Consider the following 140,606-nt stretch of genomic DNA (forward strand, 5'->3'; position numbering starts at 1 on the left):
TTTTTTCTCAGAAAAAGATACTGTTCTATTATTATCAGTTTAAAAAACTACTTTATAATTTAATGATTTTAAGAAAAAACATAAAGAAAGCACAATAATTTAAATATATCTATTAAAACTCAATTTTTAAGTTTATTACCTAAGTAAATGTAAGAAGTCGAAGTTGGTATTTCTCAGAAATAAATAATAAACCTATTACAAAACTTGTCTTTGAAGGACTAGTCTAAAACTGTTATAGAAATTTAAAAGATAATGCAATTAAATTTGACCAAATATTTTAAAACTTTAGAATCCAAATAATTCCAAAACAAGTAAAATTTAGACTTATAAAGTAAAATTTTGCATAAAACATACAAAAAATATCAAACATAAACGTTTTTTTTAAATAAGACAAACTTTGTTTTAATAAAGAAAGACTGATGATAAATTTTTTTTTTTCTATAAACTAAAGTACAAAAATTAAAACTTCGCAGCTTCAAATCAATTTTTTTAAAGATAGAAAAAAATTCAAGTTAAACATAGCTCAGTATTGTCAAGAACTATTTGAAAATAAACTAATTAAACTTTAGAAGATACTATTATGAAATTGTAGTAAACTGAATGCGCCTAGACTTGTTTTTATTGTTCTTATTATCCTCTTGTTTTTTAGGGGCTGGTTTTTTTAAGGCAGTTGTTTGAACATCGACCTTCATGGCATTTTCAGACTTTTCCATATTGTTTTTGTCTACCTTAGTATTAGTTACAGCCTCAGACTTTTCATTTGAAATGTCATTTGACATTGCAGCGTCGCTTTTCATCTGCGCGATTTCACTTGACACATTTACGACGGGTTTTTCGTAGGGAACACCGATTTCACCTTCCTCAAACATCAGCTTGGAACAAAAGCCATCTCGAGAGGATACCATCAAAAAAGACGCGTCTTTGCTCCTGAAAGAAAAATATATATATATAAAATTCATTGGTAAATTTAATAAATGTACAAAAAATTATACATAAAAAAATTCAACAAGGCTTTTATTTGAAACTCATATTATTGCTTGAAATACTTTTAAATACTTCCTCAGCCAGCAAGTAAAATTTCAATATAAAAGAAAATTTGATATAATTATTGATGTTTTTATCATACCAGCCTATACTACCATAAATTCTAACAAACCAGCTTATATCGGTGATTGTGGCGTAATGAATATGACTGACGTAAGCGAACGGGCGGGGCGATTGTGTGTCATAAAAGAAAATTTCCTCGCAACTTGCCACTGCAAACACGTATCTGAAGTCCATCTCCAGCATACACGCTGTTTGTTGCAATACATTAACTTTTCCAATGATGAATAGTACAAAAAGTAATAAAACCTTGAGTAAAGTAAAGTTTTATAGCATGTAGCATACTTATAGCATATACGATATATTTCCACTTACTTTTGCTGGACCTTTTTTGGAAGACAACTGGACATATTGAAACGATAGACGTTGGATCTTTCAAAGTGGGAAAGTACGCCAGAGGTTTTTGAAGATTGTGTCTTGAGAACATCAAAGTTGCATTTAACTGTGGTTCATGTAAAAATTATTAAATTAGTTACTGGCGTGATGTAATTAATTACAGCAGTACTTGCTTTTTCATGGAGTTATATATCTACCAAGATCACATTTAAACAAAAATTTGTTTCAAATACATATGCGCCGTTAAGTTACTTATTTCACCATAAAAAATTGGGTTCAGTATTAAATTTGTAATATATTTGGAAATAAATTTATATTGCTCATTACGATTTATGAATGATAACTAAACTGTTTCTGGGATACTTTTATCATCAACAATGTTGACTAGACCGGCTGGAACTATTAACAATTCACCATCTTCTGTAAAGCTCAATCTGTTTATATTAGAAGACTTTGTTTAAAAAAAAATATTGTTTAGTTTTCTCTACACCAACCATTGTTTAAAATTTAATTAAGCAATTATTATACACATTTTTTTAAACAATGTTTTTACTTAAGTACATAACATAAGCTTTTTATGAAATATTCAACACATCTTTAATAAAATTGTAAACTTTAACATAATCAAAAAATGTTAATTGGTGAATTAAAATTATATAGATGCAAAAAATACATGAGTTGTCATATAAACAATAATTCAATATATAACAGTAGATAAATAGTTTATTCCAAAAAATAAGCATATTATAATTTAACTGGGTTACAACAACTATCAAAAATTCTTACACAAAATATCTTTAATAATGATACAAATATAATGTACTTGAGTGCTTAAGTGGTAAAACAAATCAATTAAGATCAAAGCAATTTAGCAAGAAGTTAAAAAAAAAGTTTTAAAATAAATTTAAATAATTATTTTAATTTAAAAATTAATACTGCTAATATGTTAAACCTCCGCCTGACAACACTTTCATCAGCAAACAGTCGAGTTAGTTTATCTTCCTCTTTTTGTTTGTTGTCATTATTTGTTTTGTTTTTACTTTTCAAAAAATGTTTTTGTCTCGCTCGTGTCACAGTGTGAGGCATTCTATTCTTTTTAGTGTTGAGTTTATAAACTCTCATCGACCTGTTTACAATTTGACGTGCAAAGAAAAAAAAATTGGTTAAAGAAGAAGCTATACTATTAGAGGGTTCCCAGTAAAGTTTCTTTTAATCTAAGATAAACCTATTTAAGTTTATCTAATTGGCTGGAAAACCCTGATTCTTAAGCATTTTTTCATTATCTTAATGTATTATAGTGGTAAATAATATAAGTAGTCTGTCTTTTTTAGAGAATAATCGGACAGCTTGAGATAATTTGAAAATAAAACACAGTCTATTTAACGGATCGGCAGGTAAAGAAAGAACAATTATAATATGCTTTATAACCCTGTTTTTAACAAATTTTTTTGAACAAAATTAATTATAAAATACAGACTATTTTAGAAAGATAACACTAAAATTTTGAAATATATTTTTGAAAAAAAAGTTATATTTAACTACGTAGTTGCAATAAAACTTCTAGTGCAGCCTGCAGGCTGCAGTTTAAAAACCCCTATTCTATTTTGTTAAGCAGAATTGAAGATGTTTTAACAAACGAAAGATCTTTTTCTGAGTGATTTTGTTGGGTGAGCTGCAGTAGCAAGGTTTTAGATTTTTTTTACTAATAATATTATGCAAAAGAGGTAAAGTAAATATATATGAGATGGTCTGGTCTAAAGAGCTTAGACCAGACTATCTGACTATAAGACTAGTGACTTAGAAATTAAACCAAGAGATTTATTTAGTTGTTTAAGAGCTAGGCTTCCTCTTTTAAAAACTGGGTTAGTTCTATTCTGCTTTAAGTATATTCAAATTTATTTAAGCTTAAATGTAGCAAACTTTTGATGTTATGAAGTATAAAAATAAATTGAAAAAACCTCAAACTTATGTCAAAATTATGACCTACAGCAACTTTTTATAAAATACCTCAAAAGCTTCAATATTTTTTTAAATATTTTCTTGGTTTAGTGTTAATTTAAAAAAAGTTAAAATTCTTTGAAATTTTAAAAAGAAAAGTGTATAATTTCTAATTTAAAAAACTGCTATTCTTTCAGAAATTTCATTTGTGTATTTAGAGGAGGGTTTCCCAAACTTTTTTAAAGGCCCCCTTTAAAGAAATTAAAAAAGCTATGGCCCCTTCCAACAAAATTTTTCAAAAAACTACCAATAAAAAATCCTAAAACCTTCTTTTTTTTTGTTCTTCATCATCAACTCCAGAATATTTAGTGTAAGTTTCAAATTATGGCATTGTAGCTCCCCCTTTTAAAACTTTTGGCCCCCTATTTTTTTCTTATAATATCTAGTTTAAGTTTCATAACTACCATTATATACGCCTTAGACTTTTTTAGCTCATCAATATTAACTCCAGAATATCTAGTATAAGTTTCAAATTATGACCTCATGTGGCCCCTTTGCTGCTCATGGCCCCCTAAATTTCTATGTTAGCCCTAAGGGGGCTACTTGGTTCAGTTTGGGAAACCCTGATTTAGAGCAATATAGGGTATTTTTAAGAGCGAATATCCTATTTGCCTAGTGCTGAAGTATCTTCTCTTTTTTATGTTTTATCAAATATGACAAAAATTCTATATACAAATATACAGAAAAATCTATCATTAGAGATATAGCTATTTTTAGGTTTATACCAGCAATATTTTGATGACTATTTGCTTTTTATTTATGAAAAAATATCAATTTTATAAAATAAAAAAAAAAGAATTTTAGACGTTAATTAACGTTTTGTATTTTCAAATACATGTGTTTTTCTTTCCTAGCAAAGTTCATAAAAGCTAGTTTTGATTAAATATTGACTTATTGTTAGAAATCTTAAACTTGTGCTTAATTTAAGTTTAAAGATTACACAAATCTATTACATATATTTATATCAATCTGTCAGAGTCACACAAATTTTATTTAAGTATATCTTAGATGTTTCAATTGTTCTACAACTCAATTTTCCCTGGAATTCTCTGTAGTAAAATACTAAAGGTACTTAGTAAATTTAAAACTTACTTAAAATATACTTAAAATTTAAGTAAAACTTACACTTTAACAGTATTTGATGCTAAATAGTAACAGGAGTATTTAAAACTTAACTTATATGTTAAAATGTAAAATGCATAACAAAAATTTTCATAAAATTTTCTATATTACTTTTCATTTTTTACTTTTAACTTAACAACAACTCTTAAACTATAACAACAACTTATATCAATAACACAAATAGACTTTTTTCCGATCATAAAAAACTCTTAATTACCTGTCTGAGCTCATGGTGACTGCATATTGAAAAAGGGGATCTATTGTCACGCCATTGACGAAATGCTTAGCTTCGTTGAATGACCTGATTTTTTGACCTTTTTCTACATTCCACAAAATGGCAACACGGTCAACAGATCCTGTAATTATGTGAGTGTCATCTTTTGACCACTGCAAATCATTGATGTCCTCAAGATGGCCCCTGAATATAAACAAGTTGATTACTCACAAAAGTATAAGTATTATTTAATTTAGGTATAAGACTAATAAAGAATATTCAAAAAAATAAATTTACTTTTTGCTCCTACTCTAATATTTAAGTTTGAAAACTATAAAGTTTGAAATAAAAATTAAAAATTTTAAAGCATAGTAAAAATAGTTTTTATTTTAATATTTTTCCGGTTGCATTATTCTAAAAACAACATTTAACTTTAGAAATCCTCATTAAAAATCTAACGTAATAATGTTATTATACAACTGTTCTTTAAATTTAGCTACTAGTAAACTTAAAAAACACTTAACTTTTGGCAGTAATTATTTATAAAAATAGTTGATAATTATAATGCTTTTCATATATTATGTTTACTAACATGTAACTAGTTGTCCATACTTAATGTAAAATAAAAGACTACTTATATCAAAACTTAAAGAGTTAAATTCAAAATTGAATGTAGCAAAAGGTGTTTACATGATTTTATATACCAATTTATCACTAATAACAAATGTTTTTTCAATTAAACAATTTATTTAAGCAACTTTCAAAATTTAACTAACTTCTATTTCAAAACAAAATAAACACTCACAAAAGTAATTAATCAAAATACGAGTAAACTAAAGAAACAATCAATATAAGGAAATTAATCATAAAAACTAAAAAATGATAATTAGAACAAAAATAGACTAGTTAAAAACGTTAAGTGTAATTCTAGATCCTTTACCAGGACCTAGTTGATGATTAAGTTTAGGTTTGTTTTTTAATCATAATTACCTCTACTGCTAGTAAAATATTTCGATTTTTACAGCTTGAAATGAACTGAATATTTAAAAAATAACATCAATAATAACTTAAGGTAATTTAAATAAAATTCTAATTTCAGAAACTAGTCTAAATTTTATGTAAAATGTCAGTAAAATCTCAGTAGTTAGAAAAATAACTATTATTGTTTCGAAAAACTCTAAAACTGTACTGATATTATATTTTGTCTTCATTGAGCTTTTTCAAAAAGTTATATTCTTTTTAAATTCATTATAATGTTTCAAAGCAAAAACAACTTTCTTACAACTAAACTGCAAACATAAGTTATAATAAAAAATAAGATATAAAAATAAACTAAAACATTTTTAAGTATAATCAAAAAACTAATTAAATATATATAAATACTATATATAAATACACAACTATTTACATAAAAAATAAAACTTGAAGAAAACAACTAATAAAATTTAAAAATTAACTAGGTAGAGGTAGATACAAATTATTACTTTAAAGCATAAAACACTTAATAGTAAAATGATATCAAATTATTATCTGATTTACATTTTTTCAACTTATTTTTTCTATAAGTATAACTTACTGCATAATGCATTTCAACATCAGTGATATTTTTATAGTTAGAATAAAAGTTTTTTAACTAAATTATTTATTTATATAAACTTCATATCTTTACATTTTATAATTTTAATTATAGGAAGATGAGATCAATGGTCTATTTAAGTGTTACCAAATACATCCTTTAAAAAATAATTCATAAGCCAGTTTTAGAGCTTTTATTGTAGAAATACTTTTACATTTTTTTTTTACAGAAAAGCTTCTCTTTAAGTAATTTAATCAAAAATTTAATGATTTTAAGTTTAAAAACTAAAACTATCTCCACTTTGTTTTACCTCAAAGATTTAGAAACATTCCATGTCTCTAAATTATCTTTATCATCTTCATTGAAAGCTGGAATATTTTCATGTTCGTCACTTCTTTTCCACAAGATTAAAATGTTATCTAGAAAAATAACTAATAAGTGAAACGTTTAAATAAAGATAAACTTTTATTTAGAACAAAAAATAGATATTTAAGCCATCTTTAGGTACAACTTATAGCAGTAAAACTTTTATTTCACAGATAAAAAATGACAAAAAAAAACATTTTTAGTCTTAATCAAATTTAAAGTTTTTTAGTCAGTTAGAAAGTTACTTGTCAATAAGCTATACAAAACTAAAAAAGGCTGAAGTTACAGAAGACATAACTTATTTTTTAGTTATAATTAAGTTGTTAATAAATGAAACTCTATAACATATCATCAAAATATTTTGAACAGCTCATTAAGTAAATAAGTATGTAATATATCTGTGCTATCAATTGAAAAAAAAAAGAATAAACTTTAAACTATAACTTTCAAAAGCAACCTAAACTTAAACTGAAAAAATACATTTATCTTGTTAAGCAAAACAAACAAAACTATTGTAACCATACAAATGTGCACTAAATAAGTGCAGATAACTTAGTGTGCTGCTTACCTGAAAACTAGCTCATGATAAATAAAACTAATTTCAAATACTCTATTACAAATATCACAGATGAACACAGCTTGTTCAACAACAAAAAATTGAGTAGTAGCCATAAAAAATACACAGCTTATATAAAGTATCAATACTTAAAAGTTAATAATATCAAAATACTTAACAGTTGTGAAAAAAAACTTACTGATCATAATCTACTTAATTTTATACTGACATACATATGATTTTTAATGACAATTTTTAACAAGAAAATTTTTCTAACTTGACTAATTTAAACGACCAGACAGCACCATATCAACAACTAGAATATACACTTTTTGAATACCTACTTCATCTAATAATAAAAATGATACTAAATTTTAATGCTGTTTATTGAGGTAAATGAATATTTTAATAAGCATTAAATTTGTACACTTGTGACCAAAAAGAGTAAAACAAAAATTAATACTAAGTATAAATAGAACAGACTGTACAACTACAGCTTCCACTGTTTTTAAATTATTTGAAGTCATTTGATAAAAAAATATTGTTGTTTATGAAAACTTTATGTTTATATAAAAGTTAAAAAAATGATAAGTTATATCATTTTTAATTAGCTATAAATGTAAAAATGTAATAATGAAAACACTACTAAATTAAACTATTGAATAAACAATTTATCAATTAATCTTAAGAATTAAAAAACTTTTTTTTACAAACAGACTAAAATTTTCTTAACCAGTAGTTGGCAGTCTCTAAAACTAACAATCTGAAATTGCTTATTACTTTTTGAATATGTCTTATTTGTCATTTTTGTGATAGATTTGTCAAAAATGATTATAATAAAAAGCAAAATGCAACTCTTAAAAAAAATGAAATAAGTTTTAAAAGTGGCCTGTTTTAAACTGAAACACTAAATTAAATAAAAAATGTACACCATAAGACTTTACATGAATAGAAAATTTAAACACTTGTGTATACAAATTAAGCTTACCATCTGCAGCAGATGCTAAAAGATGACCAGAATTTGAAAATCGAACAATGTTTACACTTTTTTCATGCCTACTCAAATTTGATAAAAACCGAAACTCTTTAGGTTTAACTTCCCAAATCTAAATACATATAAAATTAAATTTTTAAGGTTAGTTAAATCATTTTTTTTTTAAATAGAAGTTGTAGAAGTTAATTTTAAAATTTTATCAGAAAAAAATCTTAAGTAAAAAGTAAGTTATATTTATAAATTTACTCTAATGTTACAATCTAGTCCACCAGTAGCAATTCTCAATGGCTGATTAGTTGATTGTCTTTTTTGAACATCTACAGTAAATACTGGGTCTTTTCCATGCCATATAATTTCATTTGTAATAATTTTCATAACTATACAAAGCTGTAGCTATAAGCCAAAATTGTTTTTAACAAATGACAAATTAGTATTCTTTTAAGTAATAAAAAAATAAGTATCAAACATACTAGAAAGCAAAATTCATAATTTTATAAATATAGTTGTTCTTTTATAATAACTAATGTATCAAGTGATATTTATTAAGGTTAGTTTTAATATTTTGTAAACATAAAAATAAAAAGCACATTTTTAAAAGCTTTTTTTTATCACTAGAAAAATGTAATTTTTTGTTTTTAATCTTTTTAAAATTTATTTACTTAATCACCATAGATCTTAAGTGATTATTATAAAATTTCTACATATAGTTGATTTTGGCCAAATGGCTTTGTAACTCTCATTGAACTTTGCAAGATTGAAACCTATGGCTGACACTTATACAAAATAAAATTATTTTTATAAAAACAAAATAAATAAAATAAAAACATATAAGTATAAACTTACCAAGTTGAAGTATAATTATTAAAACAAGTAAACATTTTTTTTTTTTTGCTTAATTCAGAAAATTAATTTCAAAAAGAATAAGCATTTTTGTAAGTATATTATTCTCCTTTATTACAATTTACTTTAATAGTTTCATAACTTAATAAAAAACAAAGTTAAATGGCACAATAGCTATAAAAAAAACTAACTATAATTAAAATTGATAGCTTTTAGTGACCGGCTTTTATTTTTCACCCAAAGTACTATATGTTTTATATTCTGTGAACAAAACAAATTTTTTAGGTTGACCATTATCACATTTCAAATGCAACCAACTAACATTAAAAGTGAAACATATCTGAAGTTTTCATTATTAATTGTAAGCCGCACTGTAATTACTGTAGAATATGATAAATAAAGGAAAATATAAATAAAACTAGTTAAAGTTAATTTATTTGTAATAGCTAAAATAAAACATTTCTTCTATTAGATTCCGCACCAAATTTTATATTAGTTATCTAACCAGTTTCAAAAAAAAGCAATATAGGTGTATAAAACCAATTCAGATGGTGCAGCATGTTTACAGTTTGCTATATGCTCTGTAACAGGGATATTCATTTTGTATTATTATTTATACTTTAAAAATACAGTTTGACAATAAACTCTTTTAGTTTAAAAAAATTGTTTAATATATATTTTCTAATATTTATATTTTTACTTTGATTATTTTTTACATAGATATTTACAATGTTAAAACAATTTAAGCAAACTTTTTGTATTTATTTGACTTTTTTACGACTAAATAACAACAGGAAAGATTTTATACTCTGCGTAAATAACTATGTTAAGGTCCGGCATAAATAGTTAGAGTTGGACACTGATACTTTATATTTAATTTTTTTTAAGATGTTTAATTACTTGAGTCAATTTTAACTGAGCCCACTTTAAGGGCTTTAATGATTTATTTTAAAATGTAACTTTCAAAATAAGCAAAACAATTTTTCATATAGGTTATTGCTACATTCTTCAGCTGCTTATATTATAAATAATGAATTTGAATATATATTTTTTAATTTTTTTTTTAATTCGCCAAAAAGTTTCATTTTTGTTCTTAATATATGCGTTAAACAAAAAACATTTGTACACAGTTTGAAGAGTAGTAGTTATTTTTTGATACAATAAGTATGTATTTATAAAAATATATATATATATTAGTTTTGTGAACTCAGTGGATGGTAAGATAGGCTCTTTGTACTTACAATTTTGCTTTTCATTGAATAAAACATTTGGCTGGAAACGTTTAGAATGCTATAACGGCTATCCCAGGCAAAAATTTGTTTTTGTGCTATAAATTTGTATTTGTATATATGTTTAAACTTGTAATTGAAAAATGTAAGATAACAAAAATTCTGCAAAATGCTGACCAAAGAGTAGGAAAATTTGAAAAAATTAAAAACTTTATAGTATAACTAACACTTTGGAAATATTAAACTTTCTTCATTCTTTGTATATGTAATTTTCAAAAGTTTTCTTATGTTTAAACAATCGACAGTCGACACTTTGTTTAAACTTTATTTTTTTACGCTTGAAACTGATTTTTTTTTAAAGTCAAAAACATTTAAAAACTAAATAGAATTTTTTTTTGTATGTAATTGTGTTTTTAAATACAAATTGTGTTTTAATTTTTTATCAAAAAAAATAATATCTAAATAATAAAAGCGAAATTATAGTAATTTAGCATTAATTTTGCTGTCAGCTCAATATTTTTAGATTTAAGACTCGTTATAAATTAAACGTATTTCAAATCTAGTGAATTAAATAATTATCTAAATTTTCCTTAAAGCTAGATCTACGAAATTTAATAATTGTAACCCCTTTGATTTACAAAAACTTCATTTATAATGGCAGTGGTAGGCAATGACTTAGCTTAGTAAGTTTTTTTTTAATTGCTTACAGTTTTTTTACAGTTTCAATGTTTGGGCTTGGCGAGTTAAATGTTGTACTTTTAACTTTTAGAACTGTTTGACTTAGAAGCTTTATTTATAGCATCGGCAGAAATTCGATGGTCGCAAGCCAAATTTCGAAACTAAACGTTTTAGCAAGCCGCAGTTAAGGTTTTAGCTACAGCGTGACCTTTTTTACTCATCATTGCAACCAAACAATATTTAGTAAAAATTTTAAAAATCTAGTCCCCGAAATGCCTAGTATAAATTTTATATCTCTCTAAACTATACCTTAAACTTTTTTCTTCCACCATATCTAGCGTAAGATTAAACATTTTCTGGTTTTGCGGGTCAAATATAAATACTTGTAGTTTGCAGATTTACGTTTCGCATGCCTTTTCCTATTTAAAACTACCATATTCACTGGACGAATTAACTTTTCTCGGGCCGCATTCTGCTGAACACTGATTTATAGCGACTCTGCTTTAGAGTAAAAATACCTGATAATCCATAAGAACTTGCTTTAAGTTAATTTTAAAATCAATATGTGGTAAGTTAGGTTATTTCAAATACAGCAGTTCTTAAGTTTGTATTTCTTAGCACTTAATATTAATTGGTCTTGATTATAATAAATTTCTAATTATATTAAATTTATCTTCAACTAGCATTATTGTTTCATATAATTCAAAAAGGTCAGCTAGTCTCACCGAAACCGGTTATTTTTGACACAAATAAACTTTCATACTGGTATATCTAATAACAACACAAAAAAAAAATTAGCACAATTACATTCGAGTAAAATAGTTTTTGAATGGCAGGAAATATAGAGCAGGAATTTACAAAACAAAAATCTGCGGCTCGCGAGGTAGTTTTTAATTGAATACTACTTTTACAAATATTTTATTGAAAATATAGTTTTTTGATTGATTGCTATAACTAATTTTATTTTTAACTACGGTTGTTTTATATAAAGTGCGACTTTTGAGCAGATTTTTATAGAAACATTGGTTTGTGGTCGTGACTTATAAAAGGCTTTTTTTTCTCGTTTGATTAAAAGGTAATTAACTTTTTTTAAATTAATTTAAAGATATGGCACGTATAATAACAAGTTATGCGCTAGAAACTCATTTGCTTGACCTTCAGATAACGTTTATCGTTGAGGAGGGGGGAGTGAGTTCTATTTTTTACTACCTTAGAAAAAAAAAAAATAAAACTTGATTGAACACAGTTTGTTGTATTTTTTAGTTTCCATATATTTAATTTTTGTAAATATAGTACTAAGTACACTATCAAAAAAATTACTATTCAAGTTTTCATCTTTCTAATTCAAATTATTCTTAAAAAAAACATTGCATGTACTGCAAGAGGTGTGAGAAAAAGTTAAATATTTTAGGGGTGCGGGACATCAAAAAGGTTGGTAACCACTGCTTTGAAGCAATTATGCTTTTAAACGTTTTTGAAATTGTCTTTATGACGTAGTAATCATACGATAAATTTAGTTCTCAAAAGTCTAATTTATTCTAAAACAAAGCAGCTTGTGTATGCTGATACAGGAAAGTATATCTCAAAACTTATATGAAGGTATAATTGTGTCTCTGTTAGCTGGTTCAATAGATGATAGAACTATTCTTTGAACTATAGATGATTTTTGAGGAGAAAAAAAAATTGAAATCTGAAGTTATCTGCGAAGAATGTGACAAAGCACTAAAATAAATTAAAAAAATGCTGTTTTAAATAGTAACTATATTAATTAACAAAATGTAACTGATATAACTTTAAACTAGTTTTTTAAATAAACCAGTGTTTCGATTACATTTATTTTTATTTCTTCTTATATTATTTTAATACTTTTTTACTATTTGTTTTAATAAACTATATTAATCTTAACAAGTTTGTTTTATTCAATCTTTTACTTGAAAATAGTTCATCTTTTTGCGAAAGTATATCTGGGAGCATTATTTTTAATTGATGAAATTAGGGGTAGTTTTATTTCCTTGATTCAACATTTGTTATTATAATACTTTCCTGTGAAATGCATATAGATTGTAAAATGAAGTTGTTTCACAAATTAAAAGCAGTTTATAAAAACACCAGTTGTACTTAAGTATATATTTAATTTTTATAATTTTCTAAATACAATCAACAAGTGATAATTTGATAACTTTTATTTAGTTTATTTTATTTGATGTACGACTCGATAACCGAAAGGTTCCTTTGTACATCAGGTCCTTAGACCAAACTTTTTGAGCGCTTTTTTTATCGTTTAATAAATAATATATTTAGTTCAAAAGTAAAAAAAGAATTATTGAGCTATAAAGATGGCTAAAATAATAGTAATATGACTAAGTAAAAATATACAGTTTTCAAATAGCTATTTGTAACAACACTTACTTTAAAAAACTATTTTTTATATTTGTTTTTAAACAATTAATTATTTTTTGTGTAAATTAAAACATGTATAGCAATTGATTAAAAAAATATATATTACTAAAAATATTAAACTATCAACTAACTATTATTTGAACTTAATAGTTGTTATTAACTATTGATTAAAATTTTCGTACCCTATGATTAAAACATAGTAATAAAAAATTTAGATAAACGAAAATAATGAACACTACAATAATCAACTACATACCCAATGATTGAAATATAAATGCAAAAAGCTTATTAAAATAAAACCTAAAATAAAACTTAGATAAACAAAAACAATTAACAGTGCAATTTGAAATTTATGTACCCATAATTGCAACTTAAATGTAAAAAGCGTATAAATAAGCGAAACTAACGAAAACTAAGAACTTGCAATTGACATTTTTGTAACTTATAATTGAAATATAATTTCGAAAGATTTTGCCTAAGTAGTCGTTTGTAAACTCTAGTTGTTTTAAACATATTTGTATTGGGCTTAATGTAGGTAATTGAAGACAAAAGTTCCCTAGGTACGCTCCACCGGATGGGTACGAATTTTTGCGCTGTGTTCATACTGTAGTAGAGTATATTTTCTATAGTAGCTTTTAACAAAACACGTTTAAAAAAGTAAGTGTTTACTGAAATGTTTAAGTACTTGTTTATAAAGTAGTGATTTTTTTTTAAATTCTTATTTTCTAAAATTTTTTAACATAAACATTGTGTTGCTCAATAGGGTCATTAGTATATATAAATAATACATAAATATTACTGAAGAATATAAGTTATTTAGAAAACAGTGTTAATAAATATTAGTTTTTAGCTAAAACTTTTATATAACACAGAAAAATCAAATTTTTAAAGCAAGTACTAAAAATAGGTTTAAATTATTTGATACTTATAAACTATACAGATATTAGAAGGTGATTTAAACCTTAAGATAAAAATAATTATAAGCTGATTAAAGACAAGAATTACAGAGCTAATTGGTTTTTAAAAAGAACAATTTGTATTTGTCGAATATGACAGTTCAAAGGTGTTAGTAGATTTTAATTATTAGTTTTAAATTTTAAAACAATAACTAATTATAAGTTTGTATCAAGACCTAAAAAACCGTAGATAATTAAAATAAAAGATAACCAGTTTCGGATAAAACTTAAAAACTAAAATTGTTTACCTTTAATAAGTTATTTATGTTACAAAATATTTGAAATGTCACTACAAAAAACTTGAAATGACACTCTGAAAAAATTTCTTGTTAAAACATTAATATTATTATAGTCTATTTAAAGGTAAAAACTTTGATTTTTAAAAAAAGTTTAAGTGTCACTATACTGATAAGACATACCTAAGGCAAATATAAAGTTGACTTTTTTTTTTTTTTTATTGTATAGATACAAGAGTAGCTACAATAAAAGACACACAAATTTAAGACTTTGCAAATTAATTTGACACAAATCTAACTCATAATTTACATTTTAATAATGCTAGTATGTAAAAGATAAAAAAACTTGTACAACTTTTTTGCTCAAGTATTTTTTAGAAAAAACAACTGCTACTTTAAACCGTTAACTCTTAATAGCATTCAAACCTCAACTAAATGGTAATATTTTTTCTGATTCAAAAACAACCTTTGTAATTCTAAAATAGATAGAGGTTTTATTTTTTAATACTATACTTTTAATTATACTATTTTATAGAGGAAATAAAAGCTTTATGATCTTTATACCTTATGCGATGACTTGAAATATATATTATTACTATAAAGAGTAAAGACCTTAGACATCTAAAAGTATCGTATTGAACTTATAGCTACAAGTGATTTTTATAAGAAACAACCCAATTTTTTTTTTGTTGTATAAAATTGTTTATAAATTCTGATAATTTTTAAAATTCAAACTGAATTTTTTTTTAATAATATTCAATAGTAGTCAAGTCATTTTGTTAAACTTAAATTTAATTTAGTTTTTATAATATATTTATATATCGTTTATTGAACGACAAAAAAAAGTGCCCAAATGTTTGGTGCCAAGACCTGGTGCACGAAAAAAACCTTTCGCTTATCGATTCGTATACCACGGATATCTTTTAACATCTTGTCCAGGACAGTTATAAACAGTATATAAATGTCCAAGAATACAAAAGTAGAAATAAGTACTATTTTATTCAGCAAATTTGCTTAATAAAATGATGAAAAACGCTTTTCATAGACTAAGATTTTACTCTGTAAACATGTAGAAGATAAAAGTATAGAGATAAAAAATGTTTTAAGCATGAATATGGGAAATTATAGTTTATAACTTCCAGACGTATTTGTATAAATTAAGTAAATCGTTTTTATTAAAATAATTTTGTACAATCATTTTTTAGTGTATTTTGTCGATTAGTATATAGTTAGAACTGTCTTGTTTATATAAATCTAAATACAATTTAGTTTTCAGACTCAGTTTTTTGTAACTTTTTTTACAAATCTTTACAGTAAGTTTTTCTTTAGAGTCTAATAAGTTTTGACTGTTAAGTTTTTCTTAATTGCTACAGCTTTAATTTTAGTATGGTGTACGACACCATGACCTTAAGGTTTTTTCGTACACCCAGGTCTATATACTAAATTTTTTTAGCGCTGTTTTTATCGTTCATTTAACAATAAAACAACAATACAAAGAGTAAACTTTTAATTTGAAGGTTTAATTAAAATTCTTGTACAAAAATTTTGAAGTAGTGTTTATGTTTACTAGCGCCACCAAAATACAAACACTACCACTCTGACGTCATTGCTTCATTCGTGTCTACTCATGAAAACTATAACTAACAAATAAAAAAAATAAACTTTCATAATTTATTGTTAATATGGTACTGTGTTATTGTTGTTTTATTGTATAATTGTTGTGCATAAATAAAATTGTATAATTGTTTTATTGTACTGTATAATTGTTGTGCATAAAATGTACTAAAATAAAACTTAATCTTTTCACTTTTAATTATTCAAGTTTTTGCATTCAGAATAGTTTAATGTAACCCAAGCTAGTTTTTGTTTCAAAGACTGGAAACCATTTTATTTAACTTATGCTAAGCAGAAAGTCAAAGATTTTTTATTGTGCAAAAATTTATTAAAATGAAAAATTATATGTTCTCGACAAGATGTTAAAAGGTATCTGTGGTGTGCAACTCAATAACCAAAAGGTTTTTTTGTGCACTAGGTCCTAGGACCAAATATTTTGAGCGTATTTTTTGTTGTTCAATAATCTATATATATGTAATTGCAGTAAATTATTAACTATATAAAATCCCAACTTAAGATTGACATTTAAATCAATTTTAAATAAGTCATGTCTAAATAAAACTTGTTTTTCTATGTTAAACTCAACTATTTAAAATTTTTTAAATTTTAGAGTAATAAAATCAAAGAGGTCAAAATAACTAATGTTTTCTTTTGATAGTCTTTTAGAAGAAGTCTCTTATTTCTAAGTGATTAGAGTTTCAGTAAATAATAAACTGCAAAAAACTTGAGATATAGTTAACAGATGCTATCAACATAAATTCTTATTACAGAAGAAAGTTTTTTATTTTGACACAAAGTATATACATTGGTTTATATATTTATTGATTGGTTTTTCTTATTAAAGTATAAGTTTGGTATATGGCTGTTTTTTTCATTGTACAAAATTAGACTGAACAAAATAAGGTTAAGTGCTCCTAAAACAAACAATTGTTTATAAAAAAAAGTTCTATTTTTGCAGAGCTGTTTTTGAGTGTACAATCTAGTATAAATTAGTTTTTTATAGCTACATCTAATGTATTAAAAATTTTACATCCACCTGAACTGTATCTTACATCAGAAATAGTTATATTTGTTATTTTCAAAGTTTAGGTCATTACCTAAGTTCTTTAACACAAACAATTCTTTTTAGAAACAGTTGAAATTTTGCAGACCTGTTGCTGAGTTTACAATCTAGTATATATTTGTTATTTAGAGTTCTAACTAATATATTAAAAATTTTACATCTGTCTGAACATCTATAAATATGTAATCTGAAAAACATAAATACAGTTAAAATTTTGCAGACCTGTTGTTACAATCTAGTATACATATTTTTTTTATAGTTTTAATTAATGTTTTAGAGATTTCAAGACTATCTGAACTAAACCTTAAAAAAACACCTTTATTTGTCTATTAAAAAAACGACTATAGCTTTATATATGATTAAAAATTTCATTACTGTTACCTAATCACATCAATTTATAATTTTCTTCATTTACATCTGATAAATACATAAATATCAGTTTTTTTTAAGCATTGGTTTGTATTAAAGTTTGTTAGTGACAATAATTAGACAAAAAAAATGATATTTCAATATTGCCACATACTCAGTATACAAAGTATACTCAGGATAACTCAGGACAGTTTGAAATTTTTGAAAATCTCAAGATAACACAGGTTTGAAACATTTATAAGTAATTAAAATGACCCAGGCCAGTTTATTTTAAGGATAGTTTTAAGATTTTTTGAAAATCTTAGTCCTTTTTTTCCTAGATCTTGAATATTTCCAGTTTCAATATTATTATGTTTAATAACCAAATGTTTAAAAACTAGGTTTTTATTGATTTTTTAATTAATTGAATTCTTTTTTAAAAGGATTAAAAAGGTTCAAGATAACTCTGGATAGATTTTTGACTAAAAGATTGGCTACCTAGTAAAAATTAAAATCTTAAGAAAAAGTTTAATAAATTATCAAACAAAATTTATTACTCTTAAATATAGTTTTATGAACATCTTTAGACGTACTTATGGAAATGAAGTAATAAGATAGTTAAAGATTGTAAAATAAATGTTCTGAAAGTTTCAATGTTAAATATGAAAAGTATTAATAATGTTTTTTATAACTTAAAAAGAAAGTAGTTTAAGATATACTTTAAACTATATTTTAAATTAATTTTTTTTTTTGAAGAAGTTTTTATAAAGTAATTAACATCAAGAAGTCTATTCAAAATGGTAAGTAAATTATTTTAGATAACAAAAACTTATTGCATATAAAATGATTTAAATTACTTAATAGTTGAGACTTCAATATAAAGTTTATAACTTTTACTATAAAAACAAATTATACAGTAATCTTCCTTTATTCTACCAACATATGTTTCTGTGTGTCAACGAATCAACACACTTCAACTGGGTTGTTAATAGGAAAGATCTTTCCTATTAACAACCCAGTTGAAGTGTGTTGATTCGTTGACACACAGAAACATATGTTGGTAGAATAAAGGAAGATTACTGTATAATTTGTTTTTATTTATGTTTTTATTTATATTCCAGTGAAGATACTTCACTAGGATCTTTTATTAGCAAACGATTTAACCAATATTTTTGAACAGTTAACTTTTACTATAGAAATTTTAGCTAAAAATATAATTCTTAAGTTTAAGCTTACAAGTAAAAGTTTCCTATACAATTAAGTTTGATGTTAATTCTAACAAGTCTATACTACTTTTAAAATTACATTGATATTGTTTAAATAAGGGCATAGGGGGTAATTTTTATTGGATCTTATATGAAAGCTTGAAGTACAAACTACAAGCCAGTTTTTATAGAATTTAAAAATCTTATTAAACTTTTGAGATATTGTAATTTTTATAAAAAGTTTCCAATCCAAACATATGGACCGCAAATTTTTTGGGTCAATTTTATTGGAAGTTTAAAAAATCACTAAAAATCTATCTTATCCTTCATTTTTTGAGCTAGAGACCTCAAACTTTCAGGATACTTTCCTTTTATAGTTTAAAACACTTTGAATACTGGAATTTAAAAAATATTAAAAAATAAAAATTTTAGATTAAAAAAACAAAAAAACAGGTGGTTTTTTTAATAAATCTTATTTTTCAAAATTAAAAAAATTCTGCATTTAATCTTTTTAAAAATTTGATAATACACTTTCTGTGAAAATTTGAAGAAGATTGTTTGAAAAATGAAGGAGGAGATATATTTTTAGTGAAATGGTCTTTTTTGCGTTTTTAGTTTGTGCCTTCCATTAGGAACCTATTGAGGTCACCTACTTTGATTGCTCATATCTCAAAAATTACTTTGATTAAATTAAGAATTTTTTCAAGCGGTTAAAAATTTCTGATAGCTCAGATAAAACTCTATAAAATAAGATCAACTTGTAAAAACCAAGGTGGACCCAAAAAAAAATCATTTCAGAGCTATTTTTTTTACATAAACTGACAATAAAGTAAATTTAAGCAAGTTAAAAGTATCTCTAAACATAAGCTGTACTTTCTTTTTATTTTTACTAATTCATTTATACAAAATATAGTTAAAAGAGGCAGGGGTATATCACTATTGTTAATTTCTACATAAATAACTTAGCTACCATTTGCTTTTACCCGTTAAAAAGAATTAGGTTAGCTGTGAAGTATAATCAGTCAAAGTTTCAGATTTTCAAAGGTTCCATATGAAAAACAAACTTAAAAGGCAAAAAAAGGACTATTTAACTTGATATAAATTCCCTTTTAGCAGTTTAGAAAACTTTTTTAGTCCAATCTTTATAAAATTTCAAAAACCTGTCAAACGGAATTTTGATATTATAAGGTATTTTTTTTAACATACAAATTTAATTTTATTATATAGAAAAAAATGTTACTGGCCTTTGTAAATACTACAAACAAAATTTCCTAAAAATTTGAGATTTATAGCTAAAAAAAATATAACATTTTTATAAAAAACTTTATACATTTTTAGCCTAATAGTGTTTTTTGCTTATTTTGTTTGTGCATTTCATAAGGTGTCTAAAATTTTCAAACTTTTGTTACTTATATTTCATAAGATATTTTGAATGTAAAGTACGGTAAGAAGCAACTGGTATCTTAGTTTTTATGTAAAAAAAGATATTCACATCATCTTTGGCCTTAGAGTTGTACCAATGCAGTTTGTGAATTTATTGTTTTATTTATATATTACTATAACAACAATTATTTAACTTTAAATTAAGCACTATTTTCAACTGTTAGTGTACTTAAAATAGTTAAATATCAAATATTTGATTTGAATTTAAGTTTGTTTGTAAAATAACTTTAAACCTTTTGTATATAGTTGACAGTTTTGTACATAAAAATACTAATAATTTTAGCCACTTCGACTTGATGTGAAAACAAAGTTGTCATCTAGATCAGATCGCGTAAAATCTGTTGATCTACATCCAACAGAACCATGGATGCTAGTATCTTTATATGTTGGTTAGTTACTTAGCAAGTTATTTTTCATCTAATTAACAAATAAAAAATATTTTAGTTTTATCTTTTAGATTAAAGAGTTTGTAATTTTAAAGACATTTAAAAACTTAGTGTTTGATTTTTTACAGGAAAAGTCAACATTTGGAACCATGAAAATCAAACTCAAATTAAATCTTTTGAAGTATGTGACTTACCTGTAAGAGCAGCAAAGTTTGTTCCTAGGAAGAACTGGGTTGTTGCTGGATCGGTTAGTTTCTTTTCACTAAATGGAGTTTTTTATATGCTGTAAAACTAAAAAAAATATATATTTCTAAGAATTAGCATAAGCTGATTCCAGAAAAAAAAACCGTCAAAATGAAAAAAACCCTTTAAAATCTCTTATTATTGGTTTTCAAATAAGTGTTATAGGTTACTTTTTACAAAGGAAAACATGTAAAAAATTTAAAAAGCTTAAAAAAAAACATAAATAGCACAAATAGAGTATTATATTTAAATTTTAATATTATTTACTAAATCAAATTTTTTTTGTTTATATGTGCAATTATAAGCTTCATGTGTGCTGTTTTTTATTTTTTGAAAAATTTGCAGTTTAAAGACCAAAAAAAAAACTCCAAAACTATATTGTTTTTATTGTTATTTTTATAAGTTATGCAAATATGAATTTTTTTATCTTCTTATTTCTTAGACATATCATTTATTTTTTTTTTGGTTTTATGACATTGAAGTATATATTTTTAAAATATTTCATAGGATCTGCAACAGTACATTCTTCTTTGATTATTATAATACTTGGTATCTAAAAAAATTTAAAAAATAAGTACTGGAGTTTTACAAAAATACTGATAGTAAAGAAAGGTCATATACAAATGTTGTAAATATTAGCGATAACTTTATATTATTTTTTGAGGTTTGATTATTTTTTATATTAGCTTAATTTTATAAAGCAGTTATACAGTGAATTATTTGTTTTAAAACAAGTAAGTAAACTTTTAAAAAGTAGAAATCCACAGAAAATTTGTTTCACAGAAATACAAGCTTAGAATTTTTTTTTATTATTGTACCATTTATCTTTAAAACATAGCTAACAAAGTATGTCTACCTTAGTGTTTTAAACAAAGCACTGAAGTAAATAATAAGTTTTTTACTTAATTTATTATGTTTCAAGTATTGTTTAACCGTTGACTTTTTAATGTGGGTATCAAAATATCTTATCTATCAACAGGATGATATGAATATACGTGTCTATAATTATAACACACTAGAAAGAGTGCATGCATTTGACGCTCATACTGACTATATTAGATCATTGGCAGTGCATCCCTCACAACCTCTTCTTCTAAGCAGCAGTGGTAAATAACTTATAATGTTTGTAATTTAGGTAATGTTTTATCCAATAGTAATAATATGTTTCATACTATTAGTTGTTTATTGTTTTTATTTGTTGACTTATTTTTTAATTTAACTTTTTTTTACAAATTTTCAGATGATATGCTTATTAAGTTGTGGAATTGGGAAAAGAAATGGGAGTGTGTCCAAGTTTTTGAAGGTCATTCCCACTATGTCATGCAAATTGTCATTAACCCAAAAGACACCAATCAGTTTGCTAGTGCTTCACTTGACAGACATATTAAAGTGTGGTCTTTAGGTTCCTCTACTCCTAATTTTACACTGGAGGGCCATGAAAAAGGTTGATTATAAAATGATATACTTTTTTTTGATTTAAAATCACTACTGTAAAACAAATAGAATATTGTATTAAAGTATTTTAATTTTTAAAATGTTATCTATATTTTACTTTATTATCAATTTTTAGTAGTAGTAATTGTTTAAAAGTAGCTTAAATTTAATGTGATTCATAGATTTATATTTTTTAATGTACCATAATTTTAAAATGTATTGTACATATCGCTTATTTCAATTATCTTTTACAAGGTTTTAAAATTTTTGATGTTTACCTTATTACTAATATTTAAAGGTGTAAACTGTCTTGATTATTATACTGGAGGAGATAAGCCATACCTTATATCTGGTGCTGATGATTGTACTGCAAAAATTTGGGACTACCAAACGAAAACTTGTGTACAAACGTTAGAAGGCCATTCTCAAAACGTTGGTTGCGTTGCTTTCCATCCTGAACTTCCTATCATTATTACTGGATCTGAAGATTGTAAGTAAAATTTGTCTTAATAAACTTTAATGTATCAGTATATTTTAAATTTTCAATGAAAATCTTCGTAAGTGTATGAATAAATAAATAAAGTTGTAAATGTGGATCAAAGGCAAGGAAAATAGAATATAGTGTTTACTTTTATATTTGAACTATATAAATTTAAATTCTTCGATCTCATACAAACTTTAAAAAGAAAATTAAAGTTTTTAAAATAGACGATTCTTATTATAATTATAAATTTTATAATTAGCAATTTTTGGAAAAGATTTAAATTAACTAAACTAATAGCTACTGTACGATTATGGCATATCAACACATACCGCTACCAAAAGACCCTTAACCACAGCATGGATAGAGTTTGGTGTTGCGCAGTTTTAAAAGTTAGTTTTCCATCAGTCTCGAAAGGTTTACTACTGTAATTAAATAAATTTCAGAATTTAAAAAGTGTACTAAAAGTCTCATGTTTAATTTATACAAGTACATGAGTAAGTTTTCATAGCGTTAAGGTAACAAATAAAAAAAAAAACTTGAAATACAAGTTTATAGTTTGTTCTTTTTGTTTTATGTCTAAAATTTTTGGTTAAGGGATCTTAAAATTTAATATTATTTCGTAATATATAGGGTTCAAACAATGTAGCGTTTGGTTATGATGAGGGCAGTATAATGGTTAAATTTGGTAGGGAAGAGCCTGCTATGTCAATGGACAACAACGGGAAGTTTATTTGGGCCAAACACTCAGAAATTCAACAAGCAAATCTCAGGAGTGTAAACAGTAAGTTTTTCTAATGTTAATACCATAGTTATACATTCTTGTGTAAATTGTAGTTAAATATTTCAATACCTTTGGTAATAATTTCTGTTGATATATTCTTTTTAGTAGTAGTAAAATTATTTAGAGTTATTCCATTAAGTTGCTTGTTCTTTTTATTTTTACACTTTATTAAGCTAATAAGTTATACATTTTTATTTAGGCTCTGAATACAAAGATGGTGAAAGACTGCAACTATCAGTAAAAGATCTAGGAAGCTGTGAAATTTATCCTCAAACTTTGAAACACAATGCAAATGGGAGGTTATAAGACTTAATTATATACTCTTTATTATGAAAAAAGTAGTTTATATTAGTTAATTTAAAAATGAAAATTAATTGAAAAGAAATTTTTTACTACTACTACACTAAATAAATTAAAAAGTTATATTTAACTAATAATAACAACATTTCACAGTAATCTTTCTTTATTAAACTAACATGTTTTCATAACATAACAGAGCTATACAAATTCAAGAGATACTGATAAATCTAGAGTATCTCTCGGATTTGCATAGCCTCGTTGGAATTGAAGAAACGTTATGTTTCAAAAGTTGAAGAAAAATATGTTAGTTTAATAAAAAATAGAATACTGTGAAAATTTGTTATTATATCACGTGAACTTACTTCGCTAGGATCTCTATTAGCAAACGATTAGCTTTAAATTTTGAATAGTTATTTAACTAATATTTTTTTATCATGTAATTTAGTAAATGTATCCGAAATAAACTTTAATAAAACAAACTGATTTCCTGCAAACTCAATCAACAGTTATAGTTCACAGTATACTAGTGTTTTTGTAATTTATGCTAGTAAGAAGTTTAAAAAGTGTTGTTTAAGTTTAAATTTATAATAAATTGTTGCCTTTTAGGTTTGTTGTTGTTTGTGGAGATGGTGAATATATTATATATACTGCTATGGCACTTCGAAACAAAAGCTACGGTCCAGCTCTGGAGTTCATTTGGGGAACTGATTCCTCTGAGTAAGTTTTTGATCCAAAGTGTTATACTCTATAAATAAATGTTTAGTTTTTATTTAATAAAAAAATTCTACTGGTCCAGCTTGTAATATTATAACATTGCTAAAGTATTTAAAAAATATTTGTTTAAGTTATCAAACTTGTAAGGTACTGTAAGATTTATGTTGTCGATAATGTTTATGAAAGTTTAAATCTTGATAGTAACATAAGTAGTAAATTTAAAAACAAAAACTATTTTAGAAACGTTTTTTAGGCCCAGTTTATTCATAAATAAACCTGCTTTTAGTTTTAAGGTTTTATTCTTATCATAATGTTTTAACAATTGAGAAGCATTATAAAAGAATAACAAAATTTAGAATTGACTAGCTCTGCTTTTCCACTTAGAAATATTATTTATTTATTTTATTAAATATATAATGTGTGTATTTATTATGATTTCAGATATGCTGTCAGAGAAAATAATCAAACAATTAAAGTATACAAAAACTTCAAAGAACAACGTGCATTTAAACCTGATTTTGGTGCACATGGAATTTATGCTGGTACTCTGCTTGGAGTTAAAACAAGTCAAGGTCTTGCCTTCTATTCTTGGGAGACTTTAGACCTTATAAGGCGGATTGAAATCACTCCAAAAAATGTGAGTTTTACATTTTACCTGAAATGTTTTACTACTTACCTTAAATATAGATGTGTTTAAGTTTGAATCTTAATAGTGATGATACTATTTATAATTAATTTAGTCTTATTTTTTATAATTTTTGAAGAGCTCAAAAATAAAATTTATTTAATAACATAATACTTATCATATTCTACTATATTCATGAACAAAATACAGATACAAAAAGTCTTGACTAACTTATGATATTTAATAAACAAGTAATTAGTTATCTAGAATAGGTTTCTAAGTTGGCTCAATTAAACTATTTCACTAAAAATTTAATTTTGTCTCTTATATCTAAGGACTTAAATATTCATCTATCCAAAATGCTATTCAAAATAAGCTTTATTTATAATTTCTAAAGTATGATAAATGTACCTAATAAATTTTTATTTTCTGTCCAAATTTTTGATTAGTAATATTTTCTTTTTTATATATAATAATTAAAAAATATGACAATATACATTTCTCTTTAGAACTTACACATTTTTTCTAGGTGTTTTGGTCAGACAACGGTGATTTGTGCTGCATAGCAACTGACGAATCTTTCTATATATTAAGGTACGACCAGAATAAGGTTGACGAAGCTAAAGATAACCCTGAATTAGTTGATGAAGATGGAATTAGTAATGCATTTGATGATGTTAGTATTTTTATTTCATACAAAAATATTCAAAATCAGATAGGCATTAAAATAAAAATTGTTATTTTTCTTTCGTTTGAAATACTTTAGTTAAAAGTAACTATTTTAAAACATATGAAAAGCTGTGAATCATGAAGTTGTTTTAAAGTTTTAAATAGTATAAATAAGCTTTAATAAAAACAGGATATCAATGAATTCGAAGAAGTTGTGCAAACTGGTCTGTGGGTTGGTGATTGCTTCATTTATACAAACTCCGTAAACAGACTCAACTATTACGTTGGTGGAGAAATTGTCACTGTTGCACATCTTGACAGGTTACCATTTTACTTTCTGGTAAATTCTTCTGTATAAGCTGTATGTTTACTTATTTTTTTTAAAACAGAACATTGTACATTCTTGGTTACATTCCAAATGAAAACCGGCTATATCTTGGGGACAAAGAATTGACTGTGGTAAGCAGTTTACGTAAATGAATTTAGTTTTAAATAATACTAATATTGAATAAACACATTAACAAAAAATGTATTATTTTGCTTAAATATAAATTTAATAATGTTGTTGTTAAACAGGTCAGTTACGAATTGCTATTGTCAGTTTTGGAATATCAGACTGCTGTTATGCGCAGTGATTTTGATAATGCAGATCTTGTTTTGCCTAGAATTCCAAGAGAACAACGAACTAGAGTCGCACATTTTCTCCAAAAACAAGTTATTTTTTTTTACTTTAAAAGTTTATTTGTTAAATATAAAATTATAATTTTTATTATTGTTTTTGAATTACATTTTATTTAAAAACAATACTTTTAAGGGTTTTAAAGAACAAGCTATGGCAGTGACGGCTGATCCTGAACACAAGTTTGAGTTGGCTCTTAATCTAGGAAATTTACAAATTGCTAAAGATCTTGCTGAGAAATCTGACGTAAGTTTTTCAAATTTTATATGCAAATGTAAACTAAAACTATTTATCATAAACGTATGGTGAAGTAAAGTCCTAGCTACTATTTTGCTACAACTTTTTTTGAAATTGTAAATAAGTTTGAAGCTAAATTTCAGTCGGAGCAAAAATGGAAGCAACTAGCTGACCTTGCAACGAGCAAAAACGATTTTGAATTGGCACAGAGATGTTTAAGTGAAGCGCGTGATTTTGGCGGATTGATGTTGCTTGCCACATCTGCTGGTAACAAAGACATGATGAAACAACTTGCCGTTGAAGCCAAAGCTGACGGTCTGTTTTGTACTACAAGAATAATAACCAAACCTAAAACAATTTTTTTTTTTATAAATTGTAATGAGATAATTTTTGTGAAAAACTGTTTCATAAAGTAATATATCTTTTCAACAATTTTAAACAAGAATACATAATATTAGGTAAGATAAATGTTGCATTTTTGAGTAACTTTATCACTGGAGGCAAGAATGAGTGCCTTGAATTGCTCATAGGCGCTGGTAGACTCCCTGAAGCAGCTTTTTTTGCACGAACATACGCTCCTAGTCAAATTAGCAGGTAAGTATTGTTTACAGCTTATTTATAAAGCTCACCACACAAATCATATATTTTATACTACGTTGGTTAAGAAATTCATCTCATTGGAATAATTATGAGTTTAAATTAGCTAGAAAATTTTTGTACTGGTCTAATTAATAAACTTGTTTATTTTTTGAATTTAATATTTTTTTCAATCCAGGGTGTTGGCTTTATGGAAAACTCAACTTATGGCCACAAATAAGAAAGCATCAGAGGGCTTGGCAGATCCAAATCAGTACGACAATTTGTTTCCTGGATTCAATCAAAGCTTGCTTGCTGAAAAGTTCCTCGAAAAAACTACTGTTTCTGAACCTGCATCAAAATACTCAGAAGTTCCTGTGAGTAATTAGTTCATTTATGCAACTATCAACGTTTTAATATAGCTATCAGCTTTATTGTATCTCATAATTAAAGATGCAAAAAATTGATAAATTGATTTGTTTGAAAGAAGTTCATAATACATAATTTATGTAATAACTTGGTTGTTTGGTTTGTTTTCATTAGAGTATTTATTTTTTCAATGTCTTTAGTAAGTACGTTTAGAGTAAAATTTAAAAAGTTTCTGTAATTTTTCTTTAGCGCCCTGAAAATAGAGATGTTTCTGACGAAATGAGCAATTGGGTTGACGTTGATAAAGAAGATAAGCAGGTGAGGATTATAAAAGTTGTATAAAGTTTAGAATAGTTAAATTAAAGTTCAAATAATTCGAGTAATATATTTTTAATATAGAATTTACTAAGTGTTTTAGTGTTACATGTTGAAAAAAATACTTTTTCTTTATTTGTGCTTGTTTTTAGTTTTTAAAAATTTAACATGAAGTGTAAAATGACTCTTCAAAATGAGTTTGAGTTGTTTATTTGTTGCGTCAGGCTGACGTCATCAGCGATCAGGAATCGCTAGAAGTTGAAGAATCTCCAGGTGTTGAAGAATCTTCAATTGTTGAAGAATCTCCGGTTGCTGAAGAACTTCTAAAACTTGCAGAAGAAAAAAATCAAGAAAATGAGTTTGTAGCAGATGTTACAGAGGAAGTTGAAAAAGTGGAAAAATCAGAGGATGTTGCAGAAACGGTTGAACCTGAAATAGAAGCTGTCGAGGAAGAAAAAATAGTAGAAGCTGCAGATTTAGTTGAAGTCCAAGAAGAATTAACAGAAAAAGTGCAATTAACAGATGATGAGCCTGAAATGGTATATAGAATGATTAAATTTTAAAGGCTTTGGTTGATTTGGTTTAACACAGCTAACTTGTAAAAAGACGTTAACACAGAATGTTTGCTTTTTAGTAGCTTAGTGGTTATGGTAATCATTACTGTTTCTACTTTCACACCGAATTATTTTAGTTTTGTAGGAATTAAAATTGTTCATTAAAATTATGTGCATGTTTTGGTTATTCCTAAATATAAAAATTTACTAACTTGTATAACCACAAATTTAAGCGGTGTTTTTTATTTCAATTTACATTAAAGTATCAATTTATACTTATTAGTTTATGTTAATTAGTTTTTTATAAAATTATATACTTATATGCAAAACACTCTAATCATTATTTTTCAGAAGTTATATATATATATATATATATAAAATAAGGTTAATGTTTAAACTTAAACACTTTCAACTGAGCCCACTTAGTTGGTATATATATATATATATACCAACTAATAAGTATAAACTGATACTTCAATGTTTATTTAATTAGTTTTAAAGTTAGTAAATTGAAAAAATTAAATTTATAAACTTATTTCGATTTTTAAAATTTGTTGCCTGTAAACGTTTTACAAAAAACTGAATAAATATTTATGTAATTTGATCACAAAATATTAGATTTTGTATTTATTTTAAATTTAAAAGATCTAACATAAACTTAAACTGAAGTATATTTTAGATGCTGTGAAATCTTCTCATATTATGGTTATTAATTTTCAGTTTTCGTAATCGAAAACCTGGTTTTATTCTCTTTTAGTTCATAACAATTTTAGATCAAAACTAGGGTTGATCATCGTGTGTTGACTAAAATCCTTTTTTTATGGAAAAATGTAGAAGCAAAGCATTAAAAATATAAATATATTGTGTTTTATAGGCTAGATATATGCAGTTGTACTAAAACTTTTATATGTGTTTTACTAAAAAGCTTGAACTTTAGTTTTTTTGTGTGTGTTTGATGTTAGTTTTTTAGCTTTGAATGTTTAAAAGTAAATAATAGTTTTTTGCTTCTAATCATTTTCTTTACAGCTGAAGTTATGCTGTTTTTTGCAAATCATTTAGTAGCTTTTTACAATTACTTGATAACGTTTATTTGGTGGGTTTAATGATGATTACATCTTTATATTTAAGTAACGTTTGTTTATTAGTATTTTATAAATGTTTAAAGATTACAGAAAATAACAATATTTTTATTTCAAGTTTTATTTTCAGCTTAAAATACGCAACTAAACATAAAGTGTCAATCTCATTTATAACTTTTAGTTGTATAAAAATAATTTACTTCAATTAACTTTTTGGTATAGCTTTTTCACAATTTTTTTTGTAAAATTAAATGTAGTAATTGAAGGAACGAAACTCATATTTTACTAGAAATCTAACATTTAGAGATTGTATATAAACAGTTTATGTTTTTTTACTTGATACTTGCTGATTACACATAAATTTTCGGTAATATTTACCAGGAACCCGAGCCCATAGAAGAAAATAATGAAAAAGTCCAAGCAGCAGTGGAAGCTCAAGCCTCAGCGGAGGAACAAGAAGCAAGCACGACCGAATCATTTGAAATAACATCACCCGTCCATCAGCAGTCCAATCAACAAAATGATGACTTTCAGGTTTATTTTATGAGTTAGATGATATTCTAAAGTTTGCAGCTGTCGAAAAATTATGTATAAAAGCAATTAACATTGTCGAAAACAAAAAATAATGATTTATCAGTTTATATATAGATTTACTAAAAACTTAAAGATAAATAATTTATTTTGTATACTTGGATCAATTGAATCTTATATAAAACGTGTTATTTTAGGTTGAAACATCACAATAAATATCTATGTCATTTCGGTAAGATTCATATTTAGAAAAATGTTATTTAGATGGTTTCATAAGGTGGTGGCTTAGTTTTTTTTTAGTTAGACTAATTTTAGATAGCTGTAACTCTATTAAAAATGTATAGTTTACAGCATATTTTATTATTGCTTTAGTAGAATAAAATTGACTTTTTTTAAAGCCTATTTAGTTATTACTAGCCAAAATATAATATTATATTTATAAGACATGCTTAAATTTTTAAATGTTACTTTTTTATTAACTTGCTTGAACTTGTTGTTTGATCAAAAAAGCGTACTTAAGCTTTGTTTTGTATATATGTAATTGTTGATTTTTCGTTTATTTATATTTTTTATAAATGATTCCTGTTTTAGTCGCACCCCTTAATGTTTTAAACATTTGTTTAAGTTTGGCTAAACTTACAAAATCTAATTTGTCAAAAAAAACAGCTGTTTATTATTTAATATTTAAAATTATTTACTTGAATAAGAACACTATTCATTTTAAGTAAATTAAATTTTGATAAAAATTCTGTAAATATAATTTCATTTATATGCCATTCTCTTACTCGTGCCTAAAATTCGCTTGTTAAATAAAACATATTCCTCTAAATTTATAAGAATTAAAAAAAAAAGATTGTTATATAATTTTAGTTTGTCTGCAAAACAATGAAATACTTTCAAACAAATGAATTAAAAAAAGATAGTGACTTATTAAAAATATATCAACAAGTAACTATTTAGATCATAATTTTAGCTACAAAAGATTAAAATTCATTCAAAAAAAAACATCTTAATTTAAAGATTAAACTTAAAAAGTAGTTTCTAAATTTGAGTACTTCAAATTTCCAAAGCGTAAGTTAAAGCTTTATGAATCACCTATCGTCGTAAAAATTGCTTTATATTAGCTTACTTAATGTTTTTACAGTGTTAGTTTATAATCTAAACGACTAGTTAAATATACGTAAATCTTACTAAAAATTTTTCCGAATGCAAATTGCTCATTAAATCACCCTATAAGATTGTTTATATGTTTTCAGAGTTGTTTTTTTAGATTAAAAAATGTTAAGTAAATTTATTTTGAACACAAAGAGCCAAGTACTAAAATAATTTTTATGATTATGAATTATATCTTAAAAAATTATACATTATTTTTAATGCTTTTTTTTTTGTTGATATACATTAAAAAAATTATTACGTTTAGAACAAAAAAAACTGTTTTTAAGATTGAAATGTGATTTTTGTTCATCTTGATGAAATGTTACTTAGCTTGTTTCCAACCTAAAAAGATAAATATAATTTGTATTAAATATCTAGTAACTATTATAAAAACTCTTTTATATTTAAAATTAAACCAAGATACATTTTAAATCTAAAAATATAATTAAACAAATTTATTTTGTCTTATATGCCAGATAAAAGTAAAATTTCTTTAACAGAAATAATGAAAATTATTTTACTAAAATGTCTTTGGATTTTATGGTTTAGTTGTTTTAAATGGTTGAATGTTCTTGACTTAAAAATATAGTTCACACCTTCTTTATTATTGTTTTTAAATTTATAATAACTCTTATAGGATTTAGAGTTAGACATAGAAAATATGAACTTAGATGATGATATAGACGCCTCTGATGTTAACCTTGATGAAGAGTTAGCTGACTTTTCAGACTGATCATTTTTCTTGTAATATATATTTGACCAAAATTAATCTACGTTGGAAGAAGAATATTTTATTTTTCTAAGCTAAAGTTTTGTTAGATACTAAATGGGTTTTGTTTTTATTTAAACATTTACTTTTCCTACTAGTATTAAGTATTTTATAGTAAATTTACACTCCTACTTCGTACATATAAGTTTTTTATATTTGCAAAAAAGTTATAACTTTGGTATTCTTTGTATTTGAGAATTAAAAAAAGCTCTTCTTTTATTAATTAGAGTTAAATATAGCGTAATATTTAAATTTTTCAAACTTTATTTTATTTTTTGTATCGTAATAAAATTGCAATGTTTAATTAGCATAATTAAGTTTCGATATCTTTAAATCGCATCTATCTTATTTTTTTAATTAAACATTTTTAAACATAATTTATGCTATCTTGAAAAGTGTTTTAAATTCTTCTACTTAGTAGTAAATTTTTCAACACATAAAAATACTTTGTAAAAATTAACATTTTCTTGGAAATAAAAGTTTTTCAGAATGTTGTATGACTTTGAAAACCTCTAGTTTTTATTTTGTTTATGGTGTCAGTTTTGTAAGTATCTTAAATGAACTCAGTTGTAATTGTATTAGTATATATATTTTGTATAAGCACTTTTTTTTGAAATATATGTTTTACATATTAGACCATTAATGTTTTTATTCATCGCCTGAAGTTGTTTTAGTATTAAACAAAAAATATTAAACAGATAAAGTTTAGATATAAATTTGACAATATATAATGCATTAATCGTTTTTTATTTCCTAAGTCTGAGATAAAGATCGATAAAAATATTTAAAACTAGATATGAATAAGAGGCGACTCGTAGTATCACAATATCTAAAAAGAAATATTAATCTAAAACATAAGTTATTTATCGAAAAATTTAAGACTTTTTTTTAATACAAATAGAAAACAAAGTTTAGTAAGATTTAGATTTTAAATGTATTACTTTCCATATTTGTTTTACTAACAATCTAAAATTATTTAACTTATATATTAATTAAAATTATAAATCCCCCTTTAGTCTAGATGTAGCATAGCTACCCTCTAGAAAAAACCCTCCCCACGGTTTAACATAGCCACTAATGTGGCCACCATTTCGGGCGCTGCCCCGCAAAATACAATACTACCAGCTTTGTAAAAAGTTTAGATACATATGTATAAAGTAGGGTTGCTATAAAACCTATAATTTGACAATTTAGGCATAAAAACAACTCAAATTTAAAAAAATTTAGAATAATCTTGAAATTTCGAAAAGAAATCACTGACAAATCTAAACAATTTGAAACTTTTTTGCATTAAGGAATAAAATTTCGATAAGATAAAAAAATCTTTCACAAATATATTTAATATGTATCAAATAAATTTTTTTTAATCAAAAACACACTAAAAATAGCTTTAAGTATCTTTTTAATGCAGTTATACTATTTTAGACCGTTTTTTACGATAAATTTAACTTTAAAATAGAAATAGACCTTAAAAATTGTTTAAATTTTTTAAGTACTTCTGGCAACCCTGGTAGAAGATAAATTTTTATGGGTTAATTTTTTAGAATTCCAAAAAATCTACGTTTTCCTTTATTAGTAAATTAGTATTTTTAAGATCTGGTTTTAATAATAACAAAAAATTAGTAGAAAACAGGTTTTTGATGATAATATTTAAAAAATTCTAACTGAAGTTGAAATGTTTTATTTGATAAAATATTAAAAATCTGTTTGATTCAAATTTTTGAAGATTAGACTTAAAAATTTTTTAAATATCAGTTAAAAACTAAAGGAAGAGATATATTTTAAGTAAACTAATCTTTATTTTTGCATTTAAAACTCATAAGTTACACAGCATAGTAAATAGTAAAAAATAACAAGTAGCTTAGTTTCTAATTTAAAAAACAATTTTAGCTTAAAAAGAAGTTATTCACTCCCCGCTATGACCTTTGCTGGTTAAAACTTAATTTTTTGAAAATAAATCTTAATGAAAAAGTAATAGCATAGACCCTTATGAAGTTAAAATTTCCCTTATAAATATAATTAAATCTAATTGCTTTTTTTCTCAATAACTTATTTTCAAATAGTTAATGTAGTTCAGATATACTATAGTTTATTGAACGATAAAAAAACGCTCAAAATATTTGGTCCTAGGACCTGGTGCACGAAAAACCTTTCGGTTATCGAGTCGTATACCACGGATACCTTTTAATGTCTTGATAGGCTACCATAAAGTTTTTCAAACTAAAAAAATCTAGTGCTTTATATATTTTAAGCAACCAATAGAGTTAAAAAGTTCATTAATACTTAAGCAAATAACTAAACATTTAATTTTATTTTTAAAACAAATTTCCGAGACCCTTCTTTGTACCAGTGGACTTTAATAATATAATTTTTTTTTTTGTAAAAAGAAACATTTTCAATTTTAGTTTAAACTTTTCTAAAATGTTAGTCCTTAAGAACCATTACTATTTTTTAACTTTTTTTTTTAAATATGTAATCACATAAATTAAAAATAAACCAACTGTTAGAAAATAAAAGTCTTAGAGAATATTTAAATAAAAAAGTTTAAAACATATCGACTAATTTGCTTCAAAAACTGATGATTTTTTTAACTTTTACTTTTAAGTAAGTAATAAATAAATTTTACTAAAACTTTTAAGTTTACTAAGATCTAAACTAGTCTTTTGTGTAAAGTGAGGTCAACCCTATATTAACAGTATGCATTGTATCATACTATTTTAAAATTATTTCTTTAATTATTTACTCTTGAGCTATTTAGGTTTATTTAGAAAGTTTAACTACTAAAAATTAGTAAGTTTTTTCTGTATTTAATTCGTATTGAATTTATGCATCGAAAACTTTTCAAACACATTAACACAGAGACACAATGCTTTGTGTTCTGGGTTAAGAAATCTTTCGAAAACCTAATACACATAGAGTTGAAGCAAATAAAATTAGCAGGCAAATTAAATTCTTCAACAATAAAAATGATGCATATCATACTTTTTTATCATTGTTTTAGAAAAAAGAAAGAAGCAGTGTTCTTCCCCACGCGTCGCCCCTGGTTTACTTTCCTTTGATCAGTTAAGTTAACTGCGGGGTCAGCAAACTGCAGCCCGCGGGCCAAATGCGGCCCTCGAAGGGTAAATCTGCGGCCCGCGAGCACGTTTATTTTTTGAAAGGAATGCGGCCCGCGGAAGAAAATTTTGTGGCCTGCAAAAATGTAAATTTGGCCCAGTGAGCAAAAAAAAACATTTTAAATTAAACTTATTTTGGTTTTTTGTTTAATTTTATTAATTTCGTTTTAAGTCCTTGTTTAACATTAAAAAACAATTAAAAAGCTTTACAGTATCAGCTTAAAAATGTAAAAAAATACAGATCAGCGTTCCACCAGGTTTTTTCTCAGTTCCATCATAACTTTCTTCTTACAACAGCAAGTTTAGGTATTTTTTACATGTTTTTTAAAACTAAGTTTCTTTTATAGATGTTTTATTACTAAAAGTTGTATTTCAGTGTGCACAAAAACATTTAAAATAACACATTAGTATGAAAAAAGGTTTATTTTATTTTGATTTTTACACATTTAGATTTTTTATAAGTTTTTTTAGCAATTTAAATTAATTCCTATGCACAAAAATGTACAAAGATGCTCATATTTTAATCGGCATACTGACAACTCCCACTAGGATCATTTCCCACCTAATCAAATCCCTACCGCGCACAATTCCCACTCGAAAATATTTTTAACTTTCTTAGTTTTTTCTTTTATTCTCTAATAATTTTGTTTTATTTTTATTTAAATTAATTAATGTTTTACTATCACTGTTACCCCTAACCCTTGGTTGGTAAGCGGTTCTCGGATTTGATCGGGTGGGAAATGATCGCGGGTTGAAAATGAGCGCTTCCTATTTTAAACCACGTTTTATTTAATACTTAAACTAGATTGAGTTTAGTTAATTCATAGTTTTCTAAAGTTATTGTTTCTACATGTAGTATCTAGGTGTGTAAAGACACATTTAAAACAATACATGATATAAATTAAAATATTTTTGATAGGTATACATTTTCATTTTTTAAACAATGTTTTTTTGACAAACTAAGTTAATTTTTTTGCACTAATATACACAGTTACTGTTTTTTTGAACTACCTATTTAATACACACTAAATTTAGGGATGGTAAATTTATAAGGTTTGTATATTGTTAATCAAAATAGTTTAAATTCAAGCAAATAAACAACTAAACATTGCCACACACTTAAACTATGACTATCTGTAGATTTCAAATCTCAAGTCAATTTAGTAATTTTTTTCAGTTTTTGGTTTGAATAAATATTTGTATACTAAAATATTAGGCTAGTTTTTGGTCATTTAGGCTGGCTTTTTTGCTTTATGAGTTGCAAATTAAATTTATGATGTATGTTTTGTTCAATTTACAGTGTCGGTTTGAATTATAGTATATTTTAATCTTTAAGTTTTGCAGCTGATAACATTTAAAATATCATTTATATAATTGTATACATATAGCTGTGAACAATTAGTGTTGCTAAAAAACTAGAATCCCGGAAAAGCTTAGAATTTGAAAATTTATGCTTAAAATTTCTGGAAAAACCTAGAATTTGAGAATTTGTGAAAAAAACTGGAATTTTAAACAATTTTTACGTGTAAAGTAATGAAATTTCGATTTGACACAACAAATTTACTACATAGATACTTTTTTTAAACACATAAAAAGTAGCTGAACAGTATCTATTTAGTATTGCTATATTATTAAAGACATCTTTTTTAGTACATGTAATTTAACTTTATACCACAAAAAGAAGCAGAAAATTATACTTTTTAAAACTTTATGTAAGTGCATTGCATCTTTGCTTTTCCTATTGTTGTGCATTGGAAGTAAACCTAGAAACTTTTCTAAAAAATCAAAGTGAGTAAAAACACCTCTAATAAAAACTCTCAGATTAGCAATATTTGTTGTACCAGTTATCTTATCTGAACAGATTGATTAAAGTTTTAATTTGATTTATGCTGCTTTATAATCTTCAGATATTTATTAAACACGACTTCTTGTTGTCATTGAAGAAATAAACAAAAAAATTTTACTACTGCCAACATAAATTCTTAAAAAAGTTTTTAATTTTAAACGGTATCTTCTTTTTAGTAACTATTTTTGCTACTTTAAAACTTGCCTTAGCAGTTTTTTCTGATCAGTCTTTAGTTACTAAATATAATCATTTGCTTTGTTAAAACTGACTATAGTTTTTTTTTTTGTTTCTCGCAATAACTCCTAACTAACGTTTTTTAATTTTATAGCTCGTCTTTTATTTCGCATTTACTCTTTAAATACAACATCTTTATTGCAGATAAATAATTGCTATAATGTTCAATAAAAAGTTAAGTCTTCTACTTTATTAATGGTTTAAAATTTTTTTAAATATTGTTAAAAATGTTTAAGAACGTAACTGTCCATTAAAACTGACTTATGATATTATTTTTGCTGTTAATAAACTTCGTTATTTCTTTATTTTGTGACTTTGTTTTAAAAAGTGTTGCCAAACATACAGTCTAGTTAAAAATTTGAAAAATTCAAACTAGGTTAAATCTGTTTGAAACATTTAAAAGAAACTCAGGTAAACTTTTATTTCAAACGCTTTAAATAAATCTTCGAATTCTCAGAACAGTTTTTATGACTGTAGTGTAGTTTACTAATTGTAATTTTTTCTGGTCTACTTATACATTGTGTACTACTTATACTGATGATATTTTAGTTAGGTATCTGAGCTTGATTAATTGAAAGTTTTTGCACTTTTTCTAACGTGGAAACCATGTTAAAAGCTAATTAGTTACTAATAAGGTACTTTATAAGAGTACTCGAGCATTAATTATGTTAAAAAAAGTACACAGTTAATTAAGACTTAAGTATATTTGTCAATGTAAATTTTACTCCAATAAATATCTATAACTAAAATAGGCATTCTATGTGTAGCTAAATATCATTAAAATTAATAAAGTGAACAAAAGTAAAACTTTATTTAATGTGACTAAAACTAGATCAAAAGATTATTCAAATGTCACTAAACTAAAACTGCGGCCCACGAAGATTTTGGAAACTTGAAATTTGGCCCGTGAGTACCAACTGTTTGCCGAACCCTTTAACTAGTAGTTTTTTCGGCTATTTTCGGCAAAGTTGAGATGTTATACCATTATTCAATAAGCTGTTCGACTATTGTTGATGGTCGAGAGGTTTAGTCTAGTGCTTGTTAAATTATTTTCTTTAAAAAAGTGATAGTAAGCTTCTGGATTCTTATGTAGGATATTTTTTACTTTTTGCATTCTTCTTGAATTTTAGCTTAATATTTATTTTGCTGTTAATTGATTTATTTTTCTAAAGATAGATTTGATTTATATTTACTTATTTCAAAATATTTTTAACCATATTATCGTTAAACATATTAGTTAGTTTTAGTTCTGTACTTGGGAAGAAAATTATACGAAATTTTTACCAATTTAATACAGACTCCTTGTTAAATAGATAACACTGTTTGCAGGTTTTTTTAAACTTTTATTTAGCTTGTTTAAAAATGGTTAAGTATTACATAGATGTAACTTTGCTTGCAAATGTTGTCTAAGTTATACGAAAAGTCTGACTAAACTTTATGCCTAGTTTTGTTAAGTAGCTTGTTTTTAAATACTGAGTACTGATTGTTGTTTTATCGTATTTTCTAACAGTTATTGAGTTAATATTAAATGTTTGAATTACTGCCTGCCTTTAGTTTTTCTTCTACCATGTACAGTTTAGTTATTTAAATACGTATAACTAATAACTTAAGCTTTTAAAACTAGTTTTAGTTTAGTGTTGATAAGTCAGGGATTTTTAAATTTTAGCTTTTTACTGATTATATATAAAGTTTGTTTATTTTTTCCAAAGTTTGTGCACTGTAATGTTTTGTTATTTAAAGATTTTTGTTAACTACTAATTAGTTAAGTTATAGGTTTTTTTTTTGAGTAGGTAATTAATACTTATTCAAGTATAAAAAGTCTAATAATTATCTAACTAATAGAAAAAAAATGTTAAACCTGTTTAAATGTAAATCAATATTAATTAAATACGTTAGTATAGTAGTGTCGGTTTTTTTTTTGTCAACAAAAATCTATATATAACAAACAACGTAGTATAACTGTAATATGTATTTTAAAAAGGTCTTAGACTAGCTCAAAACAAAAACCTAAAGTTAGGCACTTTTTAACATCTATAAAATGTCCGCCGCTCTAAATAAGATACCACTCGGCGCCACTGATGACTACCGATATTTATTTAAATTTCACAATATTCCTGAAGAAATTTTTTTATTTTCAAGTTTGATATAAAAACCCTTAATCTTACAATAACAAGTTTCTTTTTTACTCTATATTTTAAACGAACAAGTTTATACCACCAATAAGTGTATTGAAATTAAGACTCGGTAGATTTGAAAAAAAAACTGTCTTACAAAGCTAAAAACTAGTTTGAAGATCTTTTACTAAACAAAGTAAGAAAATACTTTAAACAAAATTGTTTGAAACTTATTATTTGGATTGTTTATTGAGCGATAAAAAATAAGCGCTCAAAACCTTAGAGTCCAAGGACCTGGTGTACGAAAAAACCTTCTGGTTATAGAGTAATATACCATGGATAAAGTTTAATGTCGTATCCAGGTATAAATAAACTAAACTTTTTTATAGATTTTTTAGATTTTGATTAATTTATTATAAAATAAAAACTGAACATTTGTCATCGTAAAAACTTAAAATTTCATACTAATTTACCCTTATCATCTTATTAGATATGTAAGTTATCCTTTGACAAGAAGAAATTTTATTAAAAACAAAAAAACTTTTAATTTTTTAATGTTATCAATATGTAAGTTTGCTTCTTTTGTAACTTTGAATAATTTAGCGTTTAAAACAAGAATTAAATCAAGCAAAACAAAAACTTAACTAAAGTACTAGTGTAATATTTTCCGCAAAAAAAAGTGTTGTAGAGTAAGTGGATAATTCGTTGCCCAGCACAAACCTGTACGTAAAAGCTTTAGAGAATGTTTTTAGATATTAGTAACACTCAGATTTATTAAATTTACTTAAAAGTATTCACCTATTTCGCTATTATACTGTCAAATAAAAAGTTATTCTTTTAACTATTCTACAGTTTTACAAGCAGTTTTTTGTAATAGTTTCTCAACTCAACGGTACTGATAAGGGCTAAAATTAGTATCAACTTCTACAACAATAATTAATCGTATTACATTGTGAAGTAGTTATTATACTACTAGTCGAATTTTTAAACAACAATATCAATTTGTGTGAAAACTCCTGTTTCGTGTTCGAGTACTAAAAATAGATAAAAATAGAAAAATATCAAGGTAGGCTTATCTTTAAAAAATATTGGATTTAATGTATCTAGTAGTTTATAAATTTTTGACATTTTATTTATTAAAAAAAATAGTCAAAAATAATCTTAAAAACTATCAAAACTTATATTTAGTCCGTATTCATTTTAAAAATATATTAAAAATCAACCTTAAACCTGTAATTGTTTGTTACACTACTCAGTTACTTAGCCAACTATAAAATAAAGAGACATTATTATTTTAATTCTGACCATTAAAGTTGTTAAAAAAGAACCACATGTCTAAAATCTAAACAGATTTAAAAAAAAAATCTCATGTAGGTTTAATTTATAAGAATTATATAGTAAAAAGGTAATATAAATTCATAATTATTGAAAATAGCCATACTTTGATAAGTTAAAAAAATTTAGCAATATGTTAAAAAAAGTAGTTTAGAAACGAGAAAAAAAAAGCTTTTGTAGGTATAATTAGACAAGATTTATACAAAAATGCTTAAATCAGTCCAGGACACAGCCAATTTTTTCTTTAATGATTTTTCTACGACATCAACAATTAGAAAAATCAAATGATAGTTTTGAAAAATCTACAATCTTTTATTGCACATTACATAAGTTTAAAATGTTTTCAGATTTACAATCCAGATAAGCAGTTATAATTGATAACGTTGTGATGGTAGTTTTTTTTCTGAATAGTATTTTATTTGAAAAAAAAAATCAATAACTAAGAATTATTAGAATCTGAAATGTCAGAAGTCGAATAATAGTGCATCCAGAAAACAAGAACAAGATTGCATCACACGACCAGTGCAGTATAGTGCCTGTTAATAAATAGTGTGAAAATATTTCTACTTTACCGAAGATATCCGAAATAACTACAAGCTAAAAAATGAAATGTATATAAAAAAGTTTCTAGATAAATTTATAATTTGGAAAATTTTGTGAAGATTTTTAACGCAGCTACTTTAAATCCGCTTTAAATTTTTATATAACTTTATGAAATATTATATATATTTTTAAATAAAAATATTGACTTTGAACTTACACCCTTATTAATATTTTAGCTTTTTTAACTATTGTTACGTGCATTTTTCACATTCTTTATCGTATTTTTATGCTAAATATTAGCTTTTAAAAAGTGTTAAGAATATAACAAATAAGTGTGAAATTGATGGTTGTAGAGCAGTTTTATATTCATTAGCATTGCTTTGATTATAAAAATAAAAAAAAAACTTTATGTCACAAAAAAAACAACACCCAAGATATTTTCTAAAGTTAAAAGTCTTAAAATGTTGTCAATAATTTTAGCACAAATGACGTTACTAAACAAGACTCAAGTTTTTTTTTGATTAAATTAAAAAAATAGTTTTATAAAAATAGAAAAATAATGTTATAATGTTTTACTATTAGTACTAAAAACGCGTGGTACCAGTGGCGTAGCTTAATATTTTGGTCAGGGGGTGCGCAAATTTTTTTATCAAAAAATCCCGTAAATAAAAACTTTTGTAATTAGCTATAAAAAGATCTTTTACAAGTGTTATAATTGAAATAAATTCATTAAGTAAAATAAATTCGAAGTAACTGTTTTAAAAAATACTTATATATTACAAAATTAAACGATTAAAAAAGTATTAATTTCATTAGATTTACTTATACTTGCACAAATGTAAACTTACTACTTACTATAAACTTTATATCTTTAAAAATGAATATATTCAATAAAACGAAAGTATCTGTTTTATTTACGAAAAAATTATCAATCTCTTTATTATACAATACAACAGTGATAACAACACCTCATTGCACATAATTTAAATAAAGTTACACAGAAGTTAAAATAGACTTACTTTATAACTGTTTATAGTTTATTACAACTTTGTAAAATAGTTAAACGTATCTTTTTTAAATTTAATTCATCTGACTGTACTTGTTTGAAATAAAAATTACAAACAAAGTTTATTTCTTATAGGCCGACACGCTTTTTCTTGTATGGTTACAAAAATAAAGATCAGAAAACTAGCAGTAGACTTAACATTTATTGTAGCATAAAAAAAATTGTAAAATTGTTTAATTTTCCTTTAAGCGTGACGTATTTTTGTAAACTTTTTGAAGAAAAATCTGTCATAAGGTTATACTACTGCGGTGCACTAATTAGTTGCGTTCTTTTTGAGTCTAAATTCTTATAAAGTTAATGAAGTTATAAAATTTTTTCTTATGGAGTTTTTCATCAACATCGAATCAGTATATTGGGTAATTTCCCTAACTTGTCACTAATTAGTATACAAAATTTCGTTTAATTTTTCGAATACTAGATAAACATAGTTGAAAAAAGTCAAATTAAGCAGAAAAAATAAACAATAAATGATTAAGATATTACATTCGTTTTTTTTACTTCTTTTCTTTTTTTGGGTGGTACGCATGCGCCAGTGTTCCTCCCCACCAGGCACGTGGCTTGGTACGTTTTTGTAAATCTACAGAAACGTATACTTATATGCGAAAAAACTTGATTTTATTTCAGCTTAAAAAGACTCTGCTTTCTTAGCTTTAAGTATTAATTTAAACTTAGTTATGCACTCCTGAGAGATAATTTCGACATGTATGTATTCTCTAGCGTTTTTAGTGTCGTAAAGACTAAACGAATTAAATAAACGAATTAAAAGCTGCATGCAAAATTGATCCTAATGGAAGCTGTAGCTTCAAAAATCAAAATTATACAATTTTATGTTACAAAAATTTGCATAACTTGTTGTTACTATTGACTACGTTAAATGTTTGATTTAAAGAGTATAAATGTTTTTGAGTTAATTTGTGATTTTTTTGTACTTATTTTTAATGAATGTTTTCTGGGTTTACACAAGTGGCAACACATAAAGAGTCATAAGGGGTGTGGAGCAAAATAAATTGCTTTGTATACACTTATCACTCGTACTTCAACATTCCATTTTTAATGTATTAACATAACTGCAGAGTTTCAGAATAAATTCAACAACATTAGAGGTAGCTGTAACCCCGCTAGGACGTTATCACGTGTCATTTCATATGTTTAAATTTTTGTAGATTTGTAACTTTTTTGAGCTAGCTACGTCCCTGCTACCCACGCTACGCCCCTGCTAATTACTAACATAGAAAATGCCACTCCATCTTTTTCGGGTTTTGTTGTATCGCTTAAGCGTGGTACGTACCATTTTATGTGCACAAGAAACAACAACTTCACGAACAGAAGTCAAAAAGGAATGTTAATCGTTAATTAAAGTATTTGTATAGGATCGTAAGAGACTATTTCTTACTTTTTGTTTAATGACATCGAAAGAACATATTGAACAAGTCTACAACTTTTTTGCATTTTTTAATCAAAAAACTTTTATTACTTAATTTTTTTTTAATTCTTTACACATATTTTAAGTTTTCTTTATTTTGTTTGACTTCTTGAAACTAAACTTCTAAATTATTAATTTTCTATGTTTGATCACACTTTTTTACTTACAAGTTTAAGTAAAGATTGAAAATGTTATACCTTAAAGTTCTAATAAAATAAAGTTTGAAACAATTAATAATACCTTATAAACAAAAATGTAAATAAAAACTTCACTGTATGAGCATATTTTTTAACAAACTCTTTTTACATATTGTAATATAAAATAACAGCAGTATCTAAAAATGTTGTTTTGGTAAAAGCTTTTTAAATAAAATGCCATTTTAAAATACCAGAAAAAGCTTTCAGAAACAATTTATTTTTACAGAAATCTACTTTACCTTTTACAGAAAACAGAATCTTACAGAAAGAAGTTTTTTTACAGGGTTGAATTTGTAATAAAAAAAAAAAAGTTTGCTATGTCAAAGATTCAGCTTAATAACTTATTACAAAAAGAAAGAGTTTTAATTACTTAAAATTTTTGTTTTTTTTCAATATCTAACTCTTAAGTTTTAAACTTTACTTAAAACTTTTAAAACAAAATCACAATCTTTACATGTAAAAGCATATTTTTGGTTTAATCGCCTTTTTAACTTTAAAACTTAATACACCATGTAAAATAAAATAAAAATAATCCATATTTACATTAAAAATAATATAAATTAATATTTGAATAGCTTTTTTCCGGTGCATAACTTATTTAAAAAACATAACAAAACACATTTCATTTTTCTTAAATTCTAACCACTTATTAGTACAGCAAAGTTCTATAGTATAAGCTTTTAGTTAGTTTTAACATTCGATTATTACGTCATTTTATATTTTAAAACTTTATTCTACACTATAATTTTATTTCAATTTCAATTCAGTTTAACTTAGTAAGATACAATTTCTGATAAGCCTTATTACGAAAGTATTCAAATAAATTTAAGAAAAATGAAATGTGTTTTGTTGTATTTAAATAAAAATAATATATAACCTTAAGTAATACACTGGTACTTAGTTCATTTAAAAACAAATTTCGTATAATATACTACCACAATAAAAAATTAGATTTGTATTCTACTCGTAAGTTCTAGCGTAACTTCTAGCAAAAAGTTTATCTTCAAAAAAAAAGTGTAAAAAGCTTGGATATCAATTTATTTAAAAAGGTTTTATTATAGTAAACGACTTCATCAGTTTAAGTAGTATAAAAGGTTGAAATATACTAGCAATTTCAAATACAAATGAAGATATAAATTAAAAGATCAAAACCTTGTGTCTAAATATTTGAGATTTATTTTGACATGTAAAGTTTTTTTTTTCATCTTATACTTTTAGTCAAACTGTTGATTTTCGGCATCAGTAAAACACTAAGTTTTTTTTAATTTCGTTTTCGAACTTATTTATAATAAATAGTTTTTTATAAATTTTTCTATTTAAGTGAGCCAAGTTTACAAAAACAGCTGCCTTTTTCACGTTCTGCTGGGTTTCAACTAGATGGTGTACTTAAATCATTAAAAACTTCAGTGATCTAGACCTAAAGCTCAGTCTACCAAAAGCTTGTGGTCTAATGTTCCAAGTGGTATAACTAATACTATAAGTTAACTATAGCTTGTCTCACGAAACATGAAAGTCCAGGCTTTGACTTGGATGACTATCGCCGAAGTTTTCTTTAAAAAATTCAACTTTAAGAATTTAAATAAAAAACGCGAATGATAATATAAGGTTTGTAAAAAAAACTTAAGTTAAAGTGTGTTAGTTGAAAACTTGCTAATGTTTACTGCAACTCTTGTTAAGCTTGCTATTTTTTTTTGATTAAATTCACTTCATTAGCATATGACGTAACTGTTTTCCGCCTTCTTTAGATAACTTATTATTAACATTAAAATAAGCTAAAAAAAATTTTAAAAATCTAAATTATAACTTACTACTACTTTATGAAGTTCTATTTACATAAACTGTTTATAAACTTTTTAGGTTTTGAATACGCATATAAAAAACTCTGCATATGTTTTTCCTATAATTTATCAATTGAAATAAAACTTTTGTTCGAAAAGTATGTGCTTTAAAAACTATCTGTAACAAAAGATTTTTTTCATAAGTTAAGAGAAAAAAGTTTTCTTCTATAAGATACACTATGTACATTTTACAAATGGTAGATTATACATAGTCACTAAAGCTTACTAACTATAGCAAAGAAAATCCCCTCTCATTTGTTCATTTCAAACTTGTCTCTTAAGTTAAAATTTAAACATTTGAGTGATAACCTAAGAACTTAATCGAAATTGCAGATAATGCTTTCAAACTTTTTAACTGTCGCATGCACCGTAATCTACAAACTACTACACAATTTTCCAAATTAAATCACAATCTTTTACACATCTACATTTCATATTTGGTTCTAGTTTTCTCTAGGCATAACTTGTATAAATTTGATTTACCTTTCTTTTTAACGTTTACTAGTTTGAATTCTTTAGTTAAAAAAAGTACTATTTATATTTTTATATTATAAACTGTTTTATTGTTGGCTTTGAACTATAAGTTGTTCTTATCTAAACTGTAACCATTTTTCTTAATTCTATATCTTTTATCTTTTTTGTAACTAGTTTTAGTAAAACTTTCAAAAATATAAAGTGATTTTAGATTCTAAAAACAGTTTTTAATAAGTTAATTTAATTTTTTTCTATGATTTGTATGAGTTTAGTACGATTTGTTTACGGTTTAAAACTCCACTCTATTGATCGTTTAGAATACTGTGAATCAAAAAAAAATCCTTTTTATGTATTCAAATACTAACTTATAGTACTTTGTATTTAAGTCCATTTGTTTTACTTTTCTATTAAGCGGTTTTAGTGATCCACTACTTATTACTCCTGTTTGTTAAACTTTTAAAATCCAAATAAATAATTAAAAATTTTTGAAAATGCTTAAACAAACTTATAAAATAATAACCAATAAGTGAACTTAAGTATAATTACCATTTTTTTACTTTATTACATAGCCATTGAAAGTACTTTCGATATTGTATAAATATTGTTAGATTGTACTACTTATATGAGTAGATGAACCTTAGAAGTGTGAAACAAGTTCTATTTGTAAATGACAATAATAAGTTAAAATAAACAGGAAGTTTATTTAAAAAACATTTTTAATTATTGCATTACATTAAAAAATAGAAATAAAGCAATTAAGTAAATTATGTTTTTTTTAATAAATGTTTTGTAAATTGTAAACCAAATCATAACTTTGTTAAAGACGAATATAAAAATCAAAGCTAAACGTTTAGAAAAGTACATGTTTTTTTAAACTAAATTTAGTAGTTTTTTATTAGCAAAAAAAATATAGTTAAGTTGTTTTGAAGGTTTTAAAGCTAATAGTTTTAGCTAACCATAATAACGTAAAGGAAGTACGCTAAGAGTAACATGTATATAAGCCAAACACAAAAACTTAGGGCGTTTCTTTACTAGGTAGTACAGTGCTTTCTGTAAATTGACAAACAAGCTGTAAGAAACACAGTTATGAAGTGTTGCAAGTTTTTACTGTTTTTATAAATTACTGGGTAGAATTTAAAGTGAACGAAAATTAAACAGGTGAAACTTTTGTAAATATGTACAAATTACTGTTTGTACTTTGTATAACATTTTTATCAATAAAATGGGTGAAATCAGACACTTACTTGCTTTATCCACGTGGGTCTAACAATCGACTTAATGAAGATACTGCCAACAGAGCCAATGCCAATCGTTTGTTCGATTCTCAGGTGAATCTGGTTTATTGAAATAAACATTTTTTATAAAACAATATAAATTAAATTTAGCTAATCATAACAAAACCTAGTAATCTAAAGTAAAGTAGCCTAAAAAATAAAAGTCAATAGATTCAAAACATTTTCAAAAGCTAATACAAACAACTTTTAACTAATGCTTACACATTCTCAGTAAAAATGAAACTGAAAAATTTATCAAAAACTGAAAACTATTATATTGATACTAATTTTGACTATATAACAGATAAAATTTAAGAGATAACAGACTTAAATCTGCCATATGAAAAATATCTAAAGCTAAACTTAAGTTAAAATCTAAATTAGGCTTACTTAAAATACAAACATTTAACAGTTAACAAACATATAACAAAAAAAAATTATCAGATAATTTTTCAGATAAAATAATTCGAAATATTCAATTAAAGTACAAAATACAAAAATACAGAAACGAACTTACAAAACATATAACTATAGCTAAAAAGCATAGTTTGAAATTAAAAAAAAAACTATATAAAACATCAGTAAAAAGACATAAAAATTATTACGAGTAATAAATTAACAATAAACAAACGTAAAAAATTAACTAAGAACACAAACTGAAAATAAATGAAAGATAATTTCTAACCAAACATATATAACTAACCTAACATATAATAAATTTAAAACTTATTTTGCTGGTGTTAGAAAAATGACACGTACAAAATAATGTTGCAATCTAAAAAAATTTAGTAAAATAAAAACAACTGCAGCAGTTTTTTGTGTTTGGGTGTGATAGAACTTGAAGTATATCATGCCATAAAAAAAAAACAAAGACTCAAACAAAACCAGTTGTGACGATGGCATATCGCTTAAATTCTTAAAAAAAGAACAAAATTGTTTCTCATGTGATTAGATAAACTAATTAAACAGGCATTTTATAAAAATAAGTATCCAAGCATAAGTAACTTTTCAAATACCTTTATTCAAATCAGGATCAAAAAATAAATTACCAAGAAAAAAAAAAGCCCTATTTCAACTTTATCTAACTTAAACAAAGTTATTAAAAAACTAATGTACAATGGCTAAAATAAGTTTTTTTACTGAATAAGAAATCTTTTAAAAATTTAGTTTCAGAGAAGGCTATCCTACCACCTTAGCTTTATTTGAATTTGGTAAAGGAGACCTATCAATATTTGATAAGAGTGAAGCAGTATAAGGATATTAACTAGATCTAATTTAAGTTTCACAGTGCAGATAAGAAATTTTGTTAAACAAATTAGATTGTTACGGTATAACGAAATATAAGATTGTTGTTAAGATCATATCTAACTAAATTTGAAACAGTTTGTAAATTTTCGGGGATTTGTTTCAACTTAGGAAAATATTACTGTTGGAATGCCACAAGGCTCAGTTTTAAAACATGAATTGTTTCTTTTATACATAATGAGTTACAAAACAATACTAGTTATATGGTTCTAAAATTTGCATATGATATATTGCTATATATAACTTTTAAACCAAACATAAGATTTATGTTAAGAAAACAAGATGCACGCTTTTTTTTCCGCAAAAAAAGTTTTTGAAAAACCTTAACATAAAAATAGGTAAAACATGTTTAAAGATGTTAAATAATTATAAATATTTGGGTATTATAATTTAAAACAATCTCAAATGTACATAAAATGTACAAACATTATAAACTACTAGTGTTTTATTTGAAACAAAATACTTTTGAAATGAAAAATATATGTATTTAACATTTAACTTACTTTTAATGAGTCACATTAGACACAACTTTTGTGCTGTGAGAGAGCAAATAAAACTAGACTCAATGAAGACTTCGTATATAACAACAATACTTTGAAAAATTAATACAATTTGTCTGGTCATTAAATTGTGGCTAAATAACATCATGGACTGTTTTTATATTAAAAAATAAGTATATTTTCTTAAAAAGTTTAAAATCCATTAGACTTCGAACAATTTTTTTTGAAAATATTGTTTAAAAAGGGTAGTTAAGTCATTTAAGTATAGTTTTGTTTTTTATACATTTATACAATACTTTAAAAAAGGTAAAAAAAAGTATCTGCATTTAAAATACTTGAAATCAAAAGTAGTTTGTAAACTTTCTATCATTCTTAAAAACTAGGTTATATAGGTTTTTTATTACTAAAATGATAAAAACATTCGGTTTTGGTTCAAAACTTTATTCAAATATAAAAGTGTACTATTGCTATTTTCACAACAATATTAAAACTTTTATAGTTTGGTTTTAAAAAGTAAGTTAAAAAAAAACACATAGTTAATTGATCAAAATGATCTTTAAGTATATAATTAAATTTATAAAATCTAAACTTTTGAAATTAAGTTTTACTTTAGATACAACTTTCCATTACAAATAAAAAAAATTACAAATGCAGAACAATAACAAAGGCGGCTACAATGTTGGAGATGCAATTAAAGACGCGTCTAATAACCAACAGCAGCAATATCGAATGGTGAGAATGTAGAATTAAAATAGTATTAAAAATAAACAATAAAATTAATGTCTAGTAAACGCACGTCAAAATGTTTAGATTGATTATAGTTTAGTTAACCGTCGAGCAAAATATACTAAAACTTTTATTACTAAAACTATTATCAGAGTGAAGGTAACTAAGTTTATAAACTTCAAATTATCCATTAATAAAATTTTTTAGATTTTAAAACAATTGTGAAAATAATTTCAAATTTTTAAGTTGTTATCTAATCTTTAACAGTTTTTTAGAAACAACCAAATATTAATGTTGTTTTTAAATTTAGAGTAAAATGTGTATAAATTATCTAAAGTTTTAGTAACCTCCAATTGTTTAGTAAAAACAGCTATGCGTTCTAGTTAAAAAAAAGAACCATTTGTGCAACCAACTTAAAAACCTTAGATACTTAACAAAACTTGAACCTTAACAAACTTAGCGTTACTTCGAAAGTGGCGTGAAAGGGCATAGCGAGCTGGAAATCACATACACTGCTCAGCATGGCTGTGGGGATGACGATGCTGATAACCCACTAAAATTGAACTGCAACACTGTACTTCAATACATGTGCCAGAAAAACGCTGTAGCTACCGGACAATCTGATAATGCAAACATTGAAAAAGAGGATTTTTGTAAGTTTATGAAAAATATGTGTAAATTAAAGTGTGAAAGTAAAGAATACGGGGTAAATTTTAAGTGATATTATTATAATTTTTATTACTAAGTATACTGTACAAAGTTTACTTTTTTTTCTATCCATTTCAAAGCTAAAAAAAAGTACAGTTTTAATTTTTAGGCTTAAATGTATTAAGTATTAAGTATAAGCTCATGTGTAATAAATAAATAAGCATATATATATATATATAAGCATCTAATTTAAATACTGAATACATCAAAACTAACTAAATTAAAAAAAAATATAAACATTACCTAAGAAGTTTAATAAGTCTATATCTATAAAATACACAAAGAACTAAAAAAAAAACAAAAGTTTAGACTTCTAAATACAGATTTAAATTAAGTGAATTTTAACGACATAGAAATTTATTTTGTTTAACAAGGCAGAAAAGGGGAAAAACACTAACTTTAAAAACTTGAATTTTTTAAACAATAATAATATACTAAATTAAAATTTACTAAAGAACACTTAAAGTAGAGACAAATAAGAAAAGAAAACAGGTAACACGCAAAACAAAACAATTTGTAGCTAAACGAAAAATATTGTAAATCGATTAGTTAATATAAATTTAAAAATTGATTAAAGTTTATTTTATGGGAAACATTTTACAGATACATTAAAGAAGGTAAAATGATAAACTAAAAATAAATGCTAAAAAGATATTATCACTTCTAAGACATTAGTTTTTTACGTTTTTACTATGTTAGATATTAAAAAATCACCCAAATAAGTCATGTTTAACAATTACTTGTTTTGTTTATAACAAATTTCTTTACGTTACTTATAAAATTTTTAACCTTTAAACTTTTTAATAAAAAAAAATTAAGATAAAATGGTAGTTGTATCGAAACTTGAGCATATAAATGAAAATTAAAATTATTTTCAGCTTAAAAAAGTCGTAGCAAAAAATGTAAATAAAATAAAATATCTACAGGCTCAGAAATATCAAACATTTTTTTTTACTTAACACTAATTTTCAACTATTAAAACTTTTTTTTTTGAGGTAAACCATATGCATAAAAAATAAACTCAAATTTTACAAATAAAGTTACTAATGTTTGATATAATGATTCTTTCAAATGCAGTTCAACTAAATTCTTAAAATCTTTTTTCATTTTTTTTAAATTATATGTTTTATAAAAGATTACTTGCTTATAATTTAGGAGCATATATTTTTAGCACACCACGGACAAAGAATAATTTAATAAATTTTGAACAACATGTTCAAGAAAATAAACAAACTAAATAGTTAAATATCAATAATTATCATACTACTCACAAATGAGAATCAGTCTAGGTTACATTATTAAATATAACTTTTATCAAGACATTTTTATTTCTTTATTAAACTTATGTTTTGTCATTACTTTTTTTTAACTCACTTTGCAAAGTAACTATTATAAAGTGCATAATTTTAAATTGTTTTAACATTTTTGTAGTACGAATTTAAAAAACTTAGTTTAATTGAGCTAGGTATCAATCATTTAGTAGTTGATTATTAAGAATGAGCTTATTTTATATAAGTCAAAAATTAGTTTTTTGTTATTAAAAGTAGTTGACATACCCGTTCATAATAAAATTGAGTAGTTAGTTTTAAGTAAGCTGCGAAAAATTATAACAGAAAGGCTATACAGATAACTAATTTTTTTACTGACAAAATGTTAAGCAAATAATTTAATCAATTATAAGATGAAAACGAAGGCTTTTTGAAACTGGTGATCGGTAAAGTAGTTTCGGAGACCGTAGTGTAGGTAGACAATACAGATTGTTGGTTAATTAATCTCGACAAATAGTTCTTGCCTTAATGATATAAAAACTTCTTTTTCTTAAGTTTTTGATTTAGCTAAAAAATGGCTTATACACCAGTATAAACAGCATATAGTAGTATAAAAAATGTCCAAGTTGTTTTTATTATAAACTTGTTATTTCTATTTAAGCCATTTATTGTATATATCATTGTTTAGAGACTTTGTTATGCAAACTAAGTTTTGGTCAAAAACCTTGTCAGTGCTTATGTAAAAAGTCTTATTTAATAGATTTTTATTTTATTATGTATATTTTTGTTATATTTTAAAGAACTTAGTCCTACTAGTATTTAAATAACATAAAGTTTGAAAGTACTTAATCTATTATGAATTATGTACATATGTGTTTAATATAGAAATTGTATGAAAAAGCTTATATTTATACAAGTTTACACATTTTACTAAATAGTGTTTTTATACGTAAAATTTATAAACTGTTCTATTTACAATTGTAAAACGCACATTTATACATTCTTTTTTATATAATTGATTAGAATAGAGAAACATTATTAGTTTTAATAAGTTTAGTACTTTTAATTTTTTTGTAATTATATACCACCATTTTTGTTCCGTTTGGATCTACTATAATAGAACATCAGTATATTAGCTAATATTTCAAACATCTTTAACATTAAAACAGTTTTTTAGAAAGATGGGAATATATTTCAAATCTATATAGAAGCAAACTAAAAAATACGTTAAGGTAACCAATGACACTAAAATAAAACAGCGGCAAAAGACTTGAAAACCTTGCGGAATGGAAAAGTAACAGACCAACCCCAGTACACAAATCTTGGTGCGCAGGAATCAACCAAATCTCAATCAGAAACTCGTAAAGCTGCAGCGACAGGCAGCGGGCAGGCAAATACGAAAGGCCTACATGAACCATGGTGGTGGTATGACGATTGTAATTGGCGAGAAAGAAACAAAGGTTTGTGGAAGTTTCTATCCTGGTAATTTTAAAATAATGATTTTGATTAGAAATGAGAAAAAAAAAAAACTTCAGGCTGTATACAAAGTCGTTCTAAAGTTTAATTTTTTTTTAATAAAAAAAATAGAAGCTAAAATAAATAAAAACTTTCTACTTTTAAGCCTACTTAAAGTTTTTTAAATGAAAAATTATTTCACGTTTGTATTTAAAATAAAACTTTAACAAAATTTTGCGACAAACGTATGTTTTAAAAGTTTGATCAATCATTTAAAAAAAGTAACATGTATACTTTTAAATAGAAAAATTAAAGTTAAAGTGTTCAGTATCATTTAGCAACAAAACAATTTTTTAGCTCCCTTTTTATTTATTTAAATTAAAAACTAAAAATAAATTTAACTTAAAACTTCAAAAGTATTTTTTCAAACATGACTATTTCTTTGCAAATATTTTGCTATATTTAAATGCTGTGTTCAATACTACTCAAGAAAATAGTAGTTGATAAAAAACCGCTTAGCTCAAATTAAACTTTAATATTTTAATTTAGCAAATTGTTCGTTAAGCTACGGCCCCTGACGATTTTTTTACTTTAAAACAACTTTAAGAAAACAAGCTCTCAGTAGAATGTTGATCATAATAAATGATTATTTTGTCACATTTTTTCTTTTGAGTGTTTTGTTTTAATTTTCTAATATATTTTCAAAAGTTTAGATTGGACCGTTAAAGACTTTTTTTTTATAAAACCTGGCCCCTTACTTGTATAATACTACCGAACCTGGTTTAAATTTTAATTTTACTCACAATGAAGTATCTCACTAATTTTTAAAATTAAACCAAAAACTTACCCTTAAATTTCAATACTTACCAAAATAGAATAGTTTAATTTAAACCTTAGTTTGTAAAACTATATAATTTCTTAAAATAGTCTGAAAACTCTTTGAAAAACATGATTTTAACAATTTTAATGTTTTTATAAAGAATCAATGAACAATTTAACATTTTTAAATTATAAATTAGTTTAATAAGTCAAAAAAACTTTTTAAATAACAGTTAAATACTTTTTTAAATGTCCAGGTTAGATAACCTTCACATTAGTTTAAAAACTACTAATAAAAATCTTTAGCATTAATATTAGTTTTGATGAAACACTTTATGATAATTTTTTTTTTTTTCTTTGACGTAAACTGTTTATTGACAAATTTTAAATAGTGCTTATCTGTGATTGTTTTTGTGGACTTTTTATTGACACATGGATTTGAAAAAAAATTACAGTTCAATCTTTTTACATAAAAGTTTTTTCTCGTCGATACAACTAATTTAGTTTTCACACTAGGACTGTTTCTTGCTGACCAAGAAGGAAATATAGGAGGAAACCCAAGAAATGTACAAAGTGCAATACATACTCGTCAAAATCCTGGAGGAAATAGAAATGGGTACGAATGTGCAGAAGAAAGGGACTATTTTCCGTACTGGCATCCCTCTCCATGGAGAGATATTGCAGTATTTGCTCACAATTCTTCATTTTGTCCGTAAGTTGAAACTTTTTTAAGTAGTTGTTTAAAAAAACATATTTCGCTTTTTACTAAACAAAACATGTAGAAGTAGAAGAAAGACTATAAAGTTACCTTTAATTGTTTTTTTTTGTTTTTTTTTAACACCTTCTTAATAAAGTTTACCAAAAATAAAACAATTGTAATGATTTTTTACCCTTAGATTCCGTTTATATGATTCAGTGCTCTTAACTCTTAAAGTTCATATTGTACAAAAAAAAATACAAACTTTTTCTTTAATGTTTAAGTATTGCTTTCGTAAGTGCTAAATAAGTAATTTTCATAGGACTTTTTTAAGATTCTTATTTTTTAAAATCTAATGTTAAATAGTCATTTTTTATAAATCAATTTAAATCCAGTTATGCTGCATTAAAATTATTTAACAACCGTAAACAAGTTAAAAACAGCACAACAATTCAGATTTTATGAAGAAAACAGTTTCAATAACCGGCCATACGGAAGGTGTGTAGAAAAATTTGCTGGCACTAATGATGTAAAACACTACTCTGAAGCAAACAACCCGGATGATTGTACTGGTGATTGGCAAGAATTTCACCAATTTAACGAACTTTCAGATGAAGATAATGAACTGGATGTTAGTTACTAATAGTTTGTATTATAATTAAAGTTTGTAACATAAGAACATCTATTCAGCATTTCAAGTTGTTAACTTCATAGCTTTTTTTTTGGAGATGTTTTTAGAATAAAACAAAAAGTGTCTAAAAACAATTTTAAAGTTGTATCTATCATAACGTGTTCATTATAAAAGTTATCAACTAGAATAAAACGTTATATAACAGGTTATAATATGTATTGATAGGACATAATGATAGTGTTTAGCTTTTGTAAATTTAAAAACCAACAAAGAAAATAACACTAAGTAATACACTTTTTTTTTTATAATTAGAGTTTAAAGTATTTGCTTAAGCTATGAAACAAAAAATTTTTAAAAGCTCATTCAAAAAATAAGACTAAAATATCTTTAGTATAATTTTATTTTTTAAAACAGTAAAATTTTTGTTATGTTTAAACAGTGTTTAGCAAAAAACAATGCAGAGCTAAAAGCGGCTGGAGTTGTCTACAAATGGGGCAGGCCATTTATTTTAGGAAAATTTAACTCATTCAAACCAATTGAAGAACAATGTTTTATAGCTCCACCGCCGATTGATTGCAAGGTTATTTACTTTAGCTTTAAGTAACATAATTGTTATAATTGACAAATAACTAAATAACCTCTAAACTAACTTGTATGTTTATTTTCTAAAATAATTTTATATTTAGCCATCCGAGTTTTCGCGTGTAAATCACATTGGAGACAAAATTGGTGGGAATGAACATCGCTACGTGTGGAAGCTGCCTCATTATGTTACTAATGACGACCAAAGATGTGTTTTCAGGCTTAGGTAAAAGACTAGTACCTTCATCCAATTATTTTTCGGTGTCTTTTATTATATTTTTAAATTATATACAGAATTTACTATAATATTTGTTAATTTTCGATAGTTAGGTAGTCTTATTTAATTTAAATTAATGCATGTATTTAAATTATTTAAGAAAAGATTTGAAAACTAACCCTGTTTTAATTGAACAGATACAACATAACTACTGATGATTATGATCCTTGGAGAACCTTTTCTGAGTAAGATAAATATATAAAAACTATAAATTTTAAATCTAAATCATGACTTTTCTAACAATTAAAAGTTTTTTACACAGTTAGTAAAACAATAAACTTTTAATTTTTCTTAAAATGTTTTCTAATTTTTATACTTTAAAAGAATTCTTTTTAACAAATGAGCATTAAATTTAAAAAAGTCCATTATACTTCTGTTATTCTAAGCAAAAATATTTAACAGTGATAATGGAGAAGAGTTAATTGCGAACAATCCAGATGTTAATGTCGGAAAAGGAGTTAATTTAACATTGGCAATTAACACAGCGCAGTTCGGTAGGGTTTTTCAAGACAGAAGCCATATTTTTATTTTAATGGATAGAGAAAGCAAAGGTAAGTATTGAACATAATTACTTTACTTTATTTGATATAGTTAAATTTGAATAAGATTTATTTAAACACTGACGAGGTCTTTGACCGAAACTTAGTTTGAAAAATAAATTTTTGAAAGAATAAGTTCATTATTTCTCCTCCAGTAGTTTAGATCTCTTTATTTGTTTTCTTAAAACCAAAACACATAATAATTACTTTACTGTGAAATAATAAGTTGTTTTAAGTATTAAAATTCATTACCAACCTCGCATATATCAAAATCGACTAAAATCCTACTTAGATGTTTAAATACATGATATGGTTCTAATGATTTCTTCATATTATGGTTTGCTCACATTAAAGTGATAACTATGTTTGCACTTTATTAACTTCACCTGCCCAGTTCATATAAGTTTTGTTAATTGTTTTTTAATTTAGTGAGTTAATACTTCATTAGCTAGATCGATTACAATACTTTTAGGCTAAACTGTTTATGAATTAAAACAAAATAGATATATTTTTGATACTTATGACATGTATGTGATAATAATTAACATTGATAAATGATAACAAAGTATGATAGATACAATATATCAGATAAATCACAATCTATACAGAAAATGTTAAAACTTTTGGAAATTTATTTTTTCAATAGACTTAAAAACAATGGTAAAGAAACAGCAGTAAATTTTTTTTTTAATTTTAAATACATAAAATATAAGTTTTAGTAATAACTTTTAAAACCTTAACTTAGATATTCCTAATATCTACAGTTTTTAAAGAAATTTTAAATCAAAACACACACTCGTTAGCAGCTGAACAATAAGCAGTTGAAACATATTTTGTACATAACAACAATGGTGCTGATATTTTACCGATTTTTATTTTTGAAACGCTTATATTGATCATAAAAATTGTTCGATTTCAATTTATGCTTAATAGGTTTCACACTTTTAAATTTGTTCCAAAAAAAAAACATTTATCAACATAACGTTGATTAACGCATAAACAAGATTAAGTACTTTTAATCAAAATATAAAGACTATTTAGTTAAAGAGCTTGTATACTTATTAGTTTGAAACGTATAAGAAAAAAGATTTTGAAGATGTTTAATGTTTTAATTTTAGATTAGTCTTTAAGACAGTGCTTGTAGATCAGTATATAGCTACATGTAACATGGCGTCTGTGCTATGTTACATGTAGCAACATTAAATAAAACTTGGAAATTTTAAATTTTCGTGTCATTTTATATTATAATTTTCATTAGAAAATTTTTAGCCCAAAAATTTGAAATATTGAATAACAAAAGTTATATTTTTGTCTCATGTGACAGATAATACAAACTAAATTAATTAGTTTTACAAAGAATTTTTTTTATAGTTACTTTAAGTTTAAACAAAATAACCTATTATTGAAAAAGAGAGTAGGCTGTTTTTTTTTGAAAGGCTTGATGGAAACTGTCTAGAAACAAAATTGTATTTAATGACTTTATAAACTTTTTATGTTTATACTGCTGAAAACTTAAACCTTCACTTAGTTAAACAGATTTCTATTAAAGTCACCATTTAAATAGCCCTTTTATAAAATGTCAAATATTTTTTTACTATTTATTTCAAAAAAATTGTAAAAAAACTATGGATAATTAAAGACTTAAGTAACTTCAATAATTAAAATTTGTAAAAAAACTAGCCTGTATGACTTGAAATGAAAATAAGATTTATAGCCAGATTTTAAACTGTTTAAATAAAGATTATCTTAGTTCTTAGCAAAATTTTTATAATAGTAAATGCTTTGTGCAAAACCATTTAAACATATATAGTCGATATTTTTTGAAAACTTTGGTATAAAATTATACGCTTGTTTATTAGACATAAATTGATTCGTAGTTTTGTTAAGTTTCATTCCTTGTTTAGTTTACCAATTTTGTTTCAGATGGACAAAAAACAAAACCTTTTTATCACATTCTTGTGATTTTTATCTTATTTTTTACTTTCCACACTTGCTCTTAGTAATATGTTTGTAAATTTTAAGAAATAATAATTTATTCAGCACTACAATTTTTTTAGTACAATCGAATTCTTTATACGTTTTTCAAACTATAAGACTAAAGTATATGTATGTATCGCATAGCGGTCAGTAAATTGCACAGCGCGGGTCAAATATGGCACGCAGCGTATTTTGTAGATAAAATAACAACTAATGTATAACAGCTAGATTTAAAACTTTTATAAAAAATATATAAATATATTTATTGTGAGTAAACTGTTACCTATCGTATGATTCTTCGATTGCGTATTCGATCTTATAATTCTATTTTAAAGAAAAACTTCAATAACACATTCTGGCCCGTAAAAACTCTTTTCGTTAAACCTTATCTATTTTAATTAAAATGCTGTCGACTTTGTATGTCGTTTCTAAATAAATAAACAGTTATACATAAATAATAAAAAAAATAAAAGATATTCCCGATGATAAAATTGTTAAAAATCTGAATGTTCGCGGAAAAAGGGGAAATATTGTTCAAGCATTTCCTGCAGTCGAGTATGATTACACGCCAACAAGAAAACAACTTTCTTCTACCGATTTACTTCACATTCAATGGACTGGTTCTAACACTCACAATAACAGTACGTTTGATTTAAAGTTACTATTAGAGTATATAGAAGGCATCCTTAAATAAAATTTATTTCATAAAGAAATATTTATGCTTATGGTTTGTAGTTTACAAAAAATATCATAAATAAGCCTTTAAAAAAAATTTATTTACAAAAGTATATTTAAAGTTTAAAGTATTTTTCTTGAGATTTTTGTTCATCAAGTTTTGTACAAGAAGAAATTTCAACAGCACATTATCATAAAGAGTAATAATAACTAGAGGGAGATGGAAACGATGGACAGGCGGGAGACGACGGTCAGGGTCCAGATGGTACCGATCGCAACAACATGGTCCAGATCCGTGCACCCGATGAAAACTTTCCTCGCCCCTTCGAATCTACTGACTTTACCAAAAGTGAGTGCTAAACTGTAAAAATTTAGTTTCTAATTTATTAGTTTGTTTTTAGTAGCTTATAACAAACTTTTTTTAATAGCGTATTAATGTCGGTTTTATTTTCACAGATATGAAGGTGTGGTGGAGCAGTTACGGGGACAACACAGACCCAGAAAGCCTGGCAATTCAACTAGCCTCTTCCGGACACTACCAGTAAGTTAAACTTGTAAAAATTGTATGATAATAGCGTAGTGACAAATTTAGAGAACTACATTTTTTATATGTATTTTTTAACTTAGCTCGATTGTTTATAACAAGAGTAGATGTTTTTTAAAACAATATTTTATAAACTTATTTTTGTGCGTGCTACCTTTACTTATATAATCAAGGCCCAACACGCGTTTAACTGGATATAGGAAATGAAAATTTTGTAAATGTCAATATTTTTGAAAATTTTCAACCTTTAAATTTCAATGTAGCACAAGACTGTACTTGTTAAACTCTTTCGTTTAAGTAAAAATTCCTATTAGTACAAAAGTTATCAGACATTAAGAAGTAGACTAAAAAGTCGTATTTTTAATATTTGTTTATCAAAAAAAGCAACTTTATTTTTAAACTGAAATGAGGCAAGTTAAACTCATAATTTGAGTAATTTCGTTTTGTAATAGCATTTAAACGTTTAGTAGATATTAGATAAAGAGTTTTGAAAAACAGAACTGTTTTTAATGAAATTATCAAAAGAAAATTCAAAAGATAAGTTGTTAAGGTAAGTTTCCAACAGTTTTTTCAAAAGATACGTCAGTAAGATAAGTATAAAAATAAAAATAGAAAAAAGATTTAGAAATTAGTCGAAAAATCCTATAGAACTTATAAAACTATTACAGAGATCATTTTTTAATTAATAATGCTTTTTAAATTTCAAATACTTAGAATGTACTTGCTGTTAAAAAACAAAAAAAAAACCACGTAAGTGTACTTCTGTTTTAATTAAAAAAACTTTTTTTTTCCACTAAAAACCATGTAGAAGAAAATCTAAGAAAGCAAAACTTTAGTTCTGATAATTCTTGCTCTAGTATAAACTTTTGTCTGATGAACTACTATGACAAGTTATTAGAATACTGGAACTTAATTATTGAAAATATTTGAATAAATTGATTTTTTTTAAACTTTAAAGTTGATAAATCTCAGTTTTGGCTGTTGGATTCGTTTCGCTTATTTTAGTTTTTCTCCCCCTATTTTACGTTTTTTAAATATATAGAGCTATATCAGAACTTCATACTGATCTAAAACTTTTTTTGAATGTTTTTTTTTTATTTTAGAAGATTAACAGATAAAAAACCCGACTTGAATAGAAAGCTAAGTTTGCTTTAAGTATTTTTTATTAAGTGTACAAAATTAAATCAAGTTTTAAGAAGCTTTAAAAACTGTTTTGATAAATTAGTTTAACGAAAAAGTTATTTAAATAACATATTCATAGTTTTTGATAACTTATAACTTGGAAAATTGGTTTTGAAGCATTGTAATATCTTGTGAAGTATTATTTATACAATAAATAATAACTGTTCAAAATATAGTTTTAATTGTTTGCTAACAAAAGATCCTAGTAAAGTAACTTCACTGGAATATAAATAAAAACAAATTATACAGTAATCTTCCTTTATTCTACCAACATATGTTTCTGTGTGTCAACGAATCAACACACTTCAACTGGGTTGTTAATAGTTATAATAGTTATAATAGTTGTTAATAGTTAATAGTTATCTTTCCTATTAACAACCCAGTTGAAGTGTGTTGATTCGTTGACACACAGAAACATATGTTGGTAGAATAAAGGAAGATTACTGTATAATTTGTTTTTACAATAAATAATAGAAATTTAAAAATCAACTTGCATTTTTTTCAATTTTAAAACTTTTTATAAACAAAGCTTTTTTAATATTGATAGTCTATTACAGTGCTTCTGAACCTTTTTCTAGTGGCGGAAACCTTTTCCAAAGTTCAACTTTTCCGCGGAACCCCTAATTTTAATTTTACATAAAATGTTTAATTAAATAAATGTTCTTTTATAATTTCGAAAGGCTTCGCGGAACCCCATTTCAGAAGCACTGGTCTATTATACCAACTGTTTATATAAAAAATTAAGTTTCTTTAAAACTTTAAAACTTATTAAACTTATCATTTCTCTAAAAGTATAATATGCTCAATCTACTTAAACGAAATCGATTATTTCAGATGCAAAACCACTGCTCAGTGCGGTGCTAAAAACTCAATTGAAGATGCACCAGCCGTAGGTTCTAACATAGAAAATGCCACTCCATCCTTTTCGGGTTTTGTTGTATCGCTTAAGCGTGGTACGTACCATTTTATGTGCACAAGAAACAACAACTTCACTAACAGAAGTCAAAAAGGAATGTTAATCGTTAATTAAAGTATTTGTATAGGATCGTTAGAGACTATTTCTTACTTTTTGTTTAATGACACCGAAAGAACATATTGAACAAGTCTACAACTTTTTATATTCAATAAATTATCATTTATTAAAGTTTCTATTGCAAAATTTTCTTCAAAAATATTTTAACGTTTTGTCTAATAATTTTGAGAAACTTTATCGAAACTAGATATTCTACATATTTGATCATAATTTTTAGTTACTAGTTTAAATTAGATTTGAAATTCGATACTATAAACTTTTAATAAAACAAAGCTTAAAACATATACTAGTATCTTATAAATATATTTGTGAATGAATATTTTATATTATATGCATATACTTTATTAGAAAGAAATTTAAGATTCAGTATTAAGGCAATATATAAAATTTTGTTTAATTAAAAAATTAGCCCTAGTTTAAAAAATGTGCTATTTAAAAACAAAATTTATTAAAACTAACTATATTGATTTTAGTTCGAATTTCTTTTTCACAAGGTTAAAGTTGTACTAAACAACAATTTTTTCATACAAAAGTAAAATTTTATTTTTAAACGGATTTTTAAGTTTAAAACCTCATTTATCAGGTTCTAATAAAATTTTCTTTAATACAATAGTTATGTATTTATGTTATATAAAAACAAAAATAATAAATGCTACGCTGGTGTTTAATTTCTTTTATAAAAATTCTAGTTGTACAATATACTACGTCTAATCTTTGCAATAATGGACTTAAAATCTTCTATTTTCAAGCAAAACGTTTTGTTTGAAAATAATAGATAGCTTATAAAGCTTAGATATCAGCTTACAAAAGTTAATTTTTTTTATAGAAAAAACAATTAACTATTTAAACATTATTTTAATAACTCTATAACCGAAAGGTTTTTTTGTGCACCAGGACCTAGGACCAAATACTTTGTGCGCTTTTATTGTCGTTCAATATACAAAAATTATAATGTTTAAATATACTACCAACTTCATATAAGAAATTAAAAGACTTACACTTTGTGTTTGGGTATTTGTTTTATTTTGAAACATTTAGTCTTCTAGTCATTTTATGTTATTAATTATGTCTTAATCTACCTTAAAAACTAAAACTGTCGAATTTTATATTATTTTTCTTGAATTTTTAAACAGGACAGTTTTTTTTAATCCCTTATTCTTAAGTAAGCTAAGTTTAAAACAACAGCTTTTTAAAAGTTTATTTTAACAATCATCGGACTCAAACTTTATTATTGTACTATAATCATTTAAAACTTCAGTAGTATAAATTTTAAAATAACAATGTTATGAAAAATACTTTTACATTACATCTGTTCAAGAAAAAAAAGTTCTTAATATTAAAACAATTTTATTAGTACATGTTTTATTAGGAGGTTGTTATAGTCAAAAGCGAATTTGATACAGTTTTTGAATGCCAGCTAAAATTAAGTTAATTTTGTTAAATTATTAGTATTTAGTTTTTTTGCTAAGCTAAGTATCAACAGTTTGAAATACTAGAAAAGTTTATTGCAGAAAAGGTGCCAAATAAACTTTCTAAAGAAAACAAAGTCCTAAAGTTTTTATTTGTACTTCTTCTTTTTTTGCATAAGTATTTATTTAGTTTGTACTATCGAGAAAAAAGACTCGTAAATTTACCGTCAAATCGGCTTTGTATAAACAAAGACTAAGTAGAATGATAATTAAACTGATCTATGTAGATTCCTACATTTTCATCACAAATTTTTAAGGTAAAAATTAGCAGAGATTAAACATTGCAGTTATAGGGGCGTATACATAACTTACAGTAGAATCTTTTCACACATTATTTTTTGAAAGTTTTGTTTTGAAAACTAAGAAAAACATCCATTTTATTTATTAAGGTCGAGTATGAAAGATCCAACTTAGTATGAAAATTATTCAGTTAAGTTCTGACTGTTTTAAAACAAAACACATCTAAGAGATTTATTTTATTATTTTATCTTTTTATGCTTTATTTATTTTTTAGTTACAATAGTTGGTTAAAACATTAAAAATTAATTAAAGTCAATTGTTGATTAAATTAAACAAGTTTACTTATTTCTGAACCGACTATTTCTATTTACTGGTTCATGCGCAATTAATTTTTATTTAACTTCTTGAATGCTTAATGATGTTATTTGGCAGTGCAGCCGCACTTTAGTTGTATTAAATTTTGTGCAGTATACTTTTTTGAAGCTTTCTTTAAAAGATCAAAATGCATTTTTTTTTCACGTTACTATATTTAGTTTTTTCTGTGATTCTGCTTTAAAACTTTGAGATCAAGTATAAACCCATTTAAAATTTACTTTTTAAACTTGCTTTGTATACTTTTTTCTCAAATTCAATATCTAAAAATTAAGTTGAATTTCTAAAACTATACCATGACTAAAGTTATGCAATAAGTATACTTATCTTTTTGTAATTTTTGAGATGATTTCATCGCAGCAGTAAATTTAAAGATTCAATGGTGTCACATTTTTGTAAAAAAAGCTCATTACTTATCGCATTGATAGATGAAGATTATGTTTGAGTCAGCAACTTTTTTTTAATTATAAATATTAATTAAATATAAATTTTATAATAACTGTTTATATTCCATGTGCCATCAATCTTCCAATTACCATCCAAATCAACTCAAATATATATTATTTAACACCAATTATTTCCATTCCAATCAATTGATCAGCCGTAGTTTTTAGTAAATAAAAGCTACTATCCAAAAACATTTCTTATAAAATCTAAGTTTTCTATAAGTTTTAAAATTATTAAAAGCTTGTAGACTTTAATGCGATAAGTATTTATTTGAATTCGATTTGAATAAGATTCGATCGGTAGCGAATTAAGTAAGATTGGTATTAAAAGAGATTTACTCACATTTCAAACTCATAATCATTTATAAACTTTACTTGATCATGTCTGTTTTTAAATCTAACCAACGTTCCTAGATTTTACTCTTCTTAGCCACCGTGTGTGAATTTTTTTATTTCTTACTCTGTGCTAGCGATTGGTAACGTAAGGCCCGTGGGCCGGATTCGGCCTCCCGAAATTTATCGGTTCCCTAACTTTTTAAAATTTTCAATGGAATCCGTCCCGTCAAGGTCAATATTACAAAATTTGTGCAAAATTTTGTATCATAATTTCCACAAATTAAAACTGTAATATTTTGACCCTGAAAACATTTTTTAAACGGCTTTTTAACTTTTTGCAATGATTGTGCTAATATTTTATTCCAATTTATTTGTAATATCCTTTTCTCACATTACCCCAAGAAAATGATCATTAAAACCTGATGATTTTAAATGCCAATGTAAGTCCACCATGTCACTGACATTCATAGATAAAGTACGAATCAAACATGACAGTCTTTTCTTGATAAATAGTGATTTGTTTTATCAAAATTAAGAAAAGTAGAAAGGTTTTTTTTCCTAAAAACAATTAACAACTATTTTCAATCCAAATTCTAATAATAAAAACTTAATTAAGTATTCACAATTTGTGAGACCACAATTTGCGATTTTGTTGGAGGATTATTTTTATTATGAACTTATCGATTAATTATAAGCTAATTAAATTAGATAAAATTTACATTTTTTTAAGCAAAACTGTTTGTTGTCATCTTTAGCAAATAATTTATTATGGTTTGTTAAGTTTTAGTACTTATGAAAACAAAACACGATTCCGCTAATTTATTGTACATGAATAATTTATAAGCGGACTTAAGCGGACATGGAAATAAAACATGGAAAAAACACTTATTTAATCATACAATGAAAAGCATTTAATATATTTAAACTTATATAACGCCAATATGTAAACTTTTAGTATATTTAAGTTTAAAACAAAAAATCGAAAATATTTGAAAAAAAAAACAATTTTTTGAGTTTTATTTAACAGTTGTCTAAATACTTTTATAACTTAACTATTAAGTCAAACAAAAAAAAAGCAACTCTTTAAAATAACTAAGAAATAATTTAAATTCGATTTATTAACTTTATAACTTTTGAGTGATTACGTTAAAAGCTTTTATAACTATTTTTATAAAAGAGATAATTAAAAGTAATGTTTAAGCGTAGTTTTCTAACTAAAAAACACCATTATATACTAATGTTTTCTTTACGAACACACACAATAAATATTTGTGAAAATATAATATAAACAATTTAGCGACAAACTAAATTTAAAAAACGTTCAATGATAAAATACAAAAATAACAATGATAATCATACTCTGTAAAGTTACAATTAACAATTTATCCAAAAAACAAAGCTATATATTAAACAATACCGAGCACTTTTTTAAACTGTATTAACACAGCGGATTTTCAAGAGTCTTACAAAACATACAACAATACAAAAGTGTCATTTTTTCTTGTTGAAGAAATTGTTCCTGATAATTTGCTCTTCTCTCTCCTGCAACTTGTCGGGCAACGTGATGACGAGATCGTCGTACGTCGGAACCGACTCGATCTTCAGCTCCTTCTCGTTGGCCAAGTGCAGCAGGCAGGCGAAGGCGATGGGCAAGCTGAGGTTCTCCCGCAACGTTCCGTGCAGTTTGGAGGAGAGCGAGGTGATCGTCTGCATGAACTTCACCGGTTCCTCGTTGCTGTCTTCTTGTACTGATTGCTGTTTTAATGTTGTTTGTTATATTGGTAGATTTGATGGCGTTTGGTAAAACTTTGCATGGTTGTGACTTAGTTTTACTTACACAGGGTTGCAACTCTTTAAGTCAAAAAATCTTCCCTGAGTGACCAGAAACTTCCCGGAGTTTTTTTCAAATCCTTAAAAGTTTTATTATTCGATAAAATATTACAATGTTAATTTTAAGAATATTTAAGAACTAGCCGCAAGGCTAAAAAATTTCTAAATAAGCACTTAGAAATAAATAAAATTAACTTTTTAATTTTTTAATTTTGAACAAAATATTAAAACTGGATTAAATAAATTTCATTCTAGATCCAGAGATTTTTGAAAAATCTTAAAATTTCCCTGAAATTTTTAGAAAAAACCAAAACTGCCCGGAGTTAAAAAAAAAAAATCGAAATTCCCTGAGTCTCCCTCGGTTTCCCTGAGATATTCTATATCTTGAAAATTCCCTGAGTTTCCTTGAGTTCCCTGAGTGTAAGGCAACCCTGCTTACAGTTTAAAACTTTTAAACTAAGATTTTTTGATTGGTTTATTTGATTGATAAATAATTTTACCACTAAAATAATTCTAAAAAACAGTTATCTGCTCTACGCTTTCATTGTTTAACCACTCATTCAGTCACAAAATAAAAAAAATCGTTGAAAACGCGTTAAATCTTCATAAAAATAATTTATACTGATAATATTATTAGGTACTATTGTTTACTAACGTAAAAATATCAAAATAGTAACATATTTATCAACTAAAATCAAATATATTTTATTCTTTTCATGGTTACAATCAACATAAAAAAGATAAATGATAACATTTAGCTTAATATTGGTAAGAGAACAAATTAAGTAAAAAACACTAAGAAGTAAAATATAGTTTTTTGATCAAAGTGTAGGTGCTGCAAATAATGAACGTAAACCTTACGAGGAGTCTAAAGTTTTTTTAATATTTTTTTTGTACTTTAACATAAATGTATAAAAGTTTGGCTAACTTGCAAACATATGTAAAAGTTACGATCCAAACATAGTTTATGATCTAAAAACTTTTTTAAAATTCTGATCAAAATATACAGTACATAAATTATATATCACAATATTCAAGTTTAGTCTAAGATATAAAAACAGAGACATATTTTAAATGATATTGACTCACTATGTCTATTAAAATTGACTAACGTTGATTCAAACATAACTAAATTAAATTTACCAAGCGTATATAAATGAAATATAACCTTAAATCTAACATAAGTAAACTGTTGAGATCGAAAACCAGTTAGGTAACTTAATACTGAAAAATATTGATGAGTTTTTGAAATGTATATATTTTTAACATTAGTTTTTGCAAACCAATACTAACCTCATTGTCACCGGCCTCACTTATAATAGACTCATCTCTGGACTTCTTGCGGTCATCGTTCTTCTCTCGTAAATCTTTCCAAATCACTTCCTTCAGCTTCTTAACGTCAACTTTTTTGTTGATGTTTTTGAGATTAAATTTTGGAATTGCTCCTCTCTGCAACATAAGATAAAAATTTTTTTTTATTGTATTCCAGTCTAGATGACGACTTAAAATATTTATAAACTAGCAAAAAAAAACTGCTTTTGAGAGTATTTTAAACTTTTACTTATTTTTCAAATTACTTTACTACAGTATAATTTATAGATGTACCAAGTAATTTTATAGAACTTTTCTTGCGTTTCGATGATCGAAAACCATATTTAATAAAGGTTAATCTATAAACTTGTGAATATTTTGTTTAAAACCTTAAACAATATGAATATTCACTGATAAACAGCATATATTTACATATTTATTACATAGACCAGCGATACTTAACCTCTGGAAATAAATTCCTATGCTTTTTTTATTATGAGTTATGTAAATTAATAATATTTTACTTTTAAGTTAGTATTTGACTGCAATATTTTTTAAATGAAAAAAAAAAAAAATTTTACTTTTTTCCTCAAATTTAAACACTATCTCGTATATTTGGGGTAAATTTGGTAATAATCTTGCAAAAAGGGGTAAAAAATGAAAAAAGGTTAAGAACCGCTGATATAGATTTATGAAATAAAATAATTAATTTTTAAACAGTAAACTTTAAAAAAATACTTGGTTTTGAAATTTGTATTAAAAAATTTTTTAAGTAATGTTTTTTTTTTCACAATGCAACTTAAAAATGAGTATTAAAAAATATAGATATGCTTAAATCCAAAAAATTACAACAAAAAAACTGTTTTAAATATTTTTGTAATGATGTTGTATAAAACACTTTATATGTAATTTTTTTTTTACTGCAGATATAAAAATTTATCATAAGTTCATTTTGTGTACGTTTTAAACTACTAATTGAAAAACAATATCAAACAGTTTAGAGAATTAAGCTACTGAAATCTAAAATGCACTAGGTATCAAAAACATGTAGTTCAGTGCAATCATGCATGAAAAAAAACCCTACATGTTTTATTTAAATAAATAAGTAAACACCACGGTATTTTTAAAATCAAAAATTACAAACTACAACTGACTCGTTTTGGAAGTTCACCTGATAGACTACCGTCAAGATCATAATCATCTCTTTTCTCATCTGCAGCATTGTTGGTCGTCGGATCGAAAATCAGCCCTTCGTCGTGGTCATCATCTTCTAAATATTTAGATTTATCTTAATAGTTATAGGGTTTATTTAATTAGAGCATTTAACAAATTAATAGAGTTTATGTTTAATAAAGAGTTTACAATAATTTTACTGTACTTAATAAAAGTAAAGAAGAGTTTTATTATATTACAACCAAATAAATAACTTAAGTTAAATTGTATACACGTGTAAAAGGCATTGTTAACTAGTATTATTAATCACAAATATACCGTGATGGTCTTCACCATCGTCGTAATCGGCTGCGACTGGCGGGCAAAAGTCGTGGTTGATGTGGTTGATGGCCGTGGTCAGGTCGTCCTCGTTTATGTCGTTGTCCATGTCCAGGTAGGCCTGGTCCAGCACGGAAGACTCAAGCGGCTTGATATATACCGACGTCTGCAGTGCTCTGATGAAAGTTGTAACGTTTATAACATGTGTCCAACCAGAATCTTACAATGATGTAATCTAATAAAACTTTTAGAGTATATTTTGTTATAAGATTTATTAAAAATATTTGTTAAAAGAACGTCAACTATCTAGTAACATTATTGTTAACCATGTTGCTAGTTTGAATATGCTTAAATAAATTACAGAAACGCGCAGATCACCTATTAGATTTTATTAAAAAATAATATATAAATGATTATTAAGTAGAAAAATAAGTTAGAGATAAATTCTGCAAAGGCTATGTTTTTTTTCTTTAGTAATGTTATCTTAAAAGTAAATTTAATTTAAAAATGGCATAACTAAAAAGTTAAAACCAAATATACTTGAACTTATAAATCAAATAAAATGATTTACCAAGCCGCATAAGATTTATGGAATTTATTAAACAATAACTTAAAAAAAATTGTTGCAACTTAATAAAGTACAGACTAATTTTAGAATAAACACCTACTTTATCAATTCAGCTTTCGATATATGACTTTTCTTGATAGTTAGCTGGTTTTTTCTATTGTCTCTTGCAGCATCTTTTTTTGCTTTGGTGATTTTTTGAAGATTGGTCCGAGATTTCGGTGCCTCGACTTTTGCTAGAGTCAAGTCAACTCCAGCCTTCGCAGCACTTTTTCGTTTTTTGCTCGGCGGCTCACCTTTCTTCTTTGTTTGCATGTTTTCACTGTTTTCTTTGTCCATTTCGTTATCATTAGTAGTTTCTGTTTAAAATTACAGATTTATATAGTTTTATTGCGTTAATGTCAATTTCTAAAATATTATTCAGGACAAACTTCTGAGAGCATTCGCCCGAGCACTTTTCATCTTCAGCCAGTTGTCAGGCGCGTCGTAGCCGTTCTCAATGTTGCGAGACGAGGGGCTTCCCCCTCTGAAGAAGGAGAACTCGCTCGGTTGAAACGCCATCAGTCGATCGGGATTGAGGAGGTCGCAGGTCGGAGCTGATCCGGTTGCAGACTCGACTTCTACCTGTTCGTCCTCGGCAGCCGGCTTCGAAGAGGGGAACGGAGCCTCGTCCTGCTGCCGGGTCGGGAAACCGACATCCTGGTCAAGGTGGTCGTCGAAGTCCATGTTGTCATCGCAACTGCTGATGTCGCCCAATCCTTGCGACCCTTGCAACGATGCGACTGTGGTGATGTTTCAAAGTTAAGCTATTGTTTTGATGTGAACTTGAAATTAAATAAACTCACCGCCATCTATGGCTGCGGCATCGAGCTTTGAGGCGAAGGGATTTGAAATTTCAGTTTGAATTTCGACAGGTTGCTCCACGACCAAGCTTGACTGTTTAAAAATAAAATAATAAATGTCATGATACATAATTTTGTTAACAGAAGCATTTTATTTCAAGCAACATATCACACTAAGAAGTTTACAAAAACATGTATGTAAAGCTTTAAACCGAAATGTTTAATAAACATCTGAATGTTTTTCAGTAAAAAACACATACCACAGTAAAAAAAACAAAAAATTTCTAAACTAGTAAAAACTAAATTGGTAAACTGATTTTGATAAATATTCTACAATTTTTGAAAAACAGTTATTCTCCAAATAGATGATAATGAACAAGAAATAAACTTATGTAACATTTTTAAAACTAATTATTTATCATTTATCAAGACTACTTTAGCTTTGAAAATGTTAACAAACGAATTCAAAAATTGTAAAATAATCGAAGTACTTGTTTTAATTAGTATTTTTTAATCTTACGCTGATTACTCTAAAGTAGTAGTACTCTAAAATTTATAAGTTCCTTTTAAATGTCAATTGTAAATTACACAGTTTATCTTGTAATGAAGTTATAATTGACTAACTGAATCAAACTCGTAGTCCTCAATCTCATCACCATTATTTAATTTTTTTCTCTCCAAGTTTTTCAATTCTTCTATGTCTGACAAAATTGAACCAAATAAACAGCCTCTACCATCATCATTCTCGTTCGTGTCAATTTTTCGAACACTTAATTCATCTAATAAACAATTATCAATTACTAAGCTAAAAGTGAACAAGTCTTTTGACATCGTTCTCAATTTGATTACTTAATAAAATACAACAACAAATTCATTTCAATTCATTGCAATTAAAATAGTTTTCTGTATATTAAAACTAATTACAACCGACTCACGAGGAACAAGCCGATCGTTAGTTTCTTCAACAAAGTTGATTGTCACTTCATCTTTGCACAATTTGTACTGATTCGTACAAAGATGCGAGCAATTTGCAGCATCCACGGATCTTCCCTCTCTCTTCTGTATGAGATTAGACAGAGATACTTGGGGTATGGAAGTGATTCGTAAACTTGTTGTGTTTGTTTCCAAAACCTGAAAAGAAAAATCAAAGGCTTAGAACTAACAATTTAAAAACAATACGACCACAGATGTTTTGGTCATGCAAGTGCTCTTAATTATTCAGAGTATTGTTATACATTAAATATATAACAAATACTGCTGTCATAGTTAGCATATTTAAACTAAAATAAAACTTCTTCTTTTAAATTATTAAAGCTTATAAAGCAACAAAAACAGAAAAGGTAGTACTGTTATTGAATTTTTTTAATTAACAGTTTTTTTTTTTTTTTGTAAAACTTTTTTCTAAATACTGAAGAGTTATACATAGTAAGCTATAAACCATTATTATAAACCTATATTTTTGTTTTTTAAATGAGTATTTTTTATTAACTATTCTTTAAAAATGTGAATTTTTTGTTTTATAACAGTTAGTATAAACTACATAATATAAAACAAAATTAAATAAAACTTTGTAGCTTTACAATGCAACAAAAAACACACATGATATAACAGAGAGGGTTCACTAACTAAACTTTTACTAACTAACTGTATAATTTTCATATTTTACAAGCTTTAGATAAGTAGTAGATATAATATTCACTAAAAAATTCAGACAACATATGTGTGAGCTTAAAATAAATTTTCGAACGAAAAATCAGAAACACCAGTTTATACAGTTTGAAAAACTTATTAAAGCTAATATTTAATTTAATGATTTTTTGACTAAATGTTTAGCCATATATTAATAAAGTTTAATGAACATCAATCTTAAAAACTGAGATAAACTGAAAGTACATAGTTTATAGACAGTTTTTTTATGTAAATAATAGAAAAGTTTTTAGTTTAAAAAATTTTAACAGCATGTATAAACACAAAAGCAAACTTGGCAATTTCTTTTGCGCTTCCTGGTTTTGCTTTTAATTTTTCCATCACCCAGATCATCTATATTATCTTCATTATTTTCATCCTCATCTTCCGCTCCTATCTTCAAGTTCAGCAAAAGTCTGTTTTGATTATAATTAAATATTTCTGAATTTTTTTCTAGTACTAAGTATTAATACAAGTTTTTAATGTAAAATAAGGGAAATCCCTAATAATACTTTTAAACATGTTTAAGTCCTATTTCTATTTTTTTAGCATCAAACTTTTGTTCAACTTGAATATTGTATACAATTCTTAAAACAAATCATTTTATTTTTTAAATTCATATTTATCCATACAACAAGTTTAATAAATTGCTGAAAATTTTTTAGCAATTTATTTTTTTATATCCAGGATAAATTTGAGAACTTGGGACTTTTTTGGTCTTTTAACACAAAGAAATAAACTAAACTTATAAAAGAGCTATCAGTCTTATAGGAAAGCATTTCATCTAAAGACTAATCAGAAATACAAACTAGACTTCAATAAATACAAAATTGAAACTCAAAACTTTTTCTTTTAAAAGTATACTACATAAATGTTTTTACATAAAAGTAAGTATTTTATAAGTATATTACAAGTTTATTGTTTATAAAATTAAAATGTCTATAGTTCTGATGCATTATTAAAAACTTGCTTATTGGAAATTGTTTCAAGGGCATCAACACGTGAGGAAAAAATTTTTGCTCCAGCCATAATTGCACCACCAGCAACTGCAAAATTTGTTTTTCCATCTTTGTTTATAAGAAGCTTCATATCGTCTATCAAGTGAAGGTTGAATGCATTACGTTGCTATAAATTTGTATTAGTTTATCTTAAAATACAAACATTGAATTGAAACTAATACTTAATTATGTGAAACACTCGAGTAAGTTGGACTTTTTTTTACTTGTACGTTATTGCAAAAACTCTAGCATTCAAAAGTTAAAAAAATACAAGAAACGGATACAAAAGGCTTTAAGTAATTGACCTTTTATAAAAATGTGATAGACAAAAATTAATTAAATTATTACATTAATTTATATATTTGATTATGTATTTAAAACAGAAGTTTAATAAGATTATAAAATTTGTATTAACTTATAACTTAATGATATATAATTACATTTTTAAATAGTACTGAATATACACAAAACATATAGGTTTAATATTTAAGCATGAACATGATTTTCTTAGTCAAATCAAATATTATAAAATATAATATTTTCAAACTTTGATTTAGATAATTCTATTTTTCTGTGAATGACTTGTACAAGCATCTATAGTTTTGGTTCTGATAAATTAGCCAAAAAAACATAAAACTAAACACTGTTCATGAAAATTAAAATCATTAAGATAATTATTATTTAATTAAGTATTAAAAAATAATTTTAGCATTACGTTATAAATTCATTAGTAGCATTTGATATATGAAAAACTTAATTGTATTAAACTTAAAAACAACTGTTTAGAGTGATAGGTTTTATAATAAATTTCAAAAACCAACATACATTTATTTTGTTTTCCAGTGAAAGCTTCATACATTGAGAGTAATGAGTAAAGAGTTGATCGTGACTCCATTGGTGAGTTTTACTAGTTGATACTGTGTTGGCAGTTGTTTTATTCTAAAAATTAAATAAAGGCTTTTTTTACTCAAGATAACTTTTTATTCTTAAGGTTGTAACTTAATTCCTACTCTTAATATACTTGAGCATTTTAAACTTAAAAAAATATATAACTATTTTACTAAAATATTAAGAAAATGTAAGTTTTGAAAATACTAATTTGAAAGAATTTTATTCAAAAAACTAAATTGCAACCAAGCAAGTTTAATTATACCTGAAAAAAAAATTACTTTTCTCTGAGTATTGTATACTAAAAAGTAAACCAAACTATATAGTTTTTTTGTAAACTTTCCTTTTTTTTTTTTCTTGTTAAAAAATTTATAGATAAAATCTGAAAAGAGCTCATTATAAAACTAAAGTACAAACAAGAATTATTATAAATGTAAGAAAATTAACTTGACTAAAAAGTTATACTATGATTCAAACATAAAATATTCAATGAAACAAACCTACAAGGCATAAAGATTTAGGAAGTTTTCTTATTGAAAAATTAGATTTGATATTATATGAAAACTTAAAGTATAAACTATAACTCAGTTTAATTAAAATTTGAAGTTTAATCATTTTTTGAGATATAAAAAAGTTAGTAAAACATTTCTGATACAAATAATGTACAACTATTTTTAGTATGTGAATTTGCATGGAAATTTACTAAAAATAAGTCACTAAAACATACAAACCAACTTTTTATACAAAACAAACAAGGCTGATCAATTCTAGTCATAGAAAATTTACAAACACTCTAGATTTTTTATTGAAACTTAAAATTATGTATCATTTCAATTTGTTAAACATTTAATAAAAATAAAAACTTTAAGGAATGTTAAACTTATAGAAACTCACAGCGATTTTAGAAATGTTAAGAGACTTGCTCAGACCTCTAGAATGCCTTCTTCTATGTTTTGCTTCATTGGAATCATGAAGTGATTTGTTTGGTAGATCAACTCCTGCAGCTATACTCAGTCTTTTATTCACTATTTTCATTGGAGGGTTCATTGGTACTTGATCTACATTCATCATTTTATTAAATTAAAGTTTAAAGAATTTCAATGCACCTGTTGAAGTAGTTTTAAGTATAATTTTATCTTTGTGATGTACTTGTAGATGACTTCATATTTATTTATAACAGATTAAAGTTCCATTTACTTATTAACAAAAATTGATTTTTATTGTTTTTATAACTGTTGGTAAATACATAGTATGTACAATAAAGCATTTACAACATATGTAGCTTACAAATTTGATAAGGTTTTGAATAGACATTAAGGCAGTGGAAAAAAGAACTCTTGTTTTATATAAGATTATAGCAGTTATTAATTTTATAATGATAATTCAATAATCATGTTACAAATTTTCATCTAAATGTTAATATTTTATTAAAAATCATACTAACAGTATTTTCCAAAAACTAAAATGACTAGTGCAATTCATACTTTAGTTACATGAACAATTTAAAAAGACTAAATATATTGAAGTAGTAATAACAATTATTTAAGTTTTAAAAATTTGAATACAATAGTCAAACTTGGTAAATTGATTAGTTTTGAAAAATAGCTTGTAACTTTATTAGAGCTATACTTTAGAGGATTAAATGAACAACAGAAACATTATACTATAACTTTCAATTTAAAGTGCAATCAATACATAATCATAGAAGAGTTTTAAGTAACTCTGTAATAATTGCAGAGCTTAACAAACTTTTTGACTATTTGATTAAAGTAAAGTATAAAAGTTTTTTACATTATTTAACATTATCATTTTAAAGTTTTCATCAAAAAAATAATGTAGACGTTTAATAATCTAAAAAAATTATAGAAAGGAGTTTAAACTAGGGTCTTTAATTTTATCTTGTTCACCTTAGTACACATATTATTTCTTATTTTGTTAAAATAAGTAACAAAATTATAGACTAACATTATTAGCTTGAATAAGATTTTTAAACAGAATTAAATTTTAAAAAGTTAAATTTCCCTAATAAAAACATTTTATTGAACGTTATAATTACTGTTACATAAAATAAAACTATAATAACTTTGCTTTTAAAGAACTAATTAGTGTGTAAAAAATGTACTTAACAAATTAGTATTTAATTGAGCTAAATGGTAGTAGATATTAAAAATTAACATTCATAGAAAATTCATACATAACTAGTCATTTTCCTAAATTCATTGAAGTTTTAATCTTTTGAAATTTCATCACTTTTACTCATTCTGATGTTTACTCCAACAGCATCAGAAACACTACTGAAGCCATCTTCTTCAAGCAAATTGACTAATTCTCGTTTTATTGAGTTCACTATGGGAGGTCCACTGTAAGTAAAAGCAGTGTAAAGTTGAACTAAAGATGCTCCATTTTTTATTTTTTCATAAGCATCTTCTCCATTAGATATCCCTCCAACTCCTATTATTGGTACAGTTCCTTGAGTAAGTTTGTACATTTCTCCTATTAGTTTTGTAGACATCTCTTTAACCGGACCACCACTCAGACCCCCTTTTTCAATTTTGTTAGCACATTGTAAAGTAGAGTCTCTTGAAATAGTTGTATTGCTTATAATAAGACCATCAATATCTAATTCTTTGGCAACTGAAGCAATGTCTTGCTTATCTTCATTGCTTAAATCTGGAGCTATCTTAATCAGAACAGGGGGTCTTTCAGGAAGATTATCTCGTTCATTTAAAACTTCTGAACATAGACTAAACAACTTTTCTTTATCTTGTAAATTTCTTAAGCCTGGAGTATTTGGGCTTGATACATTTATAACAATGTAATCTGCATACATTCCAAGATTTTTTACACCACTGGAATAATCTTTGTTTGGTGTGTTAGATGTTTTGTTTTTACCTAAATTAACTCCTAAAACCAGTTTTTGATCATACGTACTGCTTTTAAAATCCTTCAAGCGTTTTTTAGCAATTTCATGACCACAGCTGTTAAATCCATATCTATTTATAACAGCATTATCTTCTGGAAGCCTAAAAACTCTTGGTTTTTGGTTGCCATCTTGTGGTAATGGTGTTATACTACCAACTTCTACAAAACCAAATCCAATTAGTCCAAGCCCGCACATAGCTTCTGCATGTTTATCAAAACCAGCAGCTATTCCTACTGGGTTTTCAAACTTAAGCCCTAAAACTTCAGTTTTAAGAGAATCATGTTCAAACTTGTTGAACATTAAAGGAACACCATAAGAAAGTAATTTAACTGATAAGTTATGTGCTTGTTCTGGATCAAATACTGTCTGCAAGGTTGGCATTAGTACAGATTTGTAAAATTTTTCATTACCTTTGAATACTTCATAACCAACAAAACCTAGACCACCTCCAATTATAATGGATGCTGTTTGAAACAAATTTGACTTCATTGTTTTAATAGAACTTGAATTATTACCCTAATGCTGAAAATATTTAGAAAAATATTGTATTTTTTTAATATGTAGTATGTATTTTCTACTTAAAAAAAATATATATTGCTTTATAATAATCTAGGGCGTTTCTTGCAGATATATATACTACCTATTGTTAATTATATTGTGAGAAAAACCTTAAAACTTACAAAATAATTAAAAATAATAATAATTAAATCTTGTTTTAAATGAGTTCTTTTTTCTATGAATTAAGTGTTTATCATTAAAGGGGAAGGTGAAATTTCATATGATTAAAATTAATTGCTCTATTTTAGAATATTGATAATTTTAGAATACAGAAGAGTAAATACTGATAATTTTACACTAAAAAATAATAGTACAGTGCTCATTCACTTATCCGGACATGTTGGGCAAGATTTTTCTGTAAACATGTCCGGATAACCAAAATTCTGGATAAGTACAACAAATCAATTTTTTCATATAATAATATAACTGTTGCATATAATGCAGTACATGATTAATGTGTTATGGTAAAAACAAATACATAGTAATTGTGAGTAATATATAATAAATGATAAAAAATAAAAGCTTAACTTAAGGTTAATTAAGTTTTTTTTCTAAGGTAGAAAAACATCAGACTTACTAACCCTCTGCAACTGTATACATTTTTTGAGGGTCAAGCTCAAGCAAGTAAAATTCATCATTTGCAATTCCACCTGCCCTCACTATTAATTTTAAAAAAAGAATAATTTTTGGTTAAGAGAAAATATAAATTAAATTCATTTTTAAAACAATAAATAATGCAAGCCTATCTCTTTAAATGAAAAAAAAAACTTTTTAAACAAATAAAAAAAACAGACAGAAAGAAAACAAGAAACTTTGACCAAGTTTAAAGTCAAATTAATGAAAACATATCACTCCTAACAAACTAGTATTTATTGGAAGTTTTAGTATAATAAGAAATAATAGACGTTTGTTTTATATTTTTTCCACCTATTTCAGCAGAAAAATCATGGAATTTAAAAAGTTGTGAAACTTTTTAATAAATTTTTGTGTTTACTATTGAAATTTTTTTAATTTTTTCCTGACCAAAACTATCCGGATAAGTGAGTGTCCGGATAAGAGAATAAGCACTGTAGTTGTTTTGATAGTTAACAAAAAAAAACAAAAGTAGTACATATAAATTAGTTGATAAATCCAAACATTTTCAATACTTAAAATCACTATGGAATTTAATTATTAAAAATAACTAAAATTAAATGCATCTAGCTTATAATTTTCTTATCTGACCTTGTTTATCGAACATTCCTTTTTTTTACTAAAGTTGATATATTTTTCTTTACATTAAATATCTAAAACAAAGTTATATAGCAATGACAATACTTCTTACTTTACATAAGATTATTGACAATAGTTGTGATCTTTGTGTTTACCTTCTTTTTTTATAATTTAAATTTATAGTAATTGATAAGAGTATTGTAATATTAAGAGAATCTTTGGCGCCTGAAATGGATGACTAACTTCAACATTCAACAAAAAAATAAGCAAATGCTTAATATAGCACACATTTATCAAACGAGGGTTACTTTGGCTCGAACAGCTTTTTTTGAAATTTTTAAAAAATGTCCAAACTTTAGATCAAATAGTTTTTCATATCTTTAAAGTTAACTTATATTTTTTATTATTGTTTTAGATAACGCTTCTTTGCCTTTAATTAAAAAAATCAATTGGATTGGGGTTTGAACTTAATAGTTGTGCCCCTTTAAAAAATTAATTTTTATTTTTTGTTACTTATTTTAACTTTTCTCGAAAAATAACATAAGATTTTTTTTAACTTACTTTTTAAATTAAGTTTTTTTATGATGCACATTTTTCTTTTTTTGATTTTTTTAGATATCCCAAAATATCCCTAAATAAAATTTTCCAAAATATTCAAACTTAACATCGCTTTACTGCAAAAATATGATATTTTTCAAATATTTTTAACTATCAATTTTCTTATATAGCTAAGTTTTATGTTAGAGAAATATTAATTTTTCCAACTTTTTTATTTATTATATGACCTATGCAAGTATAACATAAATTCATAGCTCTTGAGCCAAAAATACCTCGAATTGTGTTAACTATTTTTTATTTATTTAGTTATACTTTAGCTTTTCAAAATAAGTAGAAAATATTTAAAAAACGTTAAGTTTTTGAAGAGGCCCCTTCACTAAGTTCAAACCCCAATCCAATGAATTTTTTTAAGGCAAAGGAGCGTTCTCTAGAATAAAAAAATCTAAGATAGCTTTAAACACAAATAAAATAATTAAATCTAAAGTTTGGACATTTTTCAAAAATTGCAAAAAAAAATTTTCGAGCTAAAGTAACCCTCGTATTTATCAATGATTTGTAAAGTTGACTTGAAACACAAGCTCACGACTAATGCGTAAGCATCTAAAATATACTATGCATACTTTTATTTGGTAAACTTTTACAATGTATGATTCTTTTTTGTATGCTCTTTTATCAAACATTGCTTTGTTGTTAATAAAAACTTTTTTTTAGTAGAAAAATCATCAGTCTTATTTTTCAATGGAAACAAAAATACTCATGTTTCAGATAGAAAACAACTTATTTTTATTTATTATAACATAACAAAACACTAAACCCTAAAGAACAAAAACCCGTCAAAAATTAAAACAACTATTTTTGTAAAAAATATATGTTTTAGACCGACCACGTTTCGCTTCCCAAAAACATGAACAACTTAAAACTAATTAAAATATTAACGTACATTTAAAAAGAATATGTGAAAGTTTTCTAAAACAATTATTTATATGCCAAATTTTTAAGAACAAACCTATATTTTAAAATACAAACAAGAGACGTAAAAAAAATATCTAAATTAAGTATTCTAATGTATAAGCTAAGTTTAAACATTTTAAATTGAAAATTAAGTTAATAAACAACAGTATAACGTAATAATGTGAAGTATAATGATTAAAAGCTATATTTATTTGAAAATACAGCTCATGTTTTAAAACTTTAAATATGTATTGTTGTTGAAAGATTTTTGTCGTAAATAATAACCATTGTAAATAAAAAGTAAAACAGTTTTATTCATTGTTAATTCGAAGCTTTTCGTCTAACATCCATAAAATTTTATCAAGAATGAAAGATGAGTTAGTAATTAATTTTGCAATAAGTTTGTAGCTTGTAATATTATGACGTAGCAACAGATATTTTAGATTATTAATATATAACACGCTTGTAAAATTAACATATTGACACGTCAAATATATTTAACACGCTTGTAATATTAACATATTGACATGTCAAATATATTAACACGCTTGTAATTTAACATATTGACACGTCAAATATATTAACACGCTTGTAGTACAGTACACTACCGCTTAAGTACGCAAATTGAACCCGACCAAAAAGTGCGTACTTAGCACGGGTAGTGCGTACTTTTTGACGATATAGTATAATATGAAATTTAGTTGTTTGTTTTCTTTCTTACAACTAGCCACCAAATAATTAAGCCAAATAAACAAGTCATTTATTTTAAATAACATTTAAAACATAATTCTAATTTGCAAATTTTTTTAATAGATTTTAAAATGATTTATTTTTTCTATCAAAAGCTTCTACATAATTAATACATACATTTAATATAGAAAGTCAATGTCAATGATTTAAAAAAAAAATATTAAGCTACATTTTGTTTTGTTAGAGGGAAAGTACCAAACTACTTTGTGTTTACCAAATATTTTCAAAACATCAATGTATGTACATTTAAATTAAATTATGACTTAACTATTTTGTATATGTAGGTTTTTTTAACTTTGTCATCTAGATTTATTTATTTTATAGCATTACAGCTCAAATATCATTATTTTTTTACTTTTCTGCAACCACTACATAAGTATTTAGTTTGTTAACATTTAATAACAGGACTGTCATAATCTCAGGCCACTTAGACTACTCAGGATTACTCACCCTAGTTTAAAAGTTGTGAAAGTATCAGGCTAACTCAGCAGGTTGGCCATTCTACCTGGAAACATAAAATAATCTGGAAAAACTTGATGATTGAAAATTTAGGCAAAAAAACTGGAATTTCTTGAAGTTCTAGTATAACATCCTTTACTTTGTCTTTCTGGATAAGTGCGTACTTAAGGCGTGATGCGTACCAAAAAAAGTGCGTACTTAAGCGGTAGTATACTGTACTTTGACGTAAACAATAGAGAGTTTAGATTATTAATATACAACACGTCATAATATTACAAGTTACAAACTTATTGTAAAATTAATTACCGACTCATCTTTCATTCTTGATAAAGTTTTATGGAAGTAAGACGAAAAGCTTCGAATTAAGAATGAATGAAACTGTTTTACTTTTTAGTTGCAAATGGTAATTATTTATGTTTTAATACATTATTAGAAATGTATTGAACTTCTGAAACCATAAGTTTTCAAAGTATGAACATTTTCTACGATATGATTAACTAAAAAAGTGTCATAATACTTGGTGAGCATCTTATAAAATAACTCATTAAATTATTTTAATGTTTTTACATAAAATAAAATTAAACCTTTTACTTTTCAATAATATAAGAATTAACAAAAATTCAAAAAGTCAGTGGCATAATATGAAAAAGATTTAAAAGATTCTCTTACGATCGTAAAGAGAGGAGGCTAAACTTCTAATAGGTGTAAAAATAATTTTTGTGATTTTTAATAAAAATTTATTAGTGAAAATAATTCAAAGGACATAGCTGGAGTGTTTTTGAAGAAGAATTGTCAAATTTGTGGGCAGATGTTCAACAAAATTAATACTTTATTAAAAAATAATAATTTATATTCTGCTGCAACTGCTGCTTTTACAAACAAAAACATTTCACACATTCTACTCTTGTTAATTTAGACATGTTTCATTTTAAAAATTCATTTAGTTCTATTTTACGGCTTTTCATAACTGTAAAAATAATTCCGCAACATATTCTAACAAAAGAATGCTTTTTTTTCTACTTAAATTATAAATAACAATATTAGTAAACGTTATGTTGATGACGGACAAAAATATTTTCAAAACTATGTTTTATTTAGGTTGGAAAAAAATTAACTGAACCATACTTTCTACTTAAAATTTCTGGATAACGTTTTTATTAAAACAAATTTATTTTAATAGCAGCTATCTTTTTTTACTAAAAATACATTCTTAACGTAAAAATTAATATATACATATCAAATACAAAATGATAGCTTGTAAATTTCTAGTACTATTTTTGACAATATTTCGAGGTCGATTGTTACTATCACTTTTGTTTTTATTTTTGTATAATTATTACAATCGTTATTAATGTAGTTACTAGTTTAATTATTTTAATTTTCTAAATTCTATTGATATTATATTTTTATATCACAGTTTATTTTTTTACTATTACTAACGCTATCAGAACCGTTATTGTATCTATCTTTATACTAGTACTATTTGTGTTTGTAATACAATCACTATCAACAATTAAAACGTTAAAAATAATAAGGATCGTTTTAGTGTTAGTTTTTTTTTTGAATTTTGACATGTCTATTGTAAAGTTAAAAACGACGCCCTTATTGTTATAAAGTATTAAAAAACAAACTTTACTCATGCAAACTATAAATAAAATTGACAGATTTTATATTAATAATCATTTGGTAAAAAATAAAACTGGTATAGAAAAAAAATTAATCCACATTATTCGTCGTTTGCAGGGTTTTTTACTTTTTTATTGTGCAATATAATTTTTATTCTTTCCTTTCAAAACTTATTTTACATTTCGATAGCTTACCAGTATTTTCAACTAGACTATATTAGTCGCGGTTCTTATAGTTTTCAATAATATTAGTTCAAACTATTATTTTCTACTTCCTTTTACTTATTAGTTTAATATACTGGTGCATGAAAGTTTTCTCTACAATCTTTGACTGTTATATATGCTTGCATTTTTTCAGCATTGCTATACCACTAACACTATTTATAAAATGAAATTTTGTGTACGGATCTCAGAAGTCTACCATTTCAACAGCTTTGTTGTAATGTAAAACGTTTTTGTTTTGGTAATACTATTTATATAAAGTTTGTTATAATGTTTTTTCTAACTTTTTCTGTAAATTATTAATCTATTAACGTTTTTAAACTTTATTGTATCTATTTGGTAAATTTCTTTTAGAGAACTATTACGTGAATAATAATCACGTCAATAATAGCTGATAATTTTACCAATACCAGACTCTACTTTATAAATCAAGTAATGCAATCATTTCAGATTTAAGTTATATGAACTTTATATCACACACTGGTGCTGATAAAGACAAATATTTACTTACCTTATACTTATAATGTAATTATATTCAAATGAACATTACTATCGGCACTAATATTTTTTTTTACACAATTTTTCATCGTAATAAACTAAACGCAATCTATTTATTTTATAAATCAATATAACCTGACAAGTCTTTTTATACGCGTTTGGTTTTTTTTTAAGCAGACCATCAAACTATAGTACTTCTAAATTGGTTTTTCAAGTGAAACGTTTACTATGGTTCAAAGTTGATGCATTAAAACTGCACAAATTTTGCAGAACGTTTGGCAATAAGGTAGTCTTTTGTAATCTAACTAGGTTTTAGTGTGAAAGGTTCGGATTTTTCAAGTAAATACTACGATGAATAAATTGACAAAATTTCAAGATATATCTTATGCCCTTTTTAAAAACAAATATTTACATTATTGTGGCAGCAATCCTGTAAGTTGTTGTCAATCTAGTCAAACATCAAACTTTGGGTTTAATGATTATTTGAAATGTTGTTGCTTTTCTGCAATAACATCACGTGGTTTCGTTGGTAAAGTCTGCTGCAATTAAAAACTAACATGAAGTGTAATCCTGCTGAACTTATTGAAAATACTTGGAAAGTTTTATTTCAAAAAATTATAAATTATTTCCAATGACTGTTACTTATTTCCTTGTTTATAACTATCGAGTTTTGAAGAAAATAAATGTTAAACTTTTAATTTTTTTTAATTAAACTTAATAATTTATCTATTTCAATAAAATTTTATATAACTTTTTTTTAAAGCTTTTAGTATTGAACAGTGTGTACAAAACAATCTGTACAATAATAAAAAAAACTGTTTATAAGTTTTATATCAATTATATTTTCAAGATATTTTGCGTAAATAAAGTTTGTTTTTTTTTGATGAAAGTTTTTGATAGTGCTAAGAAATAAACTTTTCTGAGTGCTTTAAAAGTTTTATTAGTTATTATTGTTTCGTAAAACGATATACTTAGTTTTATTACGATACACTATGACTATATATTTAACTTCAGTTTAAGCATTAAGTTAACAATTTTTTTTTTTTTTGAATGAACTTTAGTTGTTTTTTAATTTATTTTTATGTCTTTCTATTTACTTGGATTATTTAAAAGACTATAAATTTATGTAAAACTTCAAAGTGCATGAACAATGAAAAATTAAGCTTACAAGATTTTATAAAGATCAAATTGTTATCCCTTAAGACTTTATATGTGTTTAATGACAGTTAAAATTAATTTTACATTTGAATCATGTCGGTAATTCAAAAATATACTTTATAGACGTTTTCCACATACACACTAGATTATTTGAAGAAGGTAACATTGTCACTAAAACTTTTATTAAATAAATTTTCAGCGCACTTGTTTAACAGTTTGTTGTTACGGGAAAGGAAAATAATTGGACATAAACTATACACCTATAAAAATATCTCCAATAGATTAATGTTTTTACATGACGGTAAACTTATAAAGAGTGCTTTAGTAGGTAAACTACAGTCAGTGTTATTAGAGCTTTTATGCATTATTATTAGAAATTAAAGTTTAGTAAAATATGTTTTAAAAATTTGATTCTTAAAAATAGTGAAGAAGTATTTCATTTTTTATTTTTATTTTTTTGTTTTTCAAAGAAAAATTATAAGTTCACTAAGTTGTTATCTAGTACAAGTACTTAGAAAATGAACTAGCTATAATAATATAAACAAATGTTACGACAAAAGGTTAATCATTTAAGAATCAAAAATTACTTTGTTCTTGACAAGTTTTTTATCTATTATTTAAATAATTGTTTTAAAACTTGTTATTTTATAGAAAAACTTGTAAAATTAACAAAGTTTTGTAAACTAAACTGTTACGTAAGCTGATAACAGTATTTTGTTTACTCAGCCAAAGTATAATTTTTTTTTAATGATTGTCTTTTAGTACAAGGTTACAAACTGATTTAAAAAATAAAATACACTTTTTGTAAAATTAATTGTGTGAAATATCCAAAAGTTATAACAGTTATAAAAAAAATCTGCTGAATTTATTTTAGTTCTTGTGCTTAGAACATATAAGTTATGTTTAATTAGAAGAAGTTTCAATAATTAAAACTTTTTATTTATTGGTTTTAATGTATGTACTATTTTTCAACTTCAAAAAGTAAAAATTTTTCAAATTAAAGTTTTTAAAAATACACATGTGTTTAATCTGCTAGATTTAAAAAAGCTGTTGTTTATGACAAATTTTGCCAAGAAAAAATGAACTAATATTAAATTTAAAAAAATGCAAACTCCGTTTATGTAATCAAAAACTAAATTTAAACCAAATTAAACTTTACAAACTCAAGGTCAGACGAAAAATAACAAAAACATTTATAACTGCTTTAATGAAGAAAAATATTTTTTTAACTACAAAACATTGTTATAGTAGACTACTGCTTAAATACGCACTTTTTTTTGGTACGCACCCCGCCTTAAGTACGCACTTATCCAGAAAGACAGTCCTGTTGTTAAATTTTAATAAACTAAATACTTATGTAGTGGTTGCAGAAAAGTGAAAAGAATAATGATATTTGAGCTGTAATGCTATAAAATAAACAAATCTAGATGACAAAGTTAAAAAAACCTACAAATACAACATAGTTAAGTCATAATTTAATTTAAATGTACACACATTGATGTTTTGAAAATGTTTGGTAAACACAATGTAGTTTGGTTCTTTCCCTCTAACAGAACAAAATATGAAAAATATGGCTTAATATTCTTTTCTATATCATTGACTGACATTGAATTTCTATATTAACTGTATGTATCAATTATGTAAAAACTTTTTATAGAAAAAAATAATTCATTTTAAAATCTATTAAAAAAAATTTCAGATTAGAATTATGTATAAAATTTATTTAAAATAAAAAGACTTGTTTATTTGGCTTAATTATTTGGTGGCTTGTTGTAAGAAGGAAAACAAACAACTAAATTTCATATTATACTACGTCGTCAAAAAGTACGCACTACCTGTGCTAAGTACGCACTTTTTGGTCGGGTTCACTTTGCGTACTTAAGCGGTAGTCTACTGTAATATATATATATATATATATATAGAAAATAATGTGGTTAAATAAACTTAAACACTTTCCACAGAGCCCACTAGGAGGGCTTTTAAAAAAACTATTTGGAAAAGACGATTTGAAAAAAAAACCATAACATACGTTTCATAAAAACAAAGATTGTTTTTAATCTTCAGCTAGTACGGTTAAAAAATAAAAATAAATATATATATTTTTACATACAGTTCAGAACAACAAGAAGCCGTTTCCATAATTAACTGTTGAAGATTGTGTGAGACATAAGTAAGTGCAAAAATTTGATTGTGTTTCCGATAAAACTTCTAATTTTTACGAAGCTTCAGTGAGTGACTATAAAAATTCATTAAACGACAATATTACTAAAGATTACGAAAAATTGTACTCACGAAACTTCAAAAGATACTAGTGTAGAGTCTAAAAATTTAACTAGTAACTTAAAATAAATGGTAGAATTAAATAACTTCCTTTAAAAAACGCATATATAACGGTCAAAGACCATAAAGGAAACTTCTTGACACATCCCAAGTGTAGATTAATCAACACTTTTAAGTCCGATGTAAGTCGCTTAGTTAAGGTTAAGATTTGCTGAATCAATAAGACTGTGCGTTTAAAATCCAAATTTATGCAGTGGACTGATACAGACCAAGTCTTAAATTGGTTCTCTGGTTTAGAAAAACAAACGTACAGCTTTTTTAACTTTGATGTAGTTAATTTTTATCCTTCTTTCAGCGAAATATTGGTAATAAAATGTTCTATAATATGCTGGTAATTATGCTACCGTACCTACTGAAGACTTAAGCCTGATAAAAAACGCATGTAAATCAGTACTCTATGAACATGGAAACCTGTGGCGAAAGAAGAAAGCAAATAACACCGGCTCTCTTTTTGATTTAGTGCAGGAGTCGTTTATGGGTGCGGAATTAAGTAAAATTGTATGACTTTTTGTTGTTGGAGGGGTTAAAAAAATTTGGTTTAGTTGGGCTGTACAGGGATGATGGGCTAGCTGTACTGCCTAATTCTTCTGGCTTTAAAGCTGAAAGACTATCACTGTTGAATCACCAATGATGACAACTGACTACCTGGATGTGAAGCTCAACTTGAAAGATCTTTCTTACAAGCATTATAAAAAGCAAAACGCAAAAGTTATGTATATTTATAAATGTTCTAGCCACCTAACGTAAAAAAAATTATAAAAAAATATCAAATATAATTAATCAACGTTTAAATAAAAGATTAAGTAACGAAGAAAACTTTTTAAGGACAAAACACGATTACAAATTAATAATGAAAAAATGCGGTTACAATGATAAACTTAATTTTAAAACAACGGAGCAAAACAAACAATAAAAATAAAAGAAAACGAAATATATTTTTGTGTAATCCCCCATACAGCAGTTTAGTTAAAACAAATATCGGCAGACAATTTATTAATCTAGTAAAAAAACATTCCAACAAAATTCATTAGCAAAAAAATTTAAAAAACATAATATGCGAATAAGTATTTATGTACGGCGAATTTGAAGAGATTGATCAGGTTACACAATCAAAAGATATTAAATAAAAGTAATCTAATCCAGAATCAATGTAATTGCGCTAGTGGTTGCAAATATAATTTATAAGGGGCAGTTGCCGTTCGGAGAAAATTATTTACAAGGCAGTTAAATCTGACCTTAAGAAGAAGTTCTACATCGGCTTATGCTCAACTCAGTTCAGATTCCGATATGCTAACCATAAAAAAACTTTTAAAGGTGGTGTATATGAAATTTAGACTGAGCTTTCAAAGTGTGTTTGTAAATTAAAGCGCAAAAAAATGAATTTAAAATAACCTGGGAGGTGATAAAAAGAGCACGGAAAATAGCAGATGGTAATAACCCTGTTTGTAGGCTGTGCTTTAAAGAAAAGTTGCTTAAATAAGAGGAGTGAATTTATATCGTCTTGTCGACATATGAAAAAGCTGGTCTTAAAATACAATAAGTTTTAAAATATTTAAGTCACTTAATTGTAGTTTTGTAAATTTTAGTTGTTTGTTCGGATGAAAGGTTAATTTTTGCACTTATTATTTGTACTGTGCAGTATTTAATATTTACGTCATACTGTTTTTGTTTTTTAGTATAACTTTTGTATCATTGTTTAGCAAAGTGCTATTTATTTCAAACTTTTCTAGCTGAAAATTAAAGCATTTAGCTTTATGAAACATATGTTCTGTTTTTTTAAATCTAGTTTTCTTAATAAATAATATATATATTCAAAAGTGTTTTGTACTTGAGCGTAAAAATAAAGTTTTTAATGTCGAATTAGGTAGCTATATAACATTAATAAAGATGCGGCATCTTGCTTTTAAAGTTTTTGTGCGAGGTTACAAAAAAAACATTCACAGATTTTAGAAAAAAATATTTACTTATTTTAAAACTATATGATCTACAATCTACATAATAGTTATCAAATTAAGAGTTGCAAGGATCACCGTTAGAAAGTTTAGCAAATACAATTATTCATATTTTTAAAGAGATAAATTCTTGTAGTACATAAATATATAAATTACTAAACTAAAACTAAGTAAAATATTATTTTGTATTTTTTTATCATACTTTGGACGCACGAAAATAAATTACATGTATAGAAATTAATAGGAAATTGAAACTTGCTCATAAAAAAACAATAGACTCATAGTCTATACTCTATACCAGTACTTCTGAACCTTTTTCTAGTGTCGGAACCCTTTTAGTGTCGGAGACAAAATAAAAAGACTAAAAAACATTTAAAGTCTCTTAACATCAATATTTATTTATTGCTGAAAAGTTTAAAATTTGTTTAATTCAAACATGTTGTTTTCTTATGTACACTTGTAGCAATTAAATTACATAAAGCTTATATTTACCAATTTAAAAAAATATTTACAGAGAGTAATACATTAACAAATATTTACAACAAAGTTCTTTATAAAGTTTGATATCTAATTAACATGACAGCTAATTAGTTATTTTAATTAGTTTCGTTTTCTCGTTTCTAAGATATTAGTAGTAGCTTTTGTGTTTAAAGTGATTGCAGACAGTAGTTATACTAAGTTATTTTACTTTTTTTCTATGTATGTTTAGCATAGCTTTGTAGAAAAAAAAAGTAAAATGGTAGAAAATGTACAATTAATCATTTTTCAAAAATTTTGAAAACGTAATGAAAATTACATTATAGTTACAACATACTTTATATGTTAAAAAAGTTATTCTTAAAAATAAAACTGTAATAAATACTAATACACATTTCATGGTTAATTCGAATAAGTTAGTAAGAAAACAAAGCTTATTACTATTCAAGTTAAACTATTAAATAAAATAAAAATTACCTATTTAGCACAAAATACTTATAAAAAAAATGTTTCGTAAAAACATTTCAGCGTATTACATTTTACTTTCTTTAAAGAAGTTGTAACCTATAATTCAAGTATTCACACGTTTGTTATTGGTGCTGTTTATCTTCTTTTTTAAGTTAATTTAAGTTATATATGTTTTTTAGTTTCTATGTTACTAAACAAGATTCATAGTACATTATTAAACACATAAATCAGGTAATTTTCGTTTATCTTTATTTTCTTTCATTTTTCTTTTCGTTTAACTGATTATTTTATTACTAAACATTTAAATGATAAGACTATGTGTAATAGCTTGTAAGAAACTTTATAAGCATGTGGTGTACAACTCGATAACCGAAAGGTTTCTTTGTGCACGAGGTCCTTATACCAAACTTTTTGAGCGCTTTTTTTAAACAATCTATATTAACAAAACAATTTTCTAAAGTTTTAAAAATATTTCGTCACCATTAATGTACAGTTTATCCAACTATTATACTTAAAACTTAAATTATAAGTACAAAATTAACGAAACAAAAGTTAACCCTATTTATATATTTCTAAAATTTATCGTTTTTATCAATAAGTAAATACAAAAAGGGAAAAATAATTGCGTTTTAACAAATATAAATTGCTTTATTTGATAACAAATTCATGCAAAACATTAGCTTTAAATCAAAAAGTTTAGCTTTAAAATATTTTTGAGTAAAGAACTTAAAAAATCGAACCAGATAAAAAATAAAGAATTTATATGTAACTTTTTTTAAGCTGACAAAATACAAAGTATCATAGTTTGATTTGAATTAAGTTTTACTATACCATATCCATTTAGTTTCTTGATTTAAAATTTTTAGTGCTCCTTAATCTCAAACAAAAATATTTTTTTGTTTTTATAAATCAAATAAATTTAGCTTAGCTTAGCTTTGTAAATAATTTTTAGCCTTGCAAACAATGCTTTTGAGTTTTATTTTTTACCTATGCTTGAAATTACAATTACGAGCGCAATTAAAATAATTCTTGTTACTTATGAAATAAAATAGTCTAATCTAAGTAATATACTTTACAAAAAGGAACAGTTTATGCGCATAAACTTTTTTTAGATTTATTTAAATCCTAAAAATAAGTTATTTAATTTTCTGGTAACGTTAAATTTTTTAACCGTTATATAAGTTTCGTAAAAGTCTTAATATAACCGCATTATTAGTGTTTGTTTTTGTTTAAATGGTTAAAAAATATATTCTTGTGGTTTTCTAAATTTAAAAGCAGTGCTCAGTAAATTAGTAAAAAAAGCCATTTAATTTAGTGTACACTTTTTTGCTACCGTATCGATATTAATTTATTCTAGTTTAGTCGAGTTTTCTTTGACATACTAAAGCTAGTTTTGAACTATAAAAAATAAGCATTTAAAAACAACTTAAGATATATAACAAGCTTATTTTGAATATGATTTTAATACTCATCTAAATTTCTGTGCAAAGTTAAACAGTTTATATCCTTATAATTTTTTCATTTTAAAAACAGTCGTTTAGTCTACATGTAAGATAATTTCAAGTATAATTTTAATGAAAAACTCGTTTGCTGTAGGTTTAAATGTGAATTAAGAATTTGATTAAGTTAAACGTAAAAAAGTCTGTATTAACTAGTCATGCTTTGAAAATATTATACAATAGATCTAAAGCTGTTTTACACTAATGTATCAATTAACATTTCTAATTAGATATATTAATAGCTGATAATTACCGTTATATTTATTACGTTAGTTTTATTTTCCTTTTTAGTATAACTAGATAAAAAATATATATTTACATGCTTTTGTTATTTAAAGTAATCTTTTTGAGTAAGAAAAGGGTTTGTGAGTCGCGTAAATAATTACTTTAAAATTTGGCCCGACTAACAAAAAATTTAGGAATCTCTGTATTAGACCACCTTCTTTTGTGAAGTTTCTAATTTACATACTTTAGAGGGACAACATATGGTTGATAGTAAAAATAAATTTCTTTCTCCTTTTATATTGATAAAGTCTTAGATTTACAAAATAAACTTCTATTTCTGAACAGCTTTAAACTTTTAGCCATTGTATTGATATTTATTATAACTAAAACAACTTTTTTTAGCTAGTTACTTACTACAAAAAAGACAAAAAAAAACTGTAGTATTTTGTTATGCAATCTTTTATTCAAATTACACTTGGTTTAATCTTTCCAAAGTAACAGTTTTTATCAAACTATTCCAAAATTTATCAAAAGTGTTAATATTTGCTATTAAAAGAAAAAAAAAACATTTATGCAATTACATAAAATCCGCATTGGAAATTGTAGAAAAAAATATTTTATAAACTAAACTTTAAGAATGCATAAAAACTTAAAGCGTTCAGTTTTTTTAACTTTTCTTTTTGTTACAAGTCGAAAACTTGTAATAATCTAGAAAAGTAAAATTATAAAATATATGTGATGTTAGACCAAAGTTTTGTGGTTATAATATAAAGTAAAGGTTTTCAAAATTTGTGTTGTTATACTTATTTCTATAAAAAAGTTGCTCTCTTTTCAAAACTATGATCGAATACTTTTTATTTTGAAAAGTTTTATTAAACCTTAACGATAAGACTCAATTTTAACATCAAAAAAATCTGTCAAGTTAAATAATTTTAGTTACAATCATGTATTAGTTATTTTCTATTAATAAAATTTTTTTCAGTCAAACAGCATTTTCACTGATTTTACACTTGGTATTTTTATTGATGTAACATGAATTATTACATTTTTAGAAAAACAATGATAAAAATGTTAAAATTAAATAAATTAGTATCATAATGTTTATTTTTAAAAACTTATAATGAAAAAATTTAGTTTAAAAAATATTTTTTTACTAATAATGACAAGTAGATTACTTTTTATGTTATAGAATAATTTTTGAAATCAAGTATTTTAAACACAAAGTTTTTTATATTAAAAAGGCGTACTAAAACGAATGTGCCTAATAAACTGGAAGGTTACCGTTTGCTACTCTTCGTAAACAAAAATTTATAGAACATAGTAATGCAAGTTAGTTGATGACTTACTTTTCAAATAAATGAACTTGTGATTCTTTTTTGTACAGGTGCTATCAAATAGTCGATAAAATATGACTTAGATTTAAGTAATTCAAAATATATTTTTATAGCATTAATATTTTCATTTGTTTAAACAAGCCGTTTACTTACACTTGAAAATGTTTTTGTGAACAAAACGAATGTACAAGTGGAAAAAAAGCTTTTTTTGTTCATTCTATAATAGAAAGTAAAATTAATGATTACATCAATTTGTTCTCTAGTAGTATATTTATTGATATGAAACAGTTTATAGGTAAAATTATTTTTATTGTGTCAAAATAAAACTTCCATTGAGTATTCATTTTAACAGCCATGATTTTGCTTTTAAGCTGAGTCGGTTTGGCTTTTGTAAATTTAGCACTTGAAGACTTTTAAAATTGATATCAATGACAATTTAAGTGTAAAAGATTAGACATTTTACAGTCGTTAGAAATAGAATAGACTGTTCTATCACAGCAAAAGTATTTTTTAAAGGTTTTTAAGGAGTTTAATTCTAAAAATATAACTTTTTTTTTTCTTAACAATTTTAAAGATAAATAGTTTCAATTATTCTAATTTATTGGTATGTTTTTGTTCTACTGGCTTTATCCTGAGACAGATTTTTTTTGTATTGTTTAGATCCCACTTGTAACCAAATAACTATATTAAGTTCTTATCAGTTTATAAAGCTTGTTTTGCTATCTTCGTAATTTTTTCAATTTAATTGTTTATTTATCTGTATTTTTTCTAGTTAGATAGAAATGATGTAAATTTCTTTTTCCGACATTTTTTTTTATTAAATAAGCCTATTTACGAGTATAAACATAGATAAATATATAGTAACCAAAAATAGAGTCTTATTAGTAATGAAAACTAATAAATATTAAAATCATTATAAAACCAAGTAAATTTTTTTTTTTAGCATGTTTGTTTAAATATTTTCATAGCGTTCATTTCATTTATCAATTAGTTTGAATTATTTTACTTTTTCAAAGTATGTGAATAAACAAGTCGTTATTTACAACTCATCGTTAGTGAACATTTTGAAATCTATATAGTATACATAGAACTATTAAATTTATTTAATATTCAAATGCTATAATTTTCAAATCTTAAAAAATAGAAGAATTTTGTATTTTTAGCTTAGCTTAATTTATACAAAAAATGAATAATTTTATAACAACTTCAGGGTAATTGTTAGTTAAGTCCTAAGTAAGTGTTATGAGTCTTAATTGTCAGTCTTCAGTAACTGATCCGGCACTTATCATAAATAACAAGTTAGTTTTGAAAAAACTATTAAACAAAGTTAAAAACTATTGAAAACTTTTTTACTACTATTTACTATTGTTTTGTTGTGTGTAATAAATACAACAAAGCCCCTTGTCTAAGATTAAAAAGTATATAACTTTGTATAAGTACTAAAAGAATCGTAAGCTACCTTATTGTTTTCATTGTTAAAAGTGTTGCGTCTTATTAAAAAGTATGCAATGGATTAATATTAATATTGTACTTTAGAACTTTATACAAATTTTTGAAATAAATATTAACTTTCTCAAAGTTTTCAAAAATGAATTATTTTTTTAAAGTTTGCCTAACTATATGCATAACTTTAGTTTTTTTACTTCGTAGTTATACATAAAAAATCAAACATTTTGTAGCTTAAGTTAATAAGTTCTTTTGTGACCTTGATAAAACAGTTATAAAATAATAAAGTGTAACATAAACAATTTTTGTGTATACACAAACTAAACTAATGAAAAGTTAACGTTAATAAAAAGTAATAAAAAATCAAATAAAAACCATAATTTTGTTATTTATGAAAGTGTTTTTATATTTATTATTTTTATAACTTCTTAACAAACCACTTGTTTAGTAGTTATAACTTATCAACACTGCATAATATCAAAATTTTTAATCCAAGCTTAATAATGTGCGCAATTAAATTGCAGAGCTGCAAGTATAAAGTCTTCTTTAATTAAACAAAGTATTGTATTTGTTTGAACATACTAAAATTTGACTAAAGACCTAGATAAGTTAGTTAACCATTAACGACACAAAAATATATCTAATTTAACTAGTTTTAAAACCATTTATCTCTAGTTACTTTTTTGAAAATAAAAGTTGTTAAACATCTAAACTAAAGTTATATTATACTTAAATAATAACTTACTTTTTGTATTTAACTTAGTCTTCGGAAGTGCACATTACTATTATGTGAGTTGTATTTATGTGAATAAACAAATAGAAGGTTATAATCAAACTTAATCAAAATATTTAATAGCATATTCATACAAAACAGTTTATTTGAGAGAGCGATAATAGTTTAGAAAAATCGTTGATATAAAATTAGTATAAATTGTTATCGTAACATAGAACTTGATTCAAAAAAAAGCACTTAAAAAAATTTATTACTTTTGTTTATAAATTGGTTGTTACTTAGTTTTGAGAAAGCTGTTACTTAGTTATCATTTTAATCTATTTTTTTTGTTAAATACACATAACATGTTAAAACAAGTAAAATTTAACGCTGTTTATAAAGTTTAGTAGATAATCTTAAAATTATAAAATAAATTACAAAACTAAAAATAAATTACGATATTACTATTTTGTTTGAAGTAAAAAAGTGGATTATTTAAAGTTATTTTTGTAGAAAAATTACTAGAAAACTTAAAATCAAATAAAGCTACTTATCTGATTCTTGAGCTATATGGTACAGAGTTTAGATAAATAAGGTTTATAAAGTAGATCTATAACATATGTTCGTCATTAAAAATTATTTAAATTAATATTATTTCATGTTTTTTTTTTCGACATAAATTTAATCTAAGAATAATCAAAAGAGATAAGAAAGTTTCGTTAATTTTTAATGTTTTTAATTTTTAATTTCATGAAATTCGCAAAAGAAAAACTCATAGCTCTAAATAGTTTAAAAAACTGACAATTTTAACTTATCTGTTTAATGGTAATATTTAAAAACCTTAAAAAATTATCGGGCTTTATCATTAAAACTAGAATTTTAGTTTTTGTAGAACTTTATTTTTTCTAGGGTAAACGAAATAATGGATTGTGGTCTTACACTTGACGAAGTTGAAGCTCTAGTAAAAAGAGCTACAGAGGCAAAAGAAACTTCCTATTCACCATACAGTAATTTTAGAGTTGGAGCTGCAGTATTAACAACTAGCGGAAAGTTCTATTTAGGTTGTAATATCGAGAACGCATCATACGGTTTAACTATCTGTGCTGAGAGAGTTGCAATACCAAAAGCAGTTTCAGAAGGTTATATGGAATTTAAAGCTATTGGAGTGAACACGTTAGTTTGAACTTTATTGTCTTTGAAAGCGTAACTGAATTATAATTATAGATCTTTAGTGAACTTTTAAAAAACTATATGTATGTATATACTAGTTTAAAAAAGTTTTGTTTCAAATAAAGTTATATTTTTAATGTTTTTAAATACTAAACCAATTTTTTACAGTATAATTTCTTAGGTTTACTAAACTTTATTTAAGTAAACATAAATGTAATCAACGAAAATGTAATCAACAAAGCTTTAAAAATCAACACAAAATGGTCTTAACTAAATAAGGCTAGGGTGTAATCAAATTCTTTCTTTTTGCATAAATTTGGTTTGTTTAAATGTATTAAAATGGCTTCAAGTCTAATTAATTCCAATGTATTTGAACATTGTCGCATTACACTGAAATTAGATAATGCAAACTTTTTTCCACAACTTGGATTATTCACAAGGTGTTCTGCTATCGCAGATTTTTTTATTGCATTTTTGACTGCAATACTCTTTTCGTCTTTTTCGTCTTTATTATATGAAGTGATACACTTAGGAACATGTTCCTTTATTCTAGTTGTGAGGTGTCGAGAAGTTTGACCAATGTAGCTGCTGTCACAGCAGCATTTAAACTTGTAAACTACAAGACTCTTTTCTTGAGGTGTCATTAGGTATTTTCCCGAACGTTGAAGTATTGGTTTTGACATGAATAGAACCCTAGGATTTACCGCATGATATGTTTTAATTGTTATATCCGCTATTTTCTTCTCAATTAGTTTCGATTCAACACCAATATATGGAAGTTTTAACAAAATTGGGCATTTATCCGGTCCATAAGATTTGGCTATATTTGAATTGTGACTTAATTACTCGGTTTACCAGCGTTTCGGGATAACCATTGAGTTTAAGAATTGACTTTATATTGTTGACTTCATCAAATAAGTATTCTGGTGAGCAGATTTTTTGTGCTCTACTGTATAGAGTCTTAATCAAACCAATTTTTCTACGTTTACTACAGAATGATTGGAAGTTTAAGTAGTTGTTGTTGAAGGTAGGCTTTCTGTATACTTTAGTTGTGAATTTTTCATCTTTCTTAACAATTAGAACATCGAGAAAAGCTAATTTGTTACTTGTTTCAGATTCTTTGGTAAACTTAATGGGTTGATGTGCTTTGTTTAGTTCTAGGAATAAAAGATTTTTTTCTTCTTCACTAGTTGATATTATGAAACAGTCATCAACGTACCTCATATATTTGGTGTTTGGATGCTTAGTTATGAATTTGGGTATCACTTTATACTCAATATATCCCATTAGGATATTTGCTAATGTCGGTCCTAGAGGGGATCCCATTGCAACTCCATCAATTTGACAGAACATTATGTTATTAAAACTGAACTCGACTTCATTCGTGGCTATTTTCATAAACTGAATGAAACTTTCTTTTCTAAGTAAAGGTTTATCAATTTCATATAACTTTTCCACACTGATTTCAATTATCTTAAATAAAGGAACATTGGTAAACAAACTTTTGACATCAAAAGATGACATAAAAGTATTTTCAGCATTTAGCTTTCGAATCTCCTCTACAAAGGTAAAAGAGTCCTTCACAGTGTAACGGGAAAAATACTGTAGATCAGGTTCTAATAGAAAGTTTAAGAATTTTGCAATTTTGTGTTGAGAAGACTTGATCATTGATAATATTGGTCTTAGAGGAACGTCGGGTTTACATATTTTGGGGAGTCCATATAACCTTGGTCTGACTGAACCAATAGGTTTTATTGAGTCAAAAATCACAGGAGATATTTCCTTTTTGTTTATTAAATCTTTTAGGACACGGCAAATTTTCTTTTCAATTTTTAATGTTTTATCAAATTCCTTAACTGGACCTAAGTATTTGAACTTAGAACTGTCGTTTATTATTGTCGACATTTTTGCTATATATTCACTTTTGTTCAAAATAATTATGTTTGAACCTTTATCGGCTTTAGTTATTATAATTTCATGTTTTGATTTGATATTTTGTGAGGCTTCCTTAATTTGTTTTCCAACAATTTTACTATTATTGTTATTTTTCATTTCACAAAAATTGTGTGCTTCAGCGACAATATTAGCTTTAAAACAAGATTCAGCTTCTTTGCTGATTGGTTAATGTTGTATTGTTTGTTTTATAAAGTTTTCAAACCCTAAATAAGTGATATCCTTTTCAATTTTCCGTGGAAGCGCGAAATTGAATCTAAAACTTAAAGCGTACAACTCCTTTTCATCTAGCTTGTAATTAGAAAGATTGTTTACGTTCTGTTTTGCAATTGAACCAAACTTAGACTCAACTAACTTTTTCAAATTAACTGTGTTTCTATGTTTGTACTTTGATGCTACTTTCTGTATAATTTCATTAACATACTTTAAAAATTGATCACAATGCTCCTTTTCTAACTTATGTTTTACTAATTTAATATCAGAATCAACAATGACTTTCAATCTTTTAACACTTTCTTCATTTTTATATATTTCACTTTTGATAAAAATATTTTCCACTTTATAGTTAACACTCAATTTTGACTTGAAGATTCTTGCTGTTAAAAATTTTGGGCATACCATTTTAGATGAACAATCCTTTAGAAACTCTACTAATAGTACTTTCTTGGAAATTTTGCTTTGAGTATATATTAGCTTACTGCATAATTTTGTAGTTGACTGAGCATACTTAATTTTTGATAATTTAAACATCAGACTTTATTTTATAATTTTTTAATGAATAAAAGAACACTCAAATTTTTTCATTCCAATATATTTCGTCAAATTCTCTTCAGGGAAACTACAATTGAAACAACTTTATTTATTTGAAAACAATTGAATTTAAACTTTATTTTCCTAATATTATATGCAATTGGTATAAAACTCTAAATGTAACAACAACTTTATTGCATTTAATAAAGTCTAAACAAAACTATTGTAGTGTAAATTTGATTTTTTTGTTTTCACGTTATATATACGTGTTTAAGATAGTTTTTTTTACATGCTGTAAAAGATAATACAGATAAAAAATAAAGTTAAATCATAGAACTTTTCTAAATATAGAGATAGTGAAGACTGTACTACTCCTTGTGGAAGTTGCAGGCAATTTATACGAGAAGTTAGTTAATTTTAATTTAACTTTTTATTTTAAATGCATAATCAAGTTCTAAATGATAAAACGTGTAAACTTATAAATGTTGCTATCGAATGATTAAACTTATACACTACAGCTGAACTTTTTTTTGTGCATAAACCTTCATCTCCAGCTTAAAAAGTGTAAGACATTTTTCTTATTTATTTTGAATTCTATAAAAGTATTTTTAGTTTTTTTAATTACTTCTCAAGAAAGTTGTGCTATAAACTTTATTTTGCAGCAAATTTAAATGTTTATTTTCGTTTTTTCCCTTTATCTATAACATGAAACTCGTTCGAACTTGTCGCTATAAAATATTAAAGTTGTTTTATATATTTAAGTTAATAAATCATCTACAATTGAAAACCATATTTACAATTAAACTACTTACTTTTTCCTTATAATACGCATTTTTAATATATCGTTTTTATGATATTTACATCAAGCATTTAGTAAACCCAAAGTTGTTTTTACTGTCATATGCTGTTTTAATTACTACATGTGTTTTTAGGCTATAATTTGAAATCATATTGAGTGACTATTATAATATAAAGTTTTAAACACTTTTCTTTTAATTTAATAGCTTTTTTACACTATCTGAACTATAACTTTTAGAATAATGGTAGTTTCTTTTACTTGTGTGAATGTACATTTTACTCATACTTTGTACCTTATTTCATGATTTTTTCTTAAAGTTAGTACAAGTTAAAAATCTGTATTTGAGTAAAGGTTTATAAATCTAAGACTAATGTTGCCGGTGCAATGTTTTGGAAGACACTAGTTTATTGCATTGTTAGACAGTTTAGCATTGATTTCCGCCAACACTGTGTTATTTATGTTTTACTACTGCGTTCAGAGATAGTAGTATAGTACATTTAGCCTGTGGAGTACATATCTGATTAAATACAAACACTCTTAAAACTTAGTTTAAAACAATGTATATTCTTGATTATCTTATTTTTGCTGTTAATTAAAACTAGTTACTATTAAACTACTTGAGATTTTGGAATAAGTTATGAGACGTATCTAGTCAGTTTACATCTTCTTTTACTTAACTTCTTTCAAAAAGTTTTTTAATCTGCTAATATTTTTCAAAAAAACGCTTATTAAAAGGTTCTCACTATTACAGTAATAAGACGTTGTGTCTTTTATATATAAAAAATGATACATGTCATTTATCATTTCAAAATTAGTTTTGGAATTGCATTTAAGGTTAACTATTTATTTTAGTTTTGAGTAATGAAAATTCCAGTGGAAACAATCAGATTAATTTATATTAATCGTATGTTAATAAAAAGAAGTTTATAATTATAAATTTAAGTCTGTTTTTTTGTTTTTTGCACAAGTATTATTGTATTAATAATATTTTCTCAAGTAAGTTAAAACTCTCTAAATTATTTCTTCAAGTTTGGAAGAAACATCATCGTAGTTTGTTCAAACAACAAGGGGGACTATAAAATTTTTACCATGGACGAAATCCTGCCAGATTCCTTTGGTCCCGAAAAGCTTATACCACAGTAGCTGTTGTTGTGGTATTTTTAGGCGCATTACAAGCTCGGAGTCCTTGGTGGATAAAAGTTTAAATTATTTTATTTTAATAAGCACATTTGTACTAATTACTCATCAAAGTACCTCTTAAGTTATCACTTAATTTTTTTTAATATATTTAAAGTAAAACAAAGTATTTCAATTTCTAAATACAATAATAAAATGACTCTTAAGTTTGTTTTAAACTTACTTGATGAAATAAAAAGTTATATTACTGAAGATTGTTTTTATTTAGTTCATGAAAACGACTTGTGATAACAATTACTTTTGACATACTCATATTATTTTTTAGTCGAAAATGTTTTTTTTTTTTTTTGATCATAAACTGTTTTTTGACCCTTTATTTTTAAGGTATTTGTTTATAACAAGCTTAACATGGAGTAAAATACTGATTTTGTCTGGCTTAACTATTATTACATATAATCGTTGTTTTATTTATTTTTACCTAGAGTTCACCTATAGAGAGCATTAGTTTATTTTGTTTACATACCAAACGATTTTTAGAATGACTAAGAAAACAACACAACTAGTTTATGAACAACTTATGTGCATTATTATATTGAACAATTAGAGCAAAAAAAATCATGTAAATGATGGCGTTTAAAATTGAAAAGTTATTTAAAATTAGTTTGACTATGAAAACTTGTTTTTTTTTTTCAATATTCAAATTAATACTATACAACTACTAAATTTAAAAAAAGTGTGCATATTGTAACTTGCGGATAAAAAAAGTCTCTCACTTAATTTTATAACATCTAAAATCTAAATGAGGGATTTCAGGTAATTTCAATTCAAGAATGTCTCGAACTCTAAAGACTAAAGCGTTTTTATTAAAAACATTTTTGGAAATAAATAACCAAATTTAAAATCTATTAAAAGTTTTAACTAAGTAGATAAATTAACTTTTTTGTTCTTTTACTATCAAAATATACGTCTTCTTTTACAAGTTTTTTATTTTTAAGTATCTACTTGTGTACTATAGAGTTTGATCATTTCACATCTTATAGTTATTATATCGTCATTTTTCAATACTTTTTTTTGTAAGTTGTATTAAAGGCTATGGATTTTTTTAAACTAACTTAGTTTATATGATTAAATAGCGTAACACTTACAGCAACAGCAGGTATGTGTTTAAAAATCAACTTACCTTAATTATTATGGCAAATTTTATGCGATATGCACTTAATCTTGAAAATGAGGGGATCAAAACAAAAAGAAAAATTAATAGAGAGAAAATTATTTTAATCGAAAAAAATAAAATTAACAAAAGTATGATTTTAGTATGATTAATAGAAACATAAAGAAAAAACAGATATATTACCAACAAAAAAAAGTAACTCTAAAATAGATTAGAGTAAACCACACCTTTTTTTAAAGTAATTAGATTTAGCTGTAATTGGATTAAAAAAAGTAAAGTTTTTCTTAGTACTGTAAAGTACGCACTTAACTTAAGGTACGTTTTTTTCCTTGGTTCAAATAAGAACCTTATCGACGTCCCTACTGATTGTATAAATATAATTAATACTAAAAACGTAAGGTTACAATTAAACTTTAAAAGATATAATTACTAGTACCAACGAAAAGATAGAAAAAATATTCAAACAAACTGTGTTAACCATGCAAATAAAAATTACGTATATAAGAAACTTGTAATTATAAATATGCGAAAAAAACTTAAAACAAATACATAAACAGTTTGAAAGAGTTTTTATTGTGTTATTTTAAAAATGTAGAAAAATATAAGGTAGCATTAGATTATATTTAACATTTAAAAATTTTATTTCTTAAAAGTTACATTAGCTTTGTACATAAATTTATTTAAAACAAGCTATTTGGTTTTTGTTTGACTTTCTTTTAATAATTTTTTCTTTTTACACTTTAAACTAGTACGAAATATATTTGAAAAATGTATACTTTATTTTAAAACTCAATTCAAAGTTTTATTTTACACAACACATTTATTCTAAATTTATTTGACATAACATTCATTAAAAAAAGTATTTTTTTACTAAATCAGGGTCTCTGAAAGTGAGTGGTATCGCTTTTTAGGGAAAATTTAGTAAGTAAGGAGGCAATAACTAGTAAAGGGACAAAGAGGGGGGCGATTTTGAAATTTTGAGCAGTACGGGGGCGATAATTAGTTTACTAGTAGAAGACAACAACTAACTAAAACTAGATCAGTGGTCTTCACAGTATGCACGAAATTAATTTGTAGGTGCACAAATCTCATGTAGGGTTGCATAAAATTTATTTTTATTCATGGAATAACTTGCACTAGGTATTCTATGGTGAAGAGCAAAAAAAAAGTCAAAGGTATATTTTACAGGAAATTCAAACACTAAATATTTTGGGGTTTAAAATAAAGAGCGGTGTTTTTTTTTTAAAGAGGACGGTTGTGAAAATGAACTCGGGAAACCTTGCAGTGCAAGGCTTGCACTTAAATGGTATAAAAACATGTTTTCTCATTTCAAATTTAATGATTTACTTACAAAATTGCACCATACAAATAAAAAGTTATAAAACAAAATAACCGAAAGGTTTTTTCATATACCATGTGTATAGATTAAAGTATTGAGTGGTTTTTATTTATTTAATGAACAATATTAATTTAGAAAGCTCTAAAAAAATATACAAAATTTGTATATATTAATTATGTTGTCTAGGTTAAGCATAGTTTACCGTGTCATTTTGCCTTTAAAATTGTTATGGAAAGATATAGAAATACTATTAAGGTTTTATAGTTAAATTAACAAGTGGTTTTAAAAGAACCAATGTACAATTTTTCGTTGTTTAAAATTTTTCTTCATAAGTATGAAAAACAGGTATTTTTCTTTTTTTTTTAATTTTAAAATGTTTTAGTTAAATGTATAAGGTTTACAAATTATTTTCTTAATGTTAATAAAACTTTTGTATAACTAAATATATTTTAACAGCTTTTTCCGGTGCATAACTTATTAAAAATATATAACAGAATACATTTCATTTTCTTTAAATTTATTTTAGTACTTTCGTAGTAAGGCTCATCAGAAATAGTTTCTTACTGAATTTGAACGAATACATTTACACTGAATTTTAAATTTGTAATAAATTTTTTATTTATTTTATAAACACACTATATAATAAAACAAATGTTTAAGCACTGCTTTGGTTTATTACCTGGTTTCGGTGAGCCTTAGCCGACCTTTTCAAATAATTTCAAAACAGTAAATAACATTTAGACATTGGCAGTAATGTGAATCTGAACTCATTGATGCGTAAAAAATAAATAAACATTAACTATTCAAATTTTAATGAAAAATGCATAATTAGGTGAACTAAATATTGGTATTAATTAATAAATAAAAATAAAAGAAATTAAAAAACTAAATGCATCTACTAAACACACTATATAAAACTTTTAAATTTTTAACTTAAATTAAGGTTTAAACTAAATAAACTTTATTGAAATTTTAAGAAATTTTCTAGTGTAACAAAGTTTATTTTTACTTTGAAAACTAAAGTAGAAACAAATAGACAAACACTAGTAGCTGTAACTAATAAACATTAAAAAAAAGTATAATTCTGAATATCTATTACCGTTTTTTTATCTAATGTAACATTTTTTTTTGCAGTTTATTGGTTTTTACAGCTTCTACACAATAGATTTTACAAACAAAAAAAATGATTTTTTTTATAAAATCTATATAAATTATAATCTATATTAAATAAAAGTTCTATCTAAATAAAAAAATAAAATAAATCACTTTGTCAATACAGTGTAAAAAAGATTTTTTAGTAACACAAGCTTGATAATAACATTTTTATAGTTTCATTTGTTTTAATTTAAACAAATTCTTTTTAAGAAACCATCAAAAACCGGTTGAAATCTATCTGACAAGATATTTTCTCTTATACTTTAGACTATACTTTTTTAACTTTAGTTGACTATTTCTTTTATACTTTTGTTTTAAATGTTTTTTAAAATAAACTTTATCCAAAATATAGTAGTTTTTCAAAGAAAAAAATGTTTACTTCTCAAGCAAAACCACATGAAACTACATATCTTTTATGCTTAATTTAATTTGTGGCTTGAACCAAGCTAAAAGATTTAGTACAGTATTAAATTAAATTCCTTGTATTACTAAATAAATTACAGGAAAGAGCGAATAAAAACGTTTATTAAGCAAAGTTTTATTTGAGAGTAGTTTTAGTAAAAGCAAACTTTTACTGCGATAACAAACTACTTTTAGTTCCGCCCTTTTTGTTCTGTTTTTATCTCATACATTTTTTAATAATATGTTTTTGTAAGGTATGTTTAAAAAACTGCTGAAATTAAATTAGTAAATTTTTAATAAATTTAAACTGTATTAGTCTAGTAAAATGACATCAACAAAGTTTTGTTTTTTATATTGTATTTGATTTTTAGCTTGTTTTTTATATTGTATTTGATTTTTAGCTTGTTTTTGATTGAATTGTGTTTCAATGAAAAATTCACACCAATAACAAACAAATTAGCTGATGAACAAATAAAAAAGTTATAATATAAGTTGCTTTTGTGCAAAAGTTGATTTAGTTACTGATTTTAGTAAAAAACTAAGTTTGAAAGCTGGTTGGCTTTAGAAAATATATCATTTCTTATTGTAGGATATGTACTTGTAGCAGATCTGCATTGTGAAATCCTAGAACAATCATGAAAGCAAAATTATTTTACATATTAGAATTAGTTTTTATATTGAATTAAACATAATCAAGAAGATGACTAATACGGCTAGTAGAATGGAATATAACATGCACCTGACATTCGACCCAAGATGTTACCTTGGAAGAACAATTTTAATGCAGATTCAGGAAGTAAGACAACATGTAACACTAAGAAAGCTAGATCTTTCTAAAGGAGAGCACAAAGAAGAAAAATATCTTAAAATAAACCCAAGAGGATTGAGCCCAACACTGCAAGATGATCCAGAAAAGCACACTTTCAATGACAGGTACATCTATTTTATAACTTTTTTTAAATTTAAGTAAGAACGATTTATTGAAACATAGAACTTACAAAAAGTTTAAACATTTATAAAGTTCTATAATGCATGTTTTAACTATAATTCAAGATTTATAAATAATTCGCAAATCGGTCCAGGACACAAGTCAATTGTTTTTACTAGTGTTTTTTTCCCTGCATCAGTAGATACAAAAAATAAATTAACGATGGTTTAAAAATCTACCAGTTTATTGCAACATTTTGTTCAAATTAATTTCGGACAACCGTCCTTCATCAGTGAACTATTCAAAATGTTGCAATAAACTGGTAGATTTTTAAACCATCGTTAATTTATTTTTTGTTAACTATAATTATCAGTTTTTTAAAGATAAGTTACTATAAAAATACTTTTACCACGTTAAATCACTAAACATGTTGATAAAGTTAATATAATAGTAAATATAATCGTATCTAAGTACCATTTAACTACAAGACAAACAATTTTTTTCATTATAAACTTTATTAAAACTTAAGCGCTTTCGGAATGTCCAAATTCCCTTATCAAAATACTAAACACTCTCTAGTTAAACTAAGACAAAATAAATAATCAATTTATTTTGTCTTAGTTTAACTAGAGAGTGTTTAGTATTTTGATAAGGGAATTTGGACATTCCGAAAGCGCTTAAGTTTTAATAAAGTTTATAATGAAAAAAATTGTTTGTCTTGTAGTTAAATGGTACTTAATTGCATTAAAAGGTCTAAATATATCTGAATAATCGTATCTGCTTAACACAATTTATATCATTGCTTGTTGAACAACAAAAAAAAGCACAAAAATAAGTTCAGTTCAAGGACCTAGTGTACGAAAAAACCTTTTAGTTATCGTTCTCATGATAGGTTATAGAACATTTCTGATAAGCAAACAGAGATATTAAGTACATAAGTTTATAGTCGCTATTTTCAATAAAGATGCTAAAGTCTATTGTATAAATTATGACAAAAAAACTTTAAATTTTATTAACTTAAATACATGTCCGTGTGTGTTCCATAAAGTCAAGCGAAAACTTTCGGCAATCGGTCAACTAATGAAATATTATATCAGGAAAAATATGAAATTTAAAAACAAACGTTTTGTTAAACTTCAGTACACCATGTAGCTATTTTTCGATTACTATTATGAAGTTTGGTCATACTATGCTAAAGCAAATTGGTTCTATATCAAAAAACTATGCTAGACTCATATTGTAAAATACTGTTACAAAACATGACAGTTGCAAATGACTTTGTTTCTAAACTCCTCGTCAACTTTAAAAGGCTGCTGACCACTAATTTATATGGTGCTTTGTAGTATAACGCATGATATTTTTTTCAAACTGTTTGAATTATCTTTTCGGAATAAATTTTGTTTAAACAAAATTTTAAGTGTTTATCAAACTAATTAGCTTATTAAAATATTTTTTTATAGTCGAGCAATTTCTTTATTTGTGAGTAACCAGTATGAATCACAAGTTAGAATGAACAAACTGCATTCGTTTGAGACAAGATTCAGAACAAAACAAGACGAACTGTTTTGGTTTACTAATGACCTCGAATACTACATTTGTAAAAAGTATTTGGTAAGATCTTAAGTAAAAACACAAATTCGTTCACAATTTTATGGGTCCGATTAAAATGTTGAGGTGTTTCCCTAATATTTGCTGACTTTACAAAGCCTTTTTTCATTAATCTATCTATACTCTCATTCCTAACCCAACTTACCCAAACATACTAAAAATAATCTAAAAAAATTGTTATTTGAAAACAAAAAAGACATGAAAAAAAACATTTTTATTTTGTTTACTTAAAAAATATTTGGGGAAACACCTTGATGTTTCAACAAGACTCTGGTTTTATTTATAAGTTAATGTGGTAAAACATAATTTTTATTTTAGTAAACGCAAGTTTTTTTAATCATTTTAATAGAACATTTGGGGCGTAGTTTTAAGAGGAGAGAAACCAGGTTTTAGCAGAAGAAAAAAAGTTGTTGAGCTTCTTCAAACTTTAATGGACTTCAAAGATTTTTACAACTCTACAAATTTCTTTTTTATTACAAAATACTTTTGTGCTGCAGGTAATTTCTTTTAAGATAATATATTTTTTTACGGTAACATTTTTAATTTAACAAAGTTATCTAAGTCAAACTTATTTTCAAAGTAAGTAAAACAACATGTATGGTTAAACTAAAAAGTTTTAAATATGATAAATGTAAAAGTTTGTCAAATTTAACTTTTAGTAAATCTTTACATAAAAATTTCAGAGCTGTTCATTGCTCATATTCTTGACGCCTTAGACTTGTGTCTGCAATGTAAACCAGAAGAAAATCCATTGAAAGAATTTCCAAAGCTCATGGAGTTTTTGAACAAAATGAGAACTTGGCAGAGCTGGAGGTTTGTCGACAGGGTTACCCACGATGCTCGGTTAGAACTCGGTGAAACCTATCAGAAGTGTCTCGAAGATCCTAACCATCGTTTACCTCCGGTAAATAAACAGTTTGAAGACAACAAGAGATGGTTAGCAGAGCAGAAAGTACACGAACACGAGGACCCTTCTTACATCAGATGGAGACAGTAGAACTCTAATTTGGAACCCCTAAAAACCTACACCTTAGTCTAAAAAAAATTTAATGTTTGTTGTTGTAAAAAGTATTATGAGAGTCATACTTATTTATATCAATTTTTTTAATAATCTTATAATTTTTTTTTTTACTTTTTTCAATGTTTAGTAAAAGTCAGTTTTTTTAATAATACTTTTTATTAAGTTATAATATTGCCTTTTTCTTTGTTTTCAAACAATTAAAGAATAAAACTTGCAGAACTATTTCCGAATAAAACCAGTTTGTGTTTAAAAATAAAATATGGTTGTATAATCATTTTTTTGAATAAAGGGACTTAAAAGCTTATACTTTAATAAAATATGGTTAATCACAGTTTCAGTATAATTTACACCTATAGTTTTAGCTTCTGCAATATGAGTTCTTATAAACAACAGACTTAAAAAATATTCTTAGGTTAGCAAACTTATTTTTTGATACTTAAAATACTTGTTAAGGATAGTTATCATTTAAAAAATCAGCATGTATTATTTATTTGATAGAAGTTAAAGCTTTTAAAAATTTCAGAATCAAAAATATATTTAGTTTTGTCTAACTAGCATATATAATTATTGTAAAAGTAATGTATTTAGTTGGAAAAGAAAAAACTAGAAAGCAAAAAATATAGCATGTAGTACAAGTATTAAAAAAACATAACTGTTAGAAATGTCCCGATAAGCATTACGTTAAAAGAAAATAGCTTTAAAAAATCTAACTCATAATATAAGTCAACAAGTCTTTTTTTCTTCTTGAAAATAAACTGCTGCCAATTTTATCTTCTGTTCATTAAACATTTTCTCTTAGATGTATACGTGTTTTTATTTAAGTTTTTGATATATTATAAAAAAAATCCTTAGGAAAATCTAGCACAGTCAATAATAGAGACAACGTGAGAAAAAATCTTATTAAGCCAAGTATTAATTTTTTATTAGCTGTTAATCATTAGCTGTTAATTACCATTGCTTAATAAGTTAAAATCTTATTAACATGTGAAAGGTATTGCCCAATGACCTGCTTAGCATACCTAATAAACCCTGGTATACAGTTTTTTGTTTATCTAATTTTAGTTGAAACTTATAAAATCTAAAATTTGGGCAAAAACTTTTAAACTGTTTTAAGTAATTTTTTCATACTTATCTTACGAAAAAAAGTTCAAACACATTAAAAGTAACTGTTTTGTAATCACTAAAATATAATAGTAAAGTAGATTAAAGAAATAAACACTATTTTTTAGTTCTTTTAAAAACTCAATGTAAACAACCATTACACGTTAAACAAAACTAGCTTTATAAGGCACTAAAGTATTTATAGTAAGCTGAAGTAAGTTAATTATAGTAAGCTGAATTTTCGCAGATAACCAAAAATCAGATATTCGCATTTTTGAACACTTTTTCGCTAAAAACTTGTTTTTGTAAAAATTAATGGAGCTTACAACTCTTATTCAATTTAGACATAAAACATCTTAAACTATTTATTGTGCTTTGTAGATATGAAATTTTTGTTTGTAAATTTATAAAAACATCAAAAAATTATTTTTTTTAACCTAAAAGTTTATTTAATTAATTTTTTTATTATTGTATATAAAACAACTAAGTTTCGTAAAAAATTAATGGAGCTTACAATTCTTTATCAGTTTAGACAAAAAACATCTTGAACGATTTTTCTTGCTTTGTAGACATGACATTTTTGGTTATAGACTAAATAAAAACAACAAAAAGGTTTTTTTTTACTTAAAAATTCAATTTTTTTATGTCTTGTAGTTCTATATAAAGCAACTAAGTTTCGTTTGGCAAAGACTATTGTGCTGCAGTTGCAACTTGCCCTAAGTCCCTGTTACGGCAACAATACGATAAAAAAACGAGTTTCCATCTTCAAATAAATGAAAGGACATGAGGATGGGAATAGAGTTTCTTTTACTAAGCCTGTGGAAGCCATACCAATTCGTCCCTCTGCCAATCCATGGCAGCCTAACAATCCGTCACCTAATACTAACTCTCACTCTCAATTGCATAACGATATCACGACAAAACCGAATGTAAAAACTAATTGGTCGTTTGCTATTTCAAATAAATCGTCTATTAATCCAAAAACTTTGCCTCAGAGTCTATTATTTGCAAAGGACAATGTTACAAACGTTCTATTCTTAATTGACTCTAGGTGCGAAGTTTCTATATTGCCTAAGAATCTAACAAATGGCATAAACCACTATTTTAAGCCGTTCAGTAGAACTATAAAGGTTATTGGCGACAATGAAACCCACCCCGTAGGGTGCGCTTGCGTTGACCTTTAGCTAGGTAATTTTAAAACCATTAAACATAACTTTTGAGTGACTCAAGAGTACTGGAGTTATAAAATTTTAGGCATGGACATTTTAATTTCAAACAAATTGATAATATGCCCTTTCACGTTGGAATTGACGCATCAGTTGTCTAACCAAACGACTAAACTTTTTAGGGCCGCTGACTTGCCTACGTCGGTATTTGTATTAATTAATACGGGGGAAGTTAGGGACAGTAATAACATAAATACGTTAGAGACTAAGTGTGAAACACTACTGCTGAATTACTCTGAGTTTACAAAAACTCCTGATTACACTGCTCCGAGAAAACACAACCACTTTCTAGAGATTATAGTTGACAACTATAAACCGCGAATGATTAAGGCGCGGTAATGTAATTTAACTGTCAACAAAATGTATATAAAATTTATTCAGATCTAGTTACGAGAGGAGCTTTTTTAAAGGGAGATACTAACATGTGTGCATCACCAATCACGGTAGTGCCCAAAAAAGATGATAATTTGAGTATTTGTGTTGATTACACAGTTTTAAATGCCCACACACGTCTACTTTCATACCCGCTACCGCGCATAGATACGCTCTCGGAAAGAATTCCGGGAGGTACCCGTTTTTTCAGCACGTTAGATCTTAAAGAAGCTTACTATAGCTTACCTCTTCATCCAAACTCACGAAAATATGCTGCTAACATAACTAATTCCGGGGTATTTGTATCTTTAGTGATTACAACTTATTTGATTACAACCAAATCTTTCGGGTTGCGGAATGCGCCAACACGTTTCCAGCAATTTATTGATAGTATCTTGTTTTCATGTGGGGCACTTTTGTATATTTAGATGATATTCTTGTGTATTCAGATTCCGCGGACAGTCACATATCACATTTAAAACAGGTTTTAGAAACATTATCGACAAACGGTTTAATTTTAATCAAAGCAAAATAAAACTAAGTTAGATTTTTTAGGTCATACAGTAGGTGTTGACGGGTTGATGTTATGGAATCTAAGGTAGAAGCGATAAAAAAATTACCCATACCAAACACACGCAAAGAGTTAAAAAGGGCAATTGGTATGATTAGTTACTATCATCGATTTATACCAAACTTAGCCGAAGTAATGGCACCGCTAAATGAAATTTCGGGGGGATCTAAGGCAAGCAATTATTAAACTTACTGATGGTCAGATCAAAGCTTATCATGACACAATAGCTATGTTAGTTGAAGCAGCAACAATAAGCTATGAAGACCACACAAAACCCCTGATTCTCTTCACGGACGCTTCGGACAGCCACCTTGGCGCAGTTTTGGAACAAGAAGGGAGAAATGCAACCGCTTGCGTTTTTTTCAAAGAAGCTCCCTACATTTAAGTAAGTACGTTCTACTTTTTATAAAGAACTTCGCGGGTTATATTTGTCTCTTAATCACTTCTAAAATAAAATATTGGGGTGATCCTTAATAATACGTACTGATAGTAAATCAGTAGAAAGGGCCATTACAAACGAAATGGGTAATCATTCTCCAGCGGAACAACGTTGTATATGCGCAATCAAGTAATTTAATCTAAAAGTAAGGTATATAAATGGCCATGGTAATGTAGTAGCGGATAGTTTAAGCTGACCCCCACAGTCGGCAATGCATGTTCGTGCGTATAACCAAGATTCTGACTTTTTTATACGTCTGAGTCGGAGCCTGAACACAGCGCGTCCAATTACGTGAAGAGGAAATTATAGGTAGCAGTCAGTGAAATGAAGTGAACGGGGAAAATACGACTAGCTCTAATATGATAAATAGGGAAGTTATTGCGGTATTGCAATGTAAGGAACCAGGGATAGTAGATACCGCACGTAACATGAAGAAAGCGGTCGATTATTTACAACCAGAAAATTTAGCGGTAGTGATAGACGAAAATAATAAGCGGGTCATTCTGCCCGAATCTCTGCGCCTAACAGCATTTAATGTGGCCGATGAAAGGTTACACCTGGGTATTGATAAAACAATAGAGGCTATTGCAAAAGACTATTACTGGTCTAAATTGATAAAATATGTGACTCATTGGGTCAAAAGCTGTGTGATATGTCAAGCGACCAAAATATAATCGTCCAAAAAATGTTTTTTTTTCCAGACAATACGGAACGATTCCAGTTTGTTCACATAGATCTTGTCGGCCCTCTAAATGAGTCATCTTGTGATAATAAGTATATATTAACAGCCAAAGACCGAGCCACAGGGTTTCTTTTGACTATGCCGATCACAGATAAGAAAGCTGTGACTGTCAGGAATGCATTTTTTTCAATGCTGGGTAGGTCCATTTGGTGTCCCTAAAGTAGTTGTTTCCGGTAACGGTCGTGAATGTGTTAACACCGAGTTAACCGAAGCGTTCGAACAGTTAGGAATTGATCATCGTTTGGTATCCCCATACAGCCCTCAAACTAAGGGTTACATTGAGAGGCAACATAAGACTATCAATGTTGCACTTCGCGCGTTATCTGGTAAGACAAATTGGGCTTTGAATTTGCCTCTGATAACGGCAGCTTTAAAAAATACTTTCGTTGAAGGTTCACTTTATACCCCAGCTCAATATGCTCTCGGGACGGCAGAGAATCTCTCGGGGAGAGTAATGTTCGGCAAAATTGAGAGTACTGAAGTTATCACCACATCCAGACTCTAGAAACTAAAGCATTTTTGAATATGATTGCTAAAGTTGGTAGGCAATTTAAGCGCCACGATAATAAGTCATATTATAAACAAGTGATTCTCGAATGAGAATGGGTTTGGCTTAGGAGACAACATAAGCGAAAACTTAGCACACTCTACCACGGTCCATATAAAGTGATTCCTTGTTCAGAGCAAAATATGATCATTCAAAAGAATTCTGGGTTGGTAAAGGTTTCTATAAGGAACGTGAAAGCGTATGTTCCCAGAGTTACGATTTGTGAGGAAACTGAAAAGTACAGTTTAAGGGTACGAAAAGTCCCCATAAGTTACGCCAAAGCATCTAGCTCGGATTAATTTTTAAGCGCGTAAGTATCTTTTTGCTCTTTTTAAGCGTTTATGTATATTTAAAAGTGGTGAATGGAATACAACTGGTTATAATTTTATTTTCTTTCTATTTGTTGCTTCTAGTAACTAGTTTTTTTGATGATTCTATTAGTATTTGATTTTTTAAATTGTTATTGCAATTAAAATAACATTTTTGAATAAAATACCTATACAAATATATTATAAGTTCTTCTTTTTTTTTAATGTGACCTGTTTCAGCTGCAAGAGAAGAGAAGCAGTTTAATGAGCTACGTCAGTAGGATTTAAGCGAACCACTGTATATGATTTTTTTTTCTGTCTACTCATGACTAGAGGCTTATCATTGAAGCCTGGCCAAGAACGCCAAAAAGGGCAAATCGAGAAAGAAAAATGTGCTGAAATCGATAATTGTCCCTGCTTTGTAAATAAGAGTACACTTATTTACAAATTAATTATTTAGGAGCACTGCAAAGTTTGAATTTGTAAGCATTATGACGTTTGCTTAATGAACAATTTTTAATACAAACGCAGTGTTTTGTTGTAGCAACGGCAGTTTTTACAGATGAACTCTTGTGGATGACATATCAACATCCTTCTACCTTGAATTGAATCTTTGAGTGGAATTCAATTAAGCGTTTAAACTGTTATTAAACTTTGTGGCTTTAAAAGAAAGTACCAACTAATAGACTGTTATTAAACTTTGTTGCTTATTAAAGAAAGTACCAAATTATTCTTTTAGCTTTATTATTTTTTGTACAATTTTACTTGATTTAATACGTCTTTTTTAAATAAAATATTTTTATTAAATACTGTATATTAAACTTTGCTGTTGTAACCAATTGCTTTGATTCGAATTTTCATTATTTTATTAAGTTATTATTTAAGCTGTCCTTATACTATACTTAGTAAAATGATTAAGTCGAAGAAGAGCTTAAGACAAAAAAATAAGTTAACGGGTCTTGCAGATACTGATCCATCAGTATCTACTGACTTCAAAGAAAACAGATCAAAAAAAGTTCACGAACAAATTATTGAATATAAAAGTGAAAAGTATCACAAAATCCAAGAAAAATATGAAAACAAAAATGGCTTCAACGGATGAAGAAAATGCAAAACACAAGGATGTTGCTCATAATTTTATAGAGGAACTTGGCTTCTACAGAAAATAATGCGATCAAATAAAAGAGGCAATGGTTAACTTTAAACCACTTTTATCTACTGTAAGTAATCAACAAGCAGATTTTAATAAAAAATTTAAAGTCTTTGACTGAGCTCAATTACGCGAACCTGACCCGAGAAAATGAAAATTTGAAGAAAAAAACCGAGAGCATGACGGAAGAAAGTAAAAAACACAGGGCTGTTGCTGATAATTTAGTGGAGGAAAATGAACGCTACAAAGTAGAATGTGACCAGTTAATAAAATTAATAGAAAGCTTTAAGCTAGAAATAACTGGTGTGAGGAGAAGAAAAACTTCGGTGAAAAGTTCAAAATTTTAAGCAACGACTTCCAAAGTAGTTTGGTTGAGAAACAAGGCCTGCTGGAAAGTTTTAAAAGACTGGAGACTAAAAATGATTGTTTAAAAAAGTATGTCAAACACAATGAAGCTACGAAGTCGATGTTGAAAAAGCAAATAGCAGAATAAGAAGAAAACTTTTAGCTAACATTAAAAGAGAACGAAGTTCTTAAAAATAAAATGGAAAAAAAAGAACAATAGAAAATATAAACTATTTAGCTTCTAATCAAGACAAGATTTATATGTAATTCTCAAATCGGTTCAGGACACAGTCAATTGTTTTTACTTGTGATTTTTTTCTTTGCATCAATAGTTACAAAAAATCAAACGATGGTTTAAAAAATCTACAAGTTTATTGCATACTTTAGTTCAAATCGATTTCGGACAACAGTCTTTCTTAGGTGAACTTTAAACTAACAATAACACATTCATGAAACAAAGTAAATAAAAGTGAAAAAACATATTATGACGTAGTAATTTAAAACTGTGAATAAAACCAAATTTTTTAAAGCTAGAAGATTTTTTACATTATAATGATATTTTTGTATATAAAAGTAAATCCAAATGAAATGAGTATAAAAACAAACACTTTACCGATATAAACTTTAAATTAAAAACTATATTAGTAAGGAACTGTTTGATGTAAGTTATTGTTAATAAATAATTACTGCTATCGGTGAAATAAAAATAAAAAACTTTTTCTAAACAGTACGTAAAGTAATTACAAAAACCTATATTAATAAGAAACTGTATCTTACAAACTTCTTACCTTAAAGAAATATTTCTTAAAGATAAGTAGCTTCTAATCAAAAAATGCAGCGTAATAAAAATGTAAGCTAATCTGATATTTGTATTTATTCATGTATTTTAAAATAAACTTAAACGGCAGAGTATTTTCAAAAACAAAACTCTTCTAAACTAGTTATGTAAAGCCTTTTTAAACTAAAATTAATTAGTTGAAGTTTAACTTATATAACATTTATGTTATAAGTTAATATTATGCATATTTAAAAATGAATTAGTTTTTATGGTTTAGTAGAAAGAATTTTATAAATTGTTTTACATAAATATCAACTGCAACTATCTTTGAGCTTAAAAGTACCAAAAAATAATATAAAAATTTAGCATTGATCGTTTAAACTTTTCTTTGCGGCTCTGATTTCAATTTTATTGAGATATTTCAAAAAGAATAACTGATTAACGGCGAGGAAGTATGATTAGATATGAGATAGTACTACATTTTTTTTTGTTTGAATGTAAGTTTTTATATAGATTTTCTTGTTAAGTACTGGGGAAAAAAGGTATTACTTGTAAGTTATAAACAAACATAAGGGCAACATACTAGAGTTAAGGTCGGCAACCTCTTTAAAAAAGTGCGCATGCAGGGCTTTATATGTGATTTAATCTTTCGCGGGCTTCATTTATTTACAAGTGTTGTAGTAATCAGTATGAAAAACTACTCTAAACACAAGGTTTGATAAACTAAGCTATAATATAGTACTAATAACTAGTAGTTATTAAATTAAGAGGCTAACTGTAAGCTTTTATCATGAAAATGTTTTTGTTGTTTTAGAAATATATGTTTTTAGCTAAAAAGTACATTGCGGGCTCGAGTTAAAACCAATTACAAAGATATGCTATTAGTTTACAAAGTATTGCAAGTAGTTGTATGTTTAAAGTGAATATTTTGAGTTTTTTATTGTTTATCATTTTGCTTCGGTTATTGATAATCGTAAAAGGTTGTGTATAATCACAAACTAAAAAAATCACAAACTGAAAAATATAAAAATTCAAAGCTGGGTAACTACAAGAAGAGCTAAAACAACTTATTTTGTTTTTTAATTAATTAAAAAAAAGTATACTTTCTGAGAGATTTAGATACAAACTAGCTGTTTTTATTTAATCTTAATTATTATCCTAGCTAGCAAGCGTTGCATGCTACAGGTAGATAAAATTTAAAGCAATTGAGTAAATAAGTAATAAAAACAAATTGCAATAAATAAAAATCTAAGTTTTAGTTTTCTATTTTCTTAAAGTTTGAGTGGGTTAAATTTTTATGGTCTAACTCAGGGGTCGGCAAACTGCGGCCCGCGGGCCAAATGCGGCTCTCAAAGTCAAAATCTGCGGCCCGCGAGCTCCTTTCCAAAAATTTACATTTTAAAAACAATAAAAATTAAAGCCTTTGTAATAAAAATTTTCAGTTATGCTCTTAAATCAATAAATACTCTTTATTAGTGCTCTTAGTATTGCTTAATTTATTATGTATTTTATCTTAAATAATATTTATCTACTGATTTCTAGAACTTTTTTTAAATAAATTTGGGCCTCAAAGGTTTTTTTCTAAATGGCCCGCGAGCAATTTTTCCTAAAAGGATTTTCTAAAAGTTTGGCCGCCAGTTACATAAGGCTGCCGACCCCTGGTCTAACTGATACAAAGTAATAGGTTTTAGAAAAGTTTGAAAAGTAAATAGTAAAATTCAAAGAATTACTTTAAAACAAGGGTCAGCAAGCAATTAATGGTTGCAGGACAAATTTAAAAAATAAAAATTTACGAGGGTAGCAGTTTAGTTTATACCCTTCATAACAGACTCCGAAATATCTAGGTTGAGTTCCAAAATTATCGGCTCCCAGTGTAAACAGAAGAACATATATTTAATTTCAAAGTGGATATCTAAACATTAGCTCATAGTTGTTTTTGAACAAGTAGGATGTTTTTAAATTTCAATATTGACTCTTGCACTTAATTTTTGAATTTGATATATTGCTTAACAACTTGCTGCCAGTTTTTAATATTTTTAAGAGCTAAAAGACTAAATACCAACATTTAAAACAAACTTATTCAATATAAAAATTGTACCTAACTTAAAACTTATTCATTTTAGTAGGATAACAGTAAGAGTTAAAGAAACAGTCGGTAAACTTTGTATGTATTCGATTACAAAAATTAACAATAAAAACAAAATTTCGCTTTTATAGAAACAAAACATTCTTGAAAAGTATCAAAACATATTATCTAAACAGTAAGTTAGGTTATCATACCAAAAATGTAAAATATTTTAAAACAGAAATTTAATAAAACTTTCAACTGCAGGAAAATACATATAAATACCAAGTTATGATTTTTTTTAACTGTTATAAGTATTAGAACTAGATTTTAAACCTTTTCATAGAAACAGTTACTCTCTGTAATCTACAGAATTAGCATTTTATTGTAAAAATCTAAATAAGAATTGTATTACTTGTATTATCTTGATGGTAAACTATTGATGAATTTTGAAACAATAAACACTTAATTAGATACATTAAAAATATTTAAAAAAGAAATGACAAGGAAAATGAAGTTATAATATAAAATAAAACAAAGTATTACACCTGTTAATATAAGAGTTTTTGATAGTTCATATTATTTTTTCAGCACAGCTAGTTTCCATGAAGACAGTGTTTTGAATAAAATATAGGAAGTTTTCTTTTTTTTCTTATAAACTTTTCACAAAAAGTAGTAAATATGACTTCAAACAATGAAGATCAATCGAAAATTGAACCTAAAAATCAGTTTCAACCAATTTCAAGCAATAAACTTATTCTTGTTGAAGACAAACGAAGTCCTCAATGTCGTTGCATTAAAACAGTGCTTAAGGTGCTCGAACTTCCATACGAAGTAAGAAATATAGAAAGTGATTGCAATGATCAAAGACTCATAGAGGTAAAAAAGCTCAATCCAAGAGGAAAAATTCCAGTTTTAGTAGATCGAGACTTTTGTCTATCTGAAAGGTACTATTGCAAAATTTTTTTAGTTTTAAATTCTAAACTAATAATACTAACTTTCCGTCGAAAATTTTTTTGATTATTTTAAATTTTTTTAATAAGGAAAAACGACTATAATAGGGTAACAAAACGATGTCAAAAATGTAGTATAATTATTGTTATTGCATTTCAATAAATACGATAATAAATATTATACATCAAAACTAACTAAATAATGCCTTCAGTCGCGCTATTGCATGTTATTTGTGCAACAAATACAGTAAGCAGACCAAGCAAGGAAGTTTATACCCGACAGACTTCCAAATGAGAGCAAAAGTCGACCAGATCTTATATTGTAGTGAATTTGTTGAGTTTATGATTAACTCATATTTTGTAAGTTTGAAAAATAATTTTATTTTATACTGGGAATTAATTTTTAATGACATTAATCTCTTTTTTCTATAAAACAAGTCTTTAATGAATTCCCTTTTTTTAAATTTTTGTTAGGTTTAAAACTAGTAACAAACAAGACGGTGATTGATAAAAATTTAACTTACAGTTGTTCAAAAAGCAATCAATGTTATGGTAATGGCAAAATAACATTTATTAGAACATACAAGGAGTGGCTTACAAAGGAGACTATAAGCGGGAAGAAAATGCAGGAGAAGTTTACAAAGCTTTGAAAATGGTGGAAACTTTTCTAAATGAAACAGAAAACACCTTTATTGCGAGTAAAAATTTTACACTTGGAGGTAATAAACATTACGAATAATTCATTAACTAAACACAAAATAAATTTGATCAGAAACGAAAGTTTATGAACACTTTTTTATTTTAGAAAACTTAAGTAATTTACTTTGTGAATAATAAAAACAGGAACAGGAAGCTTGATAACTATTTCTTTAAACAATCAAAAACAGATTTGTTAATTTATCTACCTAACTTTTCTTTTAATATATTTAAAAATAAATGTTTTTATAACAAAAATGCATAAATGTATAGAACATTATCAAACTTTTGATGATAACACTTTTGATGAGTTTTAATTCTTCTTTAACATAAAGTAAAAGTAATTTAAGCACTTTGTTGGTAAAAATAACCTGTTTAAACTATTCTAGACATTTTTATGGCCACACCAGTTCTTTTTGTCGTCAAAATGGAAAAGAAAAACGACATTAAGTTTATGAGCAGATTCTTAAAAGTGCAAGAATGGATTGACAGAATTATGGAACACAGTTATGAGTTTTACTCTGTATGTGATGAAGCTACGGCTAAAATGGCGAAAGCTTACAATATGCGATTGAGACAACAAACATCACAAAAAATAAACCAATAAAATAAAAACAACAAACTAATTTATCTGGTCAATTCTATGTGTTAACAAATCAAATGCATTAGAAAAGTGCTTTGTAAGGCGTATCTTTTAAGGTATAAAAATGTAAAGAATGTTTGAAGTTTTTCTTGTAATTCAATTCCATACATAAACAAACTTAGATTTTACTTTTTTTTCAACATCAATCAGTTTGCTCATATAAAAACAGTATAATTCTTTTTCATATACGAAGAAATGATTAAAAATACTACCTAAAAACATAGTTTAGTTTATTTTTTGCTTGTAATGACTTATTTTACTACAATATATAGGAAGTTGTTAAAACGAACTACCGTAAATTTCTGTAAAACAGAACCAAAAATACATAATTTAAAATACTTTAGTATTGGGTTAGGCAAGTGGATCGCTAGCATAAATCTATGGCTTGCGACCATTTTTTTGCTTTAAAAAGTATTGTGCGAATCAAACATATTGAAAAATTTTATAATAGATACCTCCAAATGTGCTCTTATTTGATTATTAAAAAAACTACAGTAGTGCTGTGCTGAAATCGCTAATTGTCCCTGCTGTGTAAATAAGCTATTTACAAATTAATTATTTAGGAGCACTGCAAAGTTTAAATTTGGAATAAGTATTATGACCTTTGCTTAAAGAACAATTTTTTATACAAATGCAGTGTTTTGTTGTAGCAACGGCAGTTTTACAGATGAACTCTACTTGATGACAGTTTATCAACATCCTGCTACTTTGAATTGAATCTTAGAGTGGAATTCAGTTAAGCGTTTAAACTGTTATTAAACTTTGCGGCTTTAAAAGAAAGTACCAAATTATTCTTTTAGGGCTTTTTGTATTTTTACATTTACTGGCTTTTTGTACAAATTCACTTGATTTAATACATCTTTTTTTAAATAACTGTTCAAAAATATAGGTTTAATCTTTTGCTAACAAAAGATCCTAGTGAAGTAACTTCACTGGAATATAAATAAAAACAAATTGTACAGTAATCTTCCTTTATTGTACCAACATATGTTTCTGTGTGTTAACGAATCAACACCCTTCAACTGGGTTCTGTAAAAAAATACAACTTATTAAATAATATAATTCTGTAAAAAAATATAATTTTAGTTATACATTCCCCACTACTTCACTGCAAGTACCTGGAGGATCTCTTAATGATGTTTGATGATACGAAGAGTAGAAGCAACATTTTAGAACTCTATGCTTCTATTCTTCCATTACAGTAATTATATTTTTTACAGAACCCAGTTGAAGGGTGTTGATTCGTTAACACACAGAAACATATGTTGGTACAATAAAGGAAGATTACTGTACAATTTGTTCTTTTTTAAATAATTTTTTTTTAATACTGTATATTAAACTTCGCTGTTGTAACTTGTAACCAGCTGTTTTTAATTCGAATTTTCATTTAAGTTGTTATTATAATATACTAAGTAAAATGATTACGTCGAAGAAGAGCTGAAGACAAAAAAAAAAGTTAACGGGTCTTGCAGACACTGAAGCCATCAGTATCTGATGACTTCAGTGCTTATTTATGATTATTTCATTGCATTTTACTCTTGATCAGTCGTTGACTTATGTTAAACTTTTTTAGTTTACACTAACTAAATTATTATTAACTTTTTTTAGGAAACTAAATGAATATTTTCTGATAAATCTTGCCCTACGACGAGAAAATTTGCCCACCTCCAGTTTAGCATTTAAACCACATCATTCTCTGTTCGGACATAGGAAAAAGTAAACAAAATATAAAAGCTTATTAACTTGTGAAAGCATGAAACATTCGTAGTTTAAACTCAATTGAACCTTTAATCTCTAACCATATTGGCTCCTTCGTTGTGTTGCTCTGTAATTTAGTTGTTACATTCTCAAAAGTATACTAAATTATACAGAAAACGTTCAAGTGTTTTAAGATTCTTAAAAGTTTTGTAGGCTTCTCAGTATTTTTTTTTAACACGGTGAAAAATACAAACTTTCACAAGCATTTTTGTGTAACAATAAAAAATTTTGACTATTGTTTTAGAAGTTGAAGGAAATAGACAGCGGACTTAACTAAATAGTTTATTTAAAATTCAAAGTCATTTACTACAAGCTCTGTAGTCATAATGCGCAACGATGCTAAATCAACTTTTAATATTTATTTTTCTATATCGAACCTGACGGTTAATTGAAAAAATTAGTATGACAACTGTATTTTATAAAGGTCATTAATCTTAACAACTAAAAAAAACCTTACGTGAGACATAAACAACTTCATTCTTTAGTTTAATAGAGAAAACACTTATTGATGGAAATCATATCATAAAATCGTATCTAACTATTTATAAATTGTTACGATATTATTGCAGGCATTAATGCAAAAATTCAGGATTAGTTTCAGTATTGAACTGTACACAAACATTAACAACCTCAACAAACCTACAAGTTGTTAATAAAAACTTATTTAGGTAACACTTCAACTATTTTATTATATAACTGTGTACATACTTGATTCTTATAAGTTTTATAAAAAAATTGTAATGATATAATAGATATCAAAGTAAAATTATTTCTTACTTTTTAGTTACTTTTAAAAATGTATTTTTATTTAAAAAACCTAACATATTAAACTATTAAGATTTTAAAAGTTAGAGAATGGAGTTTAACTACTGGTTACGATTTGTGTAAACCAACTTAACAAAAATAATCACTTAAAAACAACTTTTAAATATGTATTTTTATAAAATAAAGAAAAATTTTGCTTTTAGGATTATGAGATTTATCTATATATAAAAAATTGTCATTAGCTTAAACACTTAATGGTAAATATATATATATCTGTGTTTAAACACGTTTTGTATAAGGGTTTAACAAAAAGTATAAAAGGCAGTTCATTATTTATTAACAACTTTAATAACAGCGAACTTTTATCACAAATATATCTTAATTTATTATTCTTAGCAAGTAAAACAGTATGTATAAAAAATTGAATAAAATCTAAAAAAATTATTGAATCATTTTTATTAGATGATTAATAAAATTATAAAAAAGTTATATAATAAAGTTGTGTAATGATGGTATTTTGTGTGTTTTAAAAACTCTAATAGATAGGAGGAGATCACCGTAAGCTAAAAGTTCAGTAAAGAAACAACAACAGATGATAGGTAAAAGTATACCTCTACCAAAGAGATAAATTTCCTATAAATATAAGTCATATTTGATGAAGTGCTACTCTACTATCTCCTTATTCAAAGGTGGAAATTGCTTGCTTGATAATGTTCAAACTTTCTTCCAACTGCTCATTGTTTATGGTGAGAGGTGGGGCCAACCGAATGATGTTGTCATGGGTCGGTTTGGCGATCAACCCGAACTCCTTCATTCGCAGACACAACTTCCAAGCATTCAACTCTGAATTATTTCAACAATTTTCGTGCTCAGTTTATATTAAACTATGTTGCGTTGAGTGTAAGAAATACAAATAACTGTATTTAACTTTCAAGTTAACAAATATTTTACAGTTACTACAGATAAAAAAATTATTTTTCTATTAATGCAAATTATTTAAAAATTATAATACAGGCAGGTAATATACGCTTAACTATTTGTTAGAAAATATTAAGTTTATATTATTTTAAACACACTTGAAAAAGTAAACTAATAAAAATAAAATGCTTAAACTTTCTACTTATTCATCAAGCTTAGTAATATAAGTAACTTTTCTTTAAAAAAAAAATTCATTAAAATAATTACTGATCTATTTTACATCTTGATTATTTTTAATAAATGAAAAGTTTTTGGTTTTTTTTTTTGGAAGAGTATTAATAAAATATGCATTTACTACGACAAACAACCATAATAATAAAAACTGTAAATAGTAATAATGCTAATCTGCATAATAGACTTATATAGTTAATGTTTAGAGGCTTATTGAGTTACTTTATTTCTTAGTAGCATTACTTTATAAGAATTTTTATTTTTTTTTTACAGGGAAATTAAACTAACTTTTATTATTCTTTATCACAATAGCATTGAGAAGTCCTCTCCCGCGATAAGAAACCACAACATCTTTCGGTAGTTGACTTAAAAATGTACGTGTTTTTTCTCCCATTACACTGGCATTTTCACACAAGTTTTCATCGACTAAAATCTGTATTATAAACAGTTATATTTTTTCAGGTGTTTTAACTGTATAAATATATTTAAGTATGTTTAATATACTGATTTGTAAATTAAAGAAAGTTTTTTATATATATTAATTAGCTATTAGGCATATCTATAAAACAATATCAGTATATAATATGTAAAATATTATTTCTCTTCTAAATTTTTCTATCTGCTTTTGCACAGTGAAAACCATTTCCGCGTTTTAACTAATTTGGCATATATGCTATAATTATATGTAAGAGATTTAATTAGTTATTTTTTATACAACATTAAAACTTCATTATAAAAATAATTTAAACATAATTAAGTCGAAATAATAACAATGCTATAAATAAGTAATAATTGATAGATTGTCATCTAATAGTAATTACTTTATACATTTTGTTTAATTTGTTAATATAAATTTCTTTTTATTTCATTTTTGTTTATAGTTAATATTGACCATCATTTAGCTTTATAATTTCTTAATAGATGAATTTAATAAATTTTGCTCAGATAGTTTTTGAAGGGCAAATTTTAAGAATTTAATAACTTACTAAAGCCATAATTTTTTTTAAATTATACTAACGTGATAGCAAGCTTTATAACTCTTTACTTTACTGCTAGACTAATAAGTGTGCTTAATTCCTGTTAAAAATAAACTAAAAACAAAGCTAGACCTCTTATTTTAACTATAGATAACTTGTGCACAATAAAAACCAAGTTTAATGCATAGAACAAAAAAAACTTAAAACTTCTTTAATTTTTTTTTTACACAATCATTTTAGGTGGACTAGTAAAAAACACGTGAGTTATACAAAATTTGAATTACTTTATTAGCCTCAAGTTAGCTGGATTTATGTTCGTCTGAAAAAAGTTATGTATAAATACAATTTTTTCAAATTAAAAGCAGCTTCGAAAATTAACAATTTGTATAAATAAAAATATTATGCAAACACTCAAACGATCATGAAAACTAAATATCAAAGCTTTTCATCTCTTGTCAGCTTAAATTAAATCTTTTATAACTGAAAAGAACTATTATTTATCACACCTGTAAAGCAGTCATGGCAATTTTACTAGCGAGTGGGTTGCCACCATACGTGCTACCGTGTTGACCAGGTTTAATGGTGAGCATGACTTCGTCGCTTGTTAGGACGGCTGACACTGGATACATACCTCCTGACAGTGCCTTACCTTTTGATAACTTTAAAATTAGTATTTTAACTTAAGCTATTTAGTCTGAATTAAAATATATCTATTTTATTGCAACCACAAAAAAAAATAATTAATAAAAATACAAATTTTGTTTTACTAGTAACAATTATAACTACTGCCAACTTGTTAAAATTTATAGATTTAAAAATTTAGTACCTAAAACTAAAATATCAGGCTTGACTCCTTCGTGCTCCACAGCAAGCATTTTTCCCGTTCTTCCCAAACCAGTTTGTACCTGAAAAATTACTTGATAAAATTATATATAGTAAAATTTGTTTAACTGTTTTTAAGTATTTGTAATTAAATAAAATAACGATTAGTTTTTATTTAAGATTTACGAGTTTTAACAGACTTTCGTAATCAGTACAAGTCTTATGATCAAATGAATAAAATGAATAAAAAGAAAAAACTAATTTCAGACATACTTCATCGGCAATGAACAAAACATTGTACTTGTCACACAAACTCCTAACTCCTCTCAAATATCCGTCACTGGGAACAACAACTCCCGCTTCTCCTTGAATGGGTTCAACCATGAAAGCAGCACAGTTACCTTCTTTTAATTTTTCCTGTAAATTATCTATATAAATTTGTGAACATTTAAACAAAAATATCAAAAATCGAAGAATTTTTCTTGTTATTAGATAATTTTGAATTTTAGGTTTTTATTCTATTTTATTTACTTTAGGTTTTTATTTTTGTTGTCAGTTAATGCATTTAAATACTTCATGTTGATCGTTCTACATCAAAACGTAAATAAGTATAAGTTAATGGTTAAAAAATATTGACATTTATGTTAATATATAAATTTTATATATCATATTAAAATATGTTTTTATAGTTGTTTTGAACAAAATGAACTTTTTGTGTTATTTCTATATTTGATTTATTTTGTTATGTATCTTTCTGTTTAAGTGGTCTAGGTTTCGATACCTAGGTCTATCATATGGACAATAAACTTGCAATAATAATAATAGCTTCAAAATAGTTGCACTTAAATGAATAAAATGTGCTCAAAGCATAATCTAATGCTTATAATCAATTTTTATCTGAATACTAAATTATTTTGAATTATCTGTGCTTTTGAATTGTTAACAGAGATCTAATAAGAAATGTGAATACTAGCAATATTTTGTATGTTTTGGTTTTGGCTCTGAGATGGTTTTTATTCAAAATGAAAACTTTCAAGTATTAAGGCCATAGGGGGGGGTCCAACATTTTTTTTTTACTAAAATTAACTTTGGCTTTTATATGAAAGCTTAAAGTACAAACTATAAGCCAGTTTTTATAGAATTCAAAAATATCATTTAACTTTTGAGATATTTAACTTTTTGTAAAAATTTTCCAATATAAACGTATGGACCGCAAATTTTTCGGGGTCAATTTTCTCGGAAATTTTAAAATTCACTAAAAACCTATCTCCTCCTTCATTTTTTGACCTAGAGACTTCAAATTTTCAGGAAATGTTCCTTTTAATATTTTGAAGAATCGTACTGTTGGAATTTTTGAAATTTTAAAAAATAAAAATTTTATCCACAAAAAACTAAAAAAAAGGGTAGTTTTTTGACAATAATTTTTTTTTTACTCAAAATTAAAAAAATTTCTTACAATAGATCTCTTTAAAGTTTAATGATACACATTCTGTGAAAATTTGAGAAAGATTACTCAAAAAATGAAGGAGGAGATAGATTTTTAGTGAAATAGTCTTTTTTCGCATTTTTAGTTTTCGCCTTCCATAAGGAACGTATTGAACGCCCTTTCTTTGATCGCTTATATCTCAAAAGTTACTTTGAGTTTTTTTAAGCGGTTAAAAGTGTCTGATAGCTAAAATTAAATTCTACAAAATGAGATCAAGTTGTAAAAAACAAAGTGGACCCCCCCCCCTATGGCCTTAATGAAAGACATTCGTTTTAAAGTTAAAGTTTAATCAAGTTTTATGCAAAATTATCTAAAAAAAGAATGGAACATATTTTTAAAGTTAATTTTTGCTTCACTATAAACATACTTAATTCTCAGTAATACTAAGTTGAAGAATTTTTTTTTTCCCAAGTTAATTTATTAAAGAATGCTTCAAAAATTACCAATATCAAATCAAATAAAACTTAAATAATATTCAAATAGAAAATAAAGGAAATAATAGATAATTTCCTTAATTTTTTAATTAAAAACTCAAAGTATCATTTTTAACTTTTTTTAGAATTTTTTTTTTAGAAAACTGTGCAAGTAACGTGTCAAAAGGCTAGATCACAAAACTATAAATTAGACTTAAGAGTTTAATTGTAAATAAATTAGTAATTTCATACACTTAAAATAAAAACACTATTCCATAATAGGTACTGAAATAAGACATTGGTAAGTTCTTCTATCTATTAAAAGCAAGAGTCTTTTAAACTAAAAACTATTTCAATTAACTGTTCTTAATTTTTTGTTAATGATATATTAAAATATTTTTTGATCATGACTACATTAAATAAATTAAAAAAGAAATTTTTAATGTTTTTTAATATTTTAAGTATTAACATTTGTTTTCAAATCAATAAAAATAATTTGTTAGACTAATAATTTAGTATTACAACTTACTCTGAACTAGGTGTTTAGTTGAAAAAATATATGATTTCACCTACTAACAGTTACAGTTCTTTTTATCTAGTTAAATAAAGTCAAAATATTTGAAAAAAAGTCTATGTAACTTACACAACAAAATAAGATTAACAAAATACATTATAAAATAAATATACTTCTAGTGCTTGCAGGTCATCATATGGTACATTTTCAAAACCAGGCATGAAAGGACCAAAATTTCCATAACTTTCTGGATCAGTAGAACTTGATATCGCGGCCATAGTCCTACCCCAGAAATTATTGTCAGCAAAAATAATTTTAGCCTGATTGTGTGGAACACCTTTTACCTCATACGCCCATTTCCTTGCAAGCTTACACGCTGTCTCTCCAGCTTCAACTCCTAAAATAAATTAAAAAATTTTAGTGAATTAATAAAAAAACAAAATAGAAAATGTTTTGAAGGTATGTATGATGTAGTACAACCATAACCTAACAATAGAGTTTCTTCTCTATAAAGTGACTATAAACAGCTGAAGTTTAGAGGTAAAGCATGAAAAGAATATGCTACAAAGTTGGTAACATGTTGGTAGTATCAACTGCTTTTTACTTGAATTATAATAGGCCTACATTAAATAACTATACAAATACTAATCGAATAAATTAAATATAATAAAATAGCTTTTGATTATTTTGTTAGCTTCGCTATAGTAAAAAAATAAATAAATTTAGAATTATATAATTATTTATTTTGAATTCTGACCTTTAATAGCAGTGCTTTAAACAAACTTATTTTATTTTTAATACACAATGTTTACTTAAATAACAACTTGTGTAATTTCAATTTACCAAAGTATTCTTTTAAACAAGTTATCTACCGGATCTAGTATCCCAATCTTGCTGGATTTAGTTTGAATAAAATCCAAATCTGACTGGATCTTAGTATTAAAAGAATACCAGATTTTGGCCAGATGCTAGTTCAAAAAAGATACCAATCTTGTAGATTACTAGCTTATGTAGTAAATTAAAACAACTTATTTTAATAATAATAGAACAAAACTTAGCGTTATGTTTGACACTAATCTATTTTGCTTTATTTATAGTGTTGAAATCATTTTTAAGTTTGTAAAAGCCAAAAATTAAAAATGATAGTAAACCATAAATCTTGAAGTTTTAATTCTTCAAGTTACCAAAACTTTATAGATGTAAAATACTGTATAAAACATTTTCATACTTGTGCTGAAACTGAAATTTACTAAATTCGGATCTGGCTGGATCTTGATTTGAAAAAATGTCTGGATCTCACCAGATCTTAGTTTTTTAAAGTATTTGGATCCGCTCAGATCCTGAATTTGTGGATCACAGCTTTGAACAATTTCATAAAATGTAGTGTTATAAAACAAATATTCATGTAGTGGTAGTCCAAAAAGTATGAATAAGCAAAAATAGATAAAATTAGACAAAGTTGTTTGAGGCATCATTAACCTTTTAATTGTCTTAATATTTTTTGTAGTTTTAAAAGATTTAAAACATTCTATTTTATTTAAAAATTTCATTAAAAACTACAACTGTTTTGTTTTTTTTTATTTTTCTTACCAGTGTTCATTGGTAAAACTTTATCATATCCAAACAATTGGGTTATATACTCTTCATACTCTCCTAATACATTTGAATAAAATGCCCTTGAAGTCAATGCCAACTCATTTGCTTGACTCTGTATAAGAGAATAAAATAAGCATATTCAAAATTTAGTAAATTTTGCACAAAGTTTCAACTACTTTATTTCATCGTTATTTAAAAACAAGCTACATAAAAAACACCAATAATACAACTATGAACCACAGTATAAATATTCATTAAAAATAGACTTAGTAAAACAAATTATCTAACTTATTATTATTAGATTTTAATTTACTTTGACAAAAAATTTAAAAGAAACTAGTTAAAATTGATTAGTAAATTTATAATATACATAATAAATTTAGATATAAAAGTTATAATTTCAATTAAAAGTATTAAAAAAAAACAATTGCTTAAAAATAACCATCATTGCATCAACAAGTTTAGGATGACAATGACCCTGGTTTACAGCAGAATATCCACTTAAATAATCAAAAAATCGCTTTCCTTCAACATCCCAAACATGAACATTTTTCCCTTTTACCAAAGCAACTGGTAAAGGATGATAGTTATGAGCACCATACTTGGATTCTTTCTAAAAATAAATTATATCACCCATTTTACGCTTAAAAACATTATAAAACGAATTTTAAGATAAAGCTACTAATAAAATTCATTAACAAAACTTTTAACATAAAAAGAATATTTTTGAAAAAATAAAACACCCTGAGTTACATTTAACTAACGTGAGTTTACAACAACTTTCTTTTAAAAGAACAGTTCAAAAGAACAGTAAAAAACAAAAAAATTGTTTCAAGAAAATTTACTGTACATGATGTTGTTAAAACTTGTATACATAATATTAAACACCTTTATAAAACCTCTTCTTAATTTTAATAAGTTTGTAACACTTAAATTTGTATTTTCTGTTTTATTTATTAGTAATTTATAAAAAATTAAGGTTCTAAGCTAAAGGTATTTTTTTAGTTTGAGTCCTATTTCCTGTATGCATCAACAAACATCAGGGTTGTCCTTCGTTTTTCAAAAAACTTTCCAGATTTTCCAAATTTCTTCCAGGTTTTTAAAAGTACACATTTTAAAGTCTATTTTTAGTTTTTAAGTTAAGTTTAAGGTAAGAAACTGAGTTAAATAGTATAAAAACATTTGAAAGATACTTTTAAGCTACTTTAAATGTGTCTTTTAATAAAAAAATTTTTGATGATGACAATTTTTTTTTTATGAAAGATTTTTGTGTCAAATTGAAATTTTACTACTTACATGTTAATAAGTCCAGGATTTTCCAGGTTTTTTTAGTTATTTTTTCAAAATTTCTTAAATTCTAGGTTTTTTTTTGTCTTAATTTTCAAATTCCAGGTTTTTCAAGGTTTTCAGGTAAAGTGGCAACCCTGATACATTTAAGAAAAGTTTTTTTAAGGGTTATAAATTATAATTAAATTTTCATAACTACATACTAGTTAGTACATTTGCCAACAATAAGTCCTATAACTGTTCCTTGATAAGATGCTTAACTTTACTTACTTACATACTTAAGTATAGAAATACCACAGATGTTCTTGTGCTAAAACTTTATTTCAACTAACGGCGTTTCACTGCTCTCAAATAAATTTAAGAACAGATCTCCGTAGATCTGTTCTTAAATTTATTTGAGAGCAGTGAAACGCCGTTAGTTGAAATAAAGTTTTAGCACAAGAACATCTGTGGTATACATTCCGATAAGCTTAGCTTATCAGGATCTCCAGGATTTAACGCCTTATAACGTTACATCTTATAAGTATAGAAATATATATAAATAAAAAAATATTTTCCTATCTATACAAGAGATAATGATGAATAAAATGTTTATATTACTGAGAGTTAGAATATTAATAAAAGTATAATAATACCAAAAACTAAAGTTAAAGAAAAAACTAAATTTAAAAGAAAAAAAAATTTTTAAAGAGATAAAAACTAGCATTAAAAATTCTAAATAGCATAAGTTTTGGAAAAGAAATGCATACTATCTGAATTTCTAAATACCCTGAAAAGGTTTCAAACTAGCCTGTGTGTTTGATTTTTTTTTTAATATTGAACCATCTTGAGTGTGTGGCAAATGAATAAAATAACTGATTATACTTAAAACAAACAATTTTTTTAAATAAAACTTGAAAAACTTGTTGTATGCTCGGCTCATATGTATCTAAATTTTTAGTCATACTTTTATGTTTTGTACAAAATCACGCATTTAGATTAGAGAGCTTAATTATCTACTTTGTTATTAATAAAAGCTATTTAACACATTATTTACTTTTAACATATTTTGAAACACTTATTATAACTCACATCAAAAACTTCTTGTGACTTATTTTGAGAATGTTTAGAAGCTGCTGAGCTGTTGCTAAGAAATCGCTTAGGTAAATGATTACAAAAGTGCTTGCTTACTATAGACCTCATATTTCAAACTAACTAGATTTTAATAATCAGAGCAAATTATTTTTCTAAAATATGAATCAAGTTTAGTAACATACAACTTATGTTTTTTTTTGTTGAAATAATAAAAAGTTAACTAAAAACTTTTTTGATCATTCTCAGATTGTCTTACAGACAAATCTTACTTATAAACTTCTTTTTGGAGGAGAAAAAGAGTGCAGTTCTGACCAGGAACTTTATTTTTTAGAAACATACTGCACATACTTTTTTCTTATTGTATATATACTGACCACTAGGTTTTGATCTCATAAAGTTCAACTCAGAGAGTTTCCAAAGCAGTCATTAAGACCCTTACACCATCAGGCAACACAATGTGTTAATTAATATGATTATGTTAATTTATTTATGCTATATTGAGGAACTTTTTTAAGTCATTTGTAATCTTAAGTCTATCCGTTTAGTAATTGACATTACTCCTAAAATTTGTTTCTAGTCCTACCTTTGATTAAATTTAAAAAAATTAAATTTACATAATAACTAGTTTATGAATCAACTTAAAATTGCGAGTTATTTTAGAAAAATATGTAGCCAATTTTATTAGCTCTATCACCAGTAACATTTCCAAAATATAATATTTTCTATGTATATGTGTTGACCATTTGTAATTTTACACTTTTCAAGCAAGAGTTTGCAAAGCAGTCATTAAAATTTGTCCTGGACATGACATTAAACTGTATCCTGGTGTATGACTCAATAACCAAAAGGTTTTTTTGTACACCAGGTCCTAGGACCTAATATTTGAGCACTTATTTTTTGTTCAATAAACAATATTATTAGGACCCTTGGCATCAGGCCACAATTAAGGTAAAACAACATGTGATGTAACACACAGAAAACACCATGTTTTACCCTTAGAAAACACAGAGTTTGAAACTAATTTTTTTTTAATAAAAGAAATAGGTTCTGGTAACAACTGCACTTAAACCCATTAAAAAGGAATTGTATATTTTATACTTAAGATTAGTCACAATCTATTATTTATTTTACTATTACAACAAATTTAACACACACACATGTAACTTACAATCAAATGGCTGACTGGATCAAAAACTGTATGTTTTGAACATTATGACTATTTTATCATTTGCAGTAGTTGAAAAAGGGTCGACTGCAGTTGTAAGGTTTTGGTATAGTTTTCATTCATAAATTTATTGCTATATTTAATATACAAAATAAACAAAGCGTAAATAAAATAACTTAATGAAGTAATTTTTTTTAAATACCACTTCTTCGTCTGCTTCGGTTTATGAAAGTATTGTTTTTCCCTTTATTTTAGTCTTTTGTGCAATGCAGCTTGCCATTTGTCGTGGTCATTTGCAAGCAACTCCCACCCATATGTTCTGATATTCGGGTTTTTTATATTGCAAATGAATTCGTCCTTACAACTTAGTCATTAATGACCTTAGCTTTAATTGCTAAAGATCAACTCGCTATATAAAAAACGTTGGAATTCGTTTTTTACCCATCCTTATAACGTGACTAAGCAAAGCCAGTACTGACTATGGGTAAAGTACCGGTTGTTAAGATCAGTCAGTCTCAGTACGTTTCAACACTTTCACGTTTGTGATCTCTTGTTGCCATGCTATTCTAAGAATGTTAAATTTTAAGAAACCGACGGATACATATTAGATTGGTGTTGAGTTGATTTTCCTCTTTCGATGATAAAATAGTCGTTTCGTACACCCAGTTCCTAATACAAAAGTTATCTTGATTCTTGAGCATTAATTAATGTTCAATAAACTAACCAAATTTTCCGTATAGCATAGTAACTACTACATACATATGCGCACTAAACGTTAGCCTTTGACAAATGCTTAAGTTTTAGTTATCCCAAGAGTCAACAAGACCCAAACTCTTGCTGTCAAACGAGCGAACGTGCCCAACTGGGGCTTTGCTTTATTAAGAAGACTATTGATTTCTGTGATCAATGATACGTTTGGAACAATATTTGAGCCAAGGTATACATACAAATTTTAAAAATTTTAGATATTATTGTAATTGATCTTAATTTGTGGTAAAATGTATGTTTCTTTGATTAGCACTTTAGTCTTCTTAAGACTTATAGTAAGGCCGAAATCCAAACATTTTGATGAAAACTGACTCAGTAGTGTCTGCGGGTCAAGGGAAGAGTGAGCAAATTTTGCAGCATCATCAGCAAAGAGAAGATCACGTAGTATAATAATTTTTAGAATCCTTTTTGCAGAAAGTTATACAATGAAAAACTAAAAAAAAAACTTTAGAACAAAGCTTTTGACAAAACTTCACATTTTTTAGACGAATAAAAAGTTGTATCTCTTTTTTTTAAACCAAAAAACAACTAAGCTTTCACTTTTCTTTAGTCAAACAGCAGTAAAATTTATAAAGCACTTTATTAAGATTAGAAAAAATTTTTAAAGATTTTACATACGTAATTTTAAAAAAGAGTAAAATTTATTTTGCTAGAATTTTATAATTAAAGTTGTTTGTCCGAAAAATAGTATTTAAATAAGCTGTTAAAAGTATGTTATTAAAATTAAAGAATAGAAAACTTTTATAATAAAAGTGTGTGTAAAAGTTATTACTTTTTTTCTGGTAAAAAAAAAAGTTTTATGCTGTTGGGGATTACCTCATTTCTAAATAATAGTAATGTTAAATTTGAATGCTCACACTCAACACAAATGGGAACAATGGGTAAAAATTGCAAGACAAAATTGCAAGACAAAAGTGCATGACAAAAGTGCATGACAAAAGTGCAAGACAAAAGTGCACGAAGACAAACTTGTACAAGGATACAAAACTGCACTAGAGTAAAAAAACTAAACGATTAATAAAAAAAAAATACTGTCCAATAGTAAGGATTAGGATTACCAGTGATAGTACAAATAAAAAAAATAACTAATATAAGTTATTATAAAAAAAAATAATTAAAAAAAGAAAACTATCGACCTAGGGTAAGGTTTAGGGGTAACAGTGATAGTAAAAAAAAAGTTATAAGGGTAAGGGTTAGGGGTAACAGTCATAGTAAGAAAATAAATAAATAAACTAAAAAAAAAATTTAATAAAAAAATAAAAAAGAAAATCAGTTTGTTGAAAAGTGTTTCTGTGCAAAATTTTTTGCTTGTGCAATAGTGTCCTTGTGCAATTTTAACCTTGTGCAAAAGTGTCTTTGTGCAATAGTGTCTTTGTGAAATTTTGTCCCCTCATGCAAATTTTACAGCTACCCCACACAAATATACCAAAGAAAATTTATTGTGTCCTACTGCTTAAGTGTAATTCTGTTTTTTTTTTTTTTAAACAATGTAAAAAGACTTAAAAAAACCTGTAACAGGGTTCGTGCGTGTCAGGCTAAATCAGGCTAAGTCAGGCTAAATCAGTTTTTTTGAAAAAAGTTGAAAAACGTCAAGCTAAATCAGATTTTTTATTTAAAAGTTTGAGAATCTCAGTTTTTCTCAGTTCAAATGCTTAAAATCTTTTGATTAAAAAAAATTGAGAAATCTTTTAAGATCAAATTGAGATGTGAATTTATTTCTAAATAAGGATTTAGTAATTAAAGACAAAATCAGTCAATATTTGTAAAAATAAAAGCTCGAAACCTTTTGTTGAATCTTTAAAAATAGTCATTATTTTGTTTTGAGTAGATTATATACGACATAATTATAAAAAATCATAAAAAAAATACAGTTTAAACATTACAGTTTAGTTCAACAACTTAGCTGTTTGTTTGAATTTGTTTACATCAGCTATGTTTTTCAGAGCTTAGTTGGTTGAACTAATTTCTAATATAAAGGCTTTATACCATATACTTTTTTAATTAAAACTCTTAGTATTCATATATTTTACTGTTTATTTAAAGTTATTAGAGATATTCAAAACACTAAAACTTAGCTTTAAGATATAAGTACTAAGTTTTGTGGGAGTAAAAATTTTAGGTACAATTTAATTTTCTTAGCAAGAACAAAATATTAAAGTTTTTTTTAAATTTAAGTGTAAGCTTTTTAAATCTGATACCACATCAACAATCACTGTATTTATTTAGAGTTTAAGATTTATAATTATTTATCAATTTTAAGTATTAGTCAAAATACTAGAATAAACATTTTTTACTTATTTTATACTCGTGTAAGCGTTTCATTTTAAATTTTAATAAAACACGACAATGCTTATCGTTTTATTATAAATTTTCTGGTTATAATGTTTTTACTAAGTGCTAAATTAAGTTGAACAAATGTGTTTAGTATTATATATTAAATTTTACACTAGTAATAGATTAGATATAACACTTATTTTAAAACTTATCACTGAATTTGTTATGTAAACGGCACAGGGGGGTTAATCACCTTTTTCACAACTTAGTCTTATTTTTATTAGTCTAAGCTATGAGTAGCTTTTTGCAGATTTTTAAAGCTCAAACTATTTTTGAGATAAAGCTGGTTGAAGTCGGAGACTACAATAGTATTAATCAAAACCTCACAATACCTAAAATGACTTTTAAAGGGGATTTTTCTTACTTTGAAAAATGTCAGGCCAAATTGGTCTCAGTCTGGCTAAATTAAAAAAAATTCGCGCACAAACCCTGCTGTAATTAAAATACTTAAAGTCAAATAAATAGGGTTGCCTAAAAACTTAGAAACCTGGAATTTATAAGGTTAAAACCCTGGAATTTGAGACATTTTCAACAGAAATCACTAAAAAACCTGGAATTTTAAACAGTCTTACGTTTCAGTCTCCATGAGCCATCTTACTACAAATTGATCATGTGGAAGCACTTCCATCACTACTCCACTTCTGTCTAATTTACGCTGATGGGGACGCCTTTGTACTGAAAAAATCTACTGCCGACATACATAGGTTGCAACTTTTTAGGGTTATGGTTAATGGCTTCTGTATTTTTAACAAGTCTTGTCAAAGTGCCTCTTCTTTAAGTTTCAATGCTTCTCTCCATACAGGACACACAGCTGTATTAGAAAATTCGTCCAGATCGTTTAAAAATGCAAAACTATCTTGCAGCTGATCTTGCAAATGTCCGTATATAGTTTCAGATAGGGACTTTTGACAGTCCCTGTAAGGGGTATTCCTCAACTGAAGCATTGCACCCAAAATTTATCACTATTTAGGCTACCTGATATCATCAGAACTTAAAAGTATGTTTGCTTGCTTTACAGCAACTTCCACTCTTCCGTTTGATCTTAGATAATAAACAGAAGCTATTTAATGTGTAACACCCCAGGTTTTCTGGAATTCCTTAGTTGTACTGGACAAAAATTCTGGTCCACCATTGCTCAATATCTCTTCAGACACTTTAAACCTTAAAAACAAGTCTTGAAGGAACTTAATTAATCAACTCAAACCTGCTAGATAAATTCCGTTGGGTGTAAAAATATTTCTGACCAGCCTGATAATCTGTCTCCCACTACTAGAAAATTGTTTGAGCAAACAAGGAAAAAAACAACAAATGTATTTTAAAAGGACTTGTAGGAGGATCAGATAACTTTTAGGTTAAAATTGGTTGGTAGATGTCATGAATTCTTTCCAGTTTGGGTTTCCAATGACAGGTTAAGTGTTTCTTTTAAAATATATACTGGTACCTACAATTATTTTGGATATTATCCTTTCAATTTTATAATTAATTAATTTTATAATCAATTTTATAATTATTGTCTTTAACTATGTATTTTTTCTAAATATGGTGGGTATGTATTGTGCTCATTTTAAATGTTCTTAGTTAATTTATTTTGGTTAAATTCTTTATAAACCTCATTTTGTTCCTTACTTATTTGATTTTAAATTTAAATGATGTTTGACTTGGTATATAAGTTTTAAGTTTTGATTGCACTTGAGCTTATTTGAAAACAAGGGTAGTTAGTTTATTTTTTTGTTAAGCAAGTTAAACAAAGATAATGTGATTAGTTTTAAAGAGATTGTCATAAGTTGTACTTTTAATTTTTATTAATTAGATTTTGGATTTATCAGCGTTACCATAAAATCTGGAATCCTAGAAAAACATAAAACTTGTAAATTTAGTCAAAATAGCCTGGAATTTTTAACAATTTTTACATGTAAACAAATAAAATTTTAACTAGATATACAAAATCTATCATTTACACTTTTTTTTTTGTTTCATTAGCAGTTTTATTTATAAAAAATTTGTTTAAATTAGCATTACACTTCTTTTAAATATTTTTGTACTCTTTAAGATAATTTTTCACTTTTAATTTAGTTTATACTAAATATGAACAAAAAAAAAAAGATACTATCAAAATCCTAGAAGAAATTCAAAGAACCTGGAAATTTTTTTTGGTAAACAAAACAGTGGCAACCCTAATCTTAAGTGTTAGGAATTAAAAAAAAAGTGTTTTACACAAATAAATAATACCACTCTGGTATCTTTTCATAACCATTTGTTGTGATTTTGGTTATTTTTTCTTAACTCTGTATACATTTTAGAAACTCTATGCAGTAAACCAAATATATTTAAGGGCATAAGGGGGTAAATCACCTTATTCACAATTTTTTTGACTTTTAACTAAGCTACAAGATGCTTTTTACATAATTTAAAAGTTTAATATAGTTTTTGAGATATATCAAGTCAAAGTTAGAGGCAACAATATATTCTTATGGGAGGCGCAAACTAAAACTGCAAAAAAGAGTATTTCACTATAAATTTATCTTCTTCTACGTCTTTTGAGATAAATACTTTAAACTTTTAGGATATGTTCCTTGCAATTTTTAGAAAATTCTGTTGGAACAAAATTTTGAAAAAAAAAAATATATAAGTTTTATAAGAAAAAAACAAAAGAAAGTTTTGTTTTTAGTTATTTTTATTTATTTTAATTTTATTAAGACAGAATTTTCTATATATTGCTAGGAACATTTCCT

At 25.7% G+C, this 140,606-nt stretch overlaps 9 protein-coding genes across 13 annotated transcripts; 5 read left to right on the forward strand and 4 right to left on the reverse strand.

Moving 5' to 3' along the window:
• Positions 1-217: 217 nt before the first annotated feature.
• LOC145833385 (chromatin assembly factor 1 subunit B-like) lies at positions 218-8,650 on the reverse strand. Its single transcript, XM_082940568.1, has 9 exons — positions 8,513-8,650; positions 8,261-8,378; positions 6,661-6,769; positions 4,778-4,978; positions 2,393-2,566; positions 1,790-1,874; positions 1,420-1,546; positions 1,157-1,295; positions 218-927 (listed from the first exon to the last, which is right to left on the reverse strand). The coding sequence occupies exons 1-9, from the start codon at positions 8,639-8,641 to the stop codon at positions 579-581; spliced, it is 1,431 nt and encodes a 476-aa protein (XP_082796694.1). The 5' UTR covers positions 8,642-8,650; the 3' UTR covers positions 218-578.
• A 9,733-nt stretch (positions 8,651-18,383) lies between these two features.
• On the forward strand, positions 18,384-32,708 carry LOC145830986 (coatomer subunit beta'-like). 3 transcript variants are annotated; one of them, XM_082938308.1, is made up of 24 exons: positions 18,384-18,430; positions 20,562-20,667; positions 20,793-20,911; positions 21,887-22,013; positions 22,148-22,351; positions 22,640-22,831; positions 23,123-23,214; positions 23,456-23,606; positions 23,806-23,905; positions 24,513-24,623; positions 25,062-25,257; positions 25,775-25,921; positions 26,105-26,235; positions 26,304-26,373; positions 26,491-26,628; positions 26,729-26,839; positions 26,974-27,145; positions 27,289-27,424; positions 27,606-27,783; positions 28,025-28,093; positions 28,315-28,629; positions 30,105-30,257; positions 30,452-30,486; positions 32,047-32,708. In XM_082938308.1, the coding sequence occupies exons 1-23, from the start codon at positions 18,428-18,430 to the stop codon at positions 30,467-30,469; spliced, it is 3,039 nt and encodes a 1,012-aa protein (XP_082794434.1). In that variant the 5' UTR covers positions 18,384-18,427; the 3' UTR covers positions 30,470-30,486; positions 32,047-32,708. The 3 variants fall into 3 exon arrangements, with proteins under 3 accessions (XP_082794434.1, XP_082794433.1, XP_082794435.1); XM_082938307.1 differs by lacking the exon at positions 30,452-30,486; XM_082938309.1 differs by lacking the exons at positions 28,315-28,629; positions 30,452-30,486.
• Positions 32,709-47,539: 14,831 nt separating this feature from the next.
• On the forward strand, positions 47,540-62,553 carry LOC145837500 (protein DD3-3-like). The gene is made up of 14 exons (XM_082945121.1): positions 47,540-47,692; positions 50,098-50,175; positions 50,630-50,822; positions 53,405-53,605; positions 54,936-55,131; positions 55,573-55,747; positions 56,187-56,327; positions 56,434-56,555; positions 56,744-56,791; positions 57,009-57,157; positions 59,596-59,763; positions 60,012-60,146; positions 60,254-60,338; positions 62,358-62,553. The coding sequence occupies exons 1-14, from the start codon at positions 47,540-47,542 to the stop codon at positions 62,551-62,553; spliced, it is 2,040 nt and encodes a 679-aa protein (XP_082801247.1).
• A 4,017-nt stretch (positions 62,554-66,570) lies between these two features.
• LOC145833270 (condensin complex subunit 2-like) lies at positions 66,571-76,281 on the reverse strand. The gene is made up of 13 exons (XM_082940463.1): positions 75,925-76,281; positions 74,968-75,081; positions 74,115-74,269; positions 73,440-73,560; positions 72,394-72,589; positions 72,083-72,237; positions 71,462-71,552; positions 71,048-71,398; positions 70,720-70,975; positions 70,052-70,227; positions 69,715-69,830; positions 68,543-68,698; positions 66,571-67,174 (listed from the first exon to the last, which is right to left on the reverse strand). The coding sequence occupies exons 1-13, from the start codon at positions 76,099-76,101 to the stop codon at positions 66,911-66,913; spliced, it is 2,328 nt and encodes a 775-aa protein (XP_082796589.1). The 5' UTR covers positions 76,102-76,281; the 3' UTR covers positions 66,571-66,910.
• Positions 76,282-77,011: 730 nt separating this feature from the next.
• On the reverse strand, positions 77,012-78,471 carry LOC145829397 (dihydroorotate dehydrogenase (quinone), mitochondrial-like). The gene has a single exon (XM_082937179.1). The coding sequence runs from the start codon at positions 78,440-78,442 to the stop codon at positions 77,258-77,260; it is 1,185 nt and encodes a 394-aa protein (XP_082793305.1). The 5' UTR covers positions 78,443-78,471; the 3' UTR covers positions 77,012-77,257.
• Positions 78,472-88,023: 9,552 nt separating this feature from the next.
• Positions 88,024-102,641, forward strand: LOC145847200 (cytidine deaminase-like). Of its 3 annotated transcripts, none has more exons than XM_082953573.1 (4): positions 88,024-88,114; positions 97,307-97,570; positions 100,622-100,676; positions 102,099-102,641. In XM_082953573.1, the coding sequence occupies exons 2-4, from the start codon at positions 97,320-97,322 to the stop codon at positions 102,210-102,212; spliced, it is 420 nt and encodes a 139-aa protein (XP_082809699.1). In that variant the 5' UTR covers positions 88,024-88,114; positions 97,307-97,319; the 3' UTR covers positions 102,213-102,641. The 3 variants fall into 3 exon arrangements, with proteins under 3 accessions (XP_082809699.1, XP_082809667.1, XP_082809723.1); XM_082953541.1 differs by lacking the exon at positions 88,024-88,114 and adding an exon at positions 95,448-95,537; XM_082953597.1 differs by lacking the exon at positions 88,024-88,114 and adding an exon at positions 96,922-96,992.
• Positions 102,642-106,940: 4,299 nt separating this feature from the next.
• Positions 106,941-110,161, forward strand: LOC145845865 (uncharacterized). The gene is made up of 4 exons (XM_082952886.1): positions 106,941-107,206; positions 108,662-108,812; positions 109,159-109,306; positions 109,493-110,161. The coding sequence occupies exons 1-4, from the start codon at positions 106,974-106,976 to the stop codon at positions 109,804-109,806; spliced, it is 846 nt and encodes a 281-aa protein (XP_082809012.1). The 5' UTR covers positions 106,941-106,973; the 3' UTR covers positions 109,807-110,161.
• Positions 110,162-120,155: 9,994 nt separating this feature from the next.
• On the forward strand, positions 120,156-121,730 carry LOC145837531 (inactive glutathione S-transferase D3-like). Its single transcript, XM_082945122.1, has 4 exons — positions 120,156-120,421; positions 120,640-120,787; positions 121,005-121,146; positions 121,513-121,730. Exons 1-4 carry the CDS (start codon positions 120,156-120,158, stop codon positions 121,728-121,730), a joined length of 774 nt encoding a protein of 257 aa, XP_082801248.1.
• A 2,874-nt stretch (positions 121,731-124,604) lies between these two features.
• Positions 124,605-133,764, reverse strand: LOC145849126 (ornithine aminotransferase, mitochondrial-like). The gene is made up of 9 exons (XM_082954220.1): positions 133,605-133,764; positions 131,689-131,859; positions 131,241-131,358; positions 129,824-130,047; positions 127,511-127,654; positions 127,242-127,320; positions 126,922-127,064; positions 125,727-125,871; positions 124,605-125,132 (listed from the first exon to the last, which is right to left on the reverse strand). Exons 1-9 carry the CDS (start codon positions 133,713-133,715, stop codon positions 124,969-124,971), a joined length of 1,299 nt encoding a protein of 432 aa, XP_082810346.1. The 5' UTR covers positions 133,716-133,764; the 3' UTR covers positions 124,605-124,968.
• Positions 133,765-140,606: the final 6,842 nt, after the last annotated feature.

This window comes from Thalia democratica, chromosome 1, assembly GCF_965202585.1.
Source record: "Thalia democratica chromosome 1, ktThaDemo2.hap1.1, whole genome shotgun sequence".
NCBI lineage: Eukaryota > Metazoa > Chordata > Thaliacea > Salpida > Salpidae > Thalia > Thalia democratica.

What these genes read in the sequence shown, in the direction of transcription:
- LOC145833385 (XM_082940568.1), bottom strand. Translation starts at nt 8,641, where the DNA reads ATGAAAATTATTACAAATGAAATTATATGGCATGGAAAAGACCCAGTA. An exon ending in GAAAGTGTTGTCAGGCGGAG is followed by an intron (nt 1,875 to 2,392) that starts GTTTAACATATT and finishes TAATATAAACAG; the next exon opens with ATTGAGCTTTACAGAAGATG. An exon ending in ACAATCACCGATATAAGCTG is followed by an intron (nt 928 to 1,156) that starts GTTTGTTAGAAT and finishes TTTTTCTTTCAG; the next exon opens with GAGCAAAGACGCGTCTTTTT.
- LOC145830986 (XM_082938307.1), top strand. An exon ending in GGTGTTGCGCAGTTTTAAAA is followed by an intron (nt 23,215 to 23,455) that starts GTTAGTTTTCCA and finishes CGTAATATATAG; the next exon opens with GGTTCAAACAATGTAGCGTT. An exon ending in AACAAAATGATGACTTTCAG is followed by an intron (nt 30,258 to 32,046) that starts GTTTATTTTATG and finishes TAACTCTTATAG; the next exon opens with GATTTAGAGTTAGACATAGA.
- LOC145837500 (XM_082945121.1), top strand. Translation starts at nt 47,540, where the DNA reads ATGTACAAATTACTGTTTGTACTTTGTATAACATTTTTATCAATAAAA. An exon ending in TTGGCGAGAAAGAAACAAAG is followed by an intron (nt 53,606 to 54,935) that starts GTTTGTGGAAGT and finishes TTTTCACACTAG; the next exon opens with GACTGTTTCTTGCTGACCAA. An exon ending in AGATGTGTTTTCAGGCTTAG is followed by an intron (nt 56,556 to 56,743) that starts GTAAAAGACTAG and finishes TTAATTGAACAG; the next exon opens with ATACAACATAACTACTGATG.
- LOC145833270 (XM_082940463.1), bottom strand. Translation starts at nt 76,101, where the DNA reads ATGATGAATGTAGATCAAGTACCAATGAACCCTCCAATGAAAATAGTG. An exon ending in TGCCGCAGCCATAGATGGCG is followed by an intron (nt 71,399 to 71,461) that starts GTGAGTTTATTT and finishes ACATCACCACAG; the next exon opens with TCGCATCGTTGCAAGGGTCG. An exon ending in TCGAAAGCTGAATTGATAAA is followed by an intron (nt 70,228 to 70,719) that starts GTAGGTGTTTAT and finishes AACTTTCATCAG; the next exon opens with AGCACTGCAGACGTCGGTAT.
- LOC145829397 (XM_082937179.1), bottom strand. Translation starts at nt 78,442, where the DNA reads ATGAAGTCAAATTTGTTTCAAACAGCATCCATTATAATTGGAGGTGGT.
- LOC145847200 (XM_082953541.1), top strand. Translation starts at nt 95,482, where the DNA reads ATGAGTCTTAATTGTCAGTCTTCAGTAACTGATCCGGCACTTATCATA. An exon ending in GCACTTATCATAAATAACAA is followed by an intron (nt 95,538 to 97,306) that starts GTTAGTTTTGAA and finishes TATTTTTTCTAG; the next exon opens with GGTAAACGAAATAATGGATT. An exon ending in AAAGCTATTGGAGTGAACAC is followed by an intron (nt 97,571 to 100,621) that starts GTTAGTTTGAAC and finishes TTCTAAATATAG; the next exon opens with AGATAGTGAAGACTGTACTA.
- LOC145845865 (XM_082952886.1), top strand. Translation starts at nt 106,974, where the DNA reads ATGACTAATACGGCTAGTAGAATGGAATATAACATGCACCTGACATTC. An exon ending in AAGCACACTTTCAATGACAG is followed by an intron (nt 107,207 to 108,661) that starts GTACATCTATTT and finishes ATTTTTTTATAG; the next exon opens with TCGAGCAATTTCTTTATTTG. An exon ending in ACATTTGTAAAAAGTATTTG is followed by an intron (nt 108,813 to 109,158) that starts GTAAGATCTTAA and finishes TCATTTTAATAG; the next exon opens with AACATTTGGGGCGTAGTTTT.
- LOC145837531 (XM_082945122.1), top strand. Translation starts at nt 120,156, where the DNA reads ATGACTTCAAACAATGAAGATCAATCGAAAATTGAACCTAAAAATCAG. An exon ending in GACTTTTGTCTATCTGAAAG is followed by an intron (nt 120,422 to 120,639) that starts GTACTATTGCAA and finishes TAATGCCTTCAG; the next exon opens with TCGCGCTATTGCATGTTATT. An exon ending in TTATGATTAACTCATATTTT is followed by an intron (nt 120,788 to 121,004) that starts GTAAGTTTGAAA and finishes AACATTTATTAG; the next exon opens with AACATACAAGGAGTGGCTTA.
- LOC145849126 (XM_082954220.1), bottom strand. Translation starts at nt 133,715, where the DNA reads ATGAGGTCTATAGTAAGCAAGCACTTTTGTAATCATTTACCTAAGCGA. An exon ending in TTTTGTTCATTGCCGATGAA is followed by an intron (nt 127,321 to 127,510) that starts GTATGTCTGAAA and finishes GTAATTTTTCAG; the next exon opens with GTACAAACTGGTTTGGGAAG. An exon ending in GCCTGATATTTTAGTTTTAG is followed by an intron (nt 127,065 to 127,241) that starts GTACTAAATTTT and finishes AGTTATCAAAAG; the next exon opens with GTAAGGCACTGTCAGGAGGT.